The sequence below is a fragment of the Liolophura sinensis genome, chromosome 9 (genome assembly GCF_032854445.1).
Source record: "Liolophura sinensis isolate JHLJ2023 chromosome 9, CUHK_Ljap_v2, whole genome shotgun sequence".
Classification (NCBI taxonomy): Eukaryota; Metazoa; Mollusca; class Polyplacophora; order Chitonida; family Chitonidae; genus Liolophura; species Liolophura sinensis.
The window spans coordinates 25,539,938-25,664,374 of NC_088303.1; the positions used below are offsets into that span (position 1 = coordinate 25,539,938).

The 124,437-nt window shown below is 39.4% G+C and overlaps 9 protein-coding genes across 9 annotated transcripts; 6 read left to right on the forward strand and 3 right to left on the reverse strand.

Moving 5' to 3' along the window:
- Window positions 1-3,100: 3,100 nt before the first annotated feature.
- Window positions 3,101-3,517, reverse strand: LOC135475737 (uncharacterized). The gene has a single exon (XM_064755671.1). The coding sequence runs from the start codon at window positions 3,515-3,517 to the stop codon at window positions 3,101-3,103; it is 417 nt and encodes a 138-aa protein (XP_064611741.1).
- Window positions 3,518-15,851: 12,334 nt separating this feature from the next.
- Window positions 15,852-21,949, forward strand: LOC135475875 (sarcoplasmic calcium-binding protein-like). Its single transcript, XM_064755821.1, has 2 exons — window positions 15,852-15,933; window positions 20,482-21,949. Exon 2 carries the CDS (start codon window positions 20,489-20,491, stop codon window positions 21,032-21,034), a length of 546 nt encoding a protein of 181 aa, XP_064611891.1. The 5' UTR covers window positions 15,852-15,933; window positions 20,482-20,488; the 3' UTR covers window positions 21,035-21,949.
- A 5,658-nt stretch (window positions 21,950-27,607) lies between these two features.
- On the forward strand, window positions 27,608-28,165 carry LOC135475738 (sarcoplasmic calcium-binding protein-like). The gene has a single exon (XM_064755672.1). It carries the CDS (start codon window positions 27,608-27,610, stop codon window positions 28,163-28,165), a length of 558 nt encoding a protein of 185 aa, XP_064611742.1.
- Window positions 28,166-42,830: 14,665 nt separating this feature from the next.
- On the reverse strand, window positions 42,831-43,364 carry LOC135475739 (sarcoplasmic calcium-binding protein-like). Its single transcript, XM_064755673.1, has one exon. The coding sequence runs from the start codon at window positions 43,362-43,364 to the stop codon at window positions 42,831-42,833; it is 534 nt and encodes a 177-aa protein (XP_064611743.1).
- A 4,349-nt stretch (window positions 43,365-47,713) lies between these two features.
- On the forward strand, window positions 47,714-55,100 carry LOC135475740 (uncharacterized). Its single transcript, XM_064755675.1, has 8 exons — window positions 47,714-48,351; window positions 49,113-49,410; window positions 49,950-50,117; window positions 50,530-50,703; window positions 51,296-51,448; window positions 53,018-53,123; window positions 53,492-53,613; window positions 54,516-55,100. The coding sequence occupies exons 1-8, from the start codon at window positions 47,714-47,716 to the stop codon at window positions 54,837-54,839; spliced, it is 1,983 nt and encodes a 660-aa protein (XP_064611745.1). The 3' UTR covers window positions 54,840-55,100.
- Window positions 55,101-56,933: 1,833 nt separating this feature from the next.
- Window positions 56,934-65,593, forward strand: LOC135475741 (uncharacterized). Its single transcript, XM_064755676.1, has 9 exons — window positions 56,934-57,724; window positions 58,241-58,538; window positions 60,286-60,453; window positions 61,322-61,495; window positions 62,541-62,693; window positions 63,589-63,689; window positions 64,164-64,228; window positions 64,521-64,642; window positions 65,273-65,593. Exons 1-9 carry the CDS (start codon window positions 57,081-57,083, stop codon window positions 65,591-65,593), a joined length of 2,046 nt encoding a protein of 681 aa, XP_064611746.1. The 5' UTR covers window positions 56,934-57,080.
- Window positions 65,594-69,325: 3,732 nt separating this feature from the next.
- Window positions 69,326-77,874, forward strand: LOC135475742 (uncharacterized). Its single transcript, XM_064755677.1, is given in 10 exon segments — window positions 69,326-69,959; window positions 70,197-70,230; window positions 70,477-70,774; window positions 72,551-72,714; window positions 73,545-73,582; window positions 73,585-73,722; window positions 74,740-74,921; window positions 75,817-75,922; window positions 76,742-76,863; window positions 77,492-77,874. Coding segments are annotated over 10 exon segments (2,037 nt in total). The 3' UTR covers window positions 77,813-77,874.
- A 6,805-nt stretch (window positions 77,875-84,679) lies between these two features.
- LOC135475743 (uncharacterized) lies at window positions 84,680-89,203 on the forward strand. Its single transcript, XM_064755678.1, has 6 exons — window positions 84,680-84,799; window positions 85,641-85,814; window positions 86,791-86,943; window positions 87,474-87,579; window positions 88,277-88,398; window positions 88,883-89,203. Exons 1-6 carry the CDS (start codon window positions 84,680-84,682, stop codon window positions 89,201-89,203), a joined length of 996 nt encoding a protein of 331 aa, XP_064611748.1.
- Window positions 89,204-92,742: 3,539 nt separating this feature from the next.
- Window positions 92,743-114,600, reverse strand: LOC135474750 (arylsulfatase B-like). The gene is made up of 14 exons (XM_064754331.1): window positions 114,478-114,600; window positions 112,112-112,223; window positions 111,414-111,465; window positions 107,784-107,890; window positions 106,591-106,697; window positions 103,356-103,420; window positions 101,242-101,343; window positions 99,691-99,754; window positions 98,843-98,940; window positions 97,706-97,842; window positions 96,695-96,753; window positions 95,776-95,899; window positions 94,571-94,737; window positions 92,743-93,645 (listed from the first exon to the last, which is right to left on the reverse strand). Exons 1-14 carry the CDS (start codon window positions 114,569-114,571, stop codon window positions 93,473-93,475), a joined length of 1,461 nt encoding a protein of 486 aa, XP_064610401.1. The 5' UTR covers window positions 114,572-114,600; the 3' UTR covers window positions 92,743-93,472.
- Between the last annotated feature and the right edge of the window lie 9,837 nt (window positions 114,601-124,437).

Here is a 124,437-nt window from a genome sequence, read left to right on the forward strand (position 1 = left end):
ACTCCAAATGACCATTGCTGCCGGTCCCAAATCATTAATCCTGTTAAACTCTATTCCATCGGAGTAACCGGTAAAACAACGTTGACATTCATCAGAATAAATAAGCTCTATATAGTGTATATGAGGAATAATAAATTAGATATTAGCACTGCCGGTATTCAAAATCAAAACAATCAAATGTGAAGATTAACTTAATTACTAAATTTTACAGTCTAAATATTCAATAAAATTAATCCAATATTTCTAACACAGGGATCTTTTGACATGTGTCTTTTATACACTGATTAATGTACGAAACGGAACAAACTGAGCGAAAACAGAATATGGAGATGAAAGTGGTAACTATTAAATAGCATAAGCGTACATATACGACTCTGAAATCAATGTAAAGGTGAATTTATGGGCTGGTAGTTATATTTGATCTGCCCATGAGAAGTCTCCATCCATTCAGTTCACCAGCCTTCCACAACGACTATTCGATGATATTTTTAATGACTTCATGTGTAATGGATAAAGTACTTCCTCTGGGGTGCACTGACATTTGAACTCACCCACTCATTTCCAGTCTTGCGGTGTAATGGCTAAAGGCTTTCCTCTGAAGGTAACTTTAGGACTTGAGTCCAAATCTCCACCTCAAAAGTCAAATACTGTACAAAATGAGCCAAAGGTAATTTCCCACTAGCAACTGACAGTAGATCAAGCACTGGAAAAGTATTCCTGTTATATAGTGATGGCTGAGGGATTTCCTCTGTGTCACCCTGGAATTTGATTTATTTATTTATTTATTTGATTGGTGTTTTACGCCGTACTCAAGAATATTTCACTTATACGACGGCGGTCAGCATTATGGTGGTGGAAATCGGGCAACTCCGGGAGCAACAGTTCACAACCAAGACGCCGAAGTCTGAGACTGGAAATCAAACTGGTAAGGCTTCGAACTCTCTTGCTTGTTTGTATAGTAAATGTGATGACGATTCAGTATTTTTAGTAATTCTAGACAAGTCTGTTATATTACACACATAGAAAGACATTGTACTCTGAGCCGAAGTGACGGCGGCAACTTACCGCTATATACATCCGCCATTGTCGAATCTTCGAAAAGCTTTCTTTTTAAACATCTAAGAGATCTAATATATATATAGAGTGTTGTCCTAAAAGATAAGATAGCGAAGTATTTCGATATTTGTTTTCCAGGCTGCACGTAACTGTTGTTTCTAACCGCACACTCTTTCGCTCCAATTTTCATTTTTAGAAATAGCTTCAGTACGACAAAGTATTTTAATCTCTTGATCTTCGCTTGTGCAATTTTACGCTTAACAACCTCAGGAGTTTTCGTGGATTGAGAATCCAGTTTCACCATTTCACAACAACCACAGCTCATTTTGACGTCTTGATGTATACGTGTGTATCCGACAATCGTATTCCGGTGTTCTGTTGTGACCATCATTAAAAAAGTCATATAGCCTACGTCCGAACCAAAATACATGTAGAAGAGCAGCAAGGTGTTTCAGAAGCACAAGTGCAGTGGACAAATGTTTTAGCAAAGTACTCCATTTCACATCACACTCAGTTAACTGTATTAGATTTGTACATCATTTTGTGCAGGAGTGAGGCTTAAAAACAAAAGGTTTTCTTCACATATTTCGGTCGGTTCGGCAAAGTAGCCTACTCGCGGGACCATATCATTTTGGCTTGATAACTTCTAGCTAACCTGATTCAATTCGATTATTTCACATATTTCCTTTCAATTCATCTTTTTATCTTCGCCATGGGCTGTGCAATTCATGACGTTGTCGATTAAGCTTGCAATCAAATTGCTCAAATGAGTTTAATTAAAAATTTTCGTTTCCCATCACTGTCCATGCCGATCTTGCCATGCCGTTAGAAAAAACTCTTCTGTATAATGCGAAATCACTGAATATATATACATCAGTAATTTGGCTCGGGCATTAGATGGATGATATCAAGTGAGGAGGACGTACGACGTTAAACCTCAAGCACTCACTCAAGTAGGGACGTACGATGTTAAACCCCAAGCACTCACTCAAGTAGGGAGGACGTGCGACGTTAAACCCCAAGCACTCACTCAAGTAGGGAGGACGTGCGACGTTAAATCTCAAGTACTTACTTAAGTAGGGAGGAAGTACGATGTTATACCCCAAGCACTCACTCAAGTGGGGAGGGAGTCCTAAATAATCTGACTCGAACATGTGGCAGATCTACCCGCACTGACGGGCAGTTCTGAAGCATGGAAAACAAAACAGCCAAAGAAAGCAGATCCTGTGCAAAGCTTTGGTTTCTCGCATAACCTAATTCTTCCTCAGCCATGGTGCAAGCTGGGTGTAACCTGCTGTTATTTATTTACATGAACAGCTAGAATAAAACCCCTAACTAAGGTTTATTTGACCATTTGACCGTTAGCTGTATTTTATTCTCAATGCCGTAGTATTTTATATTGCTATTACTGTAGGAAGAGAGACCATGTAAAACCACTGGCTGTAGATTTTAGAATCCAGAATGGCCTCAGGAGGTCTTGGGATCCAACGCAGGTTTCGATTCTTCTTTTGCGATTTTTCACCTAGATGTTTGTTACCAACAGGCCTCCCAAATGAGCGTGGATTTCTACGGGTTTTCGCCCACCCACAAACCAGATCACAGTAAGATAAGAGAAATATTCTTCACCATATGATAAACACCAGTCATATCAATACGTAAATATTCTTGGATGTTAGTACAGTTCTTTTTTGTATTTTTGGAAATATAGGAGGCGTGGTTGTTATTTGTCCTTTGCTTTCTTGTCCACGGATGGTCAAACACAGAACACTTCTTCAGACAAGCTCTTATATATTGAAATGCTTTTTGTGACAATATTCAAGCTGTTTGACTTAAACATTTCATTTCCGTTTACGTAATTTTCTAGTTAAACCACAAACAATATTGTTTACATAGCCAGGACAATACATGAAAACATTCTGTGATGAAGATGAAAGAGATTTAGACCAAACCAGAAGTGATGCATTTTATTATAGATTTGTACAAGTATTTGATCTCAGCATAAAATACAGTGATGCTCCTTTTCTCAGTGGTAGAGCTGTGATGTTCAGATGCTAACCGTATCTCGGAGTTGAGACAAGAACCCGTCATAAGGTATGTTAACCTTGTCCCGGTCAATTCCCACTGCCGTGTCAACCCAAGATTCCGTTAACTCCATCACACCAATTCCCTTTTCTTTCGGCTTGTAGTTTTCGTACATTTCCCTAATCATGCGTTCATCTTTATGTCCAAATGCTTTGAACAGAACGGCGAATTCTTCATACGTTAAGAAGCCATCATGGTCCACGTCGGCACACCGAGCAATTTCGCCAAACATTTGCCGCGCTAACTTGCCTAGAGCATCGGAATCAGTTTGATACTCTTTGGTGAGGGACGTGACAAACTCTTCCTCACTAATGGAGTCCTTATGGCCGATTCTCCTGAAAATAAATTCCTCCCAAAACAATCTGAATCCTTTCCTCATGCCCTCAATACTTTCTTCATCAACAAGATTCTTGTAAAAGTTTTCAAAATCTTGCTCGCTGTTTCTGTAGTCTAGTTTTGACACGACGCCATCTCTATTTACGTCCAAACCCTTAAACCATGCCCTCCACTTCCTTTGTAAAAATTCTATTGATGATCCGTCGATAGAAGACCTGGAAATTCAGTCAACAGTAGGGAAATATATTCTCGTATTAAATTGCGATCAATCAGAAACACTAAAAAAGATCATTTTGCAACATTGTCTTGTGCGTCTTTAATTATATTATATTTGGAGTTTTACCATATTTAACTATTATCTGCATATTTTGATACTGAAAAATTATACATACAAGATCAAGCATAAACAAAGAAAACAATAATGGAGCGATTACAGAGCAATAAGGGACTTGGGAGATACAAAACGGGGTTGTCTATCCGATGGATACACAGCATGTACACGTCAATATAGATGCAGGCAAGATCACTACACGCGGTTGTCCATCTCACTGATACATAGCATGTAAACCTCAACATAGGTCCAGGCAAGATCACTAAACGTGGTTATCCATCTGACTAATGCACAGGATTAAACCTCAACACAGATCGAGACGGATCACTACAGGTGGTTGTCCATCTCACTGATACGTAGCATGTAAGCCTCAACAAAGATCGAGACAAGATCACTACACGTTGTTGTTCATCTGACTGATTCATAGGATGAAAACCTCAACATATGTTCCTGTTAACAGCCAAAGAATTTTATTTTGGATCTTGTCATGCATGGTCAAATCTATGAACTGATAGTAAGTAGAGTACAGTTTTTACTTGCTGTTTACATTTAAAAAATACTGTAACTGGAGTTCACTGAGAGATGGGGAATGTTTCTCTCTAAAGGTAAAAGCATTACTTCTGATCGGTACTACACATCGTGCATGGTGAGGCGCTCAAAGCAGACCTGCTCGCTGAGCGTAGGTAACCGGTTGGTACATACATATTTTATTTCGGGAAGGTCCATTTTAAATTGCTCCGCATGACTGCTTTCAACTTAACCTGAAGCTGTGCAAAGGTCATTTACTTACATCCCCGTCACAAGTCAGCATGCTAAGATGATCTGTGTATTATCCGCAACCATTTGTTAAGTATGCGCAGTAATTATGTCAAACTTTGGAAAAATCGGCGTACGTCTAATGATGCTAACTATTTCAGCATACGCGGACAGGGTTTATTCACATCGTCCAAAAGAGGCCTATGTAGGCCGGCTTTGCGGTGTATATATCTATGCTCTCACGCGCGTATATACATACGCGCGTGAGAGCATAGATATATACACCGCAAAGCCGGCCTACATAGTCTTACAATTTATCAGAGAATTGCTGCAGTCTCTCTGTGCGATTTTCCTGTATCCTAACAGATAAGCGTATAGCTGTTACGGCGTAAAACATCATATAGATAAATATAACATAGATTTCCGTATCTATAGATCTCCTGCCGCACGGGTATGCTGCTGCCGTTGTGGATCAATTTTGCATAAGAACAAATGCTTAATACGTCGATGTAACTATAGGAGGTATGTATAAGTAATACTTACATGACTGTTGGTGATCGTGGTTATGGCTGTCAGTGGTGTATACTATAGGTGTAGTCGTAACCTGGTTTGATCGTTTGTCCGCTTATTGTCTTTGATACAAATACACCAAAGATTTTACTGTGCACAAGCTGAGAAAGGCACAGACGGTCGCGTCGTGACCCAGTTTGGTAGACAATAGAATATATCTGTGCAGATTTTAGTCTCGCTAGAGCTAACATAAATGTCTCGTCTGTTAACGGTGGCCATTTCATGTAAATTATATGCCAATAAAAGCTTTGCTTGGTCATTTTATTATTTTAAACGTATAGAGTTGTCTTTAAGAGTGTCTCTGAACGCTTTTGTAAAGGAACCCATCGATTTATAAAACAATATCTCAATGAGGAAGACTTCAAATCATGTCATTGAAATGAGTGATTGTAGACATCTGCTTTTCTCAAATTACTAGTTAAGGGAGGTGGTGGGGAAAGGGGAGGGGGGACTGTATAATTACAGCCATAGACTAGCGCCTAAAGTCAACGTATAAATTGTTATGCAGTCTTGTTTTACACTTGTTTTACACTTGGTTCGACCGCTTCGATGGCCTAATGATTATAATGTTGTCTCGAAGTCGGGAGACGTCGGATCAAACCCGGATCGGGTCAAAGACTTCAAAAATGGCACTTGTTGCTGCCTCCGTCGCTGGGCACTCAGCATTGAGAGGCTAGAGTAGACTGGTTTCTCTCTTGTCAGTATAATGTGACTTGATGGGGTTTCACGTCTGGTGTCTTCGGTATGATACTTCATTGGTGGCAACACGTGGCTTCATGAACTCGTCCTGCTAAAAGCATTAAGACACAGTATATGTACACACACCTAATGGCCCCTCATCGTCATTTGACTAAAAGATTGTAAAGCACGGCGTAGAACCTCAAACATAAATGCATACATATTCGTCGTCTCAAATTTAACTCAGTTACATTATTTCGTACTCAAGAATATTTCTCTTATACGACGGCGCCCATTTACAGAGCAGAGTGCCAAATATTGTTAACGAGTTGCATTTATGGATAAGCTTTGTGTCAGTCAGATCCTTCATGAGGTCTGTAAAGCTCGCCATTTTTGAACTGTATCTAATACCGCTTAACCCGGGGCTAGGGGCCATAAAGGCAGCCATGCTCATTACATCTGCATGATGCCTTTATGAACAGTTATGATCAAAGCGCGAAGGAGACACCTTGGTGGAATTATTTCTGTTAGCAATTGGCATTAAGGTCACGTATCTTCATACAGGCTGACATAAAACTTTTCCTGCTCCTGACTACAGCGTAAAACATCAGTCAAATAAATACATAAATGAATAAAACTTTTCAGTGTATTTGCGCTAAACTTAAGCAGTAATACATTCAGAGAGAATTCATAGTTTTTGGATTTACTTTCTACAGCATAAGGAAGAACATAATGGATCAGAAATAAGAACTAACCCATTTTGATGCGAAAAACTAACGTCAAGATGTTTTTATTGTAATGATGGGAAGATATGTAATATCCGAAATATATCATTTCTTATAATAAAGGAAATAAAGGCTTCTCTCATTGAGTAAACGAAGTGACATTACCTGATAAAAATGTTCGTTCATTGTCTTTGAACGATATGTGGAAGATGAATTCAGAAACCCAACTCTTTTTATACTGATCATCATCAGTACTGAACACTCAACTTCATTTGTGAAGGATTTGTGATCATGAATGCTAAGGGTTTCTGATTATCAGCGCTGAAGTTTCCTTAGGCAACTTCCTTAGGCAAGAGTTTTCAATTATCATGACTAAATTCGAACACGCATCCTTTTTTGTCAAGGGCTTGTGAAGATCACTTCTGAATTCGACCACTCAACCTCCTGTGTCAAGGGTTTGTGAAGATCACTGCTAAATTCGACCACTCAACCTCCTTTGTCAAGGGTTTGTGATGATCAGTGCTGAATTATATCACGCAACATCCTTCGTGAAGGGTTTGTGATCATAAATACTAAATTTGAACACTGCAACTTTATTTCTTAAGGATTTGTGATCACCAGCGCTAATTTTTTTAAAAATCCCTTTCTTACGGGATTGTCATCACCAGTGCTGATTGAGAATATCGAGTCCAACATTGAACAAGGTGGACACGGTTAGCCAGAATGAACAACACTCGTCACCATGAATGTCGTCAATAGATGGGGATACAGCTCCATGAATACCTTTTAACTTCCCAAATGGTAATAGTTTTTATCGGTACTTGGGTAGATAAGTAAATGTTTTCATTCTGCACCACAAGCCTTAATCATTCAATTTATTTTGCATTAACTTTCTTAACCTCATTTTCTAAACACTCCAAGCCCTTTGTTTATGTATAACAATTAGGCGCATAAGCCGTAAATTAAGAAAGTGTAATAACATTGTTTGTTATTGATTTGATTGTTGTTTAACGCCACACTAAAAATTCCTTCTCTTGTATGATGGCGGTCAGTTGATGGCGGAAACCGGTCTGCCTTTGGCAACATTGCTTTAAAGGAGAAGAAAACATAAAAATGATACCAAAATCAGCTGAAAGAGCGTGAAAACTTATTTGCAAATATGGTCTTTAATATTTTTTTCAAGGGAAAAGGGTATTTGAAAATATGTTTGTATGGTGGGTATTTGGGACCAACTTTTGGTATTTATCGTTGTTGCATAATAATGTTCTAAATAAGGATGTGGTGCTTATCTAAATGTTGTTTGTAAATTTGTTGTTTATGTCGAAACATATGCATTTAACCTAAATTATGATAATATTTATGAATATATTAAAATATAAATATGATCCAAATTGAGATTTGATACATTTGTTAGCTGAAAAGAACAAATTTTAGTACAAAAATATGCATTAAATCTGTGTTACATCCTCATTTATGACATTAGTAAACAAAGGCTATGAACACCAAAAGGTGTTCCCAAATACCCACCATACAAAATATTAATTTCAAGTGTCTTTTTTCTCCTTGAAGAAAATTGGAAAAAATATTGAAGACAACATTTAGGAATAACATTTCGCACTGTTTCCATCTGAACTTTGTGTCATTTTTATGATTTCTCCACCTTTAAAAATATCACCCATCAGCATACAAAAGAAACATGAAGTCAGTTAGTTTATTTCTCTCATTCGTTTTGTAAAATGTTTAAAATAATTGAATCACCAGCTCACCAGTGAGATTTTGAGAAGCGTAAGATATGGCAACATGGTTTGCAACTGTTCAGGCTTAGTGTGTACAAGGGAAAACTCCTACAAGGTTAAAACAAGCAGGCAATGTTGGAGAAGTTCAGTATTTCAAACAATCTCGCTCTGTACAGTTCGTTCATTTGTTACAGCTAGCCTACTTCTGGAGTGCAACTTATCAGTTTCTATATATGCACAATGATCAAGTCATATTGATCTTTAAAAACACTTTATTTAAAGTACATAACTTCACTCGAATGAGTAATGAACACTCCTAGCGTTGGTTGTACCAGTACGTTTTAAAAGGTACATGTTATTGGAACTGTTTAGTTTCTTGGATTTAAAGATCAAGAACCTACAGGAAATTCATTGTAGGTAAGCATTTATATAGAATAGCGATTAACTCATGTTTCACCCACAACTAAAGTGTATAAAATAGTGTCAAGTGTGACCAGAAAATATTCTTTGTCATAGCCTGTGCCTGGATGACCTTGCCGTGCCCATGGACAACTTTACCGTTGTTGTTGTCTACACGCATGACCACGCGTCGCGACCTGGTTTGTTTGTGATTTGATGCCTCGCATCTCGCATCTCACAGTGACCTACATCCTTTACGAAGAAATAAATAAAATGTCTGTGATAGCTAGATTCTAATAATTAAACTCCATTCAGAGCCTAAGCGTCGCTATTAGAATTGCAAGGTTGAGGATTCGCATGCGCATGTTACTGTCAGAGAGAAGAAATTTAAGCAGCCAAGTATAAGCATTGGAGTTACACATAAATTGCATGGCAGGCATTTTCTTATCTCGATAGGTGAAAGATAAACAAAACTGAAAATGTAATTATTTCTTTCAAAAGAAGTCGAATGCTTATTGTTTTCTTTTCAAAAGTACTTTCTCAGTTAAATGTTTCCTATATTGAATATATAATAGAGCTATTCCAACACTTGTAAACTACGGTACTAGAAATAAGTTGGGAAAATGTAGAATATCCGTAGAACTCTAGTGTAGTGGTGTGTTTCCATGAACCGGATGCCTTGATTGATATATTGTTTTATCGAGTCATTGATGATTAATATCATGCCCATCTGATTTTCACCTTTATGGACGTGTTACGGTATTGAAAGTTATTCATATAAATAAGTAAATGACATCAATTTCTAGATTTCCCATGCTGTCTTTTTCGTTGCGGATTATTAGCAATAAGAGATGTATGGCGTTCATCGAACCGTTTCCGCAAGTGTAAGTTCGTTGAATACTTACATCGGTCCAATGTAGCTATACAACAGCGACCCAACGTACTGTGAGTTACATCGGTCCAATGTAGCTATACAACAGCGGCCCAACGTACTGTGAGTTACATCGGTGCAATGTAGCTATACAACAGCGGGCCAATGTACTGTGAGTTACATCGGTCCAATGTAGCTATACCTCAGCCGCCCAACGTACTGTGAGTTATATCGGTCCAACGTAGCTATACAACAGCCGCCCAACGTACTGTGAGTTACATCGGTCCAATGTAGCTATACCACAGCCGCCCAACGTACTGTGAGTTACATCGGTCCAACGTAGCTATACAACAGCCGCCCAATGTACTGTGAGTTACATCGGTCCAATGTAGCTATACAACAGCCGCCCAACGTACTGTGAGTTACATCGGTCCAATGTAGCTATACAACAGCCGCCCAACGTACTGTGAGTTACATCGGTCCAATGTAGCTATACAACAGCCGCCCAACGTACTGTGAGTTACATCGGTCCAATGTAGCTATACAACAGCCGCCCAACGTACTGTGAGTTACATCGGTCCAATGTAGCTATACAACAGCCGCCCAACGTACTGTGAGTTACATCGGTCCAATGTAGCTATACAACAGCCGCCCAATGTACTTTTGCACAATGGCCCAATGTTGGAACCGACGCCGGTTCTTGACTGGCACAAGACAACGGCCCAGCCTCGGGTTGATGCTGGGCTAACTTTGTCTTTGTTCCTCATAGGTAGTAGAATATACCGGAATGTCATTAGAACATGTCGGCTCAGTGTATATAATTTTAAGGAGCACAGCGGTTCATCGCTGGGCTAACGTTGACTGATTATGGATAACTAGCAGAAAGTATAGTGGGCCAATGTCGGGCTGTTGTTGAAACAAAATGTGACTTGTAATTGACCCACAGACTCCAAATGACCATTGCTGCCGGTCCCAAATCATTAATCCTGTTAAACTCTATTCCATCGGAGTAACCGGTAAAACAACGTTGACATTCATCAGAATAAATAAGCTCTATATAGTGTATATGAGGAATAATAAATTAGATATTAGCACTGCCGGTATTCAAAATCAAAACAATCAAATGTGAAGATTAACTTAATTACTAAATTTTACAGTCTAAATATTCAATAAAATTAATCCAATATTTCTAACACAGTGATCTTTTGACATGTGTCTTTTATACACTGATTAATGTACGAAACGGAACAAACTGAGCGAAAACAGAATATGGAGATGAAAGTGGTAGCTATTAAATAGCATAAGCGTACATATACGACTCTGAAATCAATGTAAAGGTGAATTTATGGGCTGGTAGTTATATTTGATCTGCCCATGAGAAGTCTCCATCCATTCAGTTCACCAGCCTTCCACAACGACTATTCGATGATATTTTTAATGACTTCATGTGTAATGGATAAAGTACTTCCTCTGGAGTGCACTGACATTTGATCTCACCCACTCATTTCCAGTCTTGCGGTGTAATGGCTAAAGGCTTTCCTCTGAAGGTAACTCTAGGACTTGAGTCCAAATCTCCACCTCAAAAGTTAAATACTGTACTGTGTGGGAGTCCATAAGAACATGCCTTTATAGTCTGCATGTCTCCTATTACATATGTAACAAATCACATTAACTTCGAGAAGCACATTTGTGAAAGTATATAAGATTTAAAATCAATGAGCTGTAAACAAAAGGTGAGAAAATGAATTGATGAACAAAACTTCCATTTCCAAAAGAAAAAGTCACAGGAAATTTAGGTTGATTACCGATTTCTTGTGATCGATCCAATTTCTTGTGATCGATCCAATTTCTTTCTTTTCTTTCTTAGGGCCCTGGATATTTTGCTCTTGCTGATGAGAATTCTTGAGAAACTAGTGACCTCTGTCCAAACACTGCTCACAGATCGAAGTCTTTGGACCATTTGACATCAAACATCTTTCCTTGCTTGAGCATGGGGAAAGTGGGCAAGGTCACAGCCGGCTAAGCTAGCTTGGCTATACTATAGGCCTATTGTGCGTAACAGGTCATCAGTAGGCTACCCAAATTCTGAGGCTGGACAAGGTTTTATTGCTTACTACAGTGTCATATTTCACTGTATGTATGTATATGTATGTATATAACTGGAGTAGTTCCAGTGTAAGTCTTGAGAAAGGTGAAGGAAACAAACTATAAGCCATTCAAATGTCATTTCACGGACAGCTACTACTGTGTGCTAAATTGTACATGGATAATATGTGGGAATTTTATGCCTTCTCTCTGTCATACCTTCTATAACTTGCATAATTTTCTTTTGTGTGACTAAGCTTACGCCTGCAAGACTGAGAGAAACTGCCATTATGATTTAACATTCCATCATATAATATATAGTTAGAAAACCAGACACTGTCTGAACCACTATTAAAAATGTCTACAGACAATGGCAAATATATATCCCATGGCTGCGCTGCTGAGTGATATCTTACTATCATCAATTCGTTGTTGTCTAGCATACTTTCCAGTGAGGGCGGCAGACCAACATTGGCCCAGCATAAGTCCGACATTGGTCCAACATTAGTCCGACACTGATCCAACATCAGCCCGACATTGATCCAACATCAGGCCGACAGCGGTGCAGCATCAGTCCAACATTGGTCCAGCATCAGTGCGACACTGACAAATGATGAAGCAGCAGAATGATATCTTGCAATTAAACAATGTTGTCATCAAATTATATTCCAATAAATTTCACCTTCAAACATGGGCCCAAGGGTTGACCAACAGTGGCAAAAGTACTTAAAGTTGGGCGGCATGATTACGTTTTCTAACGTAAGCCAATGTTGCCAAACCGATCCATATTTAATCGACAGAACAACAATTTGTCATCATTATATACATCCGATGAAGTCAATCAAAATCAGTAAATACAGTGTTAGGCCACCATTCACGAGGACATATTTAACAAACTTAATAAAGTAATATCGAGATGAAGAAAAGAATACTATGAGCATAAATTTAATAAAGCAAATAACGACATAAAAGGTACATGGAAATTTTTAACGAACTTTTAAACGAAATAAGGTGACATACCGACAAATTTTACTGATGAACACAATGACCTCTTAGATGATCAAACAACAGCAACAAATATTTCAGCACTGATGCGTGAGATCTAAAACAAACTATCCCTGAAACCATGACATCTCCTCTTCATTTTCTGCAACAAGCACCTAACGCAAATTTTAACCTATCATCAATCACACCGAGCGATGTTAAATGTATTATCCGGGAACTACGATCCTCTGTCCCAGGTATTAATGGCGTATGTATGTCTTTGTTGAAATCAGCCTCAGACTATATCTCAATGCCCCTTTCTCATATATTTAATCTTTCCTTTAGAACTGGTATGATCCCAACACTGTTAAAAACAGGTAAAGTAACACCAATCTTCAATCTGGTGATAAAGCTACTTACGCTAACTGTTGGCCGATTTCTGTACTATCTGGTATCAGCAAGCTTGTAGAAAAATTAGTTGCCCTGTACTAGTTGCTTTTCTGGACACAAATGCCCTAATAACAAATACGGTTTTCGATCAAACAAATCCACTGTACATGCCACCTCTGTCCTATGCGAAAAATTAGTTTTGACCAAGGAACAGCGTAAATTCAACGTAAATTCAAAGTTTCTTTCTTTGTCAGAATATAACAAATGACTGGTTCAAGAGCTATCTGTCCAACATGTCAGGATGTGATTCCTATAAAGGGGCCATCTCTCATATGTCCCCAATTGACTGTGGAGTGTCCCAATGCTCCATATTACGACCCCTAGTGTTTTCAGTCGATATAAATCACATAATTCCTCGATCGTCTCTTAGGAATTATAAAACATGTAAAGAAAATTAATGAACAAAAAAAACACTTCTGATACTGTATTCCTCGCTCATTCTACCTTACCTATCTTGTGCAAATGCATTTTTGGGTAACACCTACAGGACTCACGTAAATCCCTTGTATATTTTGCAAAATCAAAGACTAAATCTCCATAGACCTTTTTCAAGAACTAACATCTCCGTATATTTCATTAATTTGAAAGGTCCTCGAGAATGGAACAAACATCTCCAATATCTTAAAACTATCAACTCTTTTTCTCTATATAGAAATCAAGGACCGCCTCATACATATTATGAAATCAGGTCTCTAGCAACAAACTAATATATATCGTATCACCATCAGCCCGTCTTGTATCTTATCATATCGACACAGATATGCATGTACATTTTTTTTCTAATTATACCTCCTGTATGTACGTTTATAACGGGATAAAACAAGTCCTTCGGACTTTATTCCGCCCTGCAGTCATTCAAACATTTGTTTGTAATCATAAATGTTTAATTTAATGTCTTCTTTATTATATCTTTGTATTCATCTGTTTTCTGACTGTTAGTGAATAAACAAACAAACAAAACAGACAATATTTGGAGTTGTTAGTGACAGTGGACATTGAGCCAACGCTGAACTGATGTTGGTCAAATTGCATGTGTTAGAAAAGCTGAAGTTGTAGGGTGGATCAACTTCGGGCCAACGTTGGTCAACTGATGTCGACGCTTGCCAAGCTTACACGACATTCTGCCAACGTCAGCCCAATGTATGCATGCTGTGTGGGTTAAGCCTAGTTGGAAGAAACCTGAGGGAACGGCGTTAAACCGCCGACCTTCGACAAGTTATTGACCAATTTTCTACTTACATATGTGTTTAGAAATGTCTTCAGTGAGGGTATATATATATGAATTGTGCCATGTGCATGACTTTTTAAACAACTGAAACTCTTGTCCCAGGTGTCAGGCTACGAAGACGAGATAAAGTTGTCAGTTCAGAGCATTCGAATGTGGGTCGAAAAGTTAAGGTATGACGTCAGCGAGGGATAGATTTAGGACACCTTCATCGAGTTACACACAAGACACTGCTATAGTGCGCCTCATATATATCTGGCATTAAAATAACGTAATGTGTATATGGAGAGTAGGTTTACCTGCAAATGATGAATGTGATCTTTCCATGGGATGCCTGAGTATTTGAATCCGCGATGTTCTGGTGCACGTGTACATTTGACAAATGTGTATTTGTTCGATGTGACGAATCGAACGTGTGTGGTGTCTCAAATCTCGAAATAAAAATTTGATAAAACTCTGTTGAAAATAACAGACTAGAGTTGCTTGTTTGAATTTAAATCATTTTTAGAGAAGCTTTTCTGCTCAACGTTCCACGCTCTCTTTGCGAGGTTGCTGTAAGTTCTATGTTCTAGTGCGCCCCAGAAAAGCATGTTGAGCAAACCCTGGGTAAATATTTATACAAATATATAAAGTAATACGTGGCTTGGTACATTATTACACCGTTAACGGGTTGAAAAAACGGATCATAAAAATTTAGCCCAACATGTGAACGGGCGTCGTAATGATTGTCGCAATACAGCGCACATGTGCTCGAGTTGTTCAAGAGAGATTAGTAACACCGTTGTATTCCCGCTTTGGATGGATGTTGATTTTTAGGTGATGAGAAGGCCGTCGACTGTTATTGATCCTCTCATAAACTGGATCATGCGTGAAATCATCACCCACAGGATTATCTCACTTAAATAGAATAGCACTTACGTTTTTACTTTGCACCCTTTTTGTTTCTTTTTTAATGATAACTCTTGGTAACGCAATGTAAAATGAGGTCAGGGACTTGAATATATATGTGCACCACTGTATACCCTGAGTAGGTTAGTGACCCGTAAGGGATAAACTCTGTCACAATACTTCGCCATTTGGTTATATACGGTTTGCAGACCATGCAGTTGCTCCGTCTCTTCTGTTTATGATGGTGACAAATGACGTACGATCAGACTAATCTATACAAAGTACCGGTAGTTAAAAGCTTTTCTGCACAGTTACTGCATTCGTATAATCTAAAATGAACATTTATAACATGACTTCGGTGCAATATCCTATCCATTTTTTGGCGATCACCATGGAGTTATACATTTAAATGCCGATCTCCATGTATTTATCCATTTAAATGTTTCCTTATTAAATTCTGATAGAAAAAAGTCAGGAGCAATGAAGGCATCAGGAAGGCATCACAAAATCCTATTGGCTGCCGTCTAGCACAGAAATATGCAGGCCTAAAAATTTAGCTCTTTGTTAAGCGGTTAAATGTGACCGAGGTTTTCTGTCTATGGTGACCTCATTTTCGTCGCTGTTTGGAGACTCGTCAAGTTTTTCCCACTTCTGCAGAAAAGCCCGTGTGATAAAGTACAACTCCGACCCTGCGAACTTCACTCAGGCGCCCGAGGGTCATATCAACCAGATCACGGCAGAAGCTTTCCTGCAATATCACTGTGAGTTTTTCTGATTTTCCTATAGGCAAAGCAACTTACTTTTAGACGAAAACATAAGGTTGTCTTTAATCTTTGCGGTAGTTGTGAAGAGAAGGGTGACCCTATTGTTACTCAATGAGCAACTTCTCAGATGTTCATTGTGAAAAACTGCTACTTCAGTTGGCGTCACTTTACCACATGACACCACTCTCATCATGGCAGAGATAAATCCTTTCTGGTTGGTTGAAAACACTTCACGCACTCTTCTTGTTTTGTTTATCGTTGCTCGTGATTTAACCTCGCTTTCAACATTATTTTTCATCAGGAAGGTGTCACTGATGTCGCCACAGTTATAGTGCTGCTTCACTGGTAGAAACCATGTCAAAGACACTTGTTATACTTTTATCTTTTAATCATTACAGTTTATATTATTTGAAACAACTTTTTTTGCTGTTCTGGTACATGATACAAACGTGATATCTTGCGTCTGAATTAACTGGGCGGCCCTGGAAGTTCTTTCTTATGACATGATGTATATGGAATTTTTGCGTGTCTCTGTGAGCCAAAGACTGATGTTACAACATGACATGTATATATATATATATATATATATATATATATATATATATATATATATATATATATATTGTTTGTATCACATGAAATATAGTTGCTTCTTGTGATGTGATGTTTAGTTGTATTTCATGAGATATGTATAGCTGTCTGCGTGGCATGAGTTGGCAAATACAGTTGTTTGGTGTCTTCATATAAATAATACTCTATATTGCCTAAGATTTCAAAGGTGTGGCGTCAGAGAACATACGCAATTGTTTGCCTAAAAACCACGTGGGCTTTGGATTATAAGTAAGCCTACCTGTTTTACATGCAGGTACATGTAATATTTACAGCGATTCATACACTATAATATACACAACCCACCGAAGACGCAATACGTGAGGCGATTGCTTAGGTCGTGTAGGTCACATGTTAGCCAGTACAGTGGATGTAAGAAAATGAGAGCACAAGCGGCCATTCTAATCTAGGTCAGGCCACGTCTACACACATTTCTTGAGGATTGACTGCCTGTAGGTGGAACAGATGCAAAGAATAAGCCCGCGTATAACAACATGGTATTACTCTAACCCTTGTCACTGTGATAGCACTATATACTAACCATTCCAATGTAATACATATTATGGCGTTTATACTACCTGTTTTAACTGCATGCAATACCCAAACAAATGTCCAACAGTTTTCCCCTTGTCACGGTAATACGTATAACACTGTAGTAAATGGCAACCTGTGGCTATAACGCGGACAGCATCGAACTTCACAATTACCGTTGTCACGTTATCAATATGCATATCAGCCTGTGTATTAACAGTTGTCACGGTAATTCGCACAGAACCGTAGATTACACTTCAAGCTGACTCGGTATTTAACACGACAGACTACATGTATATTATACCATTGCTACCATATATAACACCGTAGTATACACCAACCGTTGTCACTGTAGTGGTTATACAACCCGCAGTTTGTTCTAACCCATGCCACTGTAATATACGTTCGTCTTCACATGACTGCAAAATGGTTAAGTACGACGTAAACAAGCATATATTTGTAACAGACAGCATCGTAGACTACGTTGACAGTTGTCACGGTGATACATATAATCAGCCAGCCGCTTTCGCTGTAGTACTTTTAGCGCTGTAATCTTCACCAACCGTTGTCAATGCAACAGGTAGAGCGCGGTTGTATCTATACATTCGAACTGTAGTTCAATTTTGGGATGAGCAAGATAACATTTTTTTCCTGTAACCATATTGCCTGAGACAGAAAATGGTCATATTTTTAATAAATGCGGATTTTGTTTCACTGTAGCAGCAAAATTCAGTTCAATCATCAACATGTAATAGGTTCCGATTTTTAAACTGCAACATGTTGAATCTTCTGTCACATAACCAACGTCTGTCGTTCGAGAAGGTCGCTCATAGCGTGATTCCCGCGCATGTCCTGATTCACGTACCGGAAACGTAGGGATTAATGTATGCACAGCATTTGAATTTTACACTTCAAATAAATGAATTAGAATTGAACGGAGAAAATTATATCAAAAGAGTGTGCACTGCTATTTGGATGAAGTTCGTTTTCTCTTCCTTACACGCAGTTGTGTTAAACTGATCGATAAGAAGCTGTGTGGTTTTTGACCATGTTGTACTCTAAAATGAAAATTTGATATGATGAACAGATTATTATGTCGTTCTGTGATCAGCGATGTTGTATCATCCGCTGTCCTTGTTCGAGGTCAAACCGCGTCACAGGCAGAGCTCCTAGACCGGGAAAGATACGACATTTCTTAGCTGATACGAGGATCACACGCTCACATGACAATGTCACTGATCGTCTACTGTGTTCCTGCTGATGGTAAAATAAAGTGCCGAAATAATGATTCACAATGAAGTCACATACAGGTATATAAAGCCGCGTTGGATATATGAACAGTGGCAATCAAAGCACAGATGAGATACATGTTTTAACTAAATCGACTACATTATTTACTAACATGGTATACGGTTTGAATACAGATTTCATTCATTCGCTTAAAACATTCCCCGCGTCTTTCCAACATCATTGAAAGCTGTTCACTGTTTCACTTTGTTTGCCTCCGTCTTAATTCCATCCTCCAACACTTTCTTAGTTCTTGGGTAGTTTGTGTTGAGCATTATTTTGGGAATTGGTCTTGCGATTATTGACTTGAAAATTTGGTTGGTATGCGAATGTCTGTGTTTACGCCTACATTGAAATCACGTGGCATTTCGTTGTGTCATTGACTAATCGCAGCTCACTACCACTGTACATGTAGGCCATTGTGGTCAGTCCATCGACGTCATTTAAGTGTGGTATTCAGAAAAGTCCTGTCTGAATGACACGCCGAATTTCAAAGTTGCTCCCAAGCAAACCTAGAACATAGTAGCATGATGAAATTGTGTAGAGGCTCCTAACCCAGGCCGTAGATATCTGTAGAGGTCAGCCTCAATGTCATTCTAGAGATTTATTGTCCAGCCCCACCCCCTCCCTTCCCTGCAGGCTATTATGCTTGAATGAACGATTGCGAGTTAACACATTTGCATCCTTCCGCATATTAACGTGACGGTCTGTCACCTACAGCGGATTCAGTATCAGTTCAATAAAATAGTGCAATGTCTTTGTAATGATTAAGTACATGATAAACAATATTTTCAAGTCTTGCTTTTAGGAACATACAATTCTTCAGAGCGGGGCATGTTTGTTTCTATGTTATTTCAATTCACTTTGACGTGCTGTATTTGTGTAACATAGCGTTATAAATGTCACCATCTGTGCAGGAACGCCATGTCACAGCTATCCTGGGTTTGGTAGAGGCTGTCCAGGGCAAATTTGAGGTCCAAAAGGTTCACTTCATATAAGTGTTAAGTCACAACTTAAGGTTACGTTATAATGCTCAGATCTAAGCTTTCACAAGGAAAGTCTGTTTTGGCTATACGCTGTATTAATCTTACCCTAAACGGGTCGTATTTCCACTTTTTTACTATTGGTTCCAAAAGTAAGAATTTAATTTATCTTTCAAACACTGACCTGAATAATGCCTTTGTATTACTAACACGGCTCGATAACACAGCTTGAGTTTTGCACCTTAAATTGTCTATTAATATACATGTATATAATGAAAGGTGTTCAAATGGTATAACCTGTATTATATCATCCCTGCTTACATTGCTTAAAGCGTGTGGTTTGTATGTCGACTTCAATTTACATCAGAGTGTTGATTAGCCACTGTCCGCTCTTAACATCTTTGTCAATGTTAAGTACAGTTAAGTACTTGGGAAATTGCAGAGATGATCGTTGCGTGTAAGTCAGTTCTTTGATAGTTTTAGGTGGTGGGTGATAAAGCCTAATTGGTCAAGCAAAGGCGTGGAGGAAAACGCAAACCATAATCTTGGAAAACTGAAACACAGATGTCCGTTTTCTGTTTGAATTAACACTATTCTGGTTTACGGACAAATTGTAGTTTCCATCGTCTTTATGATACGTACATAAGAACAGTCCCAGTGTAGGAATTACTGTGATATGGTGTATGTTGTATGAGACCTGCACACAGACTTTGGACTTAAAACCATATTTTTATTGATTGATTGGTTGATTTGTTGCGTGACGCAAGAATATACAAGAATATTTGACTGTATAGTCAATTTAGCGGCTGGAAAAAAACACCTATAGGTTAAATGGGGGGGGGGGGGGAGGGTGCCGTGGACAAACTTCCAACTGTCAAACTACTTATGGACTTTCCCACAAGTCACGTACAGATATACACACGCAAATCTTGTGGACGATTTGTGGTCTTGAACGATCGCGCAAACGGCCACACGAGCGTCGTCGATCGCGTATTGTCACTAAGGCCCCACAAGGACACTCTGATTTTGAATATTCTTGTTCATATAATGTGAGCAGATCTTATACCAAGACATGTACATACTGACCGATTGGTTGACTTCAGACTAAACAGAATTACTTTGCTGTTATTTGCAGAACAAAAATGGCGAATGACCTTGACCTGCTTCAGGAAAAATGGCGCCTGTGGTTTAAGATGTTGGACATCAATAATGACGGGACGTTGTCCCTTGAGGATTGGACTCAGGGGGCGGAGACGATGATCAGAGAACATAACCTGAACGAGAAATATGCTGAGGTCGCGATGGCAAGCTATCACAGACTAGGGGCGCTACTGCTGGGTGAAAGCATGAAGGATAACAAAGCCGTCACGGTCGACCAGTTTGTGGACAACTTGACCTCATTCTACAAGGAGGACAGTGAGAAAGCCCAAAAGTACATCTTCAATGTCATCAGGCAACTGTTCCTCGTGGCTGATGTCAACCGGGACGCTCTCATTTCCCAGGAAGAGTTTGTCATCATGATGAAAAGCTTCGGAATCAAATCCGAAAAATCTCGTCAGTTTTACGAGAAATTGCCTCGCTTTCAGTTAAACAAAGTTCCGATGCAGGACGCCATCAACTGGTGGGTGGATGTGTGGTTTGGTACTGATGCCGCCAGGTGGCAGACCGTAAAGCAAATGTTCGACTGAAACTTGAGCAGGAACTGTAACATTGTAGTTAACCAGATGCCATGAAACTCCTATCACTGATAACTATCTACTGTCGTTAGTGGATATCATAATTTTTTTAGCGGATGATATATTTGAGAAACCGTTGGTTACTTTACAGGTAATCGTCATAGGAAAATATACAACCGCGAAGGCGAGAAGAGAAAATGTAAAAAAAAAAATTTTACAGGTAGTACATTCTGAAACCCATCATGTATCTGACAAATATGCTCATACTAAATCCAGACCTCACGGAACAGCACTCTTTATAGTACACATGATAAACGTGGTATTGTAGTGGGTTTTCCCCGGGCTCTGCCCGGTTTCCTCCCACCATAATGCTGACCGCCGTTGTATAAGTGAAATATTTTTGAATACGGCGTAAAACACATAAATACATAAATAAAATAATTAAATCAGTTGCGAATACATTGTGTTCTATACCATCTACTACTTCTTTATGGGACAGGCGTTGTATAATGTCTCAAACTGCCAGAAAATATTGGATTCGTGATGGGGAATTTTAAGGTAATTGTGTAGAGTTGGGAAACCATAACAAACACATATATGTGCACTGACTATTGGGTACGCATATTTGAAAGCCATTTGACTTTGTGTAAGTGAATTTACATATTAGTATTTGGAAGTACTGCTGACTGTATTTATCCATTTGGATCCAATGGGGACATTTATTTATTCATATACTATAAATAAATGCATATTGATCGATGTATTTTGGGGGTTCATAAATACATACAGTACATACTAGTCATTTAATTCATCGCTTTTCAGGTGGGTGGAGATGAACCCATGGTACAGTAGGTCTACACTTTTCGGGGAGGGTGGAGGGTTATGCACCTATGATACAGGAGGCCTACATACATACTGGTCACTGTATTGGTCACTTTTAGAGGTGGGTGGAAGGATATGAACCTACATACATACTGGTCAGTGTATTGATCACGTTTCGGGGTGGGTGGTGGGTGGTGGGTGGTGGGATATGAACCTGTGGTACAGTAGGCCTACAATCCATCCTGGTCACTGTATTCATCCGTTTCTCAACCATAAATATACTAGTCACAGTACTTATCTCTTGAGGTGCATGAAAACATATATATATTGCATGGTCACCATTCAGGTGAGAAATTTTACTTTATGTTATGTCACCCTTTTTTTTATTTGGACCTCCGTGGCATAGCGGTTAGCGTGTACTAGTGCAGCAAAAAGACACAAGAGGGACTATCACCAGTGCGGTCGCTGCGAGTTCAAGCCCAGCTCATTCTGACTCGCTATCAGGTCGTAGCTTCTGCAAGGTCGCGGGTAATCAGCCCTGAGCTGCCCCGGCATTTTCCCACCATAATGATGGCCTCCATCGTACAAGTGAAATATTCTTGAGGACCTCATAAAACACCAATCAAATAAGTAAAATAAATTTCACATTTTTTCTCAAAGTATGAACTGAACATTTTGTGTAGTCCTTATCACAAAAATTCTTTAAAGCGACATCAATATTATGGTGTATAATCGGGTTTGTGTGTATAACTTAAAACACATTTTATTTACTACACTGCGCACAAAATTTTATATCAACCTAAAAGCCCATCTTGGTGCCTTGTCAGGTTATCAGCATGGTGTATCTCCCTTGTTTTCAAAATGGCACGCAATGTTTTTCTGCCCAAAAAATTTTTTTTTTTAGTACGTATTAACATTGTGCCAAGCGTTTACATTTGGGCGTCCTTGGTATTAAACTATTTCTACGACATAAATCATTGTTGTCATGTTTATTGCCACTAAATACTGTGAAATATTAAGCAGCCGATTTCCAAAAAAAAATTAATAATAATTTGTTAAATTTAACAGGAAGTCCGTTGTCTGAGTGATCCTGGGAATGTATTCTGTTATTGCATGGAGATTATTCTGTTTAAATATAATACACACATTCTGTTAATTCAACAACAGAGATTCCATTTCTGTAACAGAATATTCTGTTGATAACGGAATGCATTCTAGCATCACTCACACAAAAGAACTTTCTGTTAAAATTACCAGATTATTTTTAAGCATGCAGAGTACCCCCAGCGGTCAGAAGATGTATTCTGGAGTTGTCGGTTTGTCAATCACCAGATTATTCCAGCTTTTAGCTAATATTTTAGCGAAGTGATTTGTCATTTGTCGTCCACCAGCTGGCAACTTCTGTGTGCCCCGATACTCTGTAATTCTCTCCCCACCAGAGAATATTCCATTCTTCAGCTGTTGTGCACCGAAGTACATGAACATATAGGCATTTACTATTCAAGCTGTAATTGCTGTGCTCCGAAGTCCTCAACAGTAATCCAGTTGTCAGTAGCTGCGACCGTGAAGGAGCTTTTGCCGTCTACCATACCACCCGTATATACCATGCTTGTTGAACGTGAAGAATTAGGTTAGCTAGATTATAGTAAAAATTTTAATTCTGACATAACGATGACATTTGAATCTGTAATTTTGTGATGAGCAATAAAGATTTGTGCATGTACATTTTACATTTTATAAATAATTAGTTTTTCAAAAGTGAATAAGCTACCTTTGATCTTTCGTAGAGCAGAGAAAATGCTTTATTTAGATCTTTTCGGAACTTTAAATGTCTTGCTTCGACCGCGACCAATTCACGGAGTTCATTTGTCGGGTAACTGAGTTTGCAAAGAATACAGTTTCTACATCAGGAAGACGCAAATTGTTAGTGTGTACTAACTGGCCTGACAATTCTGTACACATCAGAGGGACATTAACTGAACAGGAAAAAAATTAAAATTATTGTACACGTTGACATTGTGAAAACCGAACAACACACTGTAAAGCATCGTCATAATAAAGTGTCCCTCAGGCTATTGGGGAGCATGTCATTCTCAACCTCCACGCAGTATACATCAGTCAAATATGTTCACTAGCATACCCTGTTAAGCTAAACATGCTCTATTCCCATGCAATGAAAAGCTCGTTTTAGCGTTTCACAGTTCAGTGGCTCCTGGACGCATAATTTGGCCTTCACCCGTTTAGTTCATCCATACTTAACACAGCGGCACTCCATCAAGGACTGACAATTGGTCCGCGGTTTCAAGTCTGAATGAACAAAGCCGACAGACTGCTCGACCATTGGCTTACCTATGCAGCTCCTCATCTTTAAACTTTAAGGGTAACAGGATAACACTGAATCCCTTGACTTCCTGCGCAGGTAAGCATATCGGTCTCTGGGAACAGAGATGAGGTCAGTCGTACACAATCTTTATGAAGACAGTTTGTTTCACTGAATATTTTCGGTTTATTAGTTGCGACAGAGCTCTGTCTAACCGTCTGTCTGTCAGTCATTTGGTCGGTCTGATCATCTGTCTGTCAGTCACTGGTCTGTCTGACCATCTGTTTGTCAGTCAGTTGGTCGGTGTGTCGGTCTGTCTTGCTCAGCTGGTCAAATCTTTGACATCACACGTGTGTTTTTTTTTACCTTGCACCATTCACTGAACGAAGGCCTAACTGGAAGTGGTGTTGCACCTATTGCGATTGTTAATCTTTCATCTGTCGGATATATCAATATCCCGACTGCAATCAGTATCCATAGTTCAGAAATAGGCTAATCTCAATGAGTCAAAAATATCTTTTATTATTTCACATATTTTGTACTTTTTGTGACCCACAGTTAACTATATTACTTGGATACAGGGATATGCGCATTTTTATTTTCGAGTCCCACAGACGATTTCTTCAAACGCATGGCACAAACTTTAGAGTGATACATGAATTTTGCATTTTCACTTGAGGTTCGGAAAGCGATATAAGGTGGGTTGTTTTGTCTGGGCATCTACAAGCAGACAACGTCGCCCTATGGTCGGCAAACTAATCGTCCAGGTCTAGATAAATGAAAAGACAAACTAGACTAAATGTAGATTTGTATCGACAAATTATCCCACACGAAATTTAAAAAGCATAAAGTTTTGTCTTTGTGATGTTGCATTAGCCTGAATGCGCCGCCATGTATCAAGAATAAAAATGTATCTGTCCCGTAAGAATTCCAGACTGAAAATTGCTTTACAGCGTCACCATGTACATCAGGACAAAAATGACTGTAGCCGTTTATGTCTGTTTCCTGCCATCTTCCTGAATAGCTCAGACTGCGATATTTGTTACCTTTTCTTTTGAACCAAAACTCTGTTATCGAGTACGTCAGTCGGTTAAAACAAACTTCTCTGGTCTTTCCCAGACGAAGACAAAAACTATTCAGAAAATGCACCCTCGTGTGAGTGACGTAAAACGATAACAAGGTTGCTTGCCAACATCTAACTTCTTAACATCTTCATAAGAATTTACTTCTATTAGAGGCCATGTATAATTTAAAGTGTGTCTGTGATGATTGTCTTAAATTCTAAGTACTACTTTAAAAACGACGGGTAACATATATGTATTTGTTACACGTGACTGCGCTTGAGTAAGGTTGAGACTTTTATTACGTGTATACATACGGTTCCTCTTATACCCAGCCTAACGATATTATCAGGTGAGAAAGGAAGCTTTGTCAGTATGTCTTATCGCAAGCCTTCGTGTTCTTCACAGCATACGTCTGTTTTCGTCTGTATGTATCTAACAATGGGAACACAAGTGACCTTCAAAGTAACTTTGACAGGCTGTCACACAGCAAGTCAAGCGTGCAAACTTTCTGGATTAGAACAGAGAAATATGTGATGGAAGAACAGAGCTAAAAAATCAGATCTATTGGGAGTGTAAATCCCAGATTAAACATTAAAAATGGATTTTATCTGTGTTCATTTAACATAACATTAGACTACAAAACGTTTCAAATTTTAAAAACGATGATTCAGTGGAAAACGTTGTCATATGGTTAAAAGTGTCTTTCATGGTGCAAAGCCAAAGAATGGACTGTTTATTTTTAACTGACGTAGGAGTCGGCGGCAGTTGCAGATGATACAGATGTATCAAAAGCATACTACGTATTAGTTGCCTAAGAGCGTAGGCCAATGAATGAAATGACCTGTCGGGCCCCTATAATTTTGCTGTTTGAAAGAAAACTGCATTGACCTTCCAATGACCTCCTCTTTCCAAGGCTGACTCTTTATATTCCGTAAGTTAAATCAGTAGCGAAAAGGCAGGCCTATTAACCAGTATATGATAGTTCGGTGTCATGTTGGGAGTCAAGAATTTGTAAAAGGAACTTGGTTCCCTCGAGCTCTGCCCGGTTTCCTCCCACCACAATGCCCGCTGTCGTATGAGTGAAATATTCTTGAGTACGGCGTGAAACACTAATGAAATAAATAAATAAGAGTTTGGACGATACCACGGCAATTATAAATCGTCACTATTCATTTTTCCTAAGGTTATTGTTTTTATGATGATCTATATTGGGCTGAACTATCAATTAACGCCACGGACGCTGGCAACCTATGCCATGTCCCAGCAAATAATACTAATTTCACAGAAAGCAAGTTATGAGGCAATTACACGTTAAATGATTAATCACATATTTTAGGCTGTCACTGGCTTAATAGTCCAAAGTGTCGCTCAAATCGTGGTCAGTCAGCTCTTGGCCATCCACCCCCATATAGGACTCACGGTTCTTTATAACTGAAATACTTTTAACTGCTGTGTAAAACCCAGCACCTTTCATTTCATTAACACCTTCTGCAGTTATTTCATCTATCTCCAATTTATCCTAGTATCTGTTTTAGATGGGGAAAGTAGTTATTCCCACTCCTCACACCGGATTACATATGCTTCACATATCTGTTGCTCATCATCATATGGTTGAAACATTCATAAGTACGACGTAAAACCCCATCCATCCATCCATCCACCCATACATACATACTGTTTTTTGGGATATATAGTTTCTATACTCTTCACAAATATGAGGAAGTAAATTGGCATAGCTGCTAGGTCAGTTGACACTAAATGATAGCAGTACTGAAACTTGAAAATTGTATGACAGATGGCTTTCCCAATGACATGATTTATCCATTTCGTATTTTAAAAACATTTTCTTCTTCAGCTCGTCGTAATGTTTTTAGAAACACCGACAGACCCACAGGTCTGTTAATACATTCATGTTTAATTCATTCGTCTGTAACTAATTTACACATAATTAATAACGGTAAGGCAAGTGGCTTCGTGATAGTTTCTACATATTATTAATTGTACATTACCACTAGACACTCATGAATAAAATCATGTCGCCTTTGTTTGATATTTAAACTATTTGCACAATCAGTGGAAATTCGTGCGAATCGTTTTCCCCCAAAGCTTTTTGTGGACGATCACATGATATACAAGATAATGTGTACAACATTGCTGTATTTCCTATTATAATGATCGGCACGTTTCATATTTGAGTGACTTAATCTGCATTGTTTCTCCCCACCATAAAACTGGCAGCCCTTGTACCGGTACTATTCTTGAATACGGCGTTAAATACCAATCAAAAAAAATTGTGGAATACGATGTAGCGTCTGAAATTGTACTTGTTTGCTGTGTCACTTACAGATCTGGGAATTAGCGCGATAGCTGAAAGCAATAATGGAGGCTGACTTGGAGTTTCTGCAGGAAAAATGGCGGGTCTGGTTTAACTTGCTGGACATTAACCGGGACGGGGTCTTGACATCCTCGGATTGGAATACAGGTGCCGAAACACTGATCAAAGAAAACAACCTCAAACCGGAACAAGCTGAAATCGCTCGAGAAAATTTTGAAAATCTTGGAATCAAGCTGCTTGGCGACGGTCATCTTAAAAAGAAGGGGAAGGCTGAAAAACACGAGCTTGTAGACAACCTGACGGCCTTTTACAAAGAAAGTAGTAACAAGGCCTACCAATACATTCATGACATTGCTCTTCACCTCTTTATGCTGACCGATGTTGATTGCAACTCTGTGGTCTCGAGGAAGGAATTCACTGCCATTTGTAAAAGTCTAGGAATCCAATCCGACAGCGCGGCCGCATTTTACGAGACCCTGAAGCACGCGGACTGTGAGAGAGTTCCCGTGGAAGCAGCGGTTAACTGGTGGGTGGACGTTTTCTTCGGGACAGATCGGGACCAGTGGGAACGATTTAAAAACATCACGAGCGAAAACTGTTAAGCAGACAGCGAGAGCAAACCGCACAAAAAATCTACAGACTGAGACGTAAATGGTTTGGCAACGTAACATTTAGAGACAAGTTTCTGATGTACAAAACCACGAATGACTCATTTTGGAATGAAAAAGTTTACAAAAATTACAAAAATCGAATGTTAATTGTTGCGATACTAAGGACATTTTAGGACACATGCGCGGACCGTACATGTATATATTCACTACTTCCAACTTTCGGTTGTTTTATGGAGGTTTGGATTGCGTAAAAAAACTATAACTTTAAAATCTTGACACTAGGTGAAGCCAAGGTATAGGCTACAGGAGCAAAGGTTCTATTCACTAAACTTCAGACTGTTGGGCTGTCATTATTTTCTCGTTTGTGTACATTCAGAAGGGATTTACAGCGAATTTTACCAGCTTTATGAATAAACGATGAATATAACTTGTCTGAAGTAGACCTGTATACTTCTTGTGCTTGGATTAACAAAAAGCTATCCAAGGGATATGTGACTTCGATAATTAAGGAGTTCAAGGCTTCGTTTTTGTATTTTATTATTTGCCTTTAAAGTTTTTTATATTTTTAAGAATGACATTCGTTATTTCACTTTATTACACTATCACCTGTTAAAAGACTACAACTTTACTTAATGTTACTATACGGTATTGTAGATATTAACACTATTTACAAACATACAAATAATACCACAAACAAATTTTTGTTAAACTTTTGCCCATAATAAATTTCTCTGGGCGGTTGTTATGTTAAAACCCCTCAGTTTGCTTTATTTCTGAAAACACAATTCAGTAGTTAAACTGTTGGTTGTAACGGTTGATTCGGAAAGAATTGTTAAAGAAAAAAGAACAATAATATCATATGATTTCTTGTTGTGAATAACACACTGTATCGTACAATGTTATCGTTGTGTTGGTGACTGGAGTTTGCTACATTATCTATTTTATAACTATTTCATGCTTTGCATATAAGAATATTTCATTATAAAGGCGGTACCGAACCTTGCCGAACTCTAGAGAAACCATGCAACGCACCTCAGCAGTAATTTTACAGTTGTGTGGATATATAAGCCGAATTCGTATGCTGGATTTGAACACGCAACGGCACAACTACAGAACTAGAGTTAACTCCTCATAGACTATGCAAAGTGACACATTTTGTTATTACTTCTTTGATTAATGGTTTGGTTAATGGTTTGATCAGTTGCCTTGAAAGATCCCGACCGGTGAAAATGAATTGTCGACCGGCATACAATTAAGGGTCTGACGGACTGGAATGCAGTAATTAATCGTTAATAAGCTGGAAACATACTGGGTTTAATATGCCGTCATAATTATTACCCAGCGGCAATTCGTAAAAAAAATCCCCGTACAGTCATCCGCTGGCCACAGACCGGAGTTAATATTCGGTTAAACTTATTAGTTGGCAAACCTTGAGGCCACAAAAAATTGTTAATTTTCCAAAATGGCTAACAACAGAAATGCACACAGCTTCCCACTAAAGCCATCAGATAACGACAGATCTGGTCAGGGCTTCGCCAACGAAGCCATCAGCTGACGAAAGAACCAAACATGGTTTCCTACTGAAGCCGCCTGTTAAACACAGAACTCGACATGAATTCCCAATGAAACCATCATTTGTCGACAGAATTGGACTTCCTTCCCTGCTGAAGCCATCACTTGTCGACAGAAATGCACATGGTTTCCCACTGAAGCCATCACTTGTCGACAGACGTGGACATGGTTCCCTGCTGAAACGATTACTGGTCGACAAACCTGGATATGGTTTCCTACTGGAGTGATCACTTGTCGACAAAATCAGTTAATTTCTCAAGAAAGCATACAACCCGGCCTTAAAACACTAGCTCGTTCATCTCCTAATGAAACCTATATTAGGCTGGAGAATACTAATTAATTTCCCATTAAAGGTTATATTCGACCTGAGCACAGTAGAGCACACTAGAGCACACTAAAGCCTATATCCGGCTTGAACCCACTGGTTAATTTCCATGTAAAGCTTAATAGTACACTAGTTAATTTCCCACTAAAGCCTATATCCCACTGGAGCACACTCGTTAATTTCCATTAAAGCCGATATCCCACTAGAGCACACTAGTTAATTTAACATTAAAGCCTATATCCATCAGTAATGAAAAGTTTCACCCATTTATCCACTTAGTTAATTTCCTATATCCGGAACACTCGTTAATTTCACGTGATATTTTCAATCAGAAAGAATACCTTTCCATAGACACTATCATCTGGCGGTAATCTGCAGCTAATTTACCGCTGAAGCCATCATGTGGCAGAGCTAAAAAGGCATTCTGAATACCATACATGTGTTTTATCCAGATGTTTGCTGAACTGAAGTGTCCATTGTTTCCTGTAAAGCCACGCCCACTAATTTACTACGAGTACTCAAGTTGAAGAAAAACAGGGGTCTTAATAAACATTTAAACAAATTTTCCATTTCCACGAAGGAAGCCAGTTTTACTAAGCCATTAAGTGCCCTTGATATGTAGATGTCGCCTACATGTACTATTGAAAAAAGGTTACCCATGTGCAATTCGGGCAATTGGGTAAAAGAACTGTCTCCGAACCGAAGAGTGACATTTTAGGTTGTTGATGCATTATCAATTTCTGCACTGTTAATTTGCAAGTATATACATCAGAATTTTGTCTTTTTCGGATAGAACTGAAAACTTTTTGCCAGTGTTACTTCCCACACCCCTCCCGGGAGGTTATCAAGATAACAAAATGCTATGACTTCACGTCAAGTAACCACAGCTCAAATGGTCATGCTAGGTTGATTATTTGATATGTTGTACGCAAAAGAGCAAGCTGCATGTAGTGGTATGGCGTGCTACCACGCGAAAGTTAGGAGATATATATTTTTGAGGCAGAGGTTGACAAATTTAGCCGCGTCTCGAAGGGAGGCAACTCTGGATGCCGAAACCATCTCTGCATGTGTACAAGTAGACGACAGAGGCCACATTGTTCATTGTTAAGCAGCTTTCATTATGACAGAGGATAATATGTCACACGTGAGAATTTACGTGATGTCAAGCGGTCATGATTATTTGTGTTTAATGACTACTATATCGCCATTCATTGCTGTACTGGGACCCGATATGAATACCTATCCCAGCGTTACGTCAAACACATTTACCATGGTGACAGATGTCTTCACTACGTGTCATATGTTAGGCGTAGGCTACGACTGCTCCCTACAACAGACCCATGGACCTCGCACCGGAACTCACTGTATTCTGACTAACACTGCAGTTTACAATGGCAGAGGTTTAACACAAACCATAGTATCATTGGCCTTTCAGCTGTGTCATCGTAGTCAAATAATGGCGTGAATAAAACATCAATCTAAATTCATAAGTATTACCTGAATGTGTCGGCATCGGTACTGAAAATTCCACCCACTTATGCACTCAATACATCGCTATGTATTTACATGTAATTCCTCACAACCATACCGAATGTCCAATGCATTGCTCATTCGTTTTGAAGATGTTTCATGCAGTTAGCGATCAGGAGAACAAACTATACATAGCAGGACACATACATCGCATCAGCAAATACTCTTGGTATCACGAAAGCTCATGAGCTCTGCCCCCTTTTCTCCCACCATAATGCTGGCCGCTGTATAAATGAAGCATTCTTTGTGAAATGTCCACGTACCTGCCTCGTCTAATGTAGCACAGGTCAGAAGGATGAGCAGGATGAGTATACATACACAGGTACCCACTTGAACCTATTTATTCTCACAGGTGGGCATTTCCGATTGTACTACGCGCAAAGCTACGTAAATTGGGCCTGACAACCACTGCATAAAATCTCGGAGAACTGGTTAAAACTGGTTCATAAAATGTGTATGGTTTAGCAGATGCGATCAATAACAATGTTACAGGCATAACGCCCTAGCTGTTTTCTTCGCTTTCATATGGATTATTTACTATGATCGTTCATGAATATATTCACAAGCTGGGTTCTTGTTAACAGCGAACACACATAAACCACGAGACTGGCGTTCGGGTCTGTACTATGTTAGCGTGAACCGGTCTGTCCAGTTATCTTCCCAGGCTTCCTTTCACTATAGGTTTTATATACATGTATATAAGCCCACGACTGTACACTACAGTAGCCTTAAGACCCATTCAGCTCTTCACGGTAACAGTAAGAAAAAAGCTTACTCTCCAGAATGCAAAATACAAATTCCTCAAACGGTGAAACCCGGCCGATTTGACAATCCTGTTTTTCCGCTATTTGAACACGAGTTCACGGCTGCGCGGTCTTCCCGACCTAGGTTGTAGTTTTCTATACCCAGCTCTTCGCCCGCCCTTTTTCGTCGTACACGTTCACCGGTCTACATTGCGTCGGAGCTACCACAAGCCAGCAGGTAAGTTATTGAAATATATGGTCAGTGATAACTCCATGTTGGACTGAGTCATAAAACTATGGTCTTCAAATAGGCGGGAAACGTGAACTAGGCGTTCAATGTATAACGTGATCACGTTTTACTAATAAAGTTATAGGCCTACTCATTTAAACCTCCTTACGTATACTACATAACAAAATGACGTGTGAGTGTTTATCGTCTCTTACTGGCCGTAAATTGTTAAATAATGTTCTTCATTGTAATTATGTGTTTATTCAAGCGTTCTTTTTAAGACCTCGATCAAATAAAAAAATAGATTAAAAACTATTTCAAATATCTTAACATTGTTAAAGTAATGACTTAATGATTGACGAGATTTATGCTTTGCCTGTCTGTGTAAGGGGAAATTTAAGACCCAGACCTAATATGACATGTTTTCTACAACAATTTAGACTGTGGCCATACTTTGGTTACCAGTAGTACAGACGTGTTTACAGTATCTTTACGAGCTGTGTCAAACCGCTTAAGTGTTGAAGTGTATAGTGTTGTAGACATGAGAACAAGATCACTCATGTAGAGGAGGCCAGTACGCGGGCGTATTGTGTAGATATCCCAGCCGTGGCTGAGTCAACAGACTGCCGTCACCAGCACAGACACAGAAATGTCGCATACATGTGCAGACAAATACCACCAAAATAACTCCATTCGTTCAACCTGAACGCTTCATTGAATACACCTAATCTAAACATATCATCATATACAACCCAACCTAAACTGAACTCATGGCGGGGTCACTGCGCATGGCATCTCCGCTACAGAGACACCTCGTCAGATAGGAAGCTGCTAAATGACATGTATGGACACGGCAATTCATATAACTACCATGACAACTCCTCGGATGCGATTTAAATGAATTAAAGCTCTTCACTTTCGATATTTCAACTGTTTCATATTAACATGCAGAGACAGATGCTATAGGTCGTCATAGAATGTCGTGTTAAGCATGTTGCCGAGAGTTATTGTGTCATAATGCACTTGTATTGCCCTCAGATCAATTTCTAATTAGCTTATGGCTAATCCCTAACTAGCGTCTGTTGGTTGCCTTGCTGCGGGTTGAAATCTATTATACCCAGCTTCGTGGCTTATGCTCAAGTCCTCTTCCCACACTTACTGTGTCCCTGTGGGATATATTACCTTGGTGGCACTAGGTTAGGAATTGCCCGTTATCAACAGCTGCTCTGTGTACGCTCCTGTTATTTCACCCATACCATATCTTTTCGCCTGTTGTGTAGAATAAATAAGGGTCTAAAACTAATGATTTGCATACGAGGTTAAGTTCTGATATAAAAACTAAGCCTGGGGGAGACGAGGGCTTGCCGGTGACCCCACATTCCGATCTTAGTGTTCAGTCAGTTTTAGATCCTCGTGATGTCTTTCACACTCACTGAGTTATTCGTCATACTGCAAGCTGGTAAACCGGATTGTATAATTATACGTGTATATAATGCTGCGTTTGCAGGTTTTGAACCATTGTTTTTAAACAAGATTCTGTAGATCGCTATAATAGTTGTAGAGCGTTCATGACTCCTTGCTTTCGGGCCCATGTGGCCTTAAGTGAGCAGTGCAATTCGATATAAAGTAGGCTATGTTCACAAATCAGGTATGTGCAGTCTACGGATATTGTTAAGCATAAGGAGGAGATGCGTTGTCAAACGGACAGGCAAGACGGCTTTTACAAGAGGCAATATGAATAATTTCCCTGAGTTATTGTACATAATATCTATACGCTGACACTAACCTCTGTGACAATGCAGTAACGCAGTAATATATATACTTTTTGTACGCTTTAATCCTGGGTTGGGTATTGGTTCTTATGCTTTGAAACTTCATAAACAATAAGTGTGGATAGAATTCCAGCTTCGGACATGCGAGTTTTGTAAAATCAGGAAAGCCTGGTGACACTAACCATTATCACACGATTATCACACGGCCTTTTTCAACAACAATCATAAACAATTTCGACCAAAAACTATAACAACACATTAGTTTTAGCAGTAGCGGATGGCAGTGGGGAGATTTACATGACCTTCAAGATTACTTTAACCTTTTGACAGGCACAGTTAGTTGACCTTTAAAACAAAATGCTAGACAAGTCTTCTAAAACCTTAGAAAACTGTTGGCTGTTACACACACAACAGCTATGAAAAGCCACATACAAGTATAGGGATTCACGTTGTGATATTTCACGAGCATGAAGAGAAAGGCTTCCAGGTCTTCTGTTCTACTGTAATAACTCTCATTATTTTGCACAAAATGCGTAATATTAATGAATCTGATAACTATATGGGTCCATTGCTTTAGCAAACGTGGCTTCAAAGATTATTGAACATGTCATTCTAAATCAATGTGAGTTGAATTTGTATAGTTCCAGTCTAAAATTTGGTTTCAAACTTGATCACCCCACTGATCAGAGGTATTTACCCTCTTAAAGAGCTAGTTAACTTTCACACAAATAACGGTTATCCTGTATTTGTATGTTTTATGGACGTCGGTAAAGCGTTTGACAGAGTAAATTTATGGAGGCTTTTGCAAAAGCTCATCGACCTTAATGTGCCGTTATATATTGAATATCTTCTGTTTGGTTCAATGCCCAATTGTGTGCTGTTAAATGGGGTCCAGCCATTTCACAGTTCTTTACTGCATCAAATGGGGTAAGTCAAGGTGGGGGTTTTGTGGATGGATGGCTGGATGGATGTTTAAGTAACACTGGTGTTGGATGGAATATTGCTGGACGTTTCATAAACCATGTATGCGGATGATATTTGTTTGTAATGCCTATTGGCTAAGTCTCTCCAACGTTTGTTAGACATCTGCTCTTTCAACCTCACATGATATTGTTTATAACTAAGAAAACAGTATGCTTATGAATGACACCCAAAAGCTTTAGTAGCTTCTTGCCCCTTCTTACATGAAAGTAATGTATAACAATGCATTCTGGTGGATGCATGATAAACTCAAAATACAGCTGCAGTGCTAGTGAAATGTTTGTCATGCACAGGATAATGTCTTTTGGAGACAAAAAGTGCGCAAAACATCACACTCCTTGTTAACGAGACTCGAATCCAGTAACAATCAAACGATAGCTACTGTATGGACTTCAGATATCCGCGTTCATTCAGTACTATGTGTTCAGTGGAGTTACACTCTGTATTAACACACTGTTTGGCTATAAGCTGTCATTATATATAATCTCAGTATTTATCACGCATGTTTGTATTCTATGGACTTGAGTCTACACTAAAACCTAATAATACTAATAATGTTCATTATCCTGAAAAGGAGAAGTTGGTCTTTGAAAACAATCTAACTGATGAAGTGAAACGTATTTCATTGTCACTGTCAAAAAGCACTATATATATATATATATATATATATATATATATATATATATATATATATATATATATATATATATATATATATATATATATATGTGTGTGTGTGTGTGTTTGTGTGTTTGTGTGTGTGTGTGTGTGTGTGTGTGTGTGTGCGCTACTGTAACAGCAACAGTATGAAGGCAATAGCTATACCATTGTCATCCCTTAGGAACTGTTACGGTTTGCATAGTACAAATGTGCAAGGTCTGCTTTACACGCCCGCGAATTGAAAACTGACAAACACTCGACATTAATGCAATTTAAAGCTAGCAGTACTGTAAGGCTACAAATCCCCATGCCATGCATATGTAAACGGATGCGAGTCAGACAACCACCTTTTTATTACTCTTTTCAAAATCAGGTAATTCCTTTTATACTTCACGGTGAATGGGGTCCAACCTTTACCTCGTGTGTTTCTTTAGTATGCTACCACAATAGACATCGACCAGCAAAATTGAGTAGAAAACGCAAAGTAAGCAGTGCGTCTTTTGTGTCCTACATTGGGATATTTGTGAAAGGTTTCTTGCTATCCTCTTAAGGTTACACATGCGTAATTCGGGCTATTTTCCCCCGAACTGAAGTGTGAAGGAGCACTGATTGGATAATACTGCCCCACAGATAATTTAGGTTGTTGATACACTGTGAATTTCTACACCGACAGTCTGCACCTATAGTTAAAATATATCAGAACTGTATTTTTGTTTTTGATTGAACTAAAACCTTTTTGTTCGGTGTTACTACCCACCCGACTGGAGGTTACCAAGGTAACAAAATGCTATGACTTCACTACCAGAAACCACCACTCAGAGAAATGGTGGTCATGCTGGGTTGGATTTTGATGTGTTGTAAGCTGCATGTGGTGGTATGGCATGGTACCACGCGAAAGTTAGGAAATATGTATTTTCGAGGTTGAAGTCGAGAAATTTATTACATGAATAATGAGGAAATCAGTGTAACCTTAAACCATGCAGGTCATGATAAACTGAATATAGTGGAAAAAGAACAAGGCAAAACTGCAGGAAGTCTCTTTTCCATTTCCATTCAAGGTGAACATATGGGCTGAATTTTAATTTCCAACAGTTGTTGAAAATTGAGATAGTCAATTGAAAAATGTAGTATTCGCCCTGATAAATGTTCACGGAGGTAATGTCCATTTCGACCAAAAATCCCTAGTCGGATATCCAGCCCAAACATAAGCCCAAACACAGATCAGTCAAGTTCTGTTTACAACTTTTCCGAAAACATGCAGCGTAAAGCAATAAAATGGATACAGGTTTATGATAAATTATGAAATTTAAAATGCATCATCTTTTATGTAAGATTCCGAATTTATTTAAACGCAGAAATAAGCTCGCCATAAATATAATTTGTACTTTTTGAATATTGAAAATTGATCCATGATGAGTTACAGACTGATCCTATTACTTTAATATATACGTGACTTGTTCTTTGATGGAAACTTTTAGTTCATAACATTGATCGAATCTAGCATATCACCTACAGAGTTTTATACTTGTACCGGTACGTGTTTAATCATGATTTACCATTTACGGTTTGTCATGGTCTACAGGATCAGAGCTCATCATTCAGAATTGTGTACGTTATATGTGCTCTCACAACGACGATAAGCAGATCAAGACAATGGCCAGATCTGTTGTCCATCAATACAGATTGCATTAGGCTTTATAACCTTAGTTTCTCTCTGTTCACAGTTAGAAGCAGAAACGGTGCAAGGATCAGTTTTCAGACTAGAAGAAGCAGACGGCTGTTTTGGGGAAAACTATCGAAGGCCATGTCGGAGCTGGTAGAGTTCATGCAGGACAAATGGCGGTTCTGGTTGTCTGTCTGCAAGTTGTCTGAGGACGACAAAATGAAGTCATCAGACTGGAACCAATTGACCGAATGGCTCGTGGAGGAGTACAACTTGCCCGAGTCCAAGGCTGATGAAGTGAGGGAGAGCTTCAAACACCTGGGGGGCCATCCTGCTGGGACACGATCACATGAGGAAAGATGTCTCTGTAACCACCAACAAGGTGGTGGCCAACCTGACCGGTTTCCTGTTGACGAACCGTGCAGAAGCTCTAGAGTACATCGACTCGATCATTCGTCATATGTTCAGCGCCGTCGACATGGATGGCGACGATTTCGTAGACGAGAAGCAGTTCTATGCCGTGTGCAAGTGTTTGTTGATCCATGAGAAGTATTGGAAGAATGTGTACCAAAGGGTGATGAACCCGAGACAGGACGTGTGAATATAACCACAGGCGTCGTCTGGTGGGTGGACTTCTTGATTGGGAGTGGACAAATCTAACTGGGATGAACTCCGAGCTGTTTTCAATAGTTAAAGCACCTGAACTCATTTTCGTTCATCTTACTATAGTGAGATTGCGATAAGTTGAAAATTTTCATACTTGTCGATCAAAGAAATTTACATCTGTTTTAAGATCCCCTGTAATGTGCACGTCTCACGAGAAAATGTGAATCTCATGTGACCTGAATCGAAGAGCCTGAACGCTTGAGGTTGCATATCTGAGCTGGAGTAGTTTCGAAGAAATATAACTTGTCTTTACGTCTAACCAGTTGTGTTTAAGTTTACATTTTGCAATCAGTGTGTGTTTTGATTCCAACTTGGTTCACCTGTCTTAATATTCAAGATTTACAACTGACTGAGGTTGTGTACATCATTGAACTGAACAGTCCTATGTACATGTACCCATCCCCTTCAAATAGATAGGATATACTTAACAGTGAATTACCTATGTACAGTACACTCTCTTGTATGAGGGATTCGTTTCTTCCTATGTAGACAGGAAAAAAAGGTTATACATGGTGGCATTACGTCAGGCGGTTGGGATTCAGAGGACCATCTCTTTTATTACTCTACTCAAAATCGGTAGTCCGAAAACAGCTTTGGCAAAATTTTGTTCGGAGAAAGATGGCTCCAAAAACCATGGACAGAGTGCGCTCCATTTAAAACCCTGTTGCAATTGCCGTGGCAGTTTGTCACGGCGTTTGGGGCAAAAATTACCCCTTTTATACGTCCCTAAGACCGTATGTTTGCGGACGCTTATTTTCCTAACCTTTTTGTAAGTGCAATGTCAATCGGACATTTGCTAGACCGCGTGTGTCCGCTATTACTGGCTGATTTTCTGACTGACCTGCTTTAATAAGTGCCGCAACATAACTGCCAAGGGCAGATAACTGCATCAGTTTTTAAATGGAGTGCTCTCTAACGTTTGGGGCTAACCTTAGACGAACAAAATTTTGTCAAACCAAACGTCAGAGCAATCGCAAACTTAAACTCACGTGATTGCCCTTGCGCTTCATGGTGAAAGGGACCCACGCTGAACCTCGTGTGTGCACTTCGTATGACACCATGTGGATATATACCTCTACCACCGAACCTGGGGTGGAAAACAGAACGTTCGCCCCTAATCAGCAACAGATCGCATCACGTGGATTCACATTGCTTTCTTTGAAAAGTATCCCTGCGCAATTATACATTACTTACACATTAATCATACCTTAGCTTTTCATTCGTCATGATTTCCGAATTATGAATTCATCCGGCACACATGTAATACTATAATAAAGGACGGCAGAACTGGACTTCCAAATTGTATGCAGACTAACCGATGTTTATTTTTCTCCTAGCTCTTGGACACTTTGAAGAACGCTGATATAATAACAATATTCGGATTCTAGATCTAGAATGCCAAGGTAATCGCTGAATATCGGCCGGCAAATCTGAGGAAAGAAATCTATGTATAGAAAAGCATATCATGGGCCTACCGTTGCAAGGTTATCTCCCCTTTCCTTACTACTTTGATGTAGAGTGAATGCTGGGGGCTTAACGTCGTACTCAACAATTTCTCAGTCATATGACGACGAAGGAATCCTAAGGGTGTATGTAATGTGCCCCCTTGTAGCAGGACGGATTTCCACTGCTCTTTTATCTAGTGCTGCTTCACTGAGACGACTTACCGAAGGCAAGTAAGCCGCACCGCCCGAGCCATTAAACTGTCAACCAGTCGTTGCACTATCCCCTTTATGCTGAACGAGGAAGTTACAGCTTACTCTTTTAAAGTCTTAGGTGTGACTCGACCCAGGATTGAACAGTAGGATCTACTTTGATGTAGATTAATCTTCCTTCCCGAAAGACAGCATCGGTCTTCATCTTGTGTTGATGTGTGCTCTCTACATTTATCTGGTTTGAATAAGTGCTTAAAAATGGCATGATTTGCAACACATTGTAACAACCTCGTTTGTTTTGGCTTTCCACATGCTTCGAGCCAGTGTAAACGATATACTTGCGTATAGTTCAGACTGTTGGCCATACATTACAGGTCAGTAATCGAAGAATCAAGTGTTACCAAAATATCATATCCGCGTATTAAACGTATTAAATAATGTTTTTCGATGCTTTACCGAATATACATAATCTAACTGGAAAAGGTAGGCGAGACAACCCCTATAATCATAATCAAGTCGATAATGACAGATATTGCTGACAAGACATTCCAATCAGTCGTCGAATAATGAGTCCTCTTGAATTATATCTCTTATGTTGATATCGAACTTTACTTGGATCAAATCCATCTCGCAATTTCTTTCCGTATCGCATCTGGTGATTCCTAACTATGTTAGGCTTGGTCGGGTATTATAGACGCCTCCGCTCTCACTGTTACGTCGTGTGCCTGTTTGCACAGACCGACTTTCTCTCAAGGCGACACGTCCTCCACCAGTATAGTGTGCATATCTGTAGGGTTTATGTAAAAACTTCTCCAATAACTTGCCAAAGGTCAGTGTTTACTCAGGTTTCCTTCGCTCATGCAAATTCCATACTGACTCCCATCGTATGAGTGAATTGTTCTTCAGTATGCCGATGAACAACAAGCAAATAAACAGGTGTGGTCTGAAATATGCATTCTTGGATGTAGATATATCTGGATGCAAATATATACACATATATACTATAAATTGTATATGATTTTGAGGGATCCCCTCTATCCAATGATCTGTCTACAGTTTATCACTAATCATTATATATCAGCACAGTATACAAACATGAAGTCTACATGGTGTCGTGGAGAGTTATCTCCCTTTTATAGACGGATAACCGTTATAAACCAATCTCATTTTAGCCTATTTTATTGCATTGACTGTATGTTAATATTATTCTAAGATACAAAAGACATCTATGAGTACATGTATATACTACCCTGGTATCGTTGACCTTAAACGTACCCTTTGTAACAAACACAGACTTTGTAACCAAACATAAACTTTGTAACCAAGCGTAGACTTTGTTTTCAAACACATTGAACTCCCTACACTGAAAATACAAGGGAGAGGATAAAAAAGAGAGAAAAAATTACTACGGGTGGCAAGCGCCTAATCAGCTAGTTTTCAGTTTATTTCTCATAACTCTTTAAGAGCGTAGCAGGAGATGTACCTCAAATAGCCCAGCTTGCACTGGCACAATTCACAATTCTAGAGCTAGCCATTTCAGTCTAACACTAGCGACTCGCCATGCTTTAACGTAGCGCTAGGTGAGATCGCAGTGAAACGCTCCATTATTGTTATGCTCAGAGCGTTCTTACATGTATTCTTGGTAAAACCCACCTATTGTTTGGTCGTTGGTTTACCTTGAAAGAAAGGAACCCAGAGATAAACATGAAAACTCCGACTGGACATTTTCCTCCACCGCCATGTTTGGCTTCGTTTTGACTTAGTACATATCTACTCTTGGAAAACGTCAAGCAACATGTAAGTTTTACTAAAAAATACACATAAGAAAACTCGGAGCATATCTTAAATGGAGCGCTACAAGTGCCTCGTTTCGATCTCACCTACCGTTAGGTTAAAGCATAGCGATATGGAAGGGATATAGACTGTTTAGGCTAGCCTTAGAATTGTGTTAAACCTGCATGTGCTGGCTTATTGACAGACGATCTCAATGAGCTAGGTTAGTGAATGCCTCCTCAAGACGCCTATCTGTTCGTTAATCCGTCCCCACATCTACTTATCACTCATCATTGTATCCTACAAAGATCTGACGACGCTGAAGGAAACCTGAGTAAACCACTGACCTTTGGCAAGTTATTGGGGAAGTTTTTACATAAACCCTACAGATATGCACATCATATTGGTGGAGGATTTCTCTTGAGAGAAAGTCGGTCTGTGCAAACAGCAACACGACGTAACAGTGAGAGCGGAGGCGTCTATAATTCCCCGACCAAGCCTAACATAGTCAGGAATCACCAGATGCGATAAGGAAAGAAATTGCGAGATGGATTTGATCCAAGTAAACTTCGATAGCAGACATATGAGATATCATTTAAGACGAATCATTATTCGATGACTCATTGGGATGTCTTGTCAGCAACATCTATCATCATAGATATAGCGGATGTGGATCAACTGTTTTCAGACGTGAGTATGTGTATTATGCTTTACAACATATGTTTAACCACCACCAAATTAATTCCAACATATAGGCTGTTGTAAATAGCACAGACATCTTCCGTCAGACCGTTGCCAGCTGATCAAAAATAAACGGATGGGTTACAGTTAAAATCACAACTTGCACATAATCACGAAGATGTTATGTCGATCAAACTCATTTCTGGGTAATGTTCCCTGGTGTCTATTTTTTTTAGGTACAAGTGCATTCATAAAAGACCATTCGTTATCAAACTGACCTGTGGAACAACACAGCAACACAGACATGAGTGCTTACATAGAACTATTAATAAAAAGTTCTTCTTCTCGTGGAAGCCATCTCTAATACTTTTGGCAGAGGAGAAACATCATCCATTAACTCACCCTGTTATTGTTTCAGGGCTTCAGAGATGTTCTGCCATTTTTCGTTATCCGCAGAAAACCAGACATCCGTCCAAAACTTCACGCAAACATCAACGTCGATTTGATCTTGACCACCTGAGATGATCTTGAACACAACCTTCGCGGTATCTTCTCCGTGACCAAATGCTCGGCACATCAGCACAAATCCAGCTTCATCCACCATACAATCGTTGTTTGTATCCATAACTTCAAACAGGCTCCGAAGCACCGATGTGATGTAATCCAACGCCTGCTTCTGATCCTTTTCAAAAAATGTTGTGAGATTCTGAGTGAATTGTTCCTTGGTTATCGAAGATTGGCTGTCACCTAAGACTGTCTTACCCAGTTTACCCATTTTCGCTCGTGCTGTAGCAGCGTCATTCCCTTCCAGCGAATGGCCGGAGATCAAAACATCAGCAGCGTCCGTCCAGGTTTTCGGAGTCAAAACGCCACTCTTGTTAACGTCCAGGGAATCAAACCACATTCGCCACTTTTCTTGAAGTACTTGCAAGTCTGCCATTGTCGCGTCTCTTCTATATGTAGCGTCTGTTAACAAAAATAAAACGAATCATTAATGATTGATTGAATGTCTGCCTACTTGAGTAATTCATATGCACCGAAACCATCATGCAGGCGGCCTTGGTACAGATGAAATATTCTTGATTTCGGCCTAAAATAGAAATCAAATAAATAAATAAATCGCATGCAGAAGCAGTACGCACTAGGCTGGCTTACACTGCTGGTCTCTGTTCGAATGATGTAGTCTCCACTAAATACTCTTTCACGGACTCCGTTCGACACCGCTGTGAACGTCCCTGTATAACTTAAACATGGGCAGATCAGAAAGGTAAGTAACTCATGTATAATGTACAGATAGACGTCTGTATTTGTATTATATTTTAGGACACGTGTTTTAACCACAAATCCTACAGGGACGAAATTAACAACACCACGTATTGGCAATGTTGCAATTAACACCGACATCTTCCGCCAGCCAGTTGTTGTCTGACCTGAAGTAAGCCGAAAGGTTGCACCTAAAATAACAACTTGCACATTGTCACGTGAACAGACTGTAATGGTGTCACGTCGATTTATTACACGAAATGAAAAGAAAAGAAAACACTTCAAATTTTCTCCCGGGAATGTTAAACACATCGTTGTTTTCTGTTGGAATATACTTTAAACTCAGTGGCAGAGAATTATACATTGTTCTCTGCGACCTAGTTACTATTCGTGACAGCACGTAGTACTGTAGATGATTCTGGAGCAGTGTTTGTCAAGTTAAGACCAATGCTGTTCAAATTTTATTGATTTGTTAAGTTATTTAAGGTCTATCCAGTAATTTGGGATTCGACTTCGCCCTCTGACGTCTTGATACAGGCGAGGTTAGACTTACTTTGAAAGTATATATAAAGTATGATATATGCATCCATCTTTATATCCCCACAGCATGTCTGAAATATTGCCGATGTGGCTTTAAACTATAATCATTCATCCATCCAACTTTCTAAATATAAAAATCTCTATACAAAAACCCCATTAATTGTTCTAATGACCATTAAATTTCCAACTTTACTTGAATGAAGCATCATTCTTTGCCAATTAACAGCCCGTAGGAGAAGTCTGACATAGTATTTCGTACTCATTCAACTATATGTGATTTTAAGAAACAGATTATCGTATCGTAGTTCTAACATTCGGTGTTAGATATTAACACTATAACTAACTAAGAAGTGAAAGTGGCGAACAAAGTAAATATATACATGTGTATATTATGTACATATATATGTAATCTGACATTTGAGCATTGCCTGTCCACTTTCTTCACACCTGTGCAAGGCGCAAAGCTATCAACTACCGATATAATAATCTCTACTGGTTTTTATTTTAACCCACATCTTTTCTATTCTGAATCATCATCAGCCATGCTTTTAATCCATTAACTTTTCATTCTTTTGTTGTTAATGTTTCAACATCAAAATATAAACCATCAATTAATACAAGCAAATCCAAAAATAAGTCAAATCACTAAGCATAACATTATTTGTACGAACACTTCCTTCCCCAAGTCGAAAGACGAAGCTGTCAAAATTTGCAGAATTGTTCGAAAGGTGCACAAAGGAAAGTAGTAATCAATGAACTATCTACGCATAACTAACCCCACTGTCACTAAGCAATTACAGCATCGTGCCCTAAATATAACGGTGTGGCTTTTATTTTTATTTGTTTGCACGATTGGTGCTTAACGTTGTTCCCTAAATATGTCAGGTTTGTGGGTGGAGGGCATTGGTTTGAACTCTCACCAGGCATGTGAGAGTCATGCCCCCGACATAAACCGCAGCCCCACCAACAAAAGATAGATTCGAATTTAGTGCAATGCGCCCACGAAGGACACACGCCTGGGAATTTACTGTTCATACATGTACTTGTACCGATACTGAGTTAATATTTGCACAAAATTTTTGGTACCGTATGTTCTGATTGTAAATGACCACGTTTGAGGGTGTCTATTGTGGTAGGTGAGTATTGTTTTTACATGTTTAAAATTCAAACATGTAAGAAATTGAAACATGTAAAAGAAACGGCATAGCTGTATATACTCACGTTGTGCCTCGTGGCGTGATTGTCGGCTGAATGTGTTACGTCGTCTCTCTAACTATACCCGAACATACACACCAATAAGCCAGTCAGTCGGAAGTTATGTTAACCGTTAATTGACAGGAAAAACTATACTTGTGTAAACATCCTCATGCACTGTCCTCAGCAGGTCGTTTCCATGGCAACACGTGACCCTCAACAGTCTCACATTCTTAAGTGAGTCATAACGTGCACAAGTATGACAGCTGCATATTTTCACATATTTTGCTTTCAGGCGTTATATCTAGGAATTTGGAGATTGATGCAGGATAGCTGTGGGCATGCGTGGTGTTTGTCTGCTGTCAGTGTTCATAGTACACCTATAACACTGGCTGATTACACTTAACCGCTTTAGGGTATATAATTTCAAAAAAGATCATATTTGCAGTAAATATCACTTTGCCATTCATCTTCTACTTGATTGCAACGCTAACAACCAATTAGCACTCCGCTCACAGAAATGAACATCTAACGATTTAACAAGCGTCATTAATGTAGACGGCACTCTCACCGTAAGGAGTTTCAGTTTGGAAATGTACAAAAGACAACAGCATAGAGAGAAGTGCCCGAAAATTGCAGTCACTGGACCCATACACTGAGGGATATGGAAGTGTCAATAAATTGGGGTTGTTGAAACTTGTGAGAAGTATAGACGTGTCGATAAATTAGGGTTGTTGAAATTTGTGAGAAGTATGGAAGTGTGTCAAAAAATTGCAGTTCTTAAAAATAGGGCATTCAATGTAAATTTCTGAAATTATTTTTTTCCAATCAAAACTAAGCTTTGTTCCTCTTTGTAGTTAAAATCTACCGGATGTGACGTCAAAACGGTTTGAATACACGTAGTGCCCAGTGAGGGATATGTGTTTTCTTGTTTTACAGTATAGATAACGCACAAGTTCATGAGCTTTATTTAGCTTGTAATGTCAGTGAAGTTTGACTCAAGTATTCCATCACGGCATGCAGCAATTCATTGTAGATGCGGCTATGAGTTTGTCCAGATAATGCTGGCTTCCTCTCCGACCGTACGTAGGGAGGTCTGCCAAAGTGCGGATGATCATGAGTTTCCCCTGGCTCTGTCTGGTTTCCTCACACCATTATGCTGGCCGTGGTCGTACAGTGAAATATTCTTGAGTACGACAGAAAACACCAATCAAATAAATCAATAAATAATTTTTTAATTTATTATACATTTATTTATTTATTTATTTATTTATTTCATTGGTTTTACGCCGTACTCACTACTCATACTTACGTGTTTCACTTATACGACGGCGGCCCGCATTATGGTGGGAGGAAGTCGGGGTAAAGCCCACCACCAACCGCAGGTTGTTGGAAGACCTTCCCACATATGTCCAAAGAGGCATCCAGCATGAACTATTCTTGAACTCACAGCGACCGCATTGGTGACGGGCTCCTGGGTCATTACGCTAGGCTAGCGCGCTAATCAACTGATCAATTCATTATGGAAATAACAAACATGCACGTAGAAGACATCATGTTTCGTTTTACTGAAAAGCGGTCCGTTTTGCCTACTAGGCAAGTCTGTAGTCTGGCCAGACGAATGTTATTGATTATAAGTAAATTCTAAAAAAATATACTGATTAAGGTTGCAGAATATACTCTCCCAAAACGATACTGGCCCGTTTTGGGTTGCCACATGCATGATGGCCACAATAGCTACTGTATCTAGGCGTCGAAACAGACATTCGTATACCACTCAATAATCGGAGGATTTCCAAAACAACGGCACAAACAACCAAAGAACTAAGAAAGTAAGAAATTAGGAGCGATTCCAGCAAATAGAAGTGGAAAACAGTTTTAAAAGGATCCTGAGCAAATCACTGAGCACAGCTATTGCATTCAACGGGAACTTAGCGAAGTCAAAATGACGATTGCTTGTTCAGTGTGATCAGCTTTCTAGTAGTTAGTTGTAATGATTTCCTTTATTCATATAACACTGCATGTGCCAGGCAAAAACTAGTGCTTAACCCAATACCACCTGCGTGTCATATTTCGCTTTATCCCAAAGTACAACCAAAAATAAACCTTATGCGGAGAATTAGATCAATTTGTTCAAAGAGATAAGAGTATCACAAGGTGAACTTTCAACCAGTATTTGGAGATAAGATTTCTGAGCTGTGAAGACTGCATTCTGATCTATAAAGATTACATTCTAAGCTATACCATACGGGAGGTGAAGACTTGTGTGATCTCTCATCACACATCATCATAATGGCCATGCGCATAAATCTGTGGGTGACAGCGTTCATGTTGTTGGCAGTGGCTCAAGTGAGAGCGCCTCCTGTGGGATGTTCCTTAAATGGAACTTCGGATAATTCAAACTGTTTTTCTCGCCCAGGGATTATTCAGCTTCTTTTTGACAAGACCAAGGAAGCTCAGGTACAGACAGAGGAAGATTTCGTCCTTCCTCCGCTATTCTGGAAAAAGAAAAAAGGTATCTATGGGAGCGATGTTAAACTAAATTTCCACGGAGAACCGGCAGTGGCCTTAATGAGAGAAACTTTCAAAGTCTTCGACAATAACATGTTCGCAACAGCATGGATTACAGTATCTCTGATTGAGGCGTATAAATATGGCGGTGCTCCAATGCCGACTGATGAGCAAATCAGGCTTTCTATTGAAGCCATTGGTCATTTTCACGACAGAAATCGTCCCCAGCCGAACTCTATCATGACGTTCTGGCCGGAAGTCTTCAATGACACATCCTCGTGTTGGCAAAGCACCCCAGGTAACTTGTTGTCGTTGTTCAAAATGGCGGACTATGTCCCCTGGACCCTGTTTGAAGATATTCTGAAGCTCATGGGGCTCAAAACTGATGCAAAATATATCGACGGGCTCATCAAGGAAAGGCAAGTGTTTTATTCGCAATCGCAAATTAATTTCAAACCAAATTGAACATTGTGATACTTTTAAGCCGAATTTTCAGGTAAGTGTATATGCGATGAATACCTATAACGTCATTCCGTCTTTATTCTGCAGTCTCTATATTATTCATTCAGTAGACATCATCAGGCCTTAAAGACTCATCGAACTGTCGCTTCATAACACCGGACAGCTTTGACAGTACTCCAACAATACATCTAGTGTAACCGTCTCCATAAGTATTTTCAAAGCTAACTTATAAACCATCCCTCACGTTGATCGGTGTTGTAAGCCATACATATGCATATATCCTTTAAATGGTGAAGGGTGGAGGGCATTGGGTTGAACCATGGCAAATCAACCCATCTTTGCAGGAACGTGAGACACAGTTTACCCAATAACCGTACTGGCTACCACAGGATTTCGTTGCCAAAAGCGGCACCTCCATGCTACCAGTAATGACGTTACCCTTTAATGGTTTAGGTAACAAGGCTATGTATATATTTTTTTTAGGGCCGTATAATCTTGTTGTCTCAGTTTCAGTTTCTCTGGTCATACTGCGAGTTGCCTGTTGTGAGCAGTCTTCAGGTCAAATCTGTGTGTTTGAGCTGACAACAGTTGTAAATTTCGGGAATAAGTTTCGCGAAAATCAGTGGAATATTACAGAAATTATATTACCATACTGATAAAGTGCTTTTGGGGGAGCAGAAGATATGGAATTAATGCAATAAGTGTGTTATACCCGTAGGTCTCACTTTGCCAGAGCGTTTCACATTCCTCCTGACTTTGACGATACCTTTGTCAATCTTGGACTCGGTGCGCTACTGACAGAATACAAGGATGACTTCCCCGAGTCTTATCAACTGTGGTTGTCTCAAAATACCGCCCTCGACACGATCTGGCAGGCTCTAAAGGCCTATGCCTATCGCCCATTTTCAAACGACAGTAAGATAAATACTGTAGACACTAGGACTTATTTCTACATCCGTGGATTTCTAGAAGAAGCCAAGAGCGCAGGAAAAGACGTGGCTCTAATTCCCACATGGGTGAGTAGCATATCAACAAAGAACTTCATGTACGGGCCATGCGCCCTTTATTTCTAGGTCATTTCTGATGTAAATGTTGTTAATCCAAACATGTTATACAAGCACGGCCAGGGTTTATTAGGCTAAATAGAGTAGTTCCATTCCATGGGTACGCAATGGGATAGTTTGTTTTTTGGTTAAAGGTTATGTTTTATCGCTTTACAAATACATATTACAGTCAAGTAAATATTGTTGAAGATAAGAAAAACATGTTTTTAAGATATTGTCAGCTGATTACATATAGAAAATCAGTATTTCGCCAATATTGTATGCAGTTTAACCATGTGTTTATACAACGTATTTCCTCTCTGACCGCAGCTCTGCCAAAAGCCCACTTATGGTCGTAGATTTTACCAGGATTTGAACGGTTTCCTCCGGCCATAATGCTGGCTGCCGTCAAATAAGTGAAATATTCTTGAATACGGCGTAAAACACCGATCAAATAAATAAATAAATACGAGGTATTCAGGTCGAACTGAAGTAATGAAATACATTCGCAGGTTCAGGACCTAGAAGAAGACGTTAAGATGGTAAAACGAGGTGTGGGAATGCCGTTTAATGTTAACAACGTTGACGTCACTGTGTCTGCAAACGCCATATTTGGTATCACAGCAGCCGTGGCGAGTGGGCTAGTCAATGAGAGTGTACTGAACGATCCCGATGTTGAGGTAACTTGTGCTAATTTGATCTGTAAACTCACTACATCTTCCACGAGCTCTTTATAACTTTTTCCGTAAAGTTTTTGGCAAAGAGAAAAATAAACACTGGCAAAAGCATACATATAACAACCTTCACGGAGTTAATAATGTCATCAAGTGTGAACAGGTCAGATGACATCTGAAGTCCACAAAAGATAGCCAGGTTAATCATCCTACCGTTTAACTCCACTTCTCTATAGTGATTCTTTTTCACATACCAAAGGAAATTTCACTTTCAACTTTGTCTGAAGTTGTTTTTCGTTCTTTTTTTTTATCAAACTGAAATTTACGGATTTTTGTTGTCACAGTGATTTTCCCTATAACCTAAGTATATTTCCTATATTCCCATTACGTTTGAATAGAAATACATTTTTCCTTTTAGAAAATCTATTCCAGCACATCTGACATGTTGGTTTGGGAAATCGAGCGCGACTTTGAAGGGCGGAGGGATCTCGCGTTGACTTATTACCCCTCGGCTTTTGAATTTTATTGGTTCATTTCTCGGACCTTTGTGCTTCTTGAGAGACACGCGCACACCAATAAAACTCTTCTGGCGGTGAGTAGGTATAACAGATATAACAAGATATACGTTGTCATCGCGTTAAAGGTATTATGTTGGGTTTATAATAGGAAATCATTCATATCTCCATTATGAAGAAGGCTTTTGAATCTCATCGCTCCACTTGCAACCTCAACAACCTCTGAGAAAAGAGCCATTGAGAAGTGTAATAATGTTTCGGTATGATGTAGGGTATCTTATACACGACATTGGATTACAAAGACAAAAAGCAAGTAATATCAAGGAGAAGAAGGAAAGAACATTATAACAACACTTACGGTTGTACTGACCCCTGGTATAAATATGTCTCTTGGCAATGATAACATTTTGCAAGTCTAAAGAAGACAACCTATTTGTGGAAGGAAGCGCATAAATAAAATAACAATATTATTCAGTGTATTGAGACTAAAAATTACTTTAATATGACTCTCGAAAAGTAATTCCGAGTTTTTGATTATAAAATATATACATTGTAATTATTCGATCCTGACAAGGATGTAATTTATAAATGTGAACTACATTTACTCCATCACCTTTGAAATGCTTTTACATTGTACTTATTTTCATATTTGGTAACTTTGAATCAAAGCCATTAGAGACCGTGCGACAGAAGTTTGGAAACGTTTTGCGGAATCACGTGACGAACGTCGTTATTTCGCAAGCACTTCCGGAGGGCACTGCTATGCTGTACTTTGACGATTTCCTTGGCGACGGTGACGTTACGGGTGATGGCAAGACAGAGGTAACTATCGTTATCTGAATTAATGTTCACTGTTATATAAGCACGTGTACACACATATAGATGTCTGTAAACTACACACACTGTTGGAACTTGTGCAGTTTCTTGTACAAAATACCAAGACAGTGTTGCGCTTTACATAATGAAGTACGGTTTCCCCACCAAAAAGTGGTCTCTAAGCTACAGTACACACCGCAGATACTACTGCTGTATCCTTTTACTTGTACAATAGACCAAGAAAATGTAGCACTTTGAATAACGAGGTACAGTTTTCCCACCAAACAGTGATCTCTAAACAACAGTTCCCACCGTAGGTACTAGCACTGTATCCTGATACTGATACAAAATACCTAGACAATGTAGCGCCTTACATACTAAGATAAAGTTTTCCGACCAAATTGCGATATTGTTCCAAGCTTCCATGAGCAATTCTCTCAATCTCACATGGCACCTCTGTAAATGTGCATCGCCTCATGCTCAGGACAACGTGGAAATGGCTGACAGGAAAAAACTGTCAGCTCACATGGTTCAAAGCAGACTTGTTTCCGTTCCCAAGGTATGACCAGGTTAAAATACCTCAGAACTTGAACACAGGACGCCCCTGCTTCATACGCGGATTACTAATTCAATTATTAAAGCTAGAAAGCTACAGTGTCTCCACGGCTAAATAACGCCTTGTAAACCCAAGCCGAACTGCAACAGAAATATTTCACTCAAACACCACAATCTAGTATATATGGGCTAAAAACGAAAACATTCTGCAACGAAAACATTCAGCATCTATATTCAGAAGGTCTCTTACCTGAGCGAAGATTTTTCAAAATACGTTGATATATGCTATTGTGAATGACGAGGCTCTGATCTTCACTGATGTATCTTCAGTACCCAACTTTCACTGTGGTGAGTTTATGCATTGCTCTTAATTATGCTGCCTAGTTCAGAAGCAAAATCTCGCCTGAAGGAGCAGGGTAAAGAATTCATTTTCTGCTGACAGATAATTTGTGTGGAATGTCGACTTAACGTTGCTCAACACACAACGCGAATTCTACAACGCAACATTAAGTCGGAATCGTCGGACCTTCATTACTTTTGACATATAACTAAAAATAGGTTGCACTTGAAGCCGATGGGATTCAGTTGGCAAGTTTCCTTTTGGCGTTAACCATCTGGGTTGTCTGACATTACTTCAGACAAATGAAAACCAAACGGTATACTTTCTTTAACTCTTGTTTATTTCGCCGTAAGCTAAGTCATATTATACCATGCCTGAATCACACAGAGCACCTCCGCCTTATGGCCGGCAAAGCAAAATGGGATGTATGTCCAAAAATCGACTTCTGTCCTTTTCCCCCCTCGCCCCCCTCGCCCCCCCCCCCCACAATTTCTGTGCGTTCAAGTGGAGTTTGAAGTATCTGTTGCCACCAGTTTCGATAAGTGTTTTGTATAAAATTTCTATATAATCCGTCATCATCTCGTCAGATGGCTTCGACCTAATATACTTTATGTGCCATAGATTGAAACTTTTATGGTATTAGTAGAAGATAATGATATTAATACATTTGTTGTTATTAGGTCAAAGGAGAGGATCGGATATTTACCACTACAATGGCAGTGAATACATTGGTCAACACGTGGTCCGTCTTTGACCCAATCAAAAAACACATTCGCTGGGCTCAAGGTGTGTTCCCAATGTCTTTGATGTTGTCATTATACGTCTAGCAATTTAACATTTCACCAGGGCTAATAAGGTGGATTGTTTTGAAAACATCCCATAAGTTCTGGAAAACCTCGATATACAAACAGTGTAATTGTACGTGTTTATCACTGTTTATTGGTAGAAAAAATTAGATATAGGAATAATTTGAATTCAACAATCGGATTCAGAACACTGTCTCAAGATTTTTTTTGTCAGCAGCAAAAGTATAATGTTAAATTATTTGCTAAGCTCTATTCCCATGCATGAGCAATTATTTCAAACAACAGCGTTTTCAAAGTTTTATTTCAAATTCAAAGTATTACTGGATTAATGATTCAATGTTTGTACAGACGCACCGGCTAATGTCTTGGCAACTGTTTCCAAAGCCACAGCGTGGTTAATGGAGAACGTGTTGAGCGGAAATTACAAACCATGGAACGCTTTCTTCTCAGGATCCGGGAAGGGCTTTGATGTGAGTTCTTGCTCCTTTCTCATATGCATGCTACACCAAACATAGAGATACCAGTACATGTATAGGCTTACATACAGATGTTTAAAATAATTCATAGCGAGAGTTCGTTTTATGAAAAAGCATCGGGTTAAATATTTGGTTCTTATTTCGATTACTACTCGTAACAATCGAGCGGCATCGTCTGCGCTCACTAAATTTGACTTTCCATAGTTATATTGTGTGACTCACAACTGTAACGATTTGTGTCCTTCAGTACTCAACCTTGCCTTTTTACAGGGTAATTTACCACATGTTAATATCTCCAAAGAGACCACTACATGGTAATCTGTCATAATTACGTCATAGCTACCTCCCAGTTTTTATCTCAGCCAAGAGAGTATATCAAATAACAAGCTACGCTACCAGGCAGCTGGCAACAGCTCGGTACTTGGGGCTGTACATGTATATTGTAGAGAACACTTGTCCCGTTCGTTTTATTCTCTGGCTGGTCAATAATCATGAAAATAGGATGGAGGTTTATTACTGTCTAAGCCAGGATTCTGCTGATGGACTAAACATCAAGGTCTGATCCATTTGTATTATTTTCGTGTGATTGTTAATCAGTTCGGATGATACTACAGCAGTTTAAACAATTTCAGATCAGTGAATCTAATAAACTGTAATTAACTTCACTGCAGCAGTTTCTTTTTCCTTAATTATGATTCAGCCAACATGGCGTTAGGGGATGTGTTACTAAAACCCAAACTAAGGTAAACTGAGGATTTCACTCATTACGCGTGACGATTTTATTCTGTTCTTTCATTTTTAACAAGGATTCACATTAGTGAAATGGTGAAAAATCTATCCTTCATAATATCTTGCTTTTCAGATATAAACTTACTTTTTTCTTTCATTTTTTCCAGTCATTGCCATTCTGGTATCCGTTTAATCGCTTGGAATTCCTGAATGGAACGAAAATTCCCCTCAACGTCACGAGCATTCCCAGTGACATCATCTTCGGGTTTCAAGGTGTGACGACACACGAACAGTACGAAGCTATGTTGAACCAGACTCACTTCGGGATGAAAACGCCTCTTAAATTCATTGGGTATAATGCGGGAACCAGTTACTTCCCTTTTTGGTCCTCCGAAACGTACACTTACACCACGACGATGTTGGCATTGGCGCAGGCGCAGTCCCTGTCAAATTCTACCTATAATTCAATTTCCACAGATAAACTGATGTAACACTTTCAACATGGAATATTTCAAAATAAATCACAGCATTTTAAAGGATGAACTGGGCGAAGGCCTGTAATTGCTTTCGTATTTATCATTTCATAACAGCATGATAACTGACACTGTAATTGATATCAAACGCAACACATTTATAAGGATCAGTCCTCTCTGTGTTTTTTGGAAGACAAAATAGCACAGTGAGGGTAGTTTTTCAATAAAATTAATATGCTTGAATATTACTTGATAAGGCAAAATGTCAACAGCAATAACCACCACGACGTGATATACATCATTAAAACCGGCATTTCATAATATTGAGGATTCACGGCCCAAGCTGATAAAGTAGCTGATTTTACAATAATTCACTGTATAGCAATGTTGTTTTGCTGTGCATGCAGCACTTTGGGGATCAAAAACTGTCCGTCTTTAAGATGGACGTCTGTATTGGCCTTTGTGTTGAGAACTGTACACGTTCCGTCAGATCAGCCTTTTCCTATTGTTCGGTGGAAGCCGCCATTCTGAGATTTCTATAAGCAATGCATGGATGTCGAATGTCTTGACGTCTTAACTGTTGTATCAAAACGGGAAAAGGGCTATCCATATGGTGACGCCCACCTCTCTTAATCATTATTGTTTATGGATGCGCTAATCTGTACACGATTGTCGTGGATAGGTTCGTTATCAAGAATGAAAATGAAAAAAAAAACAAGACAACAATATAATGGGGAGGGTCCTAAAAACCTGAAATCCCAGTAACCGAGCATGAACTGTACTACATGTACTAACGATTATGACGTAATCTGTGTGTATAGTTTCGAAAATATCTTGCCTCTCCTGAGATCATTCAAGTAGGTCTAGATGATGTCAGTCGTTTATATATTAAAAAATCATTAATCGTTGATATCAATTTTGTTGCCATCATAAATACGCCCAGAACACACACAATTTTGGAGGGCGGCGGAAGTGTCGGTGTACGCACATTTCATGTGACATGGCAATCATCTTGGATGACCGATTTCGAAGCTTAGAACCAGTGGTGGGAAATGACAGTAAGTGTAGTCCTAAGTGAGTGTTTGACCTCTCACACATATTGGATTACATTATACACTGTATGAAGCTCTCAGTCAATGACCGAGGGTGGCCTTTAATTCTATATATATATATATGTATTTATAACGCTCACGAGATCCATTTCTCGATTTAATGATTTAAGTAGATGTGGATCTCAGTATAGCTAAGAGACACCATTTATTTTTAATAAACCCGAGTATTATTGCTGATGGTTTGAACAGATAATGTAAGTTATAAAATTATGTCATCTTACTGGAATGAATTATTTAGAGAGTAAGTATGTTATTGCGCATGGTCATATTTGGTGTCAGTTCTCCGTTCCTTAGAGATTGTCGTTAGATTTTGACTTCTCATGTTCATTTTATGGTTGAAATGGATCCCAGTCAGATGTCATTCAGGGCGCCGATATCTTACTTTTTCACATATTTTCAAAAGAATGATGTTCACACTTAAACAAAAAAATATGCTACATACATAAACAAAAAAATTTTCATGCGCTGGGAAAAACGCTTTGAGCTTGCGTTCGCCATGCACAAGCGCATTTTGCACAAAACAAGAAGTTACGTAAACATTTTTTTCGTGTTGATCTCGCCTGTTTCACATTGATAGAGTACTTCTTTTCTAACCATACAAACTGCAGCTATCAAAGTTTTATACTCATCTCATTTTTACAAAGCGCTGCCCGCATGCATATTGCAACTCGAGACATAGAAAAAAGGAAATGAAAACTTATGTAACACACTGAATTGTGTTGTGATAGGCTGGACTCGGTACACAATTAATGACCAGGTCATTAGGTTTAATTGTGTCGTTGTTGTCGTAACCTGAACTGACCTAGACCTCGACAGGAAGCTGTGTTGGCTGACCTGCAGATAAACTTTCACTATATCCGAATCAGAATGATATGAGGCAGTGCCCTGCTGATGTTGTTCACATCTATAAGGAAGCTACATTTCGCCTTGATTATACAGACCTACATATATATATATATATATATACCTACGTTACCACATGGAACTAGATGCGAAGATATGTAACATGCCGTGACAGCATTGCTTCTTGGGACACTGTTGCTACATCAGAGCACACTGAAGGGTAACTGTGAATACCCAATGATTTGCTCAGAATTTAGACCACATAGAGATTTTATTTCCTTACCGCGATAATAATCAGAGAGATATGGCTTTACCTTACGTAAACATCATCACCTCCGTGCTGCTCGTATTGTTATTCACATCAGCACACAGTACGTCGAACAGAATTTCAAGTGTTCAAGAAAAGTTGGAAAGCTTCGACAACTCTCAGCAGAAAATCATAAGTACGCTGTTTAACTTGACGGAGAATCAACACGTGCAGAACGACCACAATTTCATCTTTCCGCCACTGTTCTGGAAAAAGAAAAAAGGAGTGTACGAAAGTGATGTCAAACTCAACTTCCATGGCGACCCAACACTGGCAGCGATGAGAGATAGCTTCAAAGTGTTCGATAACAACATGTTTGCCACAGCATGGATTACTTCTTGTTTGATCGAAGCCTACGAATACGGCGAAGCCCCAAAACCCTCTGATGCATTGATTTCTATATCGCTTGAAGCACTTGGCGATTTTCATGACAGAAATTCACCCCAGCAACCAAATGCCATCATGACGTTTTGGCCGGAGGCCTACAATGCTTCGTCGTCGTCATGGGAGAGTACTCCGGATAATCTGTTGGCACTTTTTAAGATGGCCGATTATTTGCCGTGGAGCATTCTGGAGAAGATTCTGACCTTCCTCGGTTTCTCAGAAGAAGCAAAATACATTAAAGAGCTCTTGGATTCCAGGTCATTATCACCTATCGATTAAAATATATTGGTTATAATCATTACATATAAAAACAGGATGCCTGTTGTTCAAAGTGCTATTTCACGGCCAAGCAGCTTCAGATTTATTTCCTTTTTCGTAATAAAATTAACAGCTGAACACCATTTGCTGCCCAACAACCTTAAAATAAATGTGACATCTTTCTGGGGCAGAGTCTACAAACAGTTAAGTGTTTTTTACCGGCATCTGTTATTAGCTGCGTTAATGTTGTTAAGGGCCTCTGTGACCTGGTAAGTTCAGATGGTCGTGGGTTTGCTTGGGGTTCTCCACTGTAATGCTGGCCGTCGTTCGTATCAGTGAAATACTCTTCAGTACGGCGTAAAACACCAATAAAATAAATCAATAAATTAATGAAGGTTGTTAAATGGCTAAGTGATAGGAGAGCACACATCTGCTTCAAGGTGGGGTATTCCGTGTATAGCCAAAATATATTTCAAACCTACGTCAAATTGCAAACTAATTCTATTGTATTTTAGGGCAGCTTACCTCAAGGCCTTTCAGATCACTCCAGATTTTGACGACACCTTTGTTAACCTTGGACTAGGTTCGCTGCTGTTTCAATATACGAGTGACTTTCCCTCCTCTCACACATTGTGGCGTCGTCAGAACACAAATCTAGACAGCATTTGGACCGCTCTCAAGAAGTTTGCTTACAGACCGTTTTCCGGTGACCGCGACGTAAACACAATCGACCCAAGGACATACTTCTACATCCGCGGCTTTCTGGAACAGGCCAATGACACGGGGAGAGATGTGGCCCTCATTCCCACCTGGGTAGGTGCTGGTTTACTTAGCCAGGTATAGAGCAAAGACTTTAATAAGTGGTTCAAGCCTTTCAGACTTCAATCTCACTTGTTTTTGTTCGTATTATTATTATTATTATTATTATTATTCTCGTCAATTTTACGATACATTTTATGAGATGACAAATGGTACATAACTGAAACTTTTTATATTTTGGAAACGTTTCATCGCGTGACTTGGAGGCCATATCGGATGTTATAAGATCTTCTTCTCCAGAACAGCTGATGTGACCGAGATGAAAATTTAACTGCAGTCGCATGAAACCTTGGCACATTCAGGGCGAGATTGCGTATTTTCTCCGTTACAATTATACAAGCATGCTACTGGATAAAAATATCATGCAAACAAAATATTCGTTTTTTGCTAATAATTTCTGAACTTCCACAGATGATGTCCGGCAAATAGTCCTATATAATGCAGTTTTGGTCGTTGATTTCGAAAATACAATTTCTGCAAAACGGGAGGTGACGTCTATAAAACCTAAAATGGGTATCAACAAAGTTAGCGACGCAATTTTAAGGCCTAACATCATCCACAGACAAAGAGCAAATTTTACCTAACCGGAGGTGACGTCAGGAAACCGGAAATAGTACATGCCAAAAATCGCCATTTTAAAATTTATCTAAATTAAACAACTGCAGCTAAGAAGACCTAACGGCAATGCATGAAACTGGGGGATGTTCTACACCTCGAGATGGCCTTTGACGAGTGAAAAGCTAGGTGACCTGAGTCACGTGATTTGGCGGCTATTTTGTGTTACAGTGAAAACGTTTGACAGTCATTTTCCTCAAAACCCAACGTTCCACTTACTTAAAATTTAGCACACATAACAAACGCTCTATGGCGGCTATTTGGACAGAAAAAGGATGCAATATGCTTGCAAATTAGGTTTTAACTTATACATATGAAGTGACATCATGTGAAAACGAAAAATTTGAAGATTCTTAGCATGTTACCTGACACGGTTTGACGCCCTGATGACGAATCCGGTTTATTTTGTCCTGCTATGTATGTTTGTGGCAAATTGCTATCAAAAATCCGAAAAAAGCCCAATTTACCCCATTTTGCAGGCCATGTGACAGAAAACTGTCATAGCTGTAAAGCTGATAATTGCTGTGTATAAAGGGCTATACATGTACTGTATGGAGTTGAAAATCTTGACCTGTGTCAAAAACTACAGGACATGCACGTTTTCGAATAATGGCGAAAGGTAAATTTACCAAATTTGGCACATAATACATGCTATATAGTGAGTAAGTGAGTGCTTGGGGTTTAACGTCGTACTTAACAACTTTTCAGTCATATGACTACGATGCTATGAAGTGTAAAACAATATATGGATGGCTATGGAGAATATGTACACTTTCAAACTGAGTTCGTTATGTAGTAATACATAATCACACAATTCAATTAACTGGAAGTGACGCCCCATAGGCAGGAATTATCGACTTGAACCAAGGCATCGCTGCTTTAGCAGCTATATTTATTGTTGCTAGGACAGACTGTTTTAAATAATAATGAATAAATTAAAGCGTTTATTCATTAATTTAAATGTACATGTACATTTTGGAATGTATCAGCAGTGATGCGGGAGCGCATCAGCAAATTTCGCTCGAATGCATTTCGCAGAAAATAAATGGAACCAGCCTATTAATAACCAATATTATATATGAATTTACAGGAAAATCGAATCAATAAAAATTTAATTTTTTGGAAGGTTCAAGATCTGGCGGGTAACAGAAATATGAGCCAGAGGAACGTTGCCATGCCGTTTAACATCAACAATGTAGACGCTACTGTGTCCGCTAACGCCATATTTGGTATCACAGCTGCTGCAGTTGGAGGACTCATTAATGACAGTGTACTTAATGACCCCGACATTCAGGTAAAGTTAACTCTCTTTTGTTCCGAGTTTTAAACGATACCGAATATGTTTATGACTGATACTTTTTACAGCTCTCTTTCTTACAAACTGTTAAGTTTCCGTCTGATTTCAAATAACTGTTTTGAAATGATAGGTCACATATTTTTCCCACAATAGCCTTCGTATTTGACTGAAAATAAATGCAATGAGGATAACTTTGCTCATTTATTTATCATAACTTACTTGGCTGGGGTCAGTCTAACCAAGCTTCTTGCCAAGTAGCTGACAAACCATGTGTAGTAGTAGCAATGTTGATAACTATTCGGTGGGAGGTGTATTTAAACATCTGACATGTTCATCATGGGTATTTTGTGGGCACCACGTTGGGTTTATGAGGGCACCCCACCTGTTGGTAGTTATCACACCTGGCCGTGGGCTTGTCAAAGCCCCATACCTGTGCTTACGAGAATACCACACGTGTGTTTGTGAACGCACAACATCTGTACTTGTGAGAGCACAATACCTAGTTGAAAGAGGCCTACAGATGTGCTTGTTAGGAAAGTGACTTGGTTTGTGAGAGCCCTACAGCTGACATGTGAGGACACCACAACCGGTGAAATATTCCTCTCGATTTATGACTTGCTTCTGTGGATGCAAAGGTGAACGTTTTCTCACACGCAAGGGTAAGGGTACATACCTATAGCAAATATTTTTGTAAAAGTATATTCAGTGTTGTCTAATCTTCATGCAGTAGGTTTATTGAATAATAATATTGTCAGTGACGCCGTCAGTCTCCAATGCCATTGTCGTGTGAATTCTTATACGTTTTTAAATATAAATGTGTGAGAAACTATACATGAGTCTAATTACTCAACATTATGACGCACAGAAAATCTACCTGAACACTTCAGCCATGTTGGTTTGGGAGATCGAGCATGACTTCGTGGGGCGGAGGGATTTGGCCTTGACATACTACCCGTCTCTCATTGAATTCTATTGGTTCGTGTCCAGAACATTTTCACTCCTCCAGCGCCAAGTACACAGGACACAGTCCGTACCGGAAGTAAGCTCCATTTCATTTACACGCTACCAAAGCATGTTATTTCCGGCCTAGACTAAGGTGTATATTTGTGCAGGATTAGATTGAACATAGTAGTTGTTTATGAATACAAGGTTTCTGTACCCCTTCTGTGGCCTAATGGTTAGATAGTCCGCCGTCAAGTCGGAAGAGCCGGGGTCAAACAGATAGGGTCGTACCAAAAACTTTAAAAACCATACATGCTGATGCCTTGCTTGGTGCTTATCACTGAAATGTTAGATCAAGGAAACAGTATTGGTCGGCACAGCATCAGTATTATGTGACTGGGTAGGATTGCCTGGTGTAGGCGGCATGGACTCACCATGGCACATTAAGACGGTATTTATTTCGCACTGTGTTATGCTAATACCGTGAAAGGCAAAGCAAAAAAATAGTATTATTTATTTCAGAGAAAACCAGTTAGGCTTTATCTTTATCTAACTTAGCTTCCGCCAATGGCAAAAGAGCTGCTTTCAATCAGCAACTATCAAAGAGAAACAGACGAGCTTTCCAAAAGAAATGAAACATCTCGGACCGCGATGTATAGCCAACACGAATTCATCACTCCAACCATTTTTAACGAAGCCTGGCTGGCAAGAAACAAGCTTGTTTGTTATTGGTCTAATGAAAAAAATCTCACACCACGACAGATATATCCCAAAATATTGGAATGGGTGAATTTTATTGGACTGGCTGAGATTTTTCAAGCCCCCTTTACGGCTTTTTATAGTTTTTGGAGAATCCGTAGAAAAACCTTTCATTCATAATTGATCAAACTAAGATGGTCCTTGAAAATTATGCAGTGAAGAAAATGTAATCTTGCTCTTCTGCTGACAAAGCTAGTATTCATGTCTTATGACTAGTGAGTCCTAAAACAATCCACATTTATAAATGCGATGAAAACAGGATAAACTTTTGTAAAATCACTGTTTCCTCAGGTGCTAGTGTACAATATTGCAATTTTTTATAACCCATAACCCTGCGTCAAGGGTATATGTACAGATGGCATTAAGATTTTGATTTTTGACAGCCACTTGAAACTGTGCGACGGAACTTTGGTGTGGTCCTTCAAGATCATGTCACTAACGTTATCGTGAACCAAGCAAAAGAGGAAGGAAGCGAAATGGTGTATTTTGACGACTTTCTCGGGGATGGAGATTTTACAGATAATGGCGAACCCGAGGTAAAGACAATATGACATTCAATATTTGATGAATTTACGATTTCTCGATATTTGTCACTCGAAACATTTTGCAGTAAATCATTTATTGTCACAGCCGGCAGTATGTGGTTTATTGGCGTATATCTTGAACATGACTTATCCATTGATTGATTATGTGGCTGATTCATCTTTTATTGGCAATATTTCACATCATATAAATAAATGGATTCATGATTCTTATCGCGTTTGGAAGGGAAAAATTCAGAGGGTGGAGTTGTTCCATCCCATAATCCGTAATTCATCGTGTGGGTTGAAAATATTTCTGTGAATAAGGTAATAAACCATTTATGTAAGGATTACAATGATACATGAGACTACAATGATACGTGGTTCTCACATGAGACTACAATGATACATGGCTCCCACACGACACTACAATGATACATAGTTCCCACATGAGACTACAATGATATATGGTTGCCACATGACACTACAATGGCACATGGTTCCCACATGACACTACAATGATAGGCCTACATGGTTCCCACGTGAGACCACAATGGCACATGGTTCCCACATGATACTTCAATGACACTTGGTTCCCTCATGATACTGCAGTGATACATGGTTCCCACATTATACCGTAATGAATGATTTACTGCACCATGTTGTGACTGGTAATATGTTTTTCAATGATACAGCATTCCCGCATGATACTGCAGTTAAAGATTCACTGTCCTTGGTTCTGATTGGTAATGGATGAATGATTGAAGTTTTACGCCAAATTGGCAGTAATGTTGATGAAGTATATAGACTCCAATGGTAATAGCATTCAAACACAGTTCTGTAGTGAATAATTCAATGTGTGTAAGCCGAAATAAACGTTTTATGGATAAGAATTTCCCATGTTTTAAAGGTAAGAGGTGAGGACCGAATCTTCACTACCGCTATGGCTGTTAACACATTGGTGAACACGTGGACGGTATTGGACTACGCCAAGGGGCAGACGGATCACGGGTGAGTCTATCAGTGTATATGGCCCAGTATCATTCGTTATTTATTTATTTATTTATTTATTTATTTATTTATTTATCCATTTATTTATTTATTCATTCATTCATTCATTCATTCATTCATTTATTTATTTATTTATTTATTGATTTATTTATTGATTTATTTATTTATTTATTTATTTGACTGGTGTTTTATCCCGTACTCAAGAATATTTCACCTATACGACGGCGATCGGCATTATGGAGGGAGGAAACCGGGCAGAGCCCGGGGGAACTCACGATCATCCGCAGGTTGTTGTCAAACCTTTCCACTTACGGCCGGAGAGGAGGCCAGCACGAGATGGACTTAAACTCACTTTAGTTGGCCCAAGTCATATCAAATCCGCTGTTAAATTCATCTGCACAAAACGACTCAGAGTTCATAGAGCGTTACTGTACACAGTTCAATGAGTGAACAGTGGTGTTGCCTTAATTTCAGCAACCAGGACACGCCATGTGCCAGTTCAAATCCGGCCTTGGACATGAAACTTTCAGATTTCTCTAGTGTGTTAAAGAACAATTAAATGAATAAAGAAATAAATCCATACACTATTCCACCAATGCACCAAACACCGATATCCCAAACCATGTATCTCCCTAAAAGTTGTGATCAATCTTTTCACAGTGCGGCCTTACGTTTCGAGAATTTTTTAGATTCTTGATCAAACGTGGCCTGACCCACGTCGAATACTTGTCGTATAACAGCTGATAAACAAAATGTATGTCCTACTTTCCTAACTAAAATTTTGTTTACTTTGTTTATCTTTTACTCTTATACTGTTGTTCCTTTTTGTAGAAGTTCCGGCAGTTGTCCGGGATATTGTGAAGAAGGCAACACTGTGGTTGACTGAGAATGCCACGAGTGGAAAATATAAACCCTGGAATGCTTTCTTTTCGGGCTCTGTCAAGGGTGATGATGTAAGTTGATTAACACAATTAACCTTTTGACAACAGCTGGCCTTAATTATACATCTGTGTCTAAATTGAACGGCCGCTGCAGTGAAATAACTTTGATTTTGATCATTTTAACTGATTAATAGTAAAACATTTAGTGTTCTTCAAATTTGAGAGATACACGACAGCTTCATTCTCTCGGATTAATCATTCTGGATTACATATATGTTCTACTCTTTCACTGGCAAATTTTGCCATGTTATAACTTCTGTATCCAAGGTGGAAGGGGATATGTTGCGGTACCATATGGGGAGTATAGATATAAGAAAAACAAGAAAACTTTCTCAAGTTTCTTTATCATTATATTCCAGCTGCAGTTTCGAACTTTAGTTCTCGCCAGGGATACCAGTAATGTTACTCTGTGACCAAGTTGTTAGTTCACGCTGGTTTCCTCGTCGGTCCTATACGTGTGGGAACGTCTTCCAGCAAAATGTGGATGGTCGTGGGTTTCATCCGAGTTCTGTCCGGTTTCCTACCACCATATAATGCTGACCGCCACCGTAAAGATGGCGTAAATATATATGTGCGCAAAACACCAATAAAAATAAATAAATAAATGATATTGGTGTGTACAGTGGTTGTCCTTGCTTTCAGACTCTTCCAATCTGGTATCCATTCAACCGTTTCGAGTATCTGAATGGCACGAAAATCCCTCTGAACGCTACCATTTTTTCTAAAGACGTTCTTATCGGGTTTGAAGGGATAGTGTCGGAAGATAAATATCAGGTAATGCTCAACCAGACTCGCTTCGGAAGACGAACGCCAATGGTTTTTAAGGGTTTCAACTCTGGCAACAATTCCTTTCCCTTCTGGTGCTCTGAAGCATATACTTACGCCACCACCATGCTGGCTTTGGCCCAAACCATCTCCGTGGCGTCACCAGGTCCTGAGTCCAACGTCATTCCTACGCTTTGACCCATTAAAATCAAACTGTAGATGCACTTGTAAAGGAATAATGCGGGAATAAACAAAGCAAATATGGCAACTTAACTGAATGTTGAACAGTTTTTGCTATGCGTATTGCTTGGATCAGCTTAAGTCGTGCAAGAAGGTAACTTTTTCAACTTTCATATATCTGAATAAATTTTAATTTCTATGCTTAGAGCGTTTCCTTAGACAGTCTGTTATCCTGTGAAAAAAATCTGGGTTTCCTCTTTTTCGGTGGAGCAGATATGGGGAATGCTTTGTCGTAATTGATTTCTGTGTGCACCTTGCTCACCATTCATACATTCTCATGACGAATGGACATGTGGTCAAATTTTAGGTTTTCTTGTTCCAATGTACTGTGCGAGGCAGGCCCTCGCTGACTCAGATGGTTCATAGAGCCAAGGCTGCCAGCCACTATCAGGCCCTTGACCAATAAAATTGTGTGTTCGGTTCCAGCTTTACCTGATAGGGCTGTGGCTTAATTCAAAGTAATATGCCTCAAATGAAAGGTGCCAATGAACAGGACTACAAGTGATTCAAATTATTTCTGTTTTACATTTGTCCAGATTAAGGGATTCAAGAAAAAACTACGCCTTTTTCTAAGGTGGGTTTTTCACATCATTTTGACCGCCTTAAATCCATTTTATAAAAAAATATCAGAATGATCAAAAGGTATTTCATAAAAGATGATTTTACAAATGATCTTTCAAAATGTTCCGTAGGCAAATGAGAGAAAATGAAGAAAAATGATGTGACGTCCAAAAAGGCCACCGTATAAAAATTATTCTATTATAAATGCATTTTATGGCGAATAAAAATTCTAAAAACTGAAGGAAAATAGTTTTGGGTACAGTTTTACAACACTTCGAATGTCATTGGCTTGGTTTAATGTCACATGGTTTCCACCAGACTTAAACCTAACGGCCGTCATTTAAGTGAATAAGTTCAAAACCACAAAAGCTGTGACACACCCCGAATTTACATTCCGTGTCGTCCTGTACTCAGACCCCTTCCTAACGGCATGACTCATGTTAACAGATATACGACTAGTTAAAAGATCTTAGAATGTAAAAAACAAATGGACGGACGGCGTCTAAAATGCTAGAAGACGGTGTTGAACAGCGATGAGATACATAAATAAATAGTATACAAGAACGAAGACAAATCTCCGGAGCGCATGTTCAAAATGCACGCTGTATTGGTGTAGCTGTATTGTATGCTTAACAAGAATATAAACCCACGAAGCAATTTTATATTGTTTTATCTCAATATTAAATACCGTGTTAATTCAACAATAAGGGTAAGTATTCATTATGACTTGTGGCTTCAATTTCCACCAGATTTTCACATTGTAAGGCGTGAAATCCAGGATCTATGTCAATTTGAAATCGAGTGGTCGGTAATCACAGTTCACAGCCTTCAATACCGAATGTGTCCACCATTAGCATCAAGAAGAGCGTGTACTGTTACCAACCACTACGGACCACTTTGTTTTCACGCTGCCAATAGCTCTTGGATTATTGCCCTAAAATGCGAAAATCTGGTGGAAACTGAAGCCACAACTGATAATGAATACACACCCTAATTGTTGAGTTATATAATACGTGGAAGAAAAAAGTATAAAATTGCTTCGTGCATTTGTCTGCCTGCAACCTTCGGATGGTCGTGGGTTCCTCCGGGCTCTGTCCGGATTCCTCCCACTATAATGCCGGCAGTCATCTTATAACTTAAGTGAAATGTTCTTAAGACCAATCAAATCAATAATTAAACATCATGTCAAGCAGCGCTTTGTGACGTTTGATCACAATAAATTGACATATCCAGAATATTGGATCAACTTGAGAAAATTTTGTAAATAAGAGCTACGACTGTTTCATATAATAGATAGCGATCTCTCCCATGCGCGACAGCGAAATGTGACCATTTTAGTTCTAAAAATAGTAGTAATAGGACTTCATGTGACTTTATTACTTTAACGTTCTTCATTAGTCAGCGCGTCCTCGCACAACTCACTTCCGGTTGTTGATTCCATCTTAGGCCAATAAAGAATATAAAATCCTAAAACATTCACGTTATTATCAATATATTTATATAACTTCTCTAATCACGTGGTATCTGAAAGAAAAGGTACCAGAAAGCCGTGCATCTGATCCAACTGATTGACGTTAGTTCCAATGTCGACGCGATCTAGTTTTTCGAGACAAAACATCAGTTCAGTTTTCTCAGGAATAGCGATCAGAGAAAAGGAAAAGAAGCCTTCTTCATTTCCGTGCTGTACAAACTCGATCATTTCCGTGCTGTACAACCTCGATCATCTCCGTGGTGTTCAACCTCGACCATTTCCGAGCTGTGCAACCTCGATCATTTCCGTGCTGTATAACCTCGAACATTTCCGTGGTGTTCAAGCTCGATCATTTCCTCGTTGTACAACCTCAATCATTTCTGTGCTGTACAATCTCGATTATTTCCGTGCTGTACAACCTCGATCAATTCTGTGCTGTACCACCTCGATCATTTCCGTGCTGTACAATCTCGATAATTTCGTTGCTGTACAACCTCGATTATTTCAGTGCATATAATTGCGTTTGAACGTGTTACACCTCACTGCGACTACATGTGCGAGCTGCAGATTCACACCTTCAGCATAATATAGCATCCAGCATAGCACCCAGCATAGCATAGCATCGAGTAAAACATGCCATAGAATATCATAGCATCAGGCATAGCATAGCAACCAGCTAAGAGACACCATTTATTAATAAAAACCGAGTATTATTGCTCATGGTTTGAACAGATAATGCAAGTCATAAAATTATGTCATCTTACTGGAATGAATTATTTAGAGTGTAAGCATGTGATTGTGCATGGTCATATTTGGTGTCAGTTCTCCGTTCCTTAGAGATTGTCGTTAGATTTTGATTTGTCATGTTCATTTTATGGTTGAAATGGATCCCAGTCAGATGTCATTCAGGACACAGATATCTTACATTTTCACATATTTTCAAAAGAATGATGTTCACACTTGAACGAAAAAATATGCTACTTGCATAGACAAAACAAATGTTCATGCGCTGTAAATAACGCATTGAGCTCGCACTTGACATGCACAAGAGCATTTTGCAGAAAACAAGAAGTTACATAAACATTTTTTTCATGTTCATCTCGCCTGTTTCACAGTGATAGAGTACTCCTCTGAGTTTTCAGAGTTTCATTTTGCATCCCATTTTCACTAAACGATGCCCGCATGCATATTGCAACTCGAGACATAGAAAAAAGGAAATGAAAGCTTATGTTACACACTGAATTGTGTTGTGATAGGCAGGACTCGGCACACAATCACTGACCAGGTCATTAGGTTTATTTGTGTCGTCGTTGTCGTAACCCGTAACCTCGTCAGGAAGCTGTGTTGGCTGACCTGCAGATAAACTTTCACTATATCCGAATCAGAATGATATGAGGCAGTGCCCGGCTGGTGTTGTTCACATCTATAAGGAAGCTACATGTCGCCTTGATTATACAGACCTACATGTATATATATACCTACGTTACCACATTGAACTAGGTGCGAAGGTATGTAACATGCCGTGACAGCATTGCTTCTTGGGACACTGTTGCTACATCAGAGCACACTGAAGGGTAACTGTGAATACCCAATGATTTGCTCAGAATTTAGGCCACATAGAGATTTTATTTCCTTACCACGATAACAAGTAGAGCGAGATGGCTTTACCTTACGTACAAACCATCACCTCCGTGCTGCTCGTCTTGCCGTCATCAGCACACGGTACGTCGAACAAAATTTCAAGTGTTCAAGGAAAGTTGGAAAGCTTCGACAGCTCTCAGCAGAAAATCATAAGTACGCTGTTTAACTTGACGGAGAACCAACACGTGCAGAACGACCACAATTTCATCTTTCCGCCACTGTTCTGGAAAAAGAAAAAAGGAGTGTACGAAAGTGATGTCAAACTCAACTTCCATGGCGACCCAACACTGGCAGCGATGAGAGATAGCTTCAAAGTGTTCGATAACAACATGTTTGCCACAGCATGGATTACTTCTTGTTTGATCGAAGCCTACGAATACGGCGAAGCCCCAAAACCCTCTGATGCATTGATTTCTATATCGCTTGAAGCACTAGGCGATTTTCATGACAGAAATTCACCCCAGCAACCAAATGCCATCATGACGTTTTGGCCGGAGGCCTACAATGCTTCGTCGTCGTCATGGGAGAGTACTCCGGATAATCTGTTGGCACTTTTTAAGATGGCCGATTATTTGCCGTGGAGCATTCTGGAGAAGATTCTGACCTTCCTCGGTTTCTCAGAAGAAGCAAAATACATTAATTGGATTCCAGGTCATTATCACCTATTGATTAAAATATATTGGTTATAATCATTACATATATAAACAGGATGCCTGTTGTTCAAAGTGCTATTTCACGGCCAAGCAACTTCAGATTTATTTCCTTTTTCGTAATAAAATTAACAGCTGAACACCATTTGCTGCCCAACAACCTTAAAATAAATGTGTCATCTTTCTGAGGCCGTCGTCTACAAACTGTGAAGTGTTTTTTACCGGCATCTGTTATTAGCTGCGTTAATGTTGTTAAGGGCCTCTGTGACCTGGTAAGTTCAGATGGTCGTGGGTTTGCTTGGGGTTCTCCGCTGTAATGCTGGCCGTCGTTCGTATCAGTGAAATACTCTTCAGTACGGCGTAAAATACCAATAAAATAAATCAATAAATTAATGAAGGTTGTTAAATGGCTAAGTGATAGGAGAGCACATATCTGCTTCAAGGTGGCGTATTCCGTGTATAGCCAAAATATATTTCAAACCTACGTCAAATTGCAAACTAATTCTATTGTATTTTAGGGCAGCTTACCTCAAGGCCTTTCAGATTACTCCAGATTTTGACGACACCTTTGTTAACCTTGGACTAGGTACGCTGCTGTTTCAATATACAAGTGACTTTCCCTCCTCTCACACCTTGTGGCGTCGTCAGAACACAAATCTAGACAGCATTTGGACCGCTCTCAAGAAGTTTGCTTACAGACCGTTTTCCGGTGACCGCGACGTAAACACAATCGACCCAAGGACATACTTCTACATCCGCGGCTTTCTGGAACAGGCCAATGACACGGGGAGAGATGTGGCCCTCATTCCCACCTGGGTAGGTGCTGGTTTACTTAGCCAGGTATAGAGCAAAGACTTTAATAAGTGGTTCAAGCCTTTCAGACTTCAATCTCACTTGTTTTTGTTCGTATTTTTATTATTATTATTATTATTTTTATTATTATTATTACTATTATTATTATTATTCTCGTCAATTTGATGATACATTTTATGAGATGACAAATGGTACATAATTGAAACTTTTTATATTTTGGAAACGTTTCATCGCGTGACTTGGAGGCCATATCAGATGTTATAAGATCTTCTTCTCCAGAACAGCTGATGTGACCGAGATGAAAATTTAACTGCAGTTGCATGAAACCTAGGCACATTCAGGGCGAGATTGCGTATTTTCTCCGTTACAATTATACAAGCATGCCACAAATCAAATAAAATATCATGCAAACAATATATTCGTTTTTTTTGCTAATAATTTCTGCACTTCCACAGATGATAGTCCCATATACTGCAGTTTTGGTCATTGATTTCGAAAATACAATTTCTGCAAAACGGGAGGTGACGTCTATAAAACCTAAAATGGGTATATCTCCCGAATCAACAAAGTTAGTGACGCAATCTTAAGGCCTAACATCACCCCCAGACAAGGAACAAATTTTACCTAACCGGAGGTGACGTCAGGAAACCGGAAATAGTACATGCCAAAAATCGCCATTTTAAAATTTATCTAAATTAAACAACTGTATCTAAAAAGACAATGCATGAAACTCAGGGATGTTCTACATCTCGAGATGGCCTTTGACGAGTGAAAAGCTAGTTGACCTGAGTCACGTGATTTGGCGGCTATTTTGTGTTACAGTGAAAACGTTTGACAGTCATTTTCCTCAAAACCCAACGTTCCACTTACTTAAAATTTAGCACACATAACAAACGCTCTATGGCGGCTATTTGGACAGAAAAAGGATGCAATATGCTTGCAAATTAGGTTTTAACTTATACATATAAAGTGACATCATGTGAAAACGAAAAATTTGAAGATTCTTAGCATGTTACCTGACACAGATTGACGCCCTGATGACGAATACGGTTTATTTTGTCCTGCTATGTATGTTTGTGGCAAATTGCTATCAAAAATCCGAAAAAAGCCCAATTTACCCCATTTTTGCAGGCCATGTGACAGAAAACTGTCATAGCTGTAAAGCTGATAATTGTTGTGTATAAAGGGCTATACATGTACTGTATGGAGTTGAAAATCTTGACCTGTGTCAAAAACTACAGGACATGCACGTTTTCGAATAATGGCGAAAGGTAAATTTACCAAATTTGGCACATAATACATGCTATATAGTGAGTAAGTGAGTGCTTGGGGTTTAACGTCGTACTTAACAACTTTTCAGTCATATGACTACGATGCTATGAAGTGTAAAACAATATATGGATGGCTATGGAGAATATGTACACTTTCAAACTGAGTTCGTTATGTAGTAATACATAATCACACAATTCAATTAACTGGAAGTGACGCCCCATAGGCAGGAATTATCGACTTGAACCAAGGCATCGCTGCTTTAGCAAGCTATATTTATTGTTGCTAGGACAGACTGTTTTAAATAATAATGAATAAGTTAAAGCGTTTATTCATTAATTTAAATGTACACGTACATTTTGGAATGTATCAGCAGTGATGCGGGAGCGCATCAGCAAATTTCGCTCGAATGCATTTCGCAGAAAATAAATGGAACCAGCCTATTAATAACCAATATTATATATGAATTTACAGGAAAATCGAATCAATAAAAATTTAATTTTTTGGAAGGTTCAAGATCTGGCGGGTAACAGAAATATGAGCCAGAGGAACGTTGCCATGCCGTTTAACATCAACAATGTAGACGCTACTGTGTCCGCTAACGCCATATTTGGTATCACAGCTGCTGCAGTTGGAGGACTCATTAATGACAGTGTACTTAATGACCCGACATTCAGGTAAAGTTAACTCTCCTTTGTTCCGAGTTTTAAACGATACCGAATATGTTTATGACTGATTACTTTTTACAGCTCTCTTTCTTACAAACTGTTAAGTTTCCGTCCAATTTCAAATAACTGTTTTGAAATGATAGGTCACATATTTTTCCCACAATAGCCTTCGTATTTGACTGAAAATAAATGCAATGAGGATAACTTTGCTCATTTATTTACCATAACTTACTTGGCTGGGGTCAGTCCTAACCAAGCTTCTTGCCCAAGTAGCTGACAAACCATGTGTAGTAGTAGCAATGTTGATAACTATTCGGTGGGGAGGTGTATTTAAACATCTGACATGTTCATCATGGGTATTTTGTGGGCACCACGTTGGGTTTATGAGGGCACCCCACCTGTTGGTAGTTTATCACACCTGGCCGTGGGCTTGTCAAAGCCCCATACCTGTGCTTACGAGAATAACCACACGTGTGTTTGTGAACGCACAACATCTGTACTTGTGAGAGCACAATACCTAGTTGTAAGAGGCCTACAGATGTGCTTGTTAGGAAAGTGACCTGGTTTGTGAGAGCCCTCGATTTATGACTTGCTTCTGTGGATGCAAAGGTGAACGTTTTCTCACACGCAAGGGTAAGGGTACATACCTATAGCAAATATTTTTGTAAAAGTATATTCAGTGTTGTCTAATCTTCATGCAGTAGGTTTATTGAATAACAATATTGTCAGTGACGCCGTCAGTCCTCCAATGCTATTGTCGTGTGAATTCTTATACGTTTTTAAATATAAATGTGTGAGAAACTATACATGAGTCTAATTACTCAACATTATGACGCACAGAAAATCTACCTGAACACTTCAGCCATGTTGGTTTGGAGATCGAGCATGACTTCGTGGGGCGGAGGGATTTGGCCTTGACATACTACCCGTCTCTCATTGAATTCTATTGGTTCGTGTCCAGAACATTTTTCACTCCTCCAGCGCCAAGTACACAGGACACAGTCCGTACCGGAAGTAAGCTCCATTTCATTTACACGCTACCAAAGCATGTTATTTCCGGCCTAGACTAAGGTGTATATTTGTGCAGGATTAGATTGAACATAGTAAGTTGTTTATGAATACAAGGTTTCTGTACCCCTTCTGTGGCCTAATGGTTAGATAGTCCGCCGTCAAGTCGGAAGAGCCGGGGTCAAACAGATAGGGTCGTACCAAAAACTTTAAAAACCATACATGCTGATGCCTTGCTTGGTGCTTATCACTGAAATGTTAGATCAAGGAAACAGTATTGGTCGGCACAGCATCAGTATATGTGACTGGGTAGGATTGCCTGGTGTAGGCGGCATGGACTCACCATGGCACATGAAGACGGTATTTATTTCGCGCTGTGTTATGCTAATACCGTGAAAGGCAAAGCAAAAAAATAGTATTATTTATTTCAGAGAAAACCAGTTAGGCTTTATCTTTATCTAACTTAGCTTCCGCCAAATGGCAAAAGAGCTGCTTTCAATCAGCAACTATCAAAGAGAAACAGACGAGCTATCCAAAAGAAATGAAACATCTCTGACCGCGATGTATAGCCAACACGAATTCATCACTCCAACCATTTTTAACGAAGCCTGGCTGGCAAGAAACAAGCTTGTTTGTTATTGGTCTAATGAAAAAAATCTCACACCACGACAGATATATCCCAAAATATTGGAATGGGTGAATTTTATTGGACTGGCTGAGATTTTTCAAGCCCCTTTACGGCTTTTTATAGTTTCCGGAGAATCCGTAGAAAAACCTTTCATTCATAATTGATCAAACTAAGATGGTCCTTGAAAATTATGCAGTGAAGAAAATGTAATCTTGCTCTTCTGCTGACAAAGCTATTATTCATGTCTTATGACTAGTGAGTCCTAAAACAATCCACATTTATAAATGCGATGAAAACAGGATAAACTTTTGTAAAATCACTGTTTCCTCAGGTGCTAGTGTACAATATTGCAATTTTTTATAACCCATAACCCTGCGTCAAGGGTATATGTACAGATGGCATTAAGATTTTGATTTTTGACAGCCACTTGAAACTGTGCGACGGAACCTTTGGTGTGGTCCTTCAAGATCATGTCACTAACGTTATCGTGAACCAAGCAAAAGAGGAAGGAAGCGAAATGGTGTATTTTGACGACTTTCTCGGGGATGGAGATTTTACAGATGATGGCGAACCCGAGGTAAAGACAATATGATATTCAATATTTGATGAATTTACGATTTCTCGATATTTGTCACTCGAAACATTTTGCAGTAAATCATTTATTGTCACAGCCGGCAGTATGTGGTTTATTAGCGTATATCTTGAACATGACTTATCCATTGATTGATTATGTGGCTGATTCATCTTTTATTGGCAATATTTCACATCATATAAATAAATGGATTCATGATTCTTATCGCGTTTGGAAGGGAAAAATTCAGAGGGTGGAGTTGTTCCATCCCATAATCGGTAATTCATCGTGTGGGTTGAAAATATTTCTGTGAATAAGGTAATAAACCATTTATGTAAGGATTACAATGATACATGAGACTACAATGATACGTGGTTCTCACATGAGACTACAATGATACATGGCTCCCACACGACACTACAATGATACATAGTTCCCACATGAGACTACAATGATATATGGTTGCCACATGACACTACAATGGCACATGGTTCCCACATGACACTACAATGATAGGCCTACATGGTTCCCACGTGAGACCACAATGGCACATGGTTCCCACATGATACTTCAATGACACTTGGTTCCCTCATGATACTGCAGTGATACATGGTTCCCACATTATACCGTAATGAATGATTTACTGCACCATGTTGTGACTGGTAATATGTTTTTCAATGATACAGCATTCCCGCATGATACTGCAGTTAAAGATTCACTGTCCTTGGTTCTGATTGGTAATGGATGAATGATTGAAGTTTTACGCCAAATTGGCAGTGATGTTGATGAAGTATATAGACTCCAATGGTAATAGCATTCAAACACAGTTCTGTAGTGAATAATTCAATGTGTGTAAGCCGAAATAAACGTTTTATGGATAAGAATTTCCCATGTTTTAAAGGTAAGAGGTGAGGACCGAATCTTCACTACCGCTATGGCTGTTAACACATTGGTGAACACGTGGACGGTATTTGACTACGCCAAGGGGCAGACATCATGGATCACGGGTGAGTCTACCAGTGTATATGGCCCAGTATCATTGGTTATTTATTTATTTATTTATTTATTTATTTATTTATCCATTTATTTATTTATTCATTCATTCATTCATTTATTTATTTATTGATTTATTTATTGATTTATTTATTGATTTATTTATTTATTTATTTATTTGACTGGTGTTTTATCCCGTACTCAAGAATATTTCACCTATACGACGGCGATCGGCATTATGGAGGGAGGAAACCGGGCAGAGCCCGGGCGAACTCACGATCATCCGCAGGTTGTTGTCAAACCTTTCCACTTACGGCCGGAGAGGAGGCCAGCACGAGATGGACTTAAACTCACTTTAGTTGGCCCAAGTCATATCAAATCCGCTGTTAAATTCATCTGCACAAAACGACTCAGAGTTCATAGAGCGTTACTGTACACAGTTCAATGAGTGAACAGTGGTGTTGCCTTAATTTCAGCAACCAGGACACGCCATGTGCCAGTTCAAATCCGGCCTTGGACATGAAACTTTCAGATTTCTCTAGTGTGTTAAAGAACAATTAAATGAATAAAGAAATAAATCCATACACTATTCCACCAATGCACCAAACACCGATATCCCAAACCATGTATCTCCCTAAAAGTTGTGATCAATCTTTTCACAGTGCGGCCTTACGTTTCGAGAATTTTTTAGATTCTTGATCAAACGTGGCCTGACCCACGTCGAATACTTGTCGTATAACAGCTGATACACAAAACGTATGTCCTACTTTCCTAACTAAAATTTTGTTTACTTTGTTTATGTTTTACTCTTATACTGTTGTTCCTTTTTGTAGAAGTTCCGGCAGTTGTCCGGGATATTGTGAAGAAGGCAACACTGTGGTTGACTGAGAATGCCACGAGTGGAAAATATAAACCCTGGAATGCTTTCTTTTCGGGCTCTGTCAAGGGTGATGATGTAAGTTGATTAACACAATTAACCTTTTGACAACAGCTGGCCTTAATTATACATCTGTGTCTAAATTGAACGGCCGTTGCAGTGAAATAACTTTGGTTTTGATCATTTTAACTGATTAATAGTAAAACATTTAGTGTTCTTCAAATTTGAGAGATACACGACAGCTTCATTCTCTCGGATTAGTCATTCTGGATTACATATATGTTCTACTCTTTCACTGGCAAATTTTGCCATGTTATAACTTCTGTATCCAAGGTGGAAGGGGATATGTTGGGTACCTATGGGGAGTATAGATATAAGAAAAACAAGAAAACTTTCTCAAGTTTCTTTATCATTATATTCCAGCTGCAGTTTCGAACTTTCGTTCTCGCCAGGGATACCAGTAATGTTACTCTGTGACCAAGTTGTTAGTTCACGCTGGTTTCCTCGTCGGTCCTATACGTGTGGGAACGTCTTCCAGCAAAATGTGGATGGTCGTGGGTTTCATCCGGGTTCTGTCCGGTTTCCTACCACCATATAATGCTGACCGCCACCGTAAATATGGCGTAAATATATATGTGCGCAAAACACCAATAAAAATACATAAATAAATGATATTGGTGTGTACAGTGGTTGTCCTTGCTTTCAGACTCTTCCAATCTGGTATCCATTCAACCGTTTCGAGTATCTGAATGGCACGAAAATCCCTCTGAACGCTACCATTTTTTCTGAAGACGTTCTTATCGGGTTTGAAGGGATAGTGTCGGAAGATGAATATCAGGTAATGCTCAACCAGACTCGCTTCGGAAGACGAACGCCAATGGTTTTTAAGGGTTTCAACTCTGGCAACAATTCCTTTCCCTTCTGGTGCTCTGAAGCATATACTTACGCCACCACCATGCTGGCTTTGGCCCAAACCATCTCCGTGACGTCACCAGGTCCTGAGTCCAACGTCATTCCTACGCTTTGACCCATTAAAATCAAACTGTAGATGCACTTGTAAAGGAATAATGAGGGAATAAACAAAGCAAGTATGACAACTTAACTGAATGTTGAACAGTTTTTGCTATGCGTATTGCTTGGATCAGCTTAAGTCGTGCAAGAAGGTAACTTTTTCAACTTTCATATATCTGAATAAATTTTAATTTCTATGCTTAGAGCGTTTCCTTAGACAGTCTGTTATCCTGTGAAAAAAATCTGGGTTTCCTCTTTTTCGGTGGAGCAGATATGGGGAATGCTTTGTCGTAATTGATTTCTGTGTGCACCTTGCTCACCATTCATACATTCTCATGACGAATGGACATGTGGTCAAATTTTAGGTTTTCTTGTTCCAATGTACTGTGCGAGGCAGGCCATCGCTGACTCAGATGGTTCATAGAGCCAAGGCTGCCAGCCACTATCAGGCCCTTGACCAATAAAATTGTGTGTTCGGTTCCAGCTCTCCCTGATAGGGCTGTGGCTTAATTCAAAGTAATATGCCTCAAATGAAAGGTGCCAATGAACAGGACTACAAGTGATTCAAATTATTTCTGTTTACATTTGTCCAGATTAAGGGATTCAAGAAAAAACTACGCCTTTTTCTAAGGTGGGTTTTTCACATCATTTTGACCGCCTAAAATCCATTTTATAAAAAAATATCAGAATGATCAAAAGGTATTTCATAAAAGATGATTTTACAAATGATCTTTCAAAATGTTCCGTAGGCAAATGAGAGAAAAATAAAGAAAATGATGTGACGTCCAAAAAGGCCACCGTATAAAAATTATTCTATTATAAATGCATTTTATGGCGAATAAAAATTCTAAAAACTGAAGGAAAATAGTTTTGGGTACAGTTTTACAACACTTCGAATGTCATTGGCTTGGTTTAATGTCACATGGTTTCCACCAGACTTAAACCTAACGGCCGTCATTTAAGTGAATAAGTTCAAAACCACAAAAGCTGTGACACACCCCGAATTACATTCCGTGTCGTCCTGTACTCAGACCCCTTCCTTAGGACATGACTCATGTTAACAGACATACGACTAGTTAAAAGATCTTAGAATGAAAAAAACAAATGGACGGACGGCGTCTAAAATGCTAGAAGACGGTGTTGAACAGCGATGAGATACATAAATAAATAGTATACAAGAACGAAGACAAATCTCCGGAGCGCATGTTCAAAATGCACGCTGTATTAGTGTAGCTGTATTGTATGCTTAACAAGAATATAAACCCACGAAGCAATTTTATATTGTTTTATCTCAATATTAAATACCGTGTTAATTCAACAATAAGGGTAAGTATTCATTATGACTTGTGGCTTCAATTTCCACCAGATTTTCACATTGTAAGGCGTGAAATCCAGGATCTATGTCAATTTGAAAACGAGTGGTTGGTAATCACAGTTCACAGCCTTCAATACCGAATGTGTCCACCATTAGCATCAAGAAGAGCGTGTACTGTTACCAACCACTACAAACCACTTTGTTTTCACGCTGCCATAGCTCTTGGATTATTGCCCTAAAATGCGAAAATCTGGTGGAAACTGAAGCCACAACTGATAATGAATACACACCCTAATTGTTGAGTTATATAATACGTGGAAGAAAAAAGTATAAAATTGCTTCGTGCATTTGTCTGCCTGCAACCTTCGGATGGTCGTGGGTTCCTCCGGGCTCTGTCCGGATTCCTCCCACTATAATGCCGGCAGTCATCTTATAACTTAAGTGAAATGTTCTTAAGACCAATCAAATCAATAATTAAACATCATGTCAAGCAGCGCTTTGTGACGTTTGATCACAATAAATTGACATATCCAGAATATTGGATCAACTTGAGAAAATTTTGTAAATAAGAGCTACGACTGTTTCATATAATAGATAGCGATCTCTCCCATGCGCGACAGCGAAATGTGACCATTTTAGTTCTAAAAATAGTAGTAATAGGACTTCATGTGACTTTATTACTTTAACGTTCTTCATTAGTCAGCGCGTCCTCGCACAACTCACTTCCGGTTGTTGATTCCATCTTAGGCCAATAAAGAATATAAAATCCTAAAACATTCACGTTATTATCAATATATTTATATAACTTCTCTAATCACGTGGTATCTGAAAGAAAAGGTACCAGAAAGCCGTGCATCTGATCCAACTGATTGACGTTAGTTGCAATATCGACGCGATCTAGTTTTTCGAGACAAAACATCAGTTCAGTTTTCTCAGGAATAGCGATCAGAGAAAAGGAAAAGAAGCCTTCTTCATTTCCGTGCTGTACAAACTCGATCATTTCCGTGCTGTACAACCTCGATCATCTCCGTGGTGTTCAACCTCGACCATTTCCGAGCTGTACAACCTCGATCATTTCCGTGCTGTATAACCTCGAACATTTCCGTGGTGTTCAAGCTCGATCATTTCCTCGTTGTACAACCTCGATCAATTCTGTGCTGTACAATCTCGATTATTTCCGTGCTGTACAACCTCGATCAATTCTGTACTGTACCACCTCGATCATTTCCGTGCTGTACAATCTCGATAATTTCGTTGCTGTACAACCTCGATTATTTCAGTGCATATAATTGCGTTTGAACATGTTACACCTCACTGCGACTACATGTGCGAGCTGCAGATTCACACCTTCAGCATAACATAGCATCCAGCATAGCACCCAGCATAGCATAGCATCGAGTAAAACATGCCGTAGAATATCATAGCATCAGGCATAGCATAGCAACCAGCTAAGAGACACCATTTATTAATAAAAACCGAGTATTATTGCTCATGGTTTGAACAGATAATGCAAGTCATAAAATTATGTCATCTTACTGGAATGAATTATTTAGAGTGTAAGCATGTGATTGTGCATGGTCATATTTGGTGTCAGTTCTCCGTTCCTTAGAGATTGTCGTTAGATTTTGATTTGTCATGTTCATTTTATGGTTGAAATGGATCCCAGTCAGATGTCATTCAGGACACAGATATCTTACATTTTCACATATTTTCAAAAGAATGATGTTCACACTTGAACGAAAAAATATGCTACTTGCATAGACAAAACAAATGTTCATGCGCTGTAAATAACGCATTGAGCTTGCACTTGACATGCACAAGAGCATTTTGCAGAAAACAAGAAGTTACATAAACATTTTTTTCATGTTCATCTCGCCTGTTTCACAGTGATAGAGTACTCCTCTGAGTTTTCAGAGTTTCATTTTGCATCCCATTTTCACTAAACGATGCCCGCATGCATATTGCAACTCGAGACATAGAAAAAAGGAAATGAAAGCTTATGTTACACACTGAATTGTGTTGTGATAGGCAGGACTCGGCACACAATCACTGACCAGGTCATTAGGTTTATTTGTGTCGTCGTTGTCGTAACCCATAACCTCGTCAGGAAGCTGTGTTGGCTGACCTGCAGATAAACTTTCACTATATCCGAATCAAAATGATATGAGGCAGTGCCCGGCTGGTGTTGTTCACATCTATAAGGAAGCTACATGTCGCCTTGATTATACAGACCTACATGTATATATATACCTACGTTACCACATTGAACTAGGTGCGAAGGTATGTAACATGCCGTGACAGCATTGCTTCTTGGGACACTGTTGCTACATCAGAGCACACTGAAGGGTACCTGTGAATACCCATTGATTTTGCTCAGAATTTAGGCCACATAGAGATTTTATTTCCTTACCACGATAACAAGTAGAGCGAGATGGCTTTACCTTACGTACAAACCATCACCTCCGTGCTGCTCGTCTTGCCGTCATCAGCACACGGTACGTCGAACAGAATTTCAAGTGTTCAAGGAAAGTTGGAAAGCTTCGACAGCTCTCAGCAGAAAATCATAAGTACGCTGTTTAACTTGACGGAGAACCAACACGTGCAGAACGACCACAATTTCATCTTTCCGCCACTGTTCTGGAAAAAGAAAAAAGGAGTGTACGAAAGTGATGTCAAACTCAACTTCCATGGCGACCCAACACTGGCAGCGATGAGAGATACCTTCAAAGTGTTCGATAACAACATGTTTTGCCACAGCATGGATTACTTCTTGTTTGATCGAAGCCTACGAATACGGCGAAGCCCCAAACCCTCTGATGGCAATGATTTCTTTATCGCTTGAAGCACTAGGCGATTTTCATGACAGAAATTCACCCCAGCAACCAAATGCCATCATGACGTTTTGGCCGGAGGCCTACAATGCTTCGTCGTCGTCATGGGAGAGTACTCCGGATAATCTGTTGGCACTTTTTAAGATGGCCGATTATTTGCCGTGGAGCATTCTGGAGAAGATTCTGACCTTCCTCGGTTTCTCAGAAGAAGCAAAATACATTAAAGAGCTCTTGGATTCCAGGTCATTATCACCTATCGATTAAATTTTTTATTGGTTATAATCGTTTTATATATGAACAGGATGCCTGTTGTTCAAAGTGCTAATTCACGGCCAAGCAACTTCAGATTTATTTCCTTTTTCGTAATAAAATTAACAGCTGAACACCATTTGCTGCCCAACAACCTTAAAATAAATGTGTCATCTTTCTGAGGCCGTCGTCTACAAACTGTGAAGTGTTTTTTAACGGCATCTGTTATTAGCTGCGTTAATGTTGTTAAGGGCCTCTGTGACCTGGTAAGTTCAGATGGTCGTGGGTTTGCTTGGGGCTCTCCACTGTAGTGCTGGCCGTCGTTCGTATAAGTGAAATACTCTTCAGTACGGCGTAAAACACCAATAAAATAAATCAATAAATTAATGAAGGTTGTTCAATGGCTAAGTGATAGGAGAGCACACATCTGCTTCAAGGTGGCGTATTCCTTGTATAGCCAAAATATATTTCAAACCTACGTCAAATTGCAAACTACTTCTATTGCATTTTAGGGCAGGTTACCTCAAGGCCTTTCAGATTACTCCAGATTTTGACGACACCTTTGTTAACCTTGGACTAGGTTCGCTGCTGTTTCAATATAAGAGTGACTTTCCCTCCTCTCACACATTGTGGCGTCGTCAGAACACAAATCTAGACAGCATTTGGACCGCTCTCAAGAAGTTTGCTTACAGACCGTTTTCCGGTGACCGCGACGTAAACACAATCGACCCAAGGACATACTTCTACATCCGCGGCTTTCTGGAACAGGCCAATGACACGGGGAGAGATGTGGCCCTCATTCCCACCTGGGTAGGTGCTGGTTTACTTAGCCAGGTATAGACCAAAGAATTGAATTAGTGGTTCAAGCCTTTCAGACTTGAATCTCACTTGTTTTTGTTCATATTGTTATTATTCTCGGCCATTTTGTGATACATTTTATGATACGACAAATGGTACATGACTGAAACTTTTTATATTTTGGAAACGTTTGATCGCGTGACTTGGAGGCCATATTGGATTTTATAAGATCTTCTTCTCCAGAACAGCTGATGTGACCGAGATGAAAATTTAACTGCAGTTGCATGAAACCTAGGCACATTCAGGGTGAGATTGCGCACTTTCTCCGTTACAATTATACAAGCATGCTACTGGATAAAAATATCATGCAAACAAAATATTCGTTTTTTACTAATAATTTCTGCACTTCCACAGATGATGTCCGGCCAATAGCCCTATATAATGCAGTTTTGGTCGTTGATTTCGAAAATACAATTTCTGCAAAACCGGAAGTGACGTCTATAAAACCTAAAATGGGTATGTCTCCCGAATCAACAAAGTTAGTGACGCAATCTTAAGGCCTAACATCATCCACAGACAAGGAACAAATTTTACCTAACCGTAGGTGACGTCAGGAAACCGGAAAAAGTACATGCCAAAAAATTGCCATTTTAAAACTTTTCTAAATTAAACAACTGTATCTAAAAAGACCTAACGACTATGCATGAAACTGGGGGATGTTCTACACCTCAAGATGGCCTTTGTCGAGTGAAAAGCTAGGTGACCTGAGTCACGTGATCTGGCGGCTATTTTGTGTTACATTGAAAACGTTAAACAGTCATTTTCCTCAAAACCCAACGTTCCACTTACTTAAAATTTAGCACACATAACAAACGCTCTATGGCGGCTATTTGGACAGAAAAAAAATGCAATATGCTTGCAAATTAGGTTTTAACTTATACATATGAAGTGACATCATATGAAAGCGAAAAATTTGAATGTTCCTAGCATGTTACCTGACACAGTTTGACGCGCTGATGACGAATCCGGTTTATTTTGTCCTGCTATGTATATGTTTGTGGCAAATTGCTATCAAAATGCGCAAAAGCCCAATTTACCCCATTTTGCAGGTCACTTGACAGAAAACTGTTATAGCTGTACAGCTGATAATTGCTGTGTATAAAGGGCTATACATGTACTGTATGGAGTTGAAAATCTTTGGCTTCTGTCAAAAACCACAGGACATGCACGTTTTCGAATAATGGCGAAAGGTAGATTTACCAAATGGATGGAAATGGAGAATATGTACACTTTCGAATTGAGTTCGTTATGTAGTAATACATAATCACACAATTCAATTAACCGGAAGTGACGCCCCATAGGCAGGAATTATCGACTTGAACCAAGGCATCGCTGCTTTAGCACCTATATTTATTGTTTCTAGGACAGACTGTTTTGAATAATAATGAATAAGTTTAAGCGTTTATTCATTAATTTAAATGTACACGTACATTTTGGAATGTAGCAACAGTGATTCGGGAGCGCATCAGCAAATTTCACCTGAATGCATTGCGCAGAAAATAACTGAAACCAGCCTATTAATAACCAATATTATATATGAATTTACAGAAAATCAAATCAATAAAAGTTTAATTTTTGGAAGGTTCAAGATCTGGCGGGTAACAGAAATATGAGTCAGAAGAACGTCGCTATGCCGTTTAACATCAACAATGTAGACGTCACTGTGTCCGCTAACGCCATATTTGGTATCACAGCTGCTGCAGTTGGAGGACTCATTAATGACAGTGTACTTAATGACCCCGACATTCAGGTAAAGTGAACTCTCTTTTGTTCCGAGTTTTAAACGATACCGAATATATTCATGACTGATACTTTTTACAGCTCTCTTTCTTACAAGCTGTTAAGTTTCCCTCCAATTTCAAATAACTGTTTTGAAATAATAGGTCACACATTTTTCCCACAATAGCCTTCGTATTTGACTGAAAATAAATGCAATCGGGATAACTTTGCTCATTTATTTACCATAACTTACTTGACGGGGGGCAATCTAACCATGCTTCTTGCCAAGTAGCTGACAAACCATGTGTAGTAGTAGCAATGTTGATAACTATTCGGCGGGAGGTATATTTAAACATCTGACATCTTCATTATGGGAACTTTGGGGGCACCACGTTTGGGTTTATGAGGGCACCCCACCTGTTTGTAGTTACCACACCTGGCCGTGGGCTTGTCAAAGCCCCATACCTGTGCTTACGAGAATACCGCACGTGTGTTTGTGAAGGCACTACACCTGTGCTTGTGAGAGCATGTGCTTGTTAGGAAAGTGACCTGGTTTGTGAGAGCCTTACAGCTGGCATGTGAGGACACTACAACCGGTGAAATATTGATCTCGATTTATGACTTGCTTCTGTGGATGCAAAGGTGAACGTTTTCTCACACGCAAGTGTAAGGGTGTATACCTATAGCAAATATTTTTGTAAAAGTATAATCAGTGTTGTCTAATCTTTATGCAGTAGGTTTATTGAATAACAATATTGTCAGTGTCGCCGTCAGTCGCCAATGTTATTGTCGTCTGAATTCTAATACGTTTTTAAATATAAATGTGTGAGAAACTATACATGAGTCTAATTACTCAACATTATGACGCACAGAAAATCTACCTGAACACTTCAGCCATGTTGGTTTGGGAGATCGAGCATGACTTCGTGGGGCGGAGGGATTTGGCCTTGACATACTACCCGTCTCTCATTGAATTCTATTGGTTCGTGTCCAGAACATTTTCACTGCTCCAGCGCAAAGTACACAGGACACAGTCCGTACCGGAAGTAAGCTCCATTTCATTTACACGCTACCAAAGCATGTTATTTCCGGCCTAGACTAAGGTATATATTTGTAGAGGATTAGATTGAACATAGTTAGCAATTGTTTATGGACACACGGTTTCTGTACCCGTTCTGCCTAATGGTGCCGCTGTGAGTTTGGATCAAGGAAACAGTATTGGTCGGCACGGTGTCAGTATTATGTGATAGGGTAAGGTTGTCTGGTGTAGGCGACAAGAGACTTTGGCGGCATGGACCCACCATGGTACATGAAGACGGTATTTATTTTGCACCGTGTTATGCTAATACCGTGAAAGGCAAAGCAAAAAAATAGTATTATTTATTCCAGAGAAAACCAATTGGAAATTATGTTTATCTGACTTAGCTTCCGCCAATGGTAAAGGAGCTGCTATCAATCAGCAACTATCAAAGAGAAACAGACGAGCTTTCCAAAAGAAATGAAACATCTCGGACCGCGATGTATAGCCAACACGAATTCATCATTCACTCCAACAATATTTAACGAAGCTTGGGTGGCAAGAAACAAGTTTGTTTGTTATTAGTCTAAAGAAAAAAATGGAATTTATCTCACACCACGACATATATATCCCAAAATATTGGAATGGGTAAATTTTATTGGACTGGCTGAGATTTTTCAAGCCCCCTTTACGGCTTTTTATAGTTTCCGCAGAATCCGTAGAAAAACATTTCATTCATAATTTATCAAACTAAGATGATCCTTGAAAATTATGCAGTGAAGAAAATGTAATCTTGCTCTTCTGCTGACAAAAGCTAGTATCCATGTCTCATGATTAGTGAGTCCTAATACTATCTACATTTATAAATACAATGAAGACAGGATAAACTTTTGTAAAATCACTGTTTTTAGCATGTTAGTGTACATTATAGTAATTTTTTAAAACCCATAAGCCTGCGTCAAGGGTGTATGTACAGATGGCATTAAGATTTTGATTTTTGACAGCCACTTGAAACTGTGCGGCGGAACTTTGGTGTGGTCCTTCAAGAGCACGCCACAAACGTTATCGTGAGCCAAGCAAAAGAGGAAGGAAGCGAAATGGTGTATTTTGACGACTTTCTCGGGGATGGAGATTTTACAGATGATGGCGAACCCGAGGTAAAGACTATACGGCATTCAATATTTGATGAATTTACGCTTTTTACAAAGATTACAATGATACATGGCTCCCACATGAGACTACAGTGATACACGGTTCCCGCATGAGACTACAATGGCACATGGTTCTCACATGACACTACAATGATACATGGTTCCCACGTGAGACCACAATGGCACATGGTTCCCACATGATACTTCAATGACACATGGTTCCCTCATGATACTGCAGTGATACATGGTTCCCACAAGACACCGTATTGAATGATTTACTGCACCATGTTGTGACTGGTAATACATATTTCAATGATACAGCATTCCCGCATGATACTGCAGTTAAAGATTCACTGTCCTTGGTTCTGATTGGTAATGAATGGATGATTGAAGCTTTACGCCAAATTGGCAGTGATGTTGATGATGTATATATACTCTAATGGTAATAGCATTCAAACACAGTTCTGCAGTGAATAATTCAGTGTGTGTAAGCCGAAATAAACGTTTTATTGATAAGAATTTCCCATGTTTTAAAGGTAAGAGGTGAGGACCGAATCTTCACTACCGCTATGGCTGTTAACACATTGGTGAACACGTGGACGGTATTTGACTACGCCAAGGGGCAGACATCATGGATCACGGGTGAGTCTATCAGTATATATGGCCCAGTATTTATTTATTTATTTGACTAGTGTTTTATCCCGTACTCAAGAATATTTCACCTATACGACGGCGGTCAGCATTATGGTGAGAGGAAACCAGGCAGAGACCGGGGGAAACTCACGATCATCTGCAGGTTTTTGTCAAACCTTTCCACTTACGGCCGGAGAGGAGGCCAGCACGAGCTGGACTTAAACTCACTTTAGTTGGCCCAAGTCATATCAAATCCGCTATTAAATTCATCTGCGCAAATCCACTCAGAGTTCATAGAGCGTTACTGTATATAGTTGAATGAGAGAGCAGTGGTGTTGCCTTAATTTCATTAACCAGGACAGGCCATGTACCAGTTCAAATCCGGCCTTGGACATGAAACTTTCAGATTTCTCTAGTGTGTTAAAGAACAATTAAATGAATAAATGAATAAATCGATGAATATACCATTCCACCAATGCACCAAACACCGATATCCCAAACCATGTATTTCCCTACAAATTGTGATCAATCTTTTCACAGTGCGGCCTTACGTTTGGAGATTTTTTAGATTCTTGATCAAACGTGGCCTGACCCACGTCGAATAGTTGTCCTATAACAGCTAATACACAAAACGTATGTCCTTCTTTACTAACTAAAAGTTTACTTTGTCTATATTTTGATCTTATACTGTTGTTCCTTTTTGTAGAAGTTCCGGCAGTTGTCCGGGATATTGTGAAGAAGGCAACACTGTGGTTGACTGACAATGCCACTAGCGGAAAATATAAACCCTGGAATGCTTTCTTTTCGGGCTCTTTCAAGGGTGATGATGTAAGTTGATTAACACAATTCACCTTTGGACAGCAGGTGGCCTCTGGTCTTTGATCATTTTAACTGATCAATAGTAAAACATTTAGTGTTCTTCAAATTTGAGAGATACACGACAGTTTCATTCTCTCGGATTAATTATTATGGATTACATATATGCTCTATCCCCTCACTTGCAAATTTGCCATCTCATAACTTCTCATAACTAAGTATCCATGTTTCCTAGTTGTTAGGTCACGCTGGTTTCCTCGTCGGTTCTATACATGTGGGAACGTCTTCCAGCAATATGTGGATGGTCGTGGGTTTCATCCGGGTTCTGTCCGGTTCTCTCTCACCATATAATGCTGACCGCCACCGTAAATATGGCGTAAATATATGTGATATGTTCTTCAGTACGGCACAAAACACCAATAGAAATAAATAAATATATATATAAATAAATTAATGATACGGGCGTGTACTGATTAGTGGTTATCCTTGCTTTTAGACTCTTCCAGTCTTGTATCCATTCAACCGTTTCGAGTATCTGAATGGCACGAAAATCCCTCTGAACGCTACCATTTTTTCTGAAGACGTTCTTATCGGGTTTGAAGGGATAGTGTCGGAAGATAAATATCAGGTAATGCTCAACCAGACTCGCTTCGGAAGACGAACGCCAATGGTTTTTAAGGGTTTCAACTCTGGCAACAATTCCTTTCCCTTCTGGTGCTCTGAAGCATATACTTACGCCACCACCATGCTGGCTTTGGCCCAAACCATCTCCGTGACGTCACCTGGTCATGCGTTCAACGTCATTCCTACGATTTGACCCATTAAAATCACGCTGTAGATGCACTTGTAAAGGAATAATGCGTGAATAAACAAAGCAAAAATTACAAGAACTTAACTAAAGGTGGAACAGTTTTTGCTATGCGTATTGCATGGATCAGCTTAAGTCGTGCAAGAAGGTAACTTTTCCAACTTTCATATATCTGAATAAATTTTAATTTCTATGCTTAGAGCGTTTGCTTATGCAGGCTGTTATCCTGTGAAAAAAATCTGGGTCTCCTCTTTTTCGGTGGAGCAGATATGGGGAATGCTTTGTCGTAGTTGATTTCTGTGTGCACCTTTTTCAAGGGTTTTTCACATCATTTTGACCGCCTTAAATCCATTTTATAAAAAAACATTAGAATGATCACAAGGTATTTCATAAAAGAAGATTTTACAAATAATAAATACTTTCAAAATGTTCCGTAGGCAAATGAGAGAAAAATAAAGAAAATGATGTGACGTCCAAAAAGGCCACCGTATAGAAATTATTCTATTATAAATGCATTTTATGGCGAATAAAAATTTTAAAAACTGAAGGAAAATAGTTTTGGGTACAGTTTTGCAACACTTCGAATGGCATTGGCTTGGTTTAATGTCACATGGTTTCCACCAGACTTAAACCTAACGCCCGTCATTTAGGTGAATGAGTGAAAATCACAATAGCTGTGACACACCCCGAATTACATTCCGTGTCGTCCTGTACCCAGACCCCTTCCTAAGGACATGACTCATGTTAACAGATATACGACTAGTTAAAAGATCTATAGAATGTAAAAACAAAAGACAGACGACGTCTAAAGTGCTAGAAGACGGTGTTAAACAGCGATGAGATATATAAATAAATAGTATACAAGAACGAAGACAAATCTCCGGAGCGCATGTTCAAAATGCACGCTGTATTGGTGTAGCTGTATTGTATGCTTAACAAGAATATAAACGCACGTGGATTTTATAGTTTTTTCTCTTTTATAAGCTCGATCATTTCCGTGCTGTACATGCTCCATCATTTCCGTGCTGTACATGCTCCATCATTTCCCGCGCTGTACATGTTCGATAATTTCCGTGCTGTAAAACCTCGATTATTTCCGTGCATTTAATTGCATTTGAACGTGTTACACCTCACTGCAACTACATGTGCGAACTGCAGATTCACAACTCCAGCATAGCATAGCATCCAGCATAGCATAGCATCCAGCAAAGCATAGCAAAGAACAGCATAGCATCAGGCATAGCATAGCAAAGAACAGCATAGCATCAGGCATAGCATAACATAGCATCCAGCATAGCACAGCATAGTTTAGCATCCAGCATAGCATAGTATATTATAGCATTGCAGTGTTATAAACCCTCTGGGCACACGGCGGCCGACTAAACCTTGCGTTGTACCTTACAATTGTTGCTCTTCTCAAAAACGCAAAAACTCCAAGAGTTACAACATATTTGCAGACACCATTCATGTTGATCAACAGCTCTTGATACTTCTTGGGAGTTACACACTGGTTTGTGGAAAAAGGAAATCTGACAGACCCTCGGAGAAACCATTGCTACTTGGATGAGCCTTCTATCCAATACAGCGACTGAATCAACAGAACAGCAAACAAAAATTCTACATTTGGAAATATATATTTTGCAAAAAAATAAGTTGATCACATTATATCAAAATGACATCAAAAACATTGACCACAAAGATTAAATCACATTTTGATTTATAATGATTAATTAGTGATTATTCTCCTCAAAAAAGCTTGCATTTATTTTACAAAGAGCTTCACCTTTTCCCACCACAAATTTGATAAAACTCATTCAACTTAAGCTTCCCTCTAGTTTCCAGGTTATTGCACATATAGGACATTCGACAAATATGGGGCTTGTAAAATGTAATAATGTGGACAGTATACTCAGCATGTTTGTGCGACTTGAAATATTTAAATTTACGGGAGCCTCAAAATAAAACTTTAAAAATAGTCAATCACCGCAACACCTAAAACAGACATTAGTATCACGAAGGCTATACGTATTACATCATCTTTAAATGTACAATCCGTCACAAATGAACAAGGTAATGTTCGGGAGTTTTGTCTCTTAAGCTGCTTTCCTCATATCTAACTTAATATGAGGCTATCACATCGTAACATTTTCACGCTCATACATCATCTGAGCTCCATATACCAACATATTTTGTTCAAAAAGCTTTCCATATAAATCTATATGATAAAGGCAACAGGAGTACTATATCTAACATGTCCAAACAAGCACAGACCGCTATCACCATCAACATCAACGCCAAGCTGTGCACGACATTTTTTTCGTTAAAGTTCCTGACAAACAGAGACAGATAAAGGGATAAATGTTGACAAAAACATAACGTTCACGGTGGAAGTCACTGTGCGGGGCAGTATAAAGGTGCACAGTCGTAATTGTGAACTCTCAGGCGTAACTCACAATGAAGTGAACTTCTATTGAGTTATGCACTCATATAAAAGCCAAAAAACAGACATTAGGTCCACTTTTATGTTGGTGTCAGTTTCTGCCGATCCAGACTAAATGCTAGTTGCGCTTTAATTTTTCACCAACCGTTCGTATTCGACTTTCTAACATGAGAATATTGTCCAGTTAAGAAGGAAGCAAGGCTTTATGTCGCTAAAGAAAATGTTGCAGTTTGTTAAGGGCTATCTCTTTAAGATAATAATTTACTGATGACATTTTTCATGAATAATTTCACTTTGAGCTTTAAGTAATAAAAGAAACATACACCATTGTTATTAATGCACGTGTAACACACAAAGCTACAAAACCTACATCTGTACACAGCTGATCAATTATTTTGAAGTCTGATTTTATCTAATTTCTAATTAAAAACTAACACAATGGTCATTATAAAAGACGATCTGTCAGACAATAAAATTCATTGAGATAATTCCATAAAAAATAATAAAAATCATGTGACAAAAACCGGACCCCTCAATTATATTATATATACATAACACAAATAACCCAGACACATATACCGTCAAGAAGAGGAATTCTTAAACATTTTTACACAAAAAAATGAAAAAAATGATTACATCTATGCATAATAAAATTACTCATAGGTATAAGGTACATATCATTTATTGACTATAAATTATTTTAGAACATGGTGTCAAAATATGCAAAAAGGAACATGAATAATCTGCCAACATGTAGAACAAATGCTGCTTGGGAGACTCTTCACAGCTCATTACCACAGCATTGTTGAAATAAAGCTGCAGAAAGACTGTTATGTCCTTTGAATGTTTAGTATGTCATGTTAACTCAGTATTACTGTTACTCATTTGTTAAATGGTGAAAGCCAAAATATCCCTGAAGAAAGTTACAATTCCATACCAGGCAAACATGTAGTTGTCATAATTAAGCTCAACTGAGAGTTATAATAGTACAAGACAGAACAGCATATACAAAAACGCCTTGAATGTGCTAACACATGGATTTAGTTAAACCCGATACAAATTGTAATATTTCTTTTTTTTTTTACTCGATACTTTAAATAGGAAACTCCTTCCCACCTTCATCAAGACGGTCCAAATCTGTGAACTCAATCATTATTTCTTTTATTACATCACAATTATCGGTGCAGGTGTGCTCATAAAACATACATGAAGTACACACGCACTGCAACGTCACAGAAGAAAACGATGCGTTCTACTGTCATTTGGACCGCATGTGTAGCACGTCCTCGAGTCTCTCGTTATCTTCACGGAATATAGGTCAGGCATCAATGCATCAAGTATGAATCATCTATATACACTATTGTAACCTAACTTAACAAGCATCGTTCTCACTTCATACAATTTTGTACAGTTACAGTTGAGTTTGCTACCACAGACAACCACAGATGTTATTCTTTTATCTTTCTAGGACAAAAAACTACATGTACTTTGTGTGGTTGGCAAACATGTTGTGGATGGGCAGGTGGGCAATGAGTGGGTGGTCTACCTAAATTGTATTTATGTAGGATAACCACATTGCATTAGTAGGAATAAGCACTTTGTGTGAATGAGCTAACAACATCCTGTGGATGGGCTAACCTAATTGAGTGGGTGGGCTAACCTAACTGAGCAGGTACGCTAACAATATTACATCAGTGAGTTAACTACATCATGTGAACGGGGAAATAATTTGATCATTTGGCTGACTTCAGCATTCTTTATTAAGTATAATTCCATTAGTTAGTGGAGACAAAAATTAACTGTTGAGGTGGTCCTCTCTCTGATACACACAGCTGTGTTCAGCACCAGCCTGACGCCCAGACGTTACCCCAATGGGAGGGGTTTGCAGCGTTGTCACTGGGAGGGTAGTCAGCCGGCAACATCTGCTGGTGATACTCAGCTAATCGAGCAGCCAGCTTCTTCACAACATCTGGCAGTTTGTCAGCCAGATCAAAGTGTTCTGTTGGGTCATCTACAATATATGGCAATATGTTATATAATTTTCAGTAATTGCTGATAAGGTACAAACCCAGTTTCTCTCAATGTTAAGACCAAATATATGTATCTACACATGATACGTATATACATGTATATGTATTTTTACTACCATCAAAGCCTGATCCAAACAAAGCAGGGAGGCAATACGTGGAGCCAGTTTACACACGTAGTTACCAAAAAGGCTGGGCTCTCAAACTGATGGGCATCCAAAAAAATATTTTAAAACTGCCCTGAAGCTAAATGGTAGTTAAAAGGAAAATATGATTTCCAGATAAAAATTATGGCTTTCACACAATTTTTTTTATTTCTTATTTACACATTTAAAACTCTCTGAGAGCATCATTCTGATAAGCAATTTTTTACAAATTATCGAAATATGACATTAAAGTTTAACTTTTTTGTTTTTGACATGATCCAGTGATATTAGCGAAGCCCACATTGACAACGTGTGTGTATGATGAATAAAAGCCATGCCTAAAATATTTTTACATATTAGCATTGGAAGTCAATTTTTTTTAGGTGTTGGAAACCCAGATTACCTAGAGTAAACCTATCTTTCGGAAGATGCTAGCAAATTTTCTTGCATGCGACATACTGTTATGCACAACATTTTGGTAAAAAACAACTGATAGACCTCAAGTGTGTCATCCACCATTGTCACAAAGACCCCACAAGCGATAAGAAGACGGCACTCTACAAATACCATGTCCAAGGCTGGTTTCGAACTTTCATCCAGCCACAGAAAGGCAAATGGAGTACGTTAGTACATGAATCTCCTTCCATGTTAACCCTCTCTATACCACTAGACCATGGTGCCTGCTCTTCCATAGGCTTCATGGGACATAACATTAACATTGATTTCAGAGGCAACTGCCAACTAAAACATTACATGGCCTCACCTTTGATGTTGAACAACCTATAGCGCTTTGTGCTGTTACCAATGGCATTGGTCTGGAAGAGGTCAAGGTCACTTTTGACGAACTCATCAGAAAATCCGACCTCAGGCTCAGGAAACCAGCCATCATAATAACCACCCGTTCCATCGATCAGTTTGTAATCACCCATCCTGTAACACAGCAAAAAACATTTATTTTAATATTTACATACAGAGTATGTATAACAGATGTTACAGGCCATATTGGAGCATATTTCATCTACCAACCATGTGTACTGGGTTTTTTTCAGAAGGATGTTACCTGTAGCTACCTGTAGCCTGCCGAAGCCTAGAAAAATTTTGAGCAGGTAACAATCTGTTTTCATCATAGTTCCTGTTTTGTTTCATATAATTATCTGCCAGGTAGTTGGCTACTTTTCCAGGGCAAAAGCAGGTAAAAGAAAAGCAGCCAAAGCAAATATGTGCACAGAAACCTTGGTCAAAGGTTACAAGTTCAAAGCAATGGCAAAGGCAATATGACTGCCACATACATCACTGGAGGACTGGTCAGAACGGAGAAACACTGTTACACTATGAAACCTTGTGGAATCCAAAAGCTGTTGTTCTACCTTACTCAAAAAAAAAAAGTTTAATATCCAATTTATCAAATGTCTTAAGACTTAAGTGCAATACTCAAACACAGCTACAAATAAATGTTTTGCTCTAAAAAGTTTAAAATTTGTACACTTATTCTTTATAGAACAGAATAATGTACCAACCACAAATTGAGCTGTTTCCTGTTCTGAGTTTGGCATTTCAAGGACTTGCAAATTATGTCTTAAGGTGCTTGATAAATATGGGCCCTAGTGTCTAACAGGAATCCAATATTTATTTATGCCATACTCAAGAATATTTTACTTATACAAAGGTGGGCAGCATTATGTTGGGAAGAAACCAGGCAGAGCCCGGCAGAAACCCACAACCATCCACAGCTTGCTGGCAGGCCTTCCCATTTAAGCAGGAGAAGGCCAGCAGGACCTAGACTTGAACTCCCAGCGATTGCATTGATGAGGACAATCATGAGTCACAAAGCAGTACTAGCACACTAACCACTTGGCCGCATTGACCGTTTCCAATATTTATGATGTGTGCATAATGATCCCTGTATGGAAAAGCTGTAACCTAACATATGCACTGTAAGAGAAGGCAAAAGTTAGGTCACAAACTCACCTTATAGCAGCATGACCACACATCAAAGGCTGGAACTCATCAATATTATACACAAACTCTGTCCGAGGGGATTCCCCACCAGTTCGGATTGCATCCCACTGGTTTACACCATCAATTATCTCCCCTGAAACACATTTAACAGCAGTCAAAGTATGTTTATTATTTTTTTATAAACAATTTTATATTTCCCCAGATTTTCATTGAGAGTCATGCCGTCATCATGTTGATAAACTTAGAATCTTTGTTTTATTGAGTAGGATTAAAAATCAATTTCAACAATATTTTGGTCATATCACACTATGAATGTACTTCTGGTGCTGCCTCACTGGAGTGCCACCCTGAAAAACAGAATACGCCTCACCCAGTCACATTACACTGACACCAAGCTGACCAGAAATGCTTAAAATGTTAAATCTTTGCTCTTCTCTGCAGCTAAGCATTATCAATTCATACAAAACAACTTCTAGAGTATTTTTACATTAGTCTGATTAATGAATTGGAATTATAATCAATTCAGTCCCGGTCAAATCTTGTAAATCACAAGGGTACATTTATGTGCAGTAATTCAGATGAACGTATAAAACTGAATTAATTTTGATTAAAACACCTTCAATCTTCTGATAAAGCACTGCATGCTATATCTGTATAATGGCTTTCATCCAAAGTTTAGCATTTTTTGAGTGACACATACTGCTTAATTCAGACTGATTTCATCCACTTCATAAACCCACTGAAGAGGGTCCTTTTTGTTTGTTTTTTTTTTTTTTTTGAGGGGTGATTGACTTCTTTTCAGAAAAAATTATTATCAAACGTATCATTTAAAGGCTTTTCTGTAAAAAGTGCATTTTTCACTATAGTGGACAAGTACAGTGTGCCAAAGCATGCAGGTTAAATAAAACAAACAAAAATAAAACTTTACTGAAAGGTTTTCCAGCAGCAGCCATTAGTGTTGGTGACCAGTCTACAGCATGCATCAATCTGTGACAGACAAAACAAAAAACAATAACTTTAACATGACAGCATCGGAACACTGAAGGACCATTTTCTATTTGCTTGCTTATTTTTAACAGATTGATTGGATAAATTGATGTTATCTTTCTAACAAGGGACACGTGCCCTAATGTGTACTAGGGTAAAATTGCTCACACCATGTAAATTGTCATGTATGTAAGGTATGGTTACAAGATGTCAAAAGGACTGGTATTATCCAGAGGGTACGTGCGAAGGTCTGACGCAACCTGCAGATGGTAATGGGTTCTTCCACCATAATGTCGGCCCCCATCGTATAAGTGAAATATTCTTGAGCATGGCTCCAATCAAATACATAAAATAAATAAATTAACCAGAGGGGAAGATTTAAACACGTTACAAAAACTGAACTTGTTAGACTGCAAAGAATCTCTTCAACTCGCGGTCCAACTTATACATGCATCCTTCTTCAGAGCTCCTTCAAACTTTTTCTGTGTTGTTGTGGTTGTGTTCTTATGCCAAAGGTTATAACATTATATCATGTTCTGTTATTTCTAATATATGAGTACAGAGTCAAACATACTGGGTCCAATGACAGGCCCAATCTTTTCATGATCTGAAAGTTTGGGGGGGGGGGGGCAGTATCTTTTTGACAGAGTGCACTGTGGTAGCACAACTCAGCAATGTTTTCTGGCAGAGTGAACTGTGGTAGCACAACTCAACAATGTTTTCTGACAGAGTGCACCAAGGTAGCACAACTCAGCAATGTTATCTGACAGAGTGCACTGTGGTAGCACAACTCAGCAATGTTCTCTGACAGAGAGCACTGTGGTAGCACAACTCAGCAATGTTTCAAAAGCATGCATCACAGATCTATTTCAAAAAATACATAAAATTTTTTTGTCTAGTCATGCAATCTCACTTATCATGCTGGGTTGAATCACCACAGTGCTTGCTTTACCCGTTGTGGACATATCCAGTCTTCTCAATGCCCTTGCCAGAGAAAAACGCCACGCCACGTGTTCCTCCCTCATAGATTGTCAGCTTGCCCGCTCTCAAAGGCCAGTTGTTTCCTCCCCATTGTACCCAGCCCCCGTTCTTTCAGGGCAGATCATTATCACAGATATCATCAATTAAACTCATCACAGGTATCTTGAAATTTGACAATTTGCGACTTTTAAGTTTTTGGGGGTTTTTTGGCTTAAAATTTAAATTGTAATCTGTACACATGAGGCTCACGGAAGAGAAAAGAATATGCACAGACTTACTGTGAGTTTGAGATAAATCAGGAGTTAGTGAACATCAGGGAATGTTTTACATGTCCTCCGTACAGGCACATGTGGTCACTCCAAAATTTGGGACACCTGCTCTGCTCATTTTAGCCAAAATATATGTAATTCTAGCCGGAATATTGAGTTTCTTTTTTATCACATGGTTAGACTATCTAATGAACAAAATACTCATATCTTTGCTTTTCCAAAAGGCTGGTAACGAAATGTAATATTCTACTTTCAACACGACTAATATCTGTCCCAAACTTTAGAACAATTAGGGTACCTCTAAATACAGGTATCGTAAAACTTGAGCTACCATGCAATGTGTCCAGGTATGTACATGCATGTGAACAGTGCCAGGATCTGAGCCTAAAACATGAGCTTCATGTCACACATTTCAACCAGTTTAGAAAAATCATTTATTTGTTTACTTATATGATTGCTGTTTTACGCCAAAACTCAAGAATATTTCACTTATACAACGGCAGCCACAATAATGTTGGGAGGAAACCAGGCAGAGCCCGGGGGGAACCCACAACCATCCTCAGGTTGCTGTCAGATCTTTCCACGTTAGAAAAATTAGAAAAAATTACTTACTAAAACTACAGCATGATGAACACCATTTTTCTACTGTTCATCTCGCTATAATTTTAGTAAGCAAGTTTTCTCTTACTTATTTTTTCCATTCATTTTGCTGGATCATATCTTCTGAATGTCCCTCAGTTTGTGCATTTACATGTAAACATGATGCACTTTTTAACAGCCACATCACCCACATCTACACATGCGTGTATGAAGAGCACAGAAACATAAAGGTGACTTACGTCAGTAGTAAAAGCAAACAGAGTATCATTGTAAAGTCCATGTTCCTGAAGAGCTTTGGTGATGTTGCCGATAGCGTCATCGAGAGCAGAAACCATTCCTTGGGAGAGAAGAAAACAAAGATTTGAAAGAAATCTGTTCCACAAAGGACCCTCAATAGTATTAAAGTTCTCTCATCTACATGTAAGGTATCAAGAATCTCAGATTTATTTATTTCATTGCTGGTTCACACTGTTTCAATTTTTAAGAAACACTAAAAAGAATTAACTTAAAAGCCTCAGATACCAATATATCAAGAAGAGAATGAACATTATTTTGGTCACATCATAATGGTGTCTTTTTAGCAGGTCTAAAACAAGGTACAAATGCCACTAAAGCAGTAATATTTGTACATTTTTGACTGCCACAATCGGACTTACACCACCTCCATATTGGGAGCAAAACTATCGACATGTCGAAGATGCAGATTTGTTTTGTGAAACTAAATTTTCTGACCAAAAGCCTAAGCCTTAGAGCCCCTTTAGGCACACAAGTTTAAGCACTTGTATACTGTTCACCTGGCATGCCAGGCTGCCCAGTCATATTACAGGTACAGCGGCACTTTAGTCCTGTAATCGTTTTATCTCCCAATGCCGAGTGCCAATCCAGAGAAGTACCATAATAACAATGATACAGGTACGTTCTTAGTAATATTACAAATCTGTTCACAATACAATCCATGAAAGAGAGTACATCGAAGCTTAATTTTACAAGAGTGTAAAGTAAAATTTTACCACTCAATCCTAATTGTATATCCTACAGTCTCAATTTCTGAATGGCTCTGGAAGTCGGAAGTAAAATCCAGTCTTACCAGCAAATCCTCGCCTCATGTCACTGGCTATGTGTGGGTACAGGTCCGTGTATTTCTTAGGTACCTGGAAATAGTTGAAGCACTTTATAATCCACAGTTCAATTGTGTATTTCACTGCTGTCCTATCAAATAAGCAGGACTTTTCCACAGGTAGCAGAACACTGGTCCAACTGCCCTGTGCTTCATCAACATTAAGTTCAGTTACTAATGGCTGTACCTAGACTGATAAACATTAAATCATTCGGTAGTTAATGTCAATCCCTGTGCAGGATGGCAGTACGGTATTAGCCAAAAGGAAATTGTACCAAAGGAAAAGCCTTAATTGCAACATGGTGAACAAAGTTCCATGCAGCTGCTTTTAAATCAGGTTTTGTGAAGGTTAACAGTGATTGACAGGCTTTCCAACATGTGATGTACAAATACATGTATGAACATCGTTTTGGTTGTCTTCAACAAACTGCCCAAATCAAATGGCCACACAAGCATTACTGACCGCTTGTTTTCATGTCTGAAAAGCATGTATGTTACCACAAGGTGCTATTACTGCAAAGTACTTATTATTCGCTGGAATTTATTTTTGCGGATTTTCTCCAAAAATGTGTTCGCGGGAATTAATTTTCGTATATTTAGGAGAATACTGAAAAACAGATCTCAAAGTCTTAAAATTTTCCAAGATATAATATGGCCCAAATTATTCAAGCACGTAAAACAGGTATCATCATGGGTGGCTTTAATCCTCCTTTGTTTCCTGCGGTGTTGCTAATCCTCGTGATCTGAATCAAAGATTAAAACAATTGGGGATGGATTATCATTAAGTGAGAAGATTACTTTCACACCTACCTTGAGCAGTACTTAAACAGGTGTCACTTCTTTTCAAATCACTGATGAGCACTTTTAAACACCTGGTAAAGTGACCTGTCACCTTTTGAGCAGTTCGACGCAAAACATATGAATTTACCATTATCGGTGCCAGTCACTCATAATTTATCAAGCAACACAGTAAGTTTTGCAATTCTGATCATCCTCTGTAGCAGGTTAGAAATTGCAAACATTGACATAGCTGTCAAACGGACATTAAGTTGTTGTACACACAGTTTGTTAGAAGCTAACTCATTGGACCACGGGAGAGACACAGCCAATGGCATAGCGTGTAACAGAGCGACAATCATTAGAAAACAGCACGTGCTGGTATCTACTTTTCTTTCACACTTTACAGGACTAGCGAAGACTGATCAAACTAAAGACGAATAAACTCCCACTTTGTTTTACACCCATCAAGCCTTAGAACCAGAGTTTGTATATATTTAAACCATAATTTCCCTTCCCTGCTGTTAAAAATTTAGCTGGCCCGTCAGGTTTTCTTAGCGAAACTCCCGTCACCCTGTCACAGATTTCACTTCATTATTACTACTACCTGATAGTATATGATTCAATGTTGGATATTTTTTTCGCTGGAATTATTTTTCGTGGTAAATTATGGACCGCAAAATACATGAAAATTAGTTTCACGCCAAAAAATACTTCACAGTCACCTTATGTGCTCTAGCCTACCTGAATAGGGCGGTGAACGGACTGGAATGGTAGGTACATAAACAGAGGCTGGCTGGCATTATGTTTAGAGATGATGTCAATGGCTCGGTCAGCAAACATATACTGTAATGATAATAGTTACAATGATATCAATAAAACATCAATACGATCATTTAGAGAAATGTAAATCACAGCTGCCCCCCCACTGAACAAAAAGTTCATGAACTCTGGCATGGAGCTAAGAATTATTCAGTACTTGTTGAGTATGTACCTTGTTCATTTTAGCTCTATGCAATATTTTAGAAAAACAATCCTAATGTGTTTGTCAACCTATAATCCATCAAGGTGCTATTTAACAGGTGTCAATTCCAGAAAAAGCCATTTCTGACTTACACTTTTAACGCTTATTTTTTTCCCCTCCCTTAAAATTAAAATTTTGTCAACCTCATCAATATAAGACAAATATGTGCATACTTCAAACTTCCAGTACCAAAAACTAAACACTGTGACAATGAATCAAATTTTGACTAATTCAGAGATGTGGAATCTGCTCCCGAAAGGTCAATGAATAAAGCTCATACCAATTATAACTTAAGACAATTTCAGATTAAATTCCACACATTCACTCGAAACTTTGGATCTGCACTTCTGAGACTTTATACTGACTCTGGATCTGCACTTCTGAGACTTCATACTGACTTTGGATCTGCACTTCTGAGACTTTATATTGACTTTGGATCTGCACTTCTGAGACTTTATACTGACTTTGGATCTGCACTTCTGAGACTTTATACTGACTTTGGATCTGCATTTCTGAGATTTTATACTGACTTTGGATCTGCACTTCTGAGATTTTATACTGACTTTGGGTCTGCACTTCTGAGATTTTATACTGACTTTGGGTCTGCACTTCTGAGACTTTATACTGACTTTGGATCTGCACTTCTGAGACTTTATATTGACTTTGGATCTGCACTTCTGAGACTTTATACTGACTTTGGATCTGCACTTCTGAGACTTTATACTGACTTTGGATCTGCACTTCTGAGACTTTATATTGACTTTGGATCTGCACTTCTGAGATTTTATACTGACTTTGGATTTGCACTTCTGAGACTTTATATTGACTTTGGATCTGCACTTCTGAGATTTTATACTGACTTTGGATCTGCACTTCTGAGACTTTATATTGACTTTGGATCTGCACTTCTGAGACTTTATACTGACTTTGGATCTGCACTTCTGAGACTTTATACTGACTTTGGATCTGCACTTCTGAGACTTTATATTGACTTTGGATCTGCACTTTCAGAAAACTTTATAGACCGAGCATTACATCAAGGCTAAGAGAGCAGAGCAAACATGTCTTTACCAGACAAAAAAAAAAAAAAGACAGCAAAAAGACAAGGTAATATCCCAAGTCACACAGTGGTCATTCCTATGTCTTAATGTATTCCAGCAGCTCTTTAAACAGATTCAAATTTAATATAATTGGTTTCGGCACAAATTAGTTAAACTAATTAATTAGTTCAATTAATTAATGAGTAAATTAGTTAAATTAATTACAAAGTAGTATATAAAATCTATTAAACCATTAAACATATATGTACTCTAAATCATCAACCTTTTCGCATATGAAAGAACAACTTTCAGCACAATTTTTGCACAATTTACTTTGATCTTGGAGAGGAAACTATATTAGTTGGTTTTGCCAATTTCAGGGTCTGCACAAAAAGTAAAATGTATCAGTCTATTGCCTTCAGAATATGTTTCAATAATAACCTTGCAACACGTGAAAAGGTTGAAGAATTACAGTATATAGATGGGTATGTATTTCAATAGATATGAATTTATTAATGTGACTGTTGCATTCAAACATATTAACCTGCATGTATACAACAGTGGTCTTCTTGTGAGTGACAGCTAATAAATTGCAGCTAACATCATTTAATTGAGGCAAATTGACCAGAGGCCTGATTTGAGCAGGTAATGTGAGCCATTGGCCAACTATCACGCTGTCATCACTGTTCTGGGTTTTACTCTCTATGATGACTTCATATTGTGGAATGCGAGCACCTGCATGTAAGAGTTTTGCTCTGTATACTGTAACACATGTTCACTATAGAGATACTTACTGCAGAATACACACCAGTTTTGTTTCTCACAGGAAGTTCTCCGTCATGAAGGTCCAAGTAGCCACCTGTAGGAAACACAATGAAGGGGATATAATAAAGGCTACAAACTTACACCTCTTCTATCACAATCAGAAAAGACTATTGAGCAGACATTGCCCATGCATAGATGATGAACAATCAGAATCATAAAAATTAATAAACATGTCAAACTTATGCACAGATTTGGCTGACATTCACATTTGATGTGATGAATTCGTAGGTAAACAATATTTAGAGCTCTTATAGCATGGAAAGTAAGGATCAACAAGAATGAAGGTATTCATTAAATACTTTAGCACAAATCAGCCTGGTTTTCAAACAATGTAGAACTGCAAACAAAAATTATTGTTAAATATGCAAAACTTATGCATGAGTCAGCTATTAGATATTTGATGCAGCCACTGCACAGGACACAACTGTAATCAATCTGTCAACACAATACAAAACCTTCCTCAACGCAATCCTTCTCTGAGTACAGATACTGTTATCATTCTGTCAACACTATACACCTGTACAACACCTTCCTCAGTGCAATCATTCTTTGAGTTCACTGTCTACACCTTACACAACTTTTCTGAATGTAATCATGTTATATACTCCATGCAGTACAACCTGCAAATTCCGTCTACACCTTACAAAACCTCACTGCTGTCATGCTCTGAATGCTAACATAATATTTACACCACATCAATGGTCTCCTACTACTGAGACTCCCCAAGAGATCTGACTTGTCTCCTATTACTGAGATTCCTAGAGAGGTCTGACTTGTCTCCTATTACTGAGATTCCTAGAGAGGTCTGACTTGTCTCCTATTACTGAGATTCCTAGAGAGGTCTGACTTGTCTCCTACTACTGAGGTTCCTGGGGAGGTCTGACTTCTCTCTAACTACTGAGGTTCCTAGAGAGGTCTGACTTGTCTCCTATTACTGAGATTCCTAGAGAGGTCTGACTTGTCTCCTATTACTGAGATTCCTAGAGAGGTCTGACTTGTCTCCTACTACTGAGGTTCCTGGGGAGGTCTGACTTCTCTCTAACTACTGAGGTTCCCGGGGAGGTCTGACTTGTCTCCTATTACTGAGATTCCTAGAGAGGTCTTACTTGTCTCCTATTACTGAGATTCCTAGAGAGGTCTGACTTGTCTCCTACTACTGAGGTTCCTAGAGAGGTCTTACTTGTCTCCTATTACTAAGATTCCTAGAGAGGTCTGACTTGTCTCCTACTACTGAGGTTCCCGGGGAGGTCTGACTTCTCTCTAACTACTGAGGTTCCCGGGGAGGTCTGACTTGTCTCCTATTACTGAGATTCCTAGAGAGGTCTTACTTGTCTCCTACTACTGAGGTTCCCGGAGAGGTCTGACTTGTCTCCTACTACTAGGGGTGTGACTTGTCTCCTAGTATTGAGTTACCCTAAGGGGTGTGACTGGTCTCCTAGTATTGAGCTACCCTAAGGGGTGTGACTTGTCGCCTACTACTGAGGTTCCTGGAGAGGTCTGACTTGTCACCTATTACTGAGGTTCCCGGAGAGGTCCGACTTGTCTCCTACTACTGAGGTTCCCTGAGGGGTTTGACTTGTCTCCTACTACTAGGGGTGTGACTTGTCTCCTGCTACTGAGGTTCCCGGGGGGGGGGGGGGGGGGGGGGTCACCTGTCTCCTACTGCTGAGTTTTCCCTAAGGGGTCTGACTTGTCTCCTACTACTGAGGTTACCTGAGGGGCTGACTTCTCTCCTAGTATTGAGCTACCCTAAGGGTTGTGACTTGTCGCCTACTACTGAGCTTCCTGGAGAGGTCTGACTTGTCTCCTACTACTGAGGCTCCCTGAGGGGTCTGACTTGTCTCCTACTGAGGTTCCCTGAGGGGTCGGAATTGTCTGACGACAGAGGTTCCCTAATGGGTTGATTTGTCTCCTACTGCTGAGCTTCCCTAAGGATTCTGACTTGTCTCCTACTGAGGTTACCTGAGGGGTCTGACTTGTCTCCTACTACTGAGCCTCACTGAGGGGTGTGACTTGTTTCCTACCGCTGAGTTTTCCCTAAGGGGTCTGACTTGTCTCCTACTACTGAGGTTCCCTGAGGGGTTGACTTGTCTCCTACCGCTGAGCTTCCTAAGGATCCTGACTTGTCTCCCACAACTGAGGTTCCCTGACAGGTCTGACTTTTCTCCTACTACTGAGGTTTTCTGAAGAGTCTGACTTGTCTCCTACTGATGAGGTTCCCTGAGAGGCCTGACTTGTCGCCTATTACTAGGGGTTTGACTTGTCTCCTACTACTGAGGCTCCCTGAGGGGTCTGACTTGTCTCCTACTGAGATTCCCTGAGGGGTCGGACTTGTTTCCTACTACTGAGGTTCCCTGAGGATTCTGACTTGTCTCCTACTGAGGTTACCTGGGGGGTGTGGCTTGTCTCCTACTACTGAGGCTCCCTGAGGGGTCTGACTTGTCGCCTACTACTGAGGTTCACTGAGAGGTCTTACTTGTCTCCTACTACTAGGGGTGTGACTTGTCTCCTACTACTGAGGTTCTCTGACCAGTCTGACTTGTCACCTATTACTGAGGTTACCTGAGGGGTGTGACTTGTCTCCTATTACTGAGGTTCCCTGAGGATTCTGACTTGTCTCCTACTGAGGTTACCTGAGGGGTGTGGCTTGTCTCCTACTACTGAGCCTCCCTGAGGGGTCTGACTTGTCGCCTACTACTGAGGTTCCCTGAGAGGTCTTACTTGTCTCCTACTACTAGGGGTGTGACTTGTCTCCTACTACTGAGGTTCTCTGACCAGTCTGACTTGTCACCTATTACTGAGGTTCCCTGACAGGTCTGACTTGTTTCCTATTACTCAGGTTCCCTGAGGGGTTTGACTTGTCTCCTACTACTAGGGGTGTGACTTGTCTCTTACTACTGAGGTTCCCTGAGGATTCTGACTTGTCTCCTACTGAGGTTACCTGAGGGGTCTGACTTGTCTCCTACTACTGAGCCTCCCTGAGGGGTCTGACTTGTCTCCTACTACTGAGCCTCCCTGAGGGGTCTGACTTGTCTCCTACTACTGAGGTTTCCTGAGGGGTCTGACCTGTCTCCTACTACTAGGGGTGTGACTTGTCTCCTATTACTGAGGTTCTCTGAGCAGTCTGACTTGACTCCTACTACTGAGGTTCCCTGAGGGGTCTGACTTGTCTCCCACTACTGAGGTTCCCTGAGGGATACTGACCAATTTCATGAGTATAATAGTCCTCTTCAGAGTTGTAATATCCCAGGAAGGAATCAAACCCTCTCCAGGTGGGGATACACTCCAGCTTACAAAACCCCTGATGCCATCTGAAAAAAGACCACATAAATAATTGCTCATAAAACACATTTAAATCAGCCCAGGGGTATGATGATCCACTTATAGTACATTGAACCCTTACATATAGAACCACAGCAGTATGCAGGACTTAAATAGCACAGCCCTAGTGGTAGGAGTTAAATAGCACTTGCATGCAGTACTACAGTACTATGCAGGACTTGCCACACTTACATGCAGTACTACAGTACTATGCAGGACTTGCCACAGTTACATATGGAGCAACAGTAACATATCATATTTAGCACACTTGCATACAGCACTGCAGTAATTAGGACTTACCACACTTACATGCAATCCTACAGTAATATGCAGGACTTGCCACACTTACATATAGAAATGCAGTAATATGTCGGATTTAGCACACTTACATATAGCACTGCAGTAATTAGGACTTAGCACACTGTTATATGCAGCACAACAGTAATACAATGCATGAAGTGCCAACTACCATGTGGTAGTAACCAAACAAAATTTTCCAAAAATATCATATTAAAGTATTAAAAATCCAGAAAACAAATGTACCTGTATACTAGAACAATCTAAATTACACATATTTGGTATAATTGGAACATGGTAATCATTTTAGCCAAGACTATTCTTTTATTTAGTATAAATTGTTTATGTGTACTTTTTCAAAATGTACCTTAAAGCAATTTTCTTTCAAGTTCCATACAAAAGGATTTTACTTGTTTTTTATTCACATGTATTCAACAAAGAACCATCAAGAAATTACAAGATTACACAGTAGCAGCCCTCCCAGATTGTTTCAGTTATTTAACTGGGGTTTTACCCGTACCCAAGAATATTTCACTTATACAAAAGCAGGTGGATAGACCAAGACAATACCCCCCACCCCGCCACCACCACCACAACGACTTGTTTGAAGAATCATTCTTTAGTTCCTTTTCTTTTATATTTTACATTTTTTGCACAAGTAAACTTAATCACATTAATCATATAATTACATGTACCTCGGAACAGCTGAATTTCAGAAAAGACATTTGTCAGTTCAGCTAGGTTTTGACTCTTAATTCCACTTTACAGACAACACTCACTTGCCCACAGCATGTGTGGCGTATCCCAGGTCATCCTTGAGCATCTGAGGCAACATTGAGTACTTCAGTGGGGTACATACTGGTTGTACACCACCCATCACAATATGCTGAAGAAAACAGGACAAAAATGTGTACATACATGTATAGCAGGGGATAAGCTCTGTACACCCCATACTGGTTGTCCGTTTCCCATCACAACTTGATGAAGGAAACACAACAAAATACACTGTGTACATATAGCAGGGGATAAGCTCTGTATACCTCATACTGGTTGTCCACCTCCCATCACAACGTGATGAAGGAAACACAACAAAATACACTGTGTACATATAGCATGGGATAAGCTCTGTATACCACACACTGGTTGTCCACCTCCCATCACAACGTGATGAAGGAAACACAACAAAATACACTGTGTACATATAGTAGGGGATAAGCTCTGTACACCCCATACTGGTTGTCCGTTTCCCATCACAACTTGATGAAGGAAACACAACAAAATACACTGTGTACATATAGCAGGGGATAAGCTCTGTATACTTCATACTGGTTGTCCACCCCCATCATAACATGATGAAGGAAACACAACAAAATACACTGTGTACATATAGCATGGGATAAGCTCTGTATACCTCATACAGGTTGTCCACCTCCCATCACAACGTGATGAAGGAAACACAACAAAATACACTGTGTACATATAGTAGGGGATAAGCTCTGTTTACCTCATAAGTGTTGCTCATCTCTCATCACAACCTGATGAAGGAAACACAACAAAATACACTGTGTACATATAGCAGGGGATAAGCTCTGTACACCTCATAAGTGTTGCTCACCTCTCCTCACAACCTGATGAAGGAAACACAACAAAATACACTTTGTACATATAGCAGGGGATAAGCTCTGTATACCTCATACTGGATGTCCACCTCCCATCACAACGTGATGAAGGAAACACAACAAAATACACTGTGTACATATAGTAGGGGATAAGCTCTGTACACCTCATTCTGGTTGCTCACCTCTCATCATAACCTGATGAAGGAAACACAACAAAATACACTTTGTACATATAGTAGCGCATAAGCTCTGTACACCTCATACAGGTTGTCCACCTCCCATCACAACGTGATGAAGGAAACACAACAAAATACACTGTGTACATATAGCAGGGGATAAGCTCTGTACACCTCATACAGGTTGTCCACCTCCCATCACAACGTGATGAAGGAAACACAACAAAATACACGGTGTACATATAGCAGGGGATAAGCTCTGTATACCTCATAAGTGTTGCTCACCTCTCATCACAACCTGATGAAGGAAACACAACAAAATACACTTTGTACATATAGCAGGGGATAAGCTCTGTATACCTCATACTGGTTGCTCACCTCTCATCACAACGTGATGAAGAAAACACAACAAAATACACTTTGCACATATAGCAGGGGATAAGCTCTGTATACCTCATACTGGATGTCCACCTCCCATCACAACGTGATGAAGGAAACACGACAAAATACACTGTGTACATATAGTAGGGGATAAGCTCTGTACACCTCATTCTGGTTGCTCACCTCTCATCATAACGTGATGAAGGAAACACAACAAAATACACTTTGTACATATAGTAGCGCATAAGCTCTGTACACCTCATACAGGTTGTCCACCTCCCATCACAACGTGATGAAGGAAACACAACAAAATACACTCTGTACATATAGCAGGGGATAAGCTCTGTACACCTCATACAGGTTGTCCACCTCCCATCACAACGTGATGAAGGAAACACAACAAAATACACGGTGTACATATAGCAGGGGATAAGCTCTGTATACCTCATAAGTGTTGCTCACCTCTCATCACAACCTGATGAAGGAAAAACAACACAATACACTTTGTACATATAGCAGGGGATAAGCTCTGTATACCTCATACTGGTTGCTCACCTCTCATCACAACGTAATGAAGGAAACATGACAAAATACACTGTGTACTTATAGTAGGGGATAAGCTCTGTACACCTCATACTGGTTGTCCAGCCCCATCACAACGTGATGAAGGAAACACAACAAAATACACGGTGTACATATAGTAGGGGATAAACTCTCTACCCCTCATACAGGTTGTCCGTCTCCCATCACAACATGATGAAGGAAACACAACAAAATACACGGTGTACATATGGCCAGGGATAAGCTCTGTACACCTCATACTGGTTGTCCGTCTCCCATCACATCGTGATGAAGGAAACACAACAAAATACACTGTGTACATATGGCAGGGGATAAGCTCTGTACACTTCATACTTGTTGTCCACCCCCATCACAACCTGATGAAGGAAACACGACAAAATACACTGTGTACATATAGCAGGGGATAAGCTCTGTATACCTCATACTGGTTGTCCACCTCCCATCACAACGTGATGAAGGAAACACAACAAAATGCACTGTGTACATATAGCAGGGGATAAGCTCTGTACACCTCATACTGGTTGTCCACCTCCCATCACAACGTGATGAAGGAAACACGACAAAATACACTGTGTACATATAGCAGGGGATAAGCTCTCTACCCCTAACACTGGTTGTCCGTTTCCCATCACAACGTGATGAAGGAAACACAACAAAATACACTGTGTACATATAGCAGAGGATAAGCTCTGTACACCTCATACTGGTTGTCCACCTCCCATCACAACGTGATGAAGGAAACACAACAAAATCCCATGGCATAGTTCACAGTAATTGCTAGCCAAAACTATAGCACTTAGCTTCTTGAGTGAATCTTGGTACTTTATAGTAGCAAAGCCAGGCTACAAAAATACTACTTGGCAAAACTATACTGTTGTTGTTTAAAAGCCTGCTAAAGTTAATAACAATCTGCAAGAACAACTGTCACATACATGTAGCCATGTCGCAAAACTAGAGCCTTTTACTGTAATCCTTCAACCACTTCGCATTGTTGCAGGGTGTTTATTCAAGCATATTCTGAAGACATTGTTCTTTTTAGACTTATAAAATTATACTTTTGTAAGCCCTGAAATTGGCCAATCCAATCCAAATTACCAAAGTTGTTTTTCACTTCAAAATCAAATTTTAAGCGTGCCGAAATTGCACTGAAAGCTGCTCTTTCATACGAGAAATGGTTTAGGAATTTAGGAGTACTTCATTAATTTATTTATTTCATTGGTGTTTTACGCTGCACTCATAAATATTTCACTTATACGATGGCGGCCAGCATTATAGTGGGAGGAAACCAGGCAGAGCCCGGGGGAAACCCACGCAGGTTGCTGACAGACCTTCCCACATATGGCTGGAGAGGAAGCCAGCATGAGCCCGACTTGAACTCACGGCGACCGCATTGGTGAGAGGCTCCCGGGTCATTACGCTGCACTAGCGCACTAGCCAACTGAGCCACAGAGGCCTCCGGTACTTCATTTCCACTACTCCAGTTCCACTGATCAGCAGTGCAACGTCTCTTGACATACAACCAATCTGCAGATGAACAAAGCTTTATAGGAAAATCTTTGAAATAACAGTGATTTGGACGTTCTTAACTTCAAACAAAAAATATAAACCCATATTTACAATTTGTTAACACAACTGAAAATATGTAACATACCTGAAGTCCCATTTTGTATGGATACATCCCAGTCAGGAAGGCTCCCCTGGACCTATAAATAAGTACGAAATACACATGGGTCTTAAATTAAAAGATACATGAAAAGATATTAAAACAACACACAGTATGGTTTTAAAAAAACATGAAAGGATGGTGTGCCAAATAAATTATTAAAAAAAAAATTGATTTTTGAGGCACATTTTATATTTCTTAATAATCCCTCTATTTTATGCATATTTTCTGTCAATGATCAGAAATATTCATTTCTGAAATGATGTCATCGACCATACTGTGATTGCGGGGCCAGCTTTGCACCCCCAATTCAGGCTCTCCCCCCGAAAGAGTTATTTTCACAGCTATCACAGCAGGCTAATTAATTTCTGGACCAATCACTGAGCCCTTTTGAAAACTGTAGTTTTAACCCATTTTTACACCGTAAGAAGGGTTTTTGTAGTTTTATATGTTAGACAATATCATATACTATTTAATTTACCTGATCTGTATCCATTCCAGAGTAAACATATGTGGGAAATCAGTCTGCTTTGTCTGAAATCCTGAACACTTTGCAGCTTCAAGTACTGGTAGTGTCTTATTTACACTTCTGGTGCAAACCAATCAAGGTCTGAGCCCATGTATCCAGTATACACAGAGAGCAAAATGCCCAATGAAAATGTTTAAACTGTGCCTAGTATACTCACGGTGAACAAGCAGGCTGCACATAGGACTGGTTGAGAATCACTCCTTCATGGGCCAACTTATCAATATTTGGTGACAAAATCTCAGGGTTGTGAAATCCAATGTCATTCCATCCTGTGCAAGAAAAGGAACAAGTATAATACTGTGAGTGCACAGGAACACACCTTGGATCTACAGATAATATCTACAAGCAGCACAAACTGTTCCAGTAGGAGAGTTTCGAGTTGGAACTCTTTCACAGATAATAGAAAATGCCAACCTGTATCATGTGACCTGTCAAAAATGTTATGCAACTATTTTTGATCACATTTACTATAACATGGGCGTAACAAAAAGTTTCACAAAGATTCACAAAAAGTCATTGAGAGTTAATGAACGACAGAGCAATGGAGACGCGGAATGTTTGTGAACATCCAAGAAAATAAGTGAACATAAATTTGTGCTTCTGAAATAGGGTGAGAGAAGTGATCAGTAAATTAATCTCAACAAAGGCCACATAATACAACAGGACTGTTTTCACCTTCAACAACAAAAGAGTTCCCCTATTAAAAGAGAAGGAAGAGCTGGGAAAACTGTAGAGCAACACACTGTCTTTGTCAAAATTGAATACAAAATCTTCAAAGAAGTTAATAAAAGCTCAGAAATACTGTATGCAGACAATACACACAGTTAAACAAGCTTAAACTTATCACTTAATGTGTGAATCTTTCACACAACTTTACAAAAAAAACTATCAAAACAAAATATTCTGATTAGAAAAAATAATTAATGTGCAAGGAAACATGGCCTGTCAATCCAGAGATTTTCAAAACATCAGCCTGAATTTTGTCCTGGACTGGCTATAAACGGGGATTGATGCCTAAGTAGCCAACTGGCTTTACTCCTGCACCAGATTTATGATAGTTAGACAATATCCTTGGTGATCCACTTGGTGAATGCAGCTGTTTTAAGGAGGTAGGTACTTTTTGCCCCTTTACAACAGTACAAGAGATATGACGTGATCAGTGTCAGTTTTATTTATTTATTTTATTGGTGTTTTATGTCGTACTCAAGAATATTTCACTCATATGACAGCTGCCAGCATTGTTGTGGGAGGATTCAGTAGTTTTAACTTTAAGTCAGAACCACAATTTACAGAGTCATATAGTATAGGACTAGCTTTAACCCATGATATCTCCACTGTCAGCCAATCCTCGTCGATTCTTTATCCCTTTAAAACATACAGTGTAAGCTGATTGGCTTAAAATACTCCACATAAAAAAAAAACTTGTTCTATTGGACTGGGCCGTTGATGGTTCTTTGGGTAGACAGGGAATCACATGGTGAGCGTGTCAAAACAGACATTACTTTTGAGTTTGAGATTGTCTGAGAAAATATCCGACAAGGTCAGTGTCAATGGGTGCAAAAAGTGCAAAAATGTCTCAGCTTGTGGACAGACCATGTATAAGTGGACCTGGATATTAAGTATTGCATATGCAGTGGGCTTTGCCGATGGGGTAAGCAAAATACAGATACTATGTCATAATCTGGTGCACACATCATCCAGGGTCAGGATATATGGCAGGGGTCTCTATGCATCAGTACATATTTATAAGAAATTGTTTGACCAGATTTTCAGGCTAATCCCAAAGGTAAATATCTATTCCAACATCATCAAGTTCAACTTCTCCACTCACTTGAACTTCACAATAATGGCCATCCTTCATATACCCCATACAACATGTCCAGGCCCCTAATTCACCCACACAATCCCAGTGCTAGCTGTTAGCATGAAGGCCTGGGAACCAGGGTAACCAAAGTATCATCACAAATAAAAGACAGAATTGCTTTCCGGTCTAGGACGATAAGCATGTAAAAGAGTAACTAGACAGGCTGGAAAGTTTAGTTATCGACTGGTTTCCGCGGAAGACTCCAACTCCTTTTGTTATACTGGCCTAGCGTTGTTGGAGTCTCGATGCTTACAATGTTAACTTCGTACTCAACGAAGGTCTAGGTTAATTGTCTTTGTTATCAAATAAGTCTCGTGCAAATAAAAAACATCAACCTAAAGACCTGCTTTCTGCACCCACCGCACCGCCACCATACGTCCCTACTTGAACTAAAATATTTATTATAGCCATGAAGGTTTCCACGGTATACATTCCTCTGCGAAATGCAGCAATCTTGCCACTACTCCACTATGAACTCTAGACATCGCTTAGAATGATATCGACCTGGCATGAAATGGTTTTCTCCACCAACCAAGTATAAAGAGAGGAATTGAAATCGCCACCTTCAGATGGGTGAAACTGAGCAGGTCTAAATATGGGGCTATTAAGGTCCCAATTATCGATGCCACAACAAAACACCTTTCTGGAGGAATACTCACCCAGATCGTCTGCCACAATAAATACAATGTTTGGAGGTTTGGCATCCACCAGGGCCAAAGTAATGCACACTGCAAATAACTGCAACAGTTTCATGTTGACAGTTCAGTAGGACATCAAAAACGTGAGTGCCAAGAGTCGGACTATGTACGAGTCTAACAGTGTCACAAGACGTGCTCGTACCTTTCTTATCTTGTAAAATACGTATACAGATAACACAACAATGTGTGAGAAGTGAAATTATCAGATAAATTTTCGAGTTCAGAAACAGTCTGTATCTTTACACTGTAATTATGATTCGATAAAATACGTTATACACACCTTTTCTACATGCGTGCCAGCATGTTTGAAAACCTGCGGCCGGAAATTACATAATATGAGTGTATGCTCACGCGTCGAAACAGATATTCCTATACCAGTTTTTCACAAAAATGGATGTTCTGGGTCAATAATCGCATACGAGTCCTACTGTGCATAGCCAGTGGCATGACGCTAACCTATAGACGTAAGTCGAAAAACATCCTTTCAAACGTTTATCTACTCCGTAGATAATTCTAGGCCAGTGAGGCCTCATAAATTGCATTTAACATCACTGATTTTTTGTTTACCTAATTCTGCTTAAGCCATGGTGCTAGGGGGTGTGTAATTTGCTACTATTTATGAATTTACATGAACAGTCCGAATAAAAGACTAACTGAGGTAAATTGACAATCTTGAGGCCGTATTTCACCGATAATGTGTGACCACTTGCCAACTATCACCGCTCTGGAGTCATTCTCTATGCTGTAGGCCTACGTCTTGTACAGTATTATGTAGGCCTAAGAGTATTTATTTATTCAGCACCGGTCGGTACAAAGAGACTTCCATGGTCATACCTGGGACTGTTATATAGGCCTACAGGTCACACCTACAAACGTATTTATTTATTTGTTTGTTTGAATATTTCACTTATTTTGCCGGCAAAAACTATGGTGGGAAGAAGCCGGATAGAACCAGTGGGAAACCCACGAACATTCGCAGTTTGCTTGAAGACTTTTCCACGTAGACCAATGCCCTGGGAGGAGCGAGTGAGTGAGTGCTTGGGGCTTAACGTCGTACAATTTTTTAACCTACTCTTTGAAGAATCTTAGGTATGACTCGACCCAGAATTGACCCTGGATCTACCGCTCTGAAGCGGATCTACCAACTGTGCTATCGGGGCCGGGATTGTGAGAAAGAAATTATCATGAAATTCCTTATGGGAATAAAATATGACAGCCGTTATGTAAAGAAATTATTATGATGTAAGTTAAGTTATGATGAAGAAGTTACCAGGACATACGTTGTGGAAAAGAACTTATGACATACGTTGTGGGAAAGAAATTGTCATTACATCTGTCATAGGAAATAAACTATCATTATAACCGTTTTGGTAAAGACATTATCATGGTATCTGTTATGGAAAGGAAATTGTCAAGACAACCGTTATGGGAAGGAAATTATGAGAACGCCATACTTGAAACATTACAAGTGTTTCCACAAAAGCTAGTTTATATAGCCATAAGTCAAAATTATTAACATAATGTGTAACTGATATAGTTTATTGCCCCAGAAGTTGTGAGGGGTTTATAATGTTAGCTCTTAACTATACAAAGCCGAAAAATAGTCTTTGAAATGCTAAAAGTGAAAACTAGTCGAGTCCTGGGTCAGACCATGATATATAGTCGTCATGACATATACAGGTAGCTCGTGCGTAGTATGGAGCCGTAAAAAAAATGACATGTTTATTAATTAAAAAAATGTAAATAAGAACAAAATTCTAAATAAAAAAAAGTGACACAACTTTCAAGTTTCAGTTATGTGTATTTTTTTTTTACTAAGTCATTCTCATGAGATAATAGACCAATAGAAATGCACAATTATACCGTGCGCACGAGATCTTTGTAAATTCGTGTGCACGGCATAATAAAGATCTAGAGAGCTCGAGATACTTGCTAAGTCGTTCACACGACTTAACAAAGATCTCGTGTGCGCCGCATAACTGGGCATTTCTATTGGTCAATTATTTCGCGAGAAGAACTTGAACATGTCCTTACTGGGGAACATGTTCCCCAGTAAGGCCATGTTCAGCGTTGAGACTCTGGAATCCATTCTCTTTCAGTGAATTCAGGAATGACGTCACTAATTCGTGTGCTTTATGTATTTTATTTATTTGTTTATTTGAACGGTGTTTTACCTCGCACTCAAGTATATTTCTCTTATACGACGGCGGCCAGCATTATGGCAAGAGGAAATCGAAGAGCCCGAGAGAAGTCCACGACCATTTGCAGGTTGGTACCAGAGCTTATTATGCACGACCGGAGGCGAAGCCGGCATGAGCTGGACTTAAGCTCACAGCGAGAGCATCGGTGAAAGGCTCCTATAGATCACTGTATGAGTCATTTAAATTTGGCCATCACGCCAACCACTATAGGGTACACAGGCCCCTTGTTGGCTTCATAGATGTAACACACTTGTCAAAAGTACACTGACAAAAGCAGATTTTAAGCGCCCGAATTAGTGATGGATGGACAGAAGTCACCAGAAAGAACTGCCTGGAAAGATTTTTACCTAGCGTCAATACAAACTCCATTGAGGTTTATCATCGTCAAACTTATGACCGTATGAATAATTATAAAACATATATTCGGACAACAAACATGATATTATGTCATTTAAATTCACAGCTCGGAATCGCTATGAGAATAACCCAAAAGCAAGACTCAAGAGGCCCCAAAGACATTTAAATAATTTTATAGCTTCATTACTGAAAGATTAATTTGACTTGATGTGACAAAAAAAACGACAAAACAAGGTGAACGAGCGCAAACAGAAATATTTGCCCAGTAAAATGCCTCATGGATACATATAACAAGTATTATGTTTTTATCTTGGTGTTCTCATGGCGTTTTTATGCGTTCAAGCGGTCATTTTTTCCCTCGAAAAGTGACACCAACCGACGCAAATTCCAGACAGTGGAGAAACTAAACTGACGGCCAAAAGAAACTCTACGACTCCGTGAGTTAAATTTAACCAGCCTTTTCAGCAAATTAATACCAAATGATTGTAGAAAAACATTGTACGAAGCATAGTCCCATGTTCGACAAGCGTCATATACGCCCACACGAATTTGTTTTCAGCCAACGAAGAAAGTTGAAAAATCACATGACCCATGGATGGCCCCAACTGCACATGTAATAAGTGTATAAAAAACCGTTACACACAGTATGCTGTACTTGCACACTGAATAAAGAAGCAATGCCTCCATTGACCCTAGAACAACGCCAGAGGGCCCTGGGTATGGTATCAATGGGAGCCACCCACATTGCAAGGACCTTCTGCTGCTCTCATGTAACTGTGTCAAACTTGATGCAACGTTACAGACAGACAGGGCAGACATCGGACAGGCCAAGAACAGGCAGGCCTTGGGTAACTACGCCCAGAGAAGACAGGAACCTGCGCACCGTACACCTGAGGAACCGCTTCCTGACAGTGACGTCATCGTCAATCACTGCCTTAGGTCACCGGTTCAGTCGTTTTTACTCAAGACTTTCAATATCTAAAGTCATTGGTCTTTTCAATATATTAAACTTCAGTCATTCTGTTTTTTGCTTTGGCAAAATAAATTGATTTGAACTCTTTGTAAAGTTTCTTTTGGCAGTCAGTTTATATGGCAGGAAACCATCTCTTCTTTAGAAGTTTCGGATTTAAACTTATACCAGTTTCAACATTTTAGCACTGTCCTCTTATAGCAGAGCTATAGCTGTCTAAAACTCTTCCACAGTTAGTGCTGTTTGACTGTAATAGGAGGTTCAGGTCACCATATTTCACACAAAACCAATGCAGGCCCATTTTACGCTGGCCTCGGGCTCTCTGAGTGCACGCCTGCGACGCTCCAAATCACATGTGTATGTACATGTGTATGCATTCGGTTCTAACACAAAACAGTGAATATCCTTCTTCAGAGAAATGTCATAAGATCAGCTTCATGCTGTTATAAACACCATTTCGAATATGGCGATTATGTGAGCAGAGAGTGGGGAATTGCACAGGTATATTTTTAACAAAATATTAAACAATGTCATTTTTTTCAATAAGCACTTCGTATGATCACGCGAAGGCCACCTCTGTCTCTTCCAAAACTCACGGTTTCAAATGTTTCGCGATGTGTGAATGTCTCGTACTCCGCCCAGGCTTTTTGAGAATACTTTTACTTTGATCGTCAGACATGTGAAGAGAGTTTCCGTTGACAAAAGTAAAAGATCCGCTGACAGATTCGTTGTAAGCCTCGTTGACTGCTTTACCGGGCCCTTGGTGAAAGCTTGTCTCCTCACACATCTCGGAAATGGTCGGTAGATTTACTTGTCCGCAATCTCTTTCATCTTGATCGTGAAGCTTTAGCCAGCGTAACGACGAATCAACCCGCACCAATGGCGCACGCCCTTTCTTGCCGTCACGTGGGATGGCCTCGCTTTGAGACCCACAATCCTTACCCATAATAATGGAGTCTTCCGCTTTAATGTGATAGTGATCCTTCCAGTCCATACCAATATCATCTTCGTTTGAACCCGATGACGTTGACTTTTGGTCGTCGGTGTTTTGTCGAGACCTGCAGTTCTTGCAGTTGATGGCTGCCAGCGTGAGTCCGCCAATAAAGAGAATGAGCAAGACGAGGATTCCTGCTGTTATTGCATTTTTGTTGTGCTGGTGGTCGTTTGGATTGGCTATAATCTCCACCACAAAACTTAAAGGGTTAGATCGAATTTCTCCATTATCTTTCCGCACCAAAACGACCTGTAAATACATCACCGTGAAACAGTAATCTGAAAACACATCATATGCTAGGGCATTACACGACTTGCAGCGTTGCACAAGAGGGTTTTGTTAAATCTGTTTGCTGAGATAAACCTTAAAGTTCAAAAACTTTGGGATGAATTAGATTTGACTCAATGTGAGAGTGAAAGAACATATTCACTTGTTTATAGAGTTCATTTTTAGAAGACACATTCATGTATACAAACAAGACTGTAACACCGTACCCTACAATATCTGATTCATACCACGGCGGCCAGCATTCAGGTAGGACAAAACTGGGCAATGCCCAATTATGAGGTGACATACGACTGAAACACAAAAAGCGTGTCAACCTACAGAAAAGTAGATCAAGGAATGGAGACTATGTTCTTCGTTGTTACGCTGCACAAGGATGCTGCCATCTCCACTGACAAGAAACATTGTTGTTCCCATGACGACCACTTCCATCCCATGAGTTATTGTACGCGTACTGTTTTTGTCTGATTGATCGTCAATGTTGTTTCTCCTCTGAAACGGATTTGCTGCTTTTCCCGTTGCAGTTTTCCTGACTTCGACGCCGATGAAAAGAGGATGGTATTTTTCATGACCCAATGTCCCCTTAGCGGCCACAACCGTCCCCACGTTAGCCCCGTAATAGAGTTCGCCTTGAAACTCTCCCAGCTTGTAGCTTAGAGTGTAAGGGTACATAGGAGGGGGTATATAAGCGGAAGGTTTACCTGCAAAATAGTAAAGTGAAACGTTTAAAGAATGATTTATTGGTCGCCTTTATTCCTTAAAACATTTTCCCTTAGAGGATGGCGGTCGGCCTTGTGGGTTATATAGCAATATATGCATTAGTGGCCCTTGGAGTCTTAAGAAAAATAATACAATTTCCCCCCAAAAGTCATGTTACTGTTATATTATTAAGCTGTTGAATTAAACTGATGCAAATGATATCTCTGGTCCCAAAATAGCAAAGGAAATTTGCTCCAGGGAAATGACTTGTCTATAAGATACTACAATCGCCTGTTGTTTAAATTGTTTTTGTAATGAACACTTCAAAGTTACATGCTGCTGAAGTGCACATTTATAATTCAGTTTTACAAAGTTCAGTCTCAAACACTTGCATATTGTATTTTCCACAATGCTTCATCCAGTTAATCCGTTCCACTAATACAACTATCAATTAAACAGAAGAATTGCTCAGTCAGTGGAGCGCCCTAATTCCACGCGATGACGTGAACTCCAGCAGTTAACGTAGATCAGTGACATAACTGTTTAAAGCACGTGTTCTGGAATGGGTCGTAGTCAAGTGTATGGTTAAGGTGCGCGCCTTTCGATCGCAATGTCACACGAGACGTAAGTTCAATCCTAGTCTCAGGCAGGTGGGATTTCGCAATTTTGTAAGTTCGTTATACAGACCAAAGACACCAAGGCTGTTATTTCAAAGATGTGCATAGATTTGTATCAACACTATTTTTGAGGCTTATGTAACTCAAACCTGAACGTCAGAGGTATATACTTTATACATGCCGGTTACGTAATCTTCAGTTCATGGAATTGACGTCAGGAAATTGAAGAGAAGGCAGTGATTGAATTACCACACAAGGCTTGTATATATGATATAATGGTCAGGGACCATATTTATAAAACGTTAGAAGATTTAAGTCAAAAATTCAACCACAGATACAATAATATTATTTGCACTAGGAAGTTTAAAATTTGTACGCTGCATGATTCTTTACAGCAAAAAAATGTACCCAGCACAGATTGAGTTCTTTCCTGTTCTGAGTTTGACGTTCAAAGCATTCCCAATTTATGACTTAACTTTTAAGTTGCTTGATAAATACGGGCCCAGTCGTGAGAGGTTGGATCCTGCGTAACGTTGTTTGAAATAAAGTAATTAAATTGATATGGACTTACCTTTTACATTGGGTAAGATAATCGTCCCCAAGATGAGCGCAGGTGCCAAGACTTGGAAGACAAGAGACGACATGGTAGCAGCTACGCAATCCTGGAAGCGTACAAAGGATAACCTAATTGTACTTGTGACGTGTGCAGCCACTGTACGCATGTAAACTAAATAACAGATAATAGACGACCAGAGCACACTGACTAAATTCTAAGCAAGTTGCATTTATGCTTATGCAAGAGAAAGGAGTTATATGTGCAATATTTATTTATTTGATTGGTGTTTTACGTCGTACTCAAGAATATTTCACTTATACGACGGCGGCCAGCATTATGATGGGAGGAAACCGGGCAAAGCCCGGGGGAAACCCACTACCATCTGCAGGTTGCCGACAGACCTTCCCACTTACCCCCGGAATGGAAGCCAGCATGAGCTGGACTTGAACTCACAGCGACAGCTAACGCGCTAACCGACTGAGCCACGGAGGTCCCTATATGTGCAATAAGTTCATGAATAAGCATGTAAAATAATTCGGGTGACATACACAGTTCAGGTCTGAAAACTGGATTCCCCAAGATCACACGACAACATTCCTCTCGATATTAAACTGAATGCCTCCCAACCCACCGGTATATTAATGTCCATGTGCAATTATAAGACAGGCTTAATGTCATACACTAATCTGAGACATCCACATAGGTACAGATGCCTATTACAAACATGCATATATATATATATATATATATATATATATATATATATATATATATATATATATATATATATATATATATATATATATGCTGTAGGAATTTGAGGTCAAAATACATAATGCATGCATGTATCGCATAGTTGCAACTTATAACACGTGCTTCTTTCAAACCAGGTTGTACAAGACACACACGCAGTACAAGGCAATAAGAAGCACTGCACAAAACCACATTGTAATGTGAGCTATATCATTATGGCATGCAATGAATTTCACATCTCTGGTTTAATTTCCAGTATAACTTTGACACATTCTTTTTTCATGCAGCCGCATCCAGACAACGCGAGGATTTTGGCAGATAACGGTGTATTAGCCGTACAGGCACCCCCTGATAATCCTGGCAGCTTTCAGAGCTGTCACGTCTCGGTCTTCGTAACCGTAACCACAATTATCTTACGCTGATCTAATCAGTGGCTATGCATTTTCTGCATGGTCTTATACTTTATCTTCGATATACCCAAGAGATATGGCCCGGAGATCGAAGGCAAATGATATTCCCCAGATATCGAAGGTAAGTGTGTGGCCCAGAGATCGAAGGCACGCGATGTGGCCCGGAGATGGAAGGTAAGTGACATGGCCCAGGGATCGAAGGCAAGCGATATGGCCCAGAGGTCGAAAACAAGTGATATGGCCCGGAGATCGAAGGTAAGTGATATGAACCGGAGATCGAAGGCAAGCGATGTGGCCCAGAGATCGAAGGAAAGTGATATGGCCCGGAGATCGAAGGCAGGCGATGTGGCCCGGAGATCGAAGGTAAGTGATATGGCCCGGAGACCGAAGACAGGTGATATAGCCCAGAAATCGAAGGCAAGTGGTATGGCCCGGAGATCGCAGACAGGCGATATAGCCCAGAGATCGAAGGCAAGGGATATGGCCCGGAGATGGAAGGTAAGTGATATGGCCCGGAGATCGAAGGCAAGCGATATGGCCCAGAGACCGAAGACAGGCGATATGGCCTGGACATGTTGCCACTGAATGAATGAACGTAGTTACATGTATCAACAATTATACATAACGCTATGCCAGTGTTGGCTGGCTAGTGGACTGTGAACTGGGCTATAATATAAATGAGCAAATGGAGATGACGCTGGTGTTAGTATCCACTTCACAAATGGTTCACTTACGTCTCACTTTGTCACGTTTCGCTATTATAAAAACTTGCCAATAGCAGCACCAGAAAAATACACAACGAAACAAATGACCATTCAATAATAATAAACTTTAGATAATGTCCAAAAATTGAATTATCCATGTGCATTACGGTTCAAATCAACGGACGTTTTCAAGTCGATAGGCCTTCAATGTTCATTTATCTGTGTCGATGACAAATGCTGCCAAAAGCAAATTTCACTATAGTGGCCTCCATCAAGGTGATTATGCACTGTGACCTCAAAAACTACAACTTAGGTCGGTTATTAAAAAGTAAGACAATCCAGTTTAGTTTATTTAGGTATTACATAAAACGGAGGATTAACCGCTGGGCTCACTTGACACCGTCCCAGTAGAAGTGCGGCAAATTTATCCACGGAATGCCAGCTACGTGACACCAGGAAAAACTAGTAGGTATCAAATGCCAACTTTCCTTAACACCCAGGATTTTGAGCCAGTTTGTTTTTGTGCGGATCTCTAAAGCGGCTAATACCGTTATGTAAGTGAATAACTGTATACATAGTACAGACTTACGCATTTACACAATATGTACGGTGCATAGGTGGACAGGTCACTAGTTCATTCGTCCTGGTAGGACTAGATTACACAAACTTTTTTATGGATGTATGCCGCTCAAGCACTTTGCTCCCGTGCCGTGGAAGTGATGTAGCTGTGGTTCAACCTATAGCTATATACACTAGTGGAATTTAAATGAACTAATACGTTAACCGACTATTACAATATTTTGGGGCGCCAAAGAGGGGTAATCAACACTGATATACGCACAATCAGATATTATGGATGCAATCTGATGTCAAGGGTTCCAAAATAAGCTAAAGGCAAGGGTTCCAAATCAAGCCAAAGACTCGGGTTCTAAAACAAACCCAAGATTCGGGTTCCAAAACAAGTCCAAGACTCGGGATCCAAAGCAAGCCCAAGACTCGCGTTCCAAAGCAAGCCCAAGACTCGGGTTCCAAAGCAAGCCCAAGACTCGGGTTCCAAAACAAGTCCAAGAATCGGGTTCCAAAGCAAGTCCAAGACTCGGGTTCCAAAGCAAGTCCAAGACTCGGGTTCCAAAGCAAGCCCAAGACTCGCGTTCCAAAGCAAGTCCAAAACTCGGGTTCCAAAGCAAGTCCAAGACTCGGGTTCCAAAGCAAGCCCAAGACTCGGGTTCCAAAGCAAGCCCAAGACTCGGGTTCTAAAGCAAGCCCAAGACTCGGGTTCCAAAGCAAGCCCAAGACTCGGTTCCAAAGCAAGCCCAAGACTCGGGTTCCAAAGCAAACCCAAGACTCGGGTTCCAAAACAAGTCCAAGACTCGGG

Coding starts and splice junctions, on each gene's coding strand:
- LOC135475737 (XM_064755671.1), bottom strand. CDS start 3,517: ATGAGGAAAGGATTCAGATTGTTTTGGGAGGAATTTATTTTCAGGAGA.
- LOC135475875 (XM_064755821.1), top strand. CDS start 20,489: ATGGCGAATGACCTTGACCTGCTTCAGGAAAAATGGCGCCTGTGGTTT.
- LOC135475738 (XM_064755672.1), top strand. CDS start 27,608: ATGGAGGCTGACTTGGAGTTTCTGCAGGAAAAATGGCGGGTCTGGTTT.
- LOC135475739 (XM_064755673.1), bottom strand. CDS start 43,364: ATGGCAGACTTGCAAGTACTTCAAGAAAAGTGGCGAATGTGGTTTGAT.
- LOC135475740 (XM_064755675.1), top strand. CDS start 47,714: ATGGCCATGCGCATAAATCTGTGGGTGACAGCGTTCATGTTGTTGGCA. Junction 48,352..49,112: donor GACGGGCTCATCAAGGAAAG/GCAAGTGTTTTA, acceptor TTATACCCGTAG/GTCTCACTTTGCCAGAGCGT. Junction 49,411..49,949: donor TGGCTCTAATTCCCACATGG/GTGAGTAGCATA, acceptor ATACATTCGCAG/GTTCAGGACCTAGAAGAAGA.
- LOC135475741 (XM_064755676.1), top strand. CDS start 57,081: ATGGCTTTACCTTACGTAAACATCATCACCTCCGTGCTGCTCGTATTG. Junction 57,725..58,240: donor AAAGAGCTCTTGGATTCCAG/GTCATTATCACC, acceptor ATTGTATTTTAG/GGCAGCTTACCTCAAGGCCT. Junction 60,454..61,321: donor TTAATGACCCCGACATTCAG/GTAAAGTTAACT, acceptor TATGACGCACAG/AAAATCTACCTGAACACTTC.
- LOC135475743 (XM_064755678.1), top strand. CDS start 84,680: ATGCCGTTTAACATCAACAATGTAGACGTCACTGTGTCCGCTAACGCC. Junction 84,800..85,640: donor TTAATGACCCCGACATTCAG/GTAAAGTGAACT, acceptor TATGACGCACAG/AAAATCTACCTGAACACTTC. Junction 86,944..87,473: donor CAGATGATGGCGAACCCGAG/GTAAAGACTATA, acceptor CATGTTTTAAAG/GTAAGAGGTGAGGACCGAAT.
- LOC135474750 (XM_064754331.1), bottom strand. CDS start 114,571: ATGAAACTGTTGCAGTTATTTGCAGTGTGCATTACTTTGGCCCTGGTG. Junction 99,755..101,241: donor CCGTTCACCGCCCTATTCAG/GTAGGCTAGAGC, acceptor AACTATTTCCAG/GTACCTAAGAAATACACGGA. Junction 98,941..99,690: donor CATGAGGCGAGGATTTGCTG/GTAAGACTGGAT, acceptor TTCTCTCCCAAG/GAATGGTTTCTGCTCTCGAT.